This window comes from Streptopelia decaocto, assembly GCF_964273445.1.
Source record: "Streptopelia decaocto genome assembly, chromosome: 1".
Lineage (NCBI taxonomy): Eukaryota > Metazoa > Chordata > Aves > Columbiformes > Columbidae > Streptopelia > Streptopelia decaocto.
In genome coordinates this window covers 21,879,245-22,006,844 of record NC_138663.1, presented here as the reverse complement: position 1 = coordinate 22,006,844, position 127,600 = coordinate 21,879,245, and the positions used below count along the sequence as shown (strand labels likewise).

Here is a 127,600-nt window from a genome sequence, read left to right as displayed (position 1 = left end):
GGGTGATGCTCACAGAGAAGGCAGCTCAGGCTTCCACTGGGAGAGGACACAACTCTCCAAGGGCTTAATTACTGTAATTGATAACAATTTACTTCCAATTTGAGTTTACCTAATTTCAGCTCTCAGTCATAAGAGCTTGTTATCCCTCCACCTACTGAACTGAAATCACTTTTAGTATTTCTTGTCTCATTCTAATCAGTGTTAAGTGCAACCCCAAGTCTAGTACTTTTATCATAATTGGAAGCAAAAGGTCTTGAAAAAGGACATAAAAGTCTTTTACATATATCTCAATCTTTTGATGTGCATAGGTATACACTACATTTCTTCTAAAATCTGCATCTTCATTTTTTAAGCTCTCTACCTCATAAGCACTGAAGCCCAGCACCAGGGAATTGATACCACAGAATCACAGCCAAAGCAGAAATAAGACTAAACAAATCTGTAACTTACAAGTGTGCTAATGGAAAGAAAAACTGAGGATGGTTTAGAGGAAAAGCGCAGTGTTAGAGGGCATCACTCACCGTAACACAGTAATTCCCTCCTCCCACAACATACAAAGTGGCTACAGAAGTACGAAACAGCAGGGTTGCTAATAACTTTGGGAATTTATGTGAAGGGGGATGTGGGGAATAGGAAGTTAGGTAATCAACCCTGATAAGTGAAAAAATATATCATGCACCTGTAGGTCAAGAGCCATTAATTAGCATTGTTGCAGAATTCCCATTAATGCTCTTGGCGCATTTTTGATGTGGTGGAAAAGACAAAAGCAAGAGGGAAGGGGGGTCAGTAGGTTGCAGGACCCGACACAGTGAGCTCACCCTGGGGAAAAGAGGGGGACAACACTTTCAAGGACAAAATGCTGGCAGCAAAAGCACCTTTGACAGAGTGGGGAGCAGTCAATACAAAAGCCACTTCCTTCCTTTCTTCCCATCACGTGTGCTCCTGGATCATAATGAGAAAACAGACCTCCTTGTTCCTGACTCGTGGGACCTGGTCAATGGTGAATCTGTTAAAAAAACACTGTATTTAGCTGCAGGCACAAATTACTGAAGTATCCTTTGCTGCATCTGTAAATTGCTGCCTTAGTCCAAGAATCTCTGACGGATGAGCAGTGGTAAAGGTTTAGCTCTTGCTAAAAGAGACTTGCACTGGAAATTGGGTGAATTCTGCCCTTTGGTAGCAGCAGAAAGAAGTTCAGGCTTGGCAAGATCAGTCTCCTGAGGAGGGAGCTAATAGTAACACCTCTCCTTGCTTTAAAAGCAGCTTCTTGTTTTTCTCACACGTGAATTGTGCTGCTAGCATTTACAGATGTAGCACAACTCTCTAAAGCTGGTCCTTAGAAAATCATCACACTGACACATGTGAGAGTACCAAGTGTCATTAATTTATGAGCCTAGGCAAAAAGCGTAAGGCTTTTTATGGAACTACTACCAAGAGACTCAGAAAGCTGCATTAGTGCAGCTGCCGCTGACCTTCTTTCTGCTGCAAGATAAAATATTGAGCTGATATGCCTAAAAAGGTCTAAGTTTTCACTACAAGCAGGGAATATATAGGGAATTTCCTATATGAACACTGATCTTACAACCAATCTGACACTAAATCCATTAGATGGGAAATTTTTACATAATGAGTGAAACTGTCCAATTAGGGTTCAATCCTGCGTGCATACAAATGCTTCATTTTGCACTCACATAGTTCCCCAGCTTCAATTATTGTTCCAAATTAAGATGTGTACTGTAGTACTGAGGTTTTAGCTAGTCCTTTTAGGTTCCAATTTGATCACAAGTAATACTGAATGCAATAGAAATACTGAATCAAAGTGGCAGCCCTGAGACAAATACACATTCAATCTGCCTTAACTGGCAGCCTCCACTGAGCCATACTTTGCTCTTTATAGAATAATATTCTGCAGATTAGCACTAAGGTAATATATTCCTATTCCATACTAATTTTATAATAAAGCCCAAAGGCTCAAAGCAAGAATAAACACTCGTTAATGTTATATTCTGTTCAAAAATGACACAGCGTTCTCCTGTCCTGTCCAACTGTCTCATTAGATTGAGATGGAAATGCAACAAATGAATGTGACGTTGAGAAGGATGGGAAAGCCAAGGTGTGAGTGCCACTAAATTTTTGGTGACTTAAGCAGTTGATGTGCACAATTATGTAACGACAAATATGTAAAGCTATCCACAATATCTTCTAATGCTCTTTTCGTATGATTTTTGCACTGAAGTTGGGAAACTCTTCAACACGACTATTTGTTTCTTCTGTGTGCAACAGTATCTCAGATTGTGATAATCTGTGATAGTTTAAAAACTAAACTCCTACAGTTTATTGTAGGAATGAGTATGAAGAGGACCTTTAGGCAGGCTTGGAGGAGAAAGAGTTAGGAGAGTGTTAAAAGCAGTTGGTTTATATACCCCCCTCCAGCAAACAAGGATAATAACAGGGTAGTCAGTAGTTATTTAGTAAGTGCTCCCTCGACCTCTTGAACAAATTAAATGTCCAGTTTAAAAAATAGATATTAAAAAAAAAAAGGCATTTAGGTGATGCATATTCATTCCTTTCTACTGCTGGCTGAGTACCCTCACAGCATGGCCAGGCTGCCAGGGGTGCCCCGTGTCACTGGAACTGAAGCACCCTGCTCAGGGGTCAGAGAGACAAAAACGGAAAAGTTGCTAAATAGCTGGCAGCAGCTCCACTAGGGAAGGGTGGGGACACAATAACATGGGAATATTTTCAGATGAAAACAGCGATTTTCTTTTTATTTAAGTTTTTTATTTATTTAATTTATTTGCTGTAATAAATAAAATGGACTTCCTTCATGGCAATGTATCTAAGTAGATAAGAACAGAGTACTTTTTGAAGATGGGGATAGAAAGCCAGTTAAAAAAAAAAAACATCCTAGGAATCAGCATTTGACAGTTCAGCAAGACTTCATGTTTATTGACATTTAAGGTATGTTTTACAGAACTAAATTATTCATATGTGAATTAGCATATCAAGAATAAAATGACCATGTGAAACACATCTTATAGACATCATAGACAGAAAGGTGGGAAGATGTTTTTTAAGGACTTCGCGTGATCTCCCACTTTCTCCAGGTGAATCCATGTTGCCAGTGCCTGGACTGGATCAAGGTCCCAGTGCCCTCCCTGCTCACACAGACACATCACCTGCACCGGGGCCCTGCGGCCAGCCCGCAGGTCAGCTCCCGACAAACCACGCTGTGCCATTTTATCACTGCTATTTAACAGCTTGGTGCGAGCAGCCTTGCCATCAAGCTCTCTCAGCAGACTCCATACATGCCGAGTTTCTCAGGAGAACATGATCAGCTTTCTCACAGAGCTCCTGCTCCAGCACCGAAGCCTCATGTCCAGGCTGGAGTGTAAATTGAGCTCTTGGTCCCTGGAGAGATCAGACAGACTACTGTCCGCATCCCATCTATCTCATATGTTTTGCAGCTGATGGCAACTTTCCAACACATTGAAAGTTGGCTGCAGAAAAAGAAAAAAGAAGAAGGAGAAAAAGAAAAAGCAAGGAAAGGGAAAGGGAAAAGGGAAAAGGAAAAAGGTAGAAAGGTAGAAAGGAAAAAAGAAGAAAAAAGAAGAAAAAAAAAGAAAGAAAGAAGAAAGAAAGAAGGAAAAAAGAAAAAAGAAAAAAGGAAAAAGGAAAAAAGAGGGGAAAAAAAGTATTGAAATTAATACTGGTAACAATCTTGCCAAGCTTCCCTTTATGGGATGGGCATTAGAAAATACAGATTTTTTTGCATAATGAATGCATCTATTATTTTTGACTCATGATGCCTGAAGAAGGTCCTTCTTTGTTCTATAAACTTTACAATTAACATATGCCAAAAGGAGAAACATCTGATAGCATTCCTTTTTTAATTTACACTGTCAAGCACACATTGCCTGGGATAAGATACAGCCGTAGTATCCTATTAGTCTCATTGCAACAGATTGTCTTTGGGAAAACACAACATCCTCTATCCAAGCAAGCTGAGCAGGATGCTGAGCCTTGTGCATTTTGCAATTCTGCTGTTAAGATCTATCAGCTGTGAATGGATCCAAGTTTCTTGTCTCACTTCCTTCATAGACACTTCTAATGGTTTTATTAGACAAAGATGCCCTTGTTCCAACAGTCCTGATGTCCTAAGGTTTTCAGTAAGTTTATCAGTTCATCTGCTGTATGTGTGACCTGATGCAGAAAAGTGGTCTTGTATTTGACGGATGCTGCTACTTCATCCATCCACAGCAAACTATACCTAAATACTTACACAAAGGAAAAAACATGGAAAAAACAGTATTGGCCATCTTTGTCAATGAATTTTAAACATCTTACAAAAGTTGTTCTGTAATATTCTCAGCTTCTGCACAAGAGTGACGTTCATCATCTTGCTGCTGGGTTAGTACTTTCATCTGCTATATCAAAATCATCTACTTTATGCCTTGATAAAAAGCAAGCAGTAAGAAAGCATCATTTTTTCATAACTGGATAAAGGAAAAGTACATGAGGGATCAAAAGTAGAACTAATTCTTATCATATTAGAAACATAAATATTTGTCATTAAAAGCAATTTAACTAATGGACTGGCTCAAAACTGAGCAGAAGCTGCTCTATCCTTCACCTTGCCCAAAGCACATTTCACTCCAGCCATCATCTGAATGGCAAACGTGGCATAAAAGTGATGTCAGAAATTAAAAAACATAATAATAATAAATCTGCTGGGACAGTAGATTTTAAAAACAAATGTGTATCATTAATCTAACACTTGACACAAGCCTCACGTTACCTGCCAAATGTCAGAAGGTTTGTTTCCATTGTCACTCAGCCAGAGAGTCAAACAGGTCACAGGACAGCAGAGAGCAGCGCTGGAACACACCGCTAGCGGGATGTTTTCCACCTGTACCCAACATGTACCTGACTGGAGTAGGGAGAGCGGGTAGGGCTGCTCTTCCACATTTGGGAGTCAGGCACGAAAAAGTCTGGGCCCATAGCAACTACAAAGAAGCACTGGGAACAACAAAACTTGGCCAGATTGTCCCTTTCGAGCAAAGCCACAAGTTGAACTCTAGTGACAGTAAGTCTGAATTATCTAACCTCAGCAACATTGCAACATTGCTCAGGGGTGAAGTCAGACAAAACAAAGGCTTTACCAGACCCCGAAGGGCAAAAACATTAATTATATTCGCCCAGATTACAAGTAAAAAAAAAAAAAAAAAAAAGTAGAGAAGGTCTTTGCCTCACACGGGCCCGTCCAGGCCTATTTACTACACTGAGGTCGCTATTATCCGTACTCCAGCACGGCAATTGTTTCAAGCTGCTGCTTGAAACTGTTTCGTATCTCACCAGACACGCATATGGGACCACTTGCTTTGAGCACATGAATCACGCGTGGGGTTGTTTCTCTTTAGCTATTGTTGAAACGTGGGGTCTGACCCTGCGACGAACCGGGAAGCCCTCAGCCGTACACCTCCGTGCAAAGGTCGCTGGAGAGCTCGCTCTTGTGCTCCCAGCTCTCACCAGTTACAGCCCCTCACACTCCTTAACGCTTTCCTGTAAAGGCCGGATGCATTCCATCAGATCCAAAACAGGACCGCAAAAGGAGCCCCGAGTGAAGTGCCACACTGTGGCGTGTACACGCACAAGAGGGCTGGGATGGATTTACTTTCGGCTCCGTAGCAAGGACTTGTGCAGGCAGCGAGAGCCTCGGCACCTGCTTCCCCGCCCACGCGTGCTCCGGGCGCTGGCAGGCGGGACTCCCCTTTCACCACGCAGCCCCGTGCCGCCCGGAGCGCAGCCCCAGGTGCCGGTGCCGGTCCCGCCCGGTGCCCGTCGCAGCCCCGCCGGGGGCGGCGCGGGGCGGGCGACCGGGCCCCCCGCGGGGGGTGCGCGGGGCGGGGGCGGGAGGCGCCGCTCGCCCAAGCCCGGCCCCTCGCCGCAGCCCGGCTCGGCGGCGCCGGCCGCTCCCGCTCCCCCCGGCCCGGGCTCTTTGTCGGCGGGCGCCGGCGGGGGCCGCAGCGCCATGGCCTCCCCCAAGAACGGCTTTTACCGGCAGGACATCACCAAGACCCTCTGGGAAGTGCGGGACCGCTACCGGGACCTGCAGCCGGTGGGGTCCGGCGCCTACGGAGCTGTCTGGTGAGCGGGGCGAGCAGGGGCAGCCCCGGGAGGGGACGGCCGGGGCCGGCGGGACGCCGCGGTGACCTGTCCCCGGGCCGGGGGCATGCTGCCCAGCCCAGGGCTCTCTCGCGTTGTTCCCTGACAACTTTTCCCAGTTGTTGTGTCTGACCCAGCCTGGCCCCGCCCGGTGCTGCCGGGCCCCGCGGGGGCGAAGTGGGGCGGCCCCGCTGCCCACCTGGGCGACCCCGAGCCGGGCTCCGGGTTGTGCCGTGGGGGAACCCCGGCCCTTGGTGGGGCAGCCGGCGGACGTGCCGCCTTTCGTCCCACGCGTGTTTGCGTCCCGGAGCAACAGAGCCCTGGGCGCAGCCCCAGCCCTGCCCGAGGAGCGCTGTCCGCGACCGCCAGACTCGGAGCCGGCCCGCGGGGTGCGGTTCTCCCGGAGCTGCAGCGTCCCCAAAACCCGTGGTGCTGGCCCTCGGGACGGGACACTTGATTTGGGTTTGTGCTGTTGGGGGATTTGAGGCTTTTTTTTTTTCCCACCCTCCCCAGCTGTTCCTCTTTAAAGCTTTTGAAAATTGGCAGCTTTTCATCGCCGAGCCTGGCAGCCTTTTAAAGGAGTGAAACTAGACGCTGGGTGCTGCCAGTGAGGTGTTCTGGGGTTGTGGTCTCCTCCCTGGGCACAGGGAGGCCGTGCAGGCACTGGCAGGCAGTGGGTTGAGGGCTGGGCAGGGCAGGATGCAGCTGCTCTCCAGCACCGGTGGGCTGGTGGGGTTTGCGGTCTCGCTTCAGTCCTCGCTCACCAAACTCTTCCTAATCCCTTACAGCTCAGCCGTCGATGGAAGAAGTGGTACTAAAGTGGCCATTAAGAAACTGTACCGCCCGTTTCAGTCTGAACTCTTTGCCAAACGAGCATACCGAGAGCTGCGCCTCCTGAAACACATGAAGCACGAAAACGTGAGTTGGGTGGTTAGCAGATATCCTCCAAAAGGCTAAAACCCTAAAAACAAAGAAAATATGCAGATTTGGATGAGGCAGATATGTATCTGAGTGGAATTCAGGAAACTTTTGGCCTGTCTTTTGTCCATCTGTCCTTCAGTTGGCACAAACTAGAATATCCCGTGGGAAACATCATTTCCATGTAGGAAAGGTTGGGTTGGGAAGGTTAGGACCACAGTGGAATTTGCATTCTGAGCTAGTGAGAGAGATCAAGGACCAGAAATTACCATCTCCATCACTGCGTTCCAGTGAGGTGCAGGAGAAGGCAGAACATGGGTCTGTACCTGTGTGTCTCAGGTGCTGGCATCTCTTTTTCTCTGAACTTGCATGAGGATGGCTATGGTACACATGCATATCTTTGGGGAGGGGGGTAGGGTTTTCCTTTTTTTTTTTATCTTCCATGAAGCATTTGAAAGTTTTGCATTTGTAGTAATATGAAACAGGAGAAGTTCATGAATTACTAAATAATTTGCTTTATGGGGAAGCAGAGAATAGGATGCAGAGCTCTGCACAGATTCCGACATAATGTGAAAGAAAAACAGCTGTAGAAAGAAGTGCTGAAAGTGTCATTGAGATAAAGGTACTTAATCCCAATGGTGCTTAGTAGTTTAAGAAGAAAGTCAAGAACAAGAAAATTGTATTAAAACAGTTTTTGTGGAATCAGAACATGGACTCCAGGTGAGAAGGGTCCCAGAGTGGGCTTGGAGGATCACAGTAGTGGCTTTAAATGCTGTTCGTCATGAATGCATGTGAAAAAAAATGAGTTTGGAGGGAGTTGTTAAATTGGTGCATAAGAATCTGCTTTAAGATGTTAATAATGTGGGAGATTAAGAGTATAGTCCCATCAGATGGCCTTCAAAGAAAGCTAAGAGATCAAAAGTGAGGATAAGAGAAACTGGTTATAACAATAGCCTATCCATGCCATTTAATGTTATGGTACCGACACTGTGTGTACCAACAATATATACTTTCATTTTGAAGAATAATCTGTGGGATATCCTGACTGTTCAGAAAAAAACAGACCTTTTTGTAGGCTTAAGAACCTGTGTGCCTGTTAATATTTTAGTCTGAATCTTTTAATACCTTTGATAATTTTACTTGATTCCTTTGAAGTAACTGCTTCATAACCACTGCTGTATATGTTAAAGAGTTAAAGTTTGTAGGGAACTTCTGTGTCATGCATGGACTTTCATACTCTCAGCTTTTTCTTTACTGAACATTTGGGAGCAGAGCAGCTTGTGCAGTTGCCAAGCTCCTAACTGTGTCCAGAATTTTGAGATTATTTTTCTTCCATTTCCCAGAATGATCGGTTGGGTAGCATTTTCCACTCCTGGCGGTTTTTATGCAGTGTATGCCCTTCAGGATAATACTCTGGAACCCCTCCATGGGCTTGTTTGATGATTAAAGAGTCTAGAAGAAAATGCTCCCTGGGGAACATGAGCACAATCTGTAAATGTTACACATCAACATATATGAAGGAAGGGAATAATTTACAGTCTTAGGAAACAGTTTGGGCCACAGAAAGAAGAATCTAGTCTATGTACTAAAGAAAAGATTTGCCATGAATTATGGCATCTACTCATTAGAGAACAAAGACTGAATAAATGATCCTGCAGGGATATTTGGGCACCGGTGAGTCAGAAGGTGACTGCTCCACCCCTCCGTGACCAGGCTCACATGGCAGAACAGCCCATCAAGGAATTTCCATCCACCACCCCGGTCTCACACCCTTCTGTCAGTCGTTTCACCCGTAGTTAATTATGAATAGCAACAACACCTTTTAGGATTTCTAATGCCTGCGCTGATCTCAGGATACTCCTTTAACCATTCCACCCATCCAGAATTAAACCAGAATGGCAATATTGCTCCTTGTCAGGATTTCCAGCCCTTCCCCCTGCCCCGTTGACCATTCTGTCAAAGAGCCTCTTTTTGCATGTTTCTGCCAAATGATGGATTTGCAGGCAGAGAGTAAGATCCTTTCTTATCCACATCAGCAGCCCCCAGTGTGCTGTGCACACCTTTAATGACATGTGACAGGACAGATGTGCATCCTCTGTCATTACCGTTGCGGCTTCTGTGGATCTGGCTGTGGAGTTCTGAATGGGTCCCACTCACGTGGGTGCACATCTCCTTATAACAGGAATTAGTAGAAACAGAACACTGATTGAAGGAGCTTTCCTGATTTTTCTATTAACTAGTATGTTATAGTACACTTCTATAAAATAGCAGTTATCTGTCTTTCTGGCTGTCCTGTAGATACAACTCCTATTAAAAATTAATAAAATTGAATTGTTTCAAAGACCACAATAAAATTGCCGTGCCACTGTTATCTCTCTCTTGGGTGTTGGTTATCTACATATGTAGAGGAGGTGGTGTGTGATAGCTGATCTAATGATACATCCATGATGGATTGAATTAAAATCTCCACCTTGCTTTTTTCCTACTTCAGGATATAAATTCTTTCAAGGTTCTGTTAATTTGGTAGTTAAAATTACATCCAATTCGCCCCTCTGATCTGTTTTGCTTTTAAAATTACTTCTGTAAGGTGATGCATTTGCTGTTGGATTACATTAAAAGTGTGATGGTTTGTTTGTTTCGCCATAATTACCTCTCGATGGACCATCTCTGGCTTTCATAGCTTTTAGGGAAGTGTTGTTATTAAGCATATAGCAATACATTATCATAGTTTATTTAACCTTATGCTGTGTTCAGAATGATGGAAGAAATTGTAGTGGTCTGACACATTGTGTTAAAAATAGCATCTCTGATCTTCCATTAAGGTAGCAGAAGATACCATTAAGCCTATGCCACAGTAATACAATTCATCAGCATGTCATGCTTCAGTGAAGAAAAGAGGAAAACTTCTATGTAATACCCTGCATGACCTCCATTATAGACCCTTTGAGGAATATATTCATCTCCTTAATGTGGAAGGGTTGTAGGATGATCTGGAGTCCTGTAAAGACAAATACAGTAGTCATCCTGCTGAATTTTACTGGAACTGTATTTTAGCTTGCAAGGAAGATCTTACAGCAGCCTTTGAGCACCGAAAGGGGACCTGCAAGATGGCTGGAGGGGGAATTTTTGCAAGGGCGTGTAGTGATAGGACAAGGAGTAATGGCTTTATACTGAAAGAAGATAGATTTAGATTAGATATAAGGAAGAAATTTTTCACCATGAGGGTAGTGAGGCACTGGAACAGGCTGCCCAGGGAAGGTGTGGGTGCCCCATCCCTGGAAGTGCTTAAGGTCAGGTTGGATGGGGCTTTGAGCAACCTGGTCTAGTGGAAGGTGTCCCTGCTTATGGCAGGGTGCTTGAACTAAATTATTTTTAAGGTCCCTTCCAACCCAAACAATTCTGTGATTCTGTGGTTCTGTGAAGCTGACTCATGGCTTAATTTGCTTGTCTATTTAGGCATTTTCAGGAGGAGGCCATTCTGGTTGCTGGTTGCTTTCATTATATGTGCTGGACCTTTGTGCTCCCTGATGGCTCTCAAGCAGGACATTACTTAAGTATAGTGAGGAGTATTTCTATATGAACTGTGCAAACTTGGTAGCAGGCGACTTCTCATCAACCCCTGGCAAACAATACAGAAGAAAAATGATGTTGAGGACCATGAGGCAGAGGCTGCATGTTAAGAGAGTGACACCTGGCTGTTGGAAGATAAATCACTGTCTTCTGTCTTTAATTACACTGATATATATATGTGTGTGTATATATATATATATATATTTTTTTTTTTTTCTGTAGGGCTTTTAATTTGAGAGGACCTGGGATGTTTCACAAACATCATAAGCTACTGAACTACTGCTGCTGCCTAACAAGCAGTCTAACCCAGATCAATTCCTCAGACATTGCCAAAAAGAGAAGTTAGATTCCAGCAGTATAAGCTGCTGGATCACTGTGTAGCTGCATAAACAGATATTCTGGCACAAGAGAGGGAATGGTGTGAAAATGAGGAATAAAAACAGCTAAAGCAGAATGAAGAAAGCACTGGGGTTTTGTTGTGATTTTTTTTCCGCTTCCTTTATTCATCCTAGCTTGAAGTATTCATCCCACTACAGCCTTAGCAGCTCTTGATTTTTTTTTTCTTCAGCATCTGCTACATCTTGTATAGAAGAACAGACTGTTTGCCTTTAGAAAGATTTTTTCACTAGTGCTGCTTTTGTTCCCCATTTCTTTCTGTTTTGAGTTCAAAGTGAGGACCCTTAAAACTATCTGTTAGGGCTCCAACTTAAAACCAAAACAATTAAAAATATGGCCAATGTGCTAACTTTGTCCCTGACTTTGGCTTTCAAACATTTGCATACCTCTGCATCCATGTATTCTTCTGAAGTTAGCAGAGATGTCAGTGCATGCAAAGCTAAACCCAGACAAGTAAGCAGAGATGCAGAGCCTTTAGTTTTATTTGGCAAAGAACTTGGATTTTATGATGCATTTAGACTGGAAGTGATGCCGTGATACCCACACTTGTTAGAACAACTGCATAGTGCCTTTACTGGTCCAGTCCTGGTGCCCATCTCACCTCCCAGTTTGAAGTTGGCAGCAGGAGTGCAGAACAGCTGGTGAGGGGAGATGGCACTGGGGAGAGGGAGAGAGAAGCAGCTGCTCATGGTGATGTCTTGTGTCACTACAGAGTGTGGAATATATGAAAGTGCGGTATACAAGTATGTTGTGTATGTATGGATATACCTATGTATACATATTAGCACATATAGTAATTCTGACACAGTTCTACCAACTTAAATTCTGAATGTGTTTCTGGCATAAACTTTTTGACAAATGCCCATTTAATAGTTTTGGGGTCAGTTAATGTTCTGCAGATGGTTTCTTTTCATGGAAACCCTGTGTATAAGAGGCAACTGCAGTATTTGTTTAAAGGTGCTCTATATTGTACTCTGAGTCATTGCTCTGAGTGGAAATTATTCTCTGGTGTATTCCCACATCTGAAGACCGGTGTATGTTTTGTATTATGAGAACCATGTAGCTTTTTTTCCACCTTCTGGAAGGAACTCGGGTATCCAACAGACACCAAACTGTCTTTCTCTCTGCAGTTATGTTTTTGAGGATGGTTGAGGCCCTCTCTTCTAGGTTGGCTAATATTTAACTCTGTTGACTTCTTCATTTTGAAAAAATGTTGGGCTTTTTATTTACACCTACACAGTATCAATCAAGCGAGGGGTTTGTTTCAGAGAAAATGGTGGGGCACTCTATGTTCTTGCCTGAAAAAGTCTTAAACCTGTCACCTTTTGCAGCTCATCTAGCCTGACATGAGCATTTGAAGAGCAGCAGCCTCTGTAGTGTACAATATCAGACCAAGAAGGGAGCTGTAAATGAGTGATGCCTTTACAGATGGAAGCACACTCACTGCATTAGTTTTCCCGCAGCAAGTCCTGCAGGACCGCACCAGCTAAAAATTGACACCCTTTGGGTACATAAGTGCCAGTAAAGTGCAGTTTGGGAATCCTGGCTGGTGGTGGCAAGTGTCCTTATGAAAGCAAAAATATGGTTATAACTGTTTATTGCTGTCAGAAGGTTGTAGAGGAGAAACACTCCTGGGTGTTTTTCCGCGGGTAAAAGCCTAGCACAGCGAGGGAGCTGACAGGCCACCAGAGTCACTCATTTTGCTACTCAAAAGCCAATAAATCAAAACAGTAGTATCAGTGGTCACTTCTGCTTATTTTTACAAACCTGCCTAATAGATGTTTTACCTAAGCTGGGCTTCAGCTAATAGCCATTTATTCACACCCCAGCCTTGGGTAAATAAAGCAGACTTATTAGCCTAGTCCAGTAAATGAAAATAAGATAACACCGAAACCCAGATCTTTTCTCTTTGAATTGGCATCCAGTCCAGAGATGAAGATGTGTCTGTCCGCAGGATTTGGATCTGTCCAAGTGTTACATATGGGTCCTTTGAAGGAAGAGGGTAGTAACACTCATGGGCATGGTTTGTGCCTGCTGGTGTGCTGACTGGCAGGAGTCCATCAGCAGCCATCCTTTGTGTCATGTAGCAGTAATCAGTGAGGAAGAAAGGTGACTGTGGTGCAAGCCTTGTGTGTGGATAGTTAAAATTTTAAAAACATTGAGACTTCTTAGTGTAGTAAAAGGATGCAGGTGCCCTGTGGTGTGGAACAGCGCAGGAACATGAAGCTAACCCTGCAGAAAATTTAATGCAGCGTAATATGTAGTTCAGCACCACCCCAGCAGGGATCTCTCTTAAAAATGTACTTGTGTTTGTAGCCCGAGTGCCAAAGTCACTCAACTTCACTGTGTTTTCATGCATAACATCTGCAAGAGAAAGCAGCACTTACTGAATAAGAGGCATAACCTACATTACTTATTAATTTATACAAGATCCAAGTCTTTCGTTGATGTGCTGCTGCTTACATTAGAAACTTTCCTTTACAGAAATGCAGTGGAACGGTCCTTGAATAAAAGTAATCGAAGACATCAAAGTGCAGGGCAGGATAGAGATGAGGAACTCGTCACTGTTGTGCTCCACTGCCGGAATAACATTTGGAAAAGGAGGCAGGTGAGGAGGGTAGGGCAGAAACCACCGTACCAACACAAAGCTGTTATTTATTTGTTGACAGTAGTTAAAGTTGGCCAGGGTGGTCATTATAAATGTCTGGAGAGGAGGACAGGACACATACCAAGTGTAGGGGTGAGAAAGGCTGGAGACATTGCCACCTACCCCCACTGGTTCATGGGAAAGAGACACAATCAGCAAAGTAAATATATTGAGCAAAAGCATACCTGTGGAAAACAAGTTAGACCAATAAATGGGTAATTTAGCTGTTACTGTGGTTTTTCTTTGCAGGACGGTGGGAGAGACACAGTATCACACTCTCTCTTGGAGGTAAAAGCAAGGAAGGTATTTCAGTAGAGTCTGCAGAAATCCTGGTTCGCTTTTAGTTAGATGAGCAGTAGGAAGCGAGGTGCATCCTTTGTGGGCCAGTTCATCTGAGAAATTGCCTTTTGGCAGGGTTAATGGGGGAAAAAAAGAGACTCTGAAAGGGCAGTGTTCCTGCTGGTTTCCACAGATGCTTTTTGTTGCCATTGCAGAGTGTACCGGGTTCATTCCTCAGCTGTGCTTCCATCTCTGATAGTATCAGTATGCATGTTGAAATAACATAAAAATAGATCTACAGAAGGTTTCACAGATGTCTCTGTTACATTTCATATGGGCCACAGTATGAAAAATAAAAGATTCTTGTAATTGTTTATGGGGCTTGCTTTTGTGCTAGGACATTATCTTAAAGTATTGTAAAGATTTGTTTTTACAAATACTGTATTTACTTGAGAGCATTTTAGACAGACACAGGATCTTCTGTGGTATTTTGGAGAAGGGACTTTCCTACACTTTGTCTAGTTCTTTTCCTGAAGAAGTAGCTGGAGTTGTGTCTTCCTCAGAGGATTTATTTTATCCTGTACCTCCTTGTCCTTAACATATCATTAGAAAGATGTGACCCACTAATGACTCTGTTCCAGTACAGGAAAATCATCCCAAAGCACAGCTATTAAATAAAGATCAGTGAGGAAAAGGAAATGGGTCCCTCACTTTTATTTTTAAATGGATTAACTATTAGTATGTCTCATCACTTTGGACACTAAAATGCATTTCAGGATTTTTAGAAAGCTGAAGTAAGAACAAGAAAAGAAGTACTGTGAAGTCTTTGACATGTTAAAAACATTTTCTGGTTATCATTTAAAATCCCCTTCAGCAGGAGCTGAGCGTTGGTCTCGGTGCTGTTCTTCACTGCAGAGGATCGCAGCAATGATCAAGTTGTCTCCATCAGTTTGCAACATTACCTCTGCAGTAATCTATGTGGTATCTCAGGCAGTATTAAGTAACTACTGGGAACTCTTCAATGGAGAAGTAGTTTACTTCGATGGAGAAGTAGTAAAACATGAGTCAGCTTCATTAAGTGTGTTTTTTGGACTGGTATGTTATTTATGGAGATGTGTTCTTCATGCTTCCCCCGTGTTTCGCAGCGGGTGCCTGAGAACACCTCGGGGCGGATGAATGTGGTACAGGGCCATGCTGTCCCATCCTCTGCTGTGTCCCTTCTTGTGGTGGTGGTGTCCCTGTGCCTTTCACTGCTACAGTCACACGTGGTGGGGTTTGTTTTCTTACATTTCTTGCTTAGGTAAATGAAGACATGGAAATATCCCATTGAAGAAAACAAGCAGGACTTCTGAAAAAGTGAGGATTAATAGAGGAAGAAGTGCGTATTGGATAAGATTACTGTTAAAACATTAACTTCCTTTTTTTAATACTGAAATCTTTGGAGAGCACACAACTTTTCTGGCTGTGTGTGCTCTGTGTGTGTACAGGCTGCCTTAGGAAATGCCCACAGAGCTGCATTATGCTCTGTTGTTGTTACATACATCTCCCTAATTCCTCTCTCTTCCCTTTCTGTCCCTTCCTCCACCTAGAAATTGAAAACCTTATGTAAAACTGTCATAAAAAAAAAAATCTTGCTGTGATGTTAGCACTGAAGGTATTACTTCAAATAATACCCACATCCTCTGTGAGTTTAATTATTGGTTTATGGCAGTTATATTATTCTTCTTTAATTAGGTTCATATAGCAGTCCTCAGGAAAATATTAGTGATTTTTTTCAAAGATATACATGGCTACAAAGAAAAAGAGTTGTAATTTTCTGTCTTCCTCTTTATTAGTTTTTCTATCTTGTTCATCATTGTGACATTTTGATAATATCGAGATTAACTGTAGTAGTTCTGCCTGAATGTGGAAGAGATAAAAATACATACAGTAAGGATTTCATCACAGTTGGAGAATTTTATTTAAAGTTTTAAGGAAAAGGAAGTTGCCTTTCTTTTCTTGCATTTTTTTCCTGCATTTCTGCTATTGCTTCTCTTTACTTTCACATACCTTTTTAAAATAACTCTTGGGTTTTTTTAGTAATTAAGACATAGTAGTAATGCCCAAAATCCATCTTTATTGTTATCAAGGTGGATTTTTCAGTCCTTTCAGTATTTTGATGGTAACATCAGACAGCATAATATGCTTTTACCCCAGTTTCTTTCTTGTGGTTTCTAATTTTATACAGTTCTAGTTTGATGTACAGTCTGATGTCCTTAAATCGTATGGCTGTGGAGATGGGTCTGAACAAGCTGATAAAGGTTACTAGTCTTTCAGTTTGCTTTCCAGCAAACCCCTGCACTGCCCTATTGCCACGGCAGCCTGCGCCTGGGGAACACCACGAGCCGTCCAGGGTTTTGGAGGCTTCCTCTGAGCAGACAGAAATGGTGGTGAATTAGTAGTAGAAAAGAAGCAACTCTAAAAGTCTGTGCTATCAGCATCCAAGCTGACATCTGGCTGCAGACAATTCCAGCTACACCTTTTGGAGCATCAAGTTCTGTATATTTAGTTTTGTGGTGTTTAATGGGCTGGAGAGAAGCATTGGCAGTTACCGTAATGCATCTAGTCAGTTCATGTAGTTCTGTTGAAAAGCACCGTAGTAGGAAAAACTGTGGTGGGAAATCTGTCTTACTAGATGGTTATTTCTTGGTTGAGTGATATAGAATGATTTTGTTTGACAAAAAATATTCTTAAGGAGAACCTAAGGTATAAGCCATAGTAAATCATATTAAGCTCTTGATAATTTAGTCTTTATAAAGACGGTCTTGTTCTAGTTTCTTCTCCATACTCCCAATTAGATATTGTAGTCTGTGTACCTCAATTACCTGTTACTGAAATTAGAAGACATCTGAAGTGTTCCTCATTGACAAGCAGCAGGCCCAGCTAGGTGCATAGTGCTTATGATTGCTTCAAGTTATAAACCAATTTGTCTGTTTTATTTTTGTCACTTTAGTGGTTCAAATTAGAAGGTGCTCTTTCCTCTTACATGAAACTGTTAGCCTCCAAACTTTTTGTTCAAGTAAATACATCTTTTTTTATTTTTTTATCACGGGGTCAAATAGCCCTCAGAGTTACAAAATTTAGCACATAACAAATCCTGGTGTTGCTAGGCACTGCTTTAGGTATTCTTTCTGCCATCATTGTGTCTGTAGCTAACATCTCACTATGGAAATATTTTTTGTCACATTTTTTCACTTATTATGCATTTCAGGATTTTTTGTGTTAATATTAATCCATGTTTGTTTTTTTTTTTCTCTCCATCCTGTCTTACTTTTAGGTCATTGGAATATTGGATGTGTTCACACCAGATGTAACCCTGGAGAAGTTTAATGACTTGTAAGTTCTTGTGTGTGGGAGCAGGGCATCATCACTTGTGCAACAGGAAGGATTGTTGCTTTTATAAATGGAGAATTCCAAAATTGTCGCTTCGTGGTTGTGGGTTTTTTTTTCTGAATTTCATTGTTATATAACTCTTATGTGCAAATTCAAAATTCGTAGGCTGATGTTTTCAGATTGTCCTTAGAACCAGTTACTTGTCTTATAAGGTGTGTACTTCTTTCAGTAGATGGCAGCTGGTTCAAAGCTATGATAATGATTGTGAGATAAATAGCATTGCGTGTATGCCTTTGCTTTCTGTGTAGGTGCCTTTGAAATATCACATAGCTCTTGGTTAGGTTCTTTCTAACTAGTTCAGAATCTGCACTCTTCTTATAACTAGTAACTTCCCATAATTAGTGACAGGGTTGGGCTGTAGCTCTTTATGACTGTCAAAATGGATAAAACCAGAGAAACACAGAGGGCAGGGGGATGATGATGGGATTGTTTGGTAAATGGAATTATCTATAATTTATTGTTGTCACTGAACTATAACATACAGTTATAGTTGAATTTATTTGCCAAAGTTATTCTGTCCTTTTTTTTTTTTTTTAGCTACCTCGTCATGCCTTTTATGGGAACCGACTTGAGCAAGATAATGAAGCATGAGAAATTAACTGAAGACCGAATCCAGTTCCTGGTATATCAGATGTTGAAAGGCTTAAAGGTTTGACACTATTGATATTATTTTGATCCCACAATCTTTTTTTCCTAATAAACCAGTTTGGAAATCTGTAAATACTTATGATTTGATAGCAAGATAAAAATTTAGCTCACTTTGTGGTGACATTCTGCATAGAAGTTGTTTTGTGATGATAAATGTTATCTGGGGTTTTTTTCTATCATGGTTTTGTCTGTGCCTTTTTTCAGGCAAAAAGAAAAGTCATTCAAGATCTGTATAGTATGTTGATCCAAGATGACCTTGGTTTCCTTATTTGAGTACACCGGAAGTCCCTGTAGTTGATCACATTGCTGCTTTGCCACATGTTGTGCTGTGCCCAGCTGGAGAGCGTAGAGACTAAGAATGAAACCACTGAGTTCAGAGACAGGAGTCCCTTCGAACTGAGCCCCCAGACACGCCATCAGCTTAAAATTTATCTAACTGGAAAATTTTTTCGTGGCTTACTAATACTGGCCTGATACACTCTTGCTAAGGTGCTCTGCACCCAACCTGCTCTAAGTGTAGTATCTTTCTGTGCTCTTTTGAAGAACACACATATATATATTTGTGTGTGTGTTTTATATACACATATATGTGATTGGGGAATGCGGGGGGAGGGTGTATTTTTATATGCATAGTACATATATAGGTATGCTACATACAGATAGGTGTGGTATACATATCATTAACATATAGGTGTGGTATTTTGGGGTGAAACCCTGACCCGGAAAGAGATTCTGAGCCCCGTTGACTCCTGGTGCTCATACTGGGTTTGGGAAGTGTTCGTGGACCACAGTAAGTGCTACTTTGGTCCCTTTGTGTTGAAAGTGCAGTTCTGCAAAGTACTAAAGGTCATTGCTAAACTTAAGCAGGTAAGTCATTTGGATTATTTCCATATTGAACTACCCCTCTGAGCCAGATGTCTGAATGTTTTCTGTCAAATTGAAAAAAGTATATGCCCTTTGCATAATATGCATATGAAGTTAGAGTCTCTGAAGTCTCCAGGTCTGGAGCAGCTTTGGTAAAGAGGAAGGGCTGTGGATTTTTAGTGACAAATCTGAGTGGAGGTGGCTGAGAGGAGCACAGGTAAAGCACTTAAAAGCCCAAACTATATAGGCACCTGGATTAAACAGCTGTGAAAGATGTCAGGAGGGAGTCCACTGGAAGAAAACAAACAAACAAAACCAAACAAAAACACCACAATTTTTTAATGCCTTTTAACAGACTCACTGAGATCGGAAGGAACCTCTGGAGACTCTGTAGTCCAGCCCCACTGCACAAAGCAGGGTCAAACTGAGGAGACTGCTCAGGATCTCGTGCACTTGTGTTCTGAGGATCTCCAAGGATGGAGACTCCACAGCCTCTCTGGGCAAACTGTTTCAGGGTTCAGTCTTCCCTACAGTGAAATAATTTTTTCTTATGTTTAAATGGAAAGTCCTGTGTTTCAGTTTTTGCTGGTAGTGGGCCTCCAGCTGGATCTGGGCAGTTCAGCCCACTGACTCCATCAGCTTTGGTCCAGGCAGTTCAGTCTACCTCACTGTCCATGAATCTAACTCATTCTTCCTCTGTGTATGAGGGTGTTATGGGAAAGAGTTTCAAAAGCCTTGCTGCAATCAAGATAAAAAACATTGATTGCCCTCCCATCATCCACCAAGCCAATCATCTTATCATAGAAGGCTAACAGGTTAATCAGGCATGATTTTCCCTTTTGTAAATCCATGTTGACTACTGTCAGTCACCTCCTTGTCCTTGTTATATTTTGAAGTGCTTTCCATAATTATTTACTCATTACCTTCCCAGGGAGTGAGGTGTGTCTCACTGGCCTTCAGTTCCTTGATCCTGTTCCTTCTTGCCCTTTTGGAAGACACGATCAATGTTTACTTTCTTCCCATCATAAGGAACATCTCCTGATCACTGTGACTTTTCACATATTATTGAGGGGCCTCACAATGACTTTGGCTAACTTCCTTTACCATTCATGAGCGCATCCCATCAGGGTTTGTGGACATGTGTCCATCCAGTTTGTTTCAATGTTACCTATTCTGATCCTTCTCCACTGAGCGTAAGTCTTTCTTGCTCCAAACTTTACCAGTGGTCTCAGGGACCTTTAATTTGGCAAGTATTAGCACTAAAGATGGAGGGAAATAAGGCATTGACCACCTTTGCCTTTTCCATGTCCCTTGTCACCTGAAGCTGTACCTCATTCAGCAGTGGGTCCACATTTTCTCTAGTTATCTTCTTGCTCCTGCTGTGCACATAGAAGCCCTTCTTGTTGCCCTTTATGTCCCTCACCAGGTTCAGCACCAGGTGGACTTCACCTTTTCTAACTCCATCTCTGCATACTTGGACAATGTCCCCACATTCCCGCTGGGTGACCTGACTCTGCTTCCACCTCTTGTATGTTTTCTTTTTATGTTTCAGTTTCTCCTGGAGCTCTCCGTTCGTCGTGCAGGCTTCTTGCCACCTTCACTTGATTTTGTCTTCTAGTGCCTGTTTTTGTAACATGCCAGCATTTAACACCATGAAATCATTAAAGGATTCATAAAAGGCCAGGAGGGACTCTTCAGATTCGTCTAGTTTTGAACTGTGTAGAAAAGCTTCATCTTGTAGCTCTTCCAGTAAGTCAGGACTTAGCTAGAGCATGGCATCTGGGGAAGAATAAAATTATTTCAATGTAAAATTTTCTTATACTTGAACAAAAGGTGTAACCAGACTCCATCCTTAAGTTAGTTCTTGGGGTTGTTGGGATTCTTCGTGATTCTCTGTTTTTTTTTTTTTTTTTTTTTGAGAGAGAGAGAATAACCCAGACTATAAGCCTAGTTAAGCCTGACTATTAACCCCCAACTCTTTCTCAGAAATAATGTTTATATTAATCTTTCTCTTGTCTCTTGGATCTTATACTTCTGTGGACTGCAGAGCCAACAGCTATAGCAAAACAACATGCCTTTGAATTTTACTGACTCTCACAGAGATTATTCTAAATGTATTAGCTGTCATATAATTTGTATGTTTTTCTTCCTCTCTGCTAAATACTGTTTATTATTGCTACTGCTTTTTTTCTATTTGACTTTTTAAAAATGAAACATGATTATTAAAGTTTGTATCTTACAACACAAAAAGATACTCTTTAAACTACCTGTTCATGTATAACCTATATTACTGTGAAATGAAAATACTCCTCAATCTTGATTGGCACTGCAGTTCTTAAATTACAGTGTTTGCTTTTTGGGTGTACAAAACCATTGATTGTAAAAAGGCTATTACTTCCTTATTATTCTTTTTTCTTTTGATGACAATTCCAAGAGGAGAAAAACCTTGACCTATATCTGCAGGCTTCAGCCAGGCTCTCCTGCAGCGATGGCTGTTTAATTCCCTTTGCTGCTCTGGAGGTACATGTTGTAATGAGGCTGTGGAACAGCAGTGTCTGAACTGAATGTTGTTCCTTGGCTGCTGCTTGCACCGTACAACTTTGGTTTTACAGTCCTGTGCCTGCAACATATAGCATATGGGCAGACTTTGTGCTGGTGCAGAGATGAGTGGCATCAATGTGCTGAAGCTGTGTTGCACAGGGATGTACTCGTGCAGTGGAAATATGGAACTAGTTTTGATACACGAAGGCCTGGCACATCCATTGGGATGCTGATTCTTCCAGATCTATATTTGCATTGCCAAACACTATTAAAAATGAATAGCATCACAGGACAGCATTCCATTACTGCACAAGAACCTCAGGAACAGCATACACAAGATTCCTTTGTCTCTCAGTACTTAACAGATACAGAAGGGCAAGTAAATAGTTTTAGTCCCATCACAAAACTTAGTAAGTATACTCTGTTGTTGAATCCCACATTAGTAATTTCTCTTTGACCCTGCCATAGATTTTGTGTTATTCATTCAGCAGATTTTCACTCGCATAGCCTTTTACATAGGCTAAGTAATTATCCTTTTTGTTCTACAGTTGTGCATTTAAACATGGTAATTCCCAATATACAAATGCAGAAACTAAATCCAGGTTTGAGGAAATTGGCTTTATTTTAACTAGAGGGAATTCACCTCTGACCTGTGCTTTAGAAGTGGAGCTATGATTTCTAGTTTTGTAGTTAGTTCCCTAATTGCAAAGCCATGTCCTAAAAATTGTTTTCTCAAGGACCATATAAGTGGAGTGGTCTGTTTAGTTCCAGGTAACTGTCTGGGAGCCGGTTTCCAGCAGAGGCATGCTGCTCCCCAGAGATGGAAAACGTCATTTGTTCTAATTTTGCAGGCAAGCAACATATGAACTGTGAAAAATTAGCCTGAGTTGAGTGCAGTGGAAAGGATGAATAATGAATTTAATTGCAGTGAAATGGCCTAGAAACATATTTTGGTCCTAGTGGCCTAGATTATTTCGCAGAGGCCGATAGAGTGGGGTTTGTAAGCCTCAAAGGCTGACACTGAAGTCTGCTGGTCAGTAAATGTGGAAGGCAGGCAGAGCAACTGTGTATAGTTGATGTATCTGAAGAAAACAGAGCAGGAATTAAAGAGGATGTATTGGGTTTGTCTGGCAAAGTTTGTTAGTAGAGGGCTGCAGCAGTGGCTTCTATGAGAAGACACCAGGACCTGCCCCCATGTCGCATGCAGCCGGTTCCTCTGAACCTGAGCTAAACTTGAGCCCACCAGCAATGTTTGTGGCACCTCTGGGATAACGTATTTAAGGAGGGATAAAAAACGCTATGCAGCAGCTGTGAGAGGAGTGAGAAAATCTGAAAGAAACAACCCTGCAGACACCCAGGTCAGTGAAGAAGGGGCAGGAGGTGCTACAGGCACCAGAGCAGACATTCCCCTGCAGCCCGTGGTGCAGCCTGTGGTGAGTCCGGCTGTCCCTCTGCAGCCCATGGAGGTCCATGTCAGAGCAGATACCGACATTGCGGCCCTTGGAGGATCCCACACTGGATCAGGTGGATGTGCCCTGAAGGAAGCTGCAGCCCATGGAGAGCCCATGCTGGAGCAGGCTCCTGGCAGGTTTTGTGGCAAGGCCTGTGTCCCCTGAGGGACTCAAGCTGGAGCAGTCTGCTCTTGAAGGACTGCACCCTGTGGAAGGGACCCCATGCTGGAGCAGTTCATGAAGAACTGCAGCCCATGGGAGGGAGCCCACGCTGCATGAGGAGAGGAGTGTGAGGACCAGAGAACAGCGGAGACGAGGCGGGATGACCTGGCCATTGCCCATTCCTCTGTGCCACTTGGCAGGAGGAGGTTGAATAGTCAGGAGTGGCATTGAGCCTGAGAGGAAGGGAGGGGGCAGGAAGGTGGTTTTAGTTTGCGGTTTTGTTTCTAACTATGCTATTCTGTTATTAATTGACAATACATTGAAAATCTTCCTCAACTTGAGTCTGTTTTGTCCATGATGGTACCTGATAAGTGATTTACTTGTCCTTGTCTCAACCCACAAGCTTTTCCAGTGTATTTTCTCCCCGCTGTCCTGCTGAGGAGGGGGAATGAGAGATCAGCTTGGTGGGCAGCTGGTGTGCAGCCAAGGTCAACCCACTGCAGAGGAAAAGAGGAAGAAGTTCTCCATGCTGTGTCCAGGGTTCTCATTCCAGCTACAAGGCAACCAGCAGGGCTGCTGGGACAGTCTTAGTGAACAGGTTTCTCTGGTCTCTGTAGCTCTGTCAAATCTTCTATAATAAGTGGTTTGCCTGAATATTTTTCCTCTTGCCCCACATTTTTGAAGAGCACAACTGTACTTATCTCAAAATTACCAGCAGGAAATAAGACATTATTCACTAGACTCTTTTGTCATTTCCTATTGCATAGCAAACATTTGAGAACAGTCTTTACTGTATCTGTTCCATTAAATTTTGGATTCTTCCTGAACCAATTCATCCAACTGTAGAAATGCACCTAGTTGGAAATATCTTTAAGAAATAGGAGTGGTCCAGGGCTTGAGGGACATTCTTGCAGCACTATCCGTGCTAGGAAGTGGGTTGATGCAGTATTGCTAGCATGCAGAGCAAAAAAGAAAATGAGTTGGCAATTTGTTTATTATTTAACAGATATCAGTAAGTTAGCTGTTGTAGAAAGATCTGCCAAGTTTTGCATTAAAATCTCTTGCTTTTTAAGGACTACTGGATCTGAATTAAAGACAGTCCATTGGTGTTTACTTAGATTGCTTTTTTGATGGAGCAGGGGAACAAAACATACACTTAGCTAGTGCTCAGTTGAGGTATTGTAACAAAAAATACTCGCAACACCTGGGAGGGAGGAATATGCCACTTTGTAGATCTTTGTTGTAAAACTCTTTCAACTTCCCAAGCTTAGCCTCCCATTTTTATAATGCGTATTATTCTTTTGCACCTTTTAAATTTGATAGATCTCTTTGTTGTTTGGTTTGGGGTTTTTTGTTTGGGGTTTTTGTGGTTTGGTTTGGTTTGGGGGTTTTTTTTGTGTTAAAGATGTTATCTGCAATATGCATTTGTTCTTTGTGTACAGTACATAAGGACTTTATGGTATCTGTATTTATGTCTGGTAAAAGGCAAGAAGGCTGTCCATCATTTTTGTCACATTGCATACTTGTATTGTAACAACCTCTTTACATGTGACAGTTAAACATGTGTAGAAAAAGCTCTGCATGAATGATGTATTTTGAAAGGCTGAGGAGATTTTTTGCTAAGCCCCAAGTCAGTTCTTTGCAGGCTTCATTTCTACATTCTCTCTGTGGACTACCTCTGGATTGGTTGTATGCCAAAATATGATACAGGTTTGATTTTAAAATATATATATAAATTGGGGTCAATAGAATGTTTGTACTGAGTTCAGGAAGATTTGTATCAAGCCCTCGGGTCTTTGCTCTGTAAGCCCATACAGTCCTTGTTTGTCAGTTAGTTTCTGTTCTCGCCATTTTACTGTCTTCTTTCTATAGAGAAAGAAATACTCATTTCTCTTCTTTGGTGACCCTTGTAAATTATCATAATTTTAACTTCATCTGTGGTACAAAAAAATGTGATTTGACACTACTTAAAAACAATGATGTGCCTCTCCTTTCTCTGTTTCCTAGTCGGACCTTAGTCTGGCATTAAATTTTATTTAAGTATGAGCTTGCAACTTGGAATGGCTTTCATCAATTCTTGTTTGACAGAAAACCTGTGTATTGTCAAAGAGTACAGAAGCCAAGCTGAACATAAATGTCTTTATGTTGGTGGAAAGGAGCTGGGGTTTCCAGCACTTTCAGTCTCGGCTCCCTGTTCTGCAGCAGTGCCCATTGGGTTCCTGTCCCCAGGGGCCTGGGGGGTGGCTGGCAGCCCCGTTTCATTATTTGTACACTGTTTAAGAATGGACAGATAGCTCATGGGCCATGCAAACACCTGTTCATGCTTCTTTTGCCATACTCTGGTAATATTTAACTGCTCTAATTCTCTTGTTTTGTCATCTCTATTTTACTGCCTGTTGTTCACATTTACGTTTTTTCTGCTTCTCTGCTTTCCCTTCCCCCTCTCACCCATTTACTCTTTAGTTTTTCCTTCCCTGCCAAGTCACTCTTCATTTTCATTTTGCGTGCTGCCTAGAATACTTTTTCCTATTTTCTAATTCCCTTTTGATTAGCTTTTTATTTTGTGTAGAGATTGCATATACATACAAGAATGCCTACAATGTAGACAACTGTTGAATAGCTTCCTAGCACAATCTGAAGCTTGCATTCAGGGATTTGTACATGCTACCAAAGATTGTCTTCAGGATAATGCATGGAGTTCCTTTGTTCTAAGGCACTTCACTCATGTTAACTGGGTTCTTAATTCAAGTATTGTTCAGATGAAGTGGTAATAACATTGCGAAGGATATGTCTGCTCTGGTCTGGATGTTGTTCTCATGTTAAGAGTGAAAAATCTGACAACAAATGGATAATTGAATGAGGAGAATCAGTAAGATAGGACCCTGTTTCAGCAGGGTATTGGACTGTAATGGAAAACCTTCTGAGTGAAGACTGGCGTAGTTCTAGTGCTCCTAGCTGCCAGGAGATAATAAAATGCAGTTAAAAAAATACTTCTATTGTTAAAGAAACACTGCAGCACACCATTGGTATCTGAGCTTACAGAAAGACTGATGTGTACATTAGCATCAGGAATAAGTGCTATTTCAAGTAATCTCAGTAGTGTTGTATTAAGAGGAGTGTTTAGAAAATATAGGGGTTCTCCCCAAAGTGTTAACATGATTTTGGTGCTGTGAAACACTCAGAAAACCATCAGTGAGCTGAGAATGCCAGCGAAACCACGCTCTTCCCCCAAAACAGGAGAGATTTACTTTAACTCAGACTCCGAAGGGTGAAGCCCTTATAGTTCTTGTTTCTACATGCCACATTCTTACATGCAGAAATTCCTGGATCTGCCAGATATTTCCTTACTGTGTACAGTCATACCAGCAAAAAATAGCCTATAGAATATTTTAAGCATCTGCTCTGGAAAGTCAAGAGGCTTCAGTAGGAGGACATTGAAATTATTTAGAATGCAAGTAGTCATTGTGATATCCTTGATCAAGATGGCTATTGGCAGAATATATAATCTTTTTCTTAATGTATTGGGAGTCTAACTACTTACAGATACATTTCTTAAAAAAATGGGCAGCACATATATCCTCTCTGGTCTCTGCATACAAATCACAAACTTCGTCTTTCTGTATGTAGTTCCTCCCATCCCGATCCACTTCCCGCACATCCATGGCAGACACAGCATTTCATGCTTCTATGTTTGCTGTAGTGGTTTTACAGCCGGTGTTCTGGGGAACAGCGCTGCACCCTCAGCCCCTTGTGTCTGCCCCAGGAAATCCTGTGAAGCGTTTTGGCATTTCCTATGGGTGATGTTAGACCTTGCCTAATCTGCGAGTAATACTCAGCAGGAACTGGTCTGCTGCAAATGCCAAGACCCACATGGACTTGGGCATGGCAGTCGACAGTGCACCCATGGGGCAGCAGAGCCTGACCACGATCTGGGTTGGACTGCTAAAGTTGTAGGCACAGGATTAAGGGAAGTGATTTTTTAAATTTATTTCCCCCCCCCACTCTTGTTTTCTGAACCTGGGAGGCTGCACCTCGAGCGCTGTGTCAGGTGTAAGAGAGGAAAAAGTAAATGTCAGAGGTTTTATTTTTGTTCAGTCACTGCTTTAAAAACTTGGTGCCTTAAATTCACATCTTGTGCTGCTTAGGTTGTATGGGACTTGTTTAAGTTCAGAAACTGAAGTCTGAAATGCATGTTGGATCTGTCTGAAGAAGCTGGCTTTGATCTGTAGCTTTGCTTTTCCCTGGTCCCCTCATCAGGTGCACAGTGAGGGTCCCTTTGCAGAGGGACTGTTGCATTTAAAAGGTTAATTGCTTATGTTGGTGGCTGCTGGGGAAGAAGGCAATGGTTGCTGGGGCTATGGCTGGTTGACAGTTGTCCTGCAAAGTCCAGTGCTTCTGTGCACCTCTGATGCCATGCCAGCTGTCCCTGCTGAGTCTTTCCTGGCTCTGACCGCGGGTTCCCAGTAACTCCTTTCCCAGTTATTGTCCTGTTCTTCAGCATGGAATAAAACGAAAACTCTCCATGTGAAGCTGGTGGGATTTGCCTCTCATCCATCTTTTCACAGAATCACAGAGTGTTAGGGGTTGGAAAGGGCCTCAAAAGATCATCTAGTCCAATCCCCCCACTGAAGCAGGAACACTTAGATGAGGCTACACAGGAATGTGTCCAAGCTGGTTTTGAATGTCTCCACAGTAAGAGACTCCACAACCTCGCTGGGCAGCCTGTTCCAGTGTTCTGTTACCCTCACTGAGAAGAAGTTTTTCTCAAATTTAAGTGGAACCTCTTGTGTTCCAGTTTGCATCCATTACCCCTTGTCATACCATTGGTTTTCACCGAGAAGAGCCTGGCTCCATCCTCGTGACACTCACCTTTTACATATTTATAAACATTAATGAGGTCACCCCTCAGTCGCCTCTTCTCCAATCTAAAGAGCCCCATCTCCCTCAGCCTTTCCTCATAAGGGAGATGCTCCACTCCCGTAATCATCTTTGTTGCCCTACGCTGGACTCTCTCCAGCAGTTCCCTGTCCTTCTTGAACTGAGGGGCCCAGAACTGGACACAATATTCCAGATGTGGTCTCACCAGGGCAGAGTAGAGGGGAAGGAGAACCTCTCTTGACCTACTAACCACCCCGCTTCTAATACACCCCAGGATGCCATTGGCCTTCCTGGCCACAAGGGCACAGAGCTGGCTCATGGTCATCCTGCTGCCCACCAGGACGCCCAGGTCCCTTTCCCTTACACTGCTCTCCAACAGGTCGTTCCCCAACTTATACTGGAACCTGGGGTTGTTCCTGCGCAAATGCAAGACTCTACACTTGCCCTTGTTATATTTCATTAAATTTTTCCCCGCCCAACTCCCCAGCCTGCCCAGGTCTCTTCTGGGGACTTTTTAAAAAGGCTTTATTGTTTTCATGTTGCTTAGTGTCAGTAGGATGAGCTGCCATCAGTTGTATGGTCTGGGGGTTTTCAGGTCAGATCCCCACACCTGAAGCGAACAGTACTAGCACATCCCAGGCTGCTCTTGGAAAGCATGTCCTCACTTCAGGACAACTTTCTGCATTTCAAAGGGGGTGCCTATGTCTGAACCAGTTACTAGAGGCTCCATTTGTTGTCCCTGATGAAAAATAGTCTCTTGTAGGTCATCACTCAGCTGGTGAGAGGAACTCTCTACCTCAACGGCGAGCATCTGGTCACAGTCACAGGTGCAGATGTCTGCATTCAGTCAGGTGTCTTCCCAAAAGAACTAGTCCTAGGTGTCCAGTTGGTTTGACTTCTGAGAGCCCTTAAATAGGTCACTGGAAGGGTGATGAAAATGTTCAGGTAAAAGATGTTGTAACGTGACCTCTCCATGTTAGGTTGAGGAAATACTGAAGCAGCAATAACTGTAGCGAGAATTCTCAGCTAAGACTTGGACTGGCTTCATCCTGGTCTTAAATGATGTCTTAAAACTCTGTGCTGCTGGAGCATATGAATCTAAACTACGATGGCACACCAGAGACGTCTATTGCAAGAGAGCATTTCTGATACATAAAATAGCAGGATTTATTTTTATGCATATATGCATATATGCATATATATATATATATATATATATAATCTAGCAGTGCCAAAAAATAACTGGAAACAGGTTTTTATGTATGGGAAGAATTAGAAAAAACTGTATGATCTGTTGCAGTACTCAAACTGATTTGCTGGTTTCTCATTATTGGGGGAGGGAAAGGGCAAAATGCTAGTTTATTATCTGAACATTAAAAACATAATGAAAAAATATCTTCTGTGCAATAAATATTTTCTTATTCCAGATTAATTTAGCACTATGAAAAATTACTTCCTCCCCTGCCCTAGGCAACTTCTTAAAGTCGTGACCTCATTAACTAAAAAATACATTCTCTTTTTACAGTATATTCACTCATCAGGCATAATTCACAGGGTAAGTTGAAACAATATAAAAGATGCTTATATTTTGATAATGTGAGTGGTGTTTGTGTATAAGCATTCTCATAAATATGCCTGAAATTCTGTTTATAGTGTCTGTAGCGTTTGATGATGCATTTTGGTTCTTGTTCAATAGGAACAAAAGGTGGTATGGCTACATCAGTGTAAGTTGGGAACTCAAGGTGCACTAAATACAACTTAGATTTGGATTTCTTAAATTACTTTGTGAAGTTGAGTTTTGAATCCCCACAAGAGCAAATAGTGTCTAAATTGAGATGGATAAAAGGTTTTTTTCTGGCTTTTTTTTTTTTTTAAATTAGGATGAAACTTTCAAAAACAATGTTTAAATGTTGTTTAAACATCATGTTAATGTTCAAAGTTGGGGGCAGGGGGAATGAAAACATAGAAACTGAAGTAATAGTCCCAAATTTTAGAGCCTTGAAAGCCTCATTTTTTTTTTTCTGAGATAAATTAAGCATCTGATTCTTTTTGAATCCCTACTGTGTCTAAAGTCCACTTTTTTTTCTCTTTATAACTGTGAATGTCTGAGAGTCACTGACATTGCAAAATCTTCTTAGTCATTTCCAGTACTCTTCCTTTTGCTGCTAAACTTAGAAGTACAACTTTTAAAGAACATTAGAAGTCCCTACAACAGCTAAAGAGGCTTAAGGGAATTTTATTTTTTCATGTTGCATTCTTCATTCAGTTGACTTCATTAGGAAATTGATTTTCCCACAGAAAGGAGCAGAAGCTTTTAAGTAAAATCTTCTTTGATTCCTTCGGTGCTCCTTCTAGGTCTATCAGGATATGGAACCTTTTTGAAAGTACATTTAGACATGCATTGTGTACAGTCCAAAAATAGTGAAGGAAATTTATTTTACTCCATCTCAGTATACATGAATCCTTAACTTTGTGGTGTATTAAATGCTACAAATTTATGTCCAAATCCCAGTAACAGTAAGATGAGTGAGTTCCTTCACCGACAAATATTTTCCTGACTTGTAGCAGAAAAAAAAGTTGATTTATCCGGAGGGAAAGCATACTGGAAAAAAAGCCAAACATACTCAAGTTTGTGTCTGTTTCTGTTATTTGGTATGTTTCATTTTCTAATTTAGATTGATGACATCGTTTTACTTGTTGCTGTTCTAAGTAGTTGTATGAAAACCATTAAACCTAAATGAAAGAAAGAAACTGTGTTTTATAGTACTTGCTGGAAAATAAATAAATAACAGCTATTTCAAATCTGATTACAGGATCTAAAGCCTGGAAACTTGGCAGTAAATGAAGACTGTGAATTGAAGGTAGGATACGTGTATTTGGAAAAACAGTCAGATATATTAGAAACACACCACAGAAGACAACCAGTGCAACATCTGCAGAGGTGCTGGCTGGTTTCCGCGCTGGGCCAGGCTTGCAGCCCGCAGGCTCTGAGGAGTCAGGGAGAAATAGGAGAAGACAGGAATATGAAAGGGAAGAGGATCCAGATGAGCAGTGGTAACAGCCTTGAAAAAAATTACAAGAGGCTGCTCCTTATAAGTATTTTACCATTTGTCTTACTGCAGTCGCCGCAAGATTAATTAAATATTTATTTGAGGAATAAAGCCCTGAATAGTGAGTGTCAGTTCACCTCCTATTTGTATGTCCTCAGCTGACATAAATGTGTATTTCATATGAATGGCAGAGGCGATGTTTAATTCCTGAGATTGTTCTAGAGCCAAGCACAAGAAGTGGCTGCACCTCCAGCTGGAAACATTGCCCAGGATGTCCCAGCTGAAAATGTCCAGGCAGACAGGATGCTCTGGGGAGCTGGTGCCCAGTGCTACCAGGGTGGAGATGGGAGTTGACTCCAAGATATAAGGGAGGATTTCTGGTGAGGAGGTTGTTATGTTCATGGCACCACTACAGCAGTTGCTGATGTGGGTCCCTCCAGCTGGGTGAGGAGCAATGTAAGAACTGAAACTGTTCCTGTGGGTTTTTTGTTGGTGGAGCAGTCTGTGCCACAGGTGTGTGCCCACACCGAGTGCACGTGTGTGACAGTAACACTCACCCTTTTCCTGTGTGGTGTGTATGTTGCAATGAATACTGGTATATTTGTATGCAGGCACTCAGCTAAAAATAGTTTTAAAGAAAAAAATCATGTCATGGTTACAGTCCAATATGAACTGTAATGGAGAACTGGTTTTATGATATGTTTTATTCACTTCAGAGGGGCATGAGAGACATCACATACTGCTCACCACGAACGAGAACTTCTTATTTCTTTGAAAGTGATTCTTCTGCACTGTTACAACTAACAGTAGCATCAATTGCATGTAGACTACAGATTACTTCATAGCAGGAATATATCAGTTCTTCTTCATTTTTGCTCTTAATTGAAGGAGTGAGGTAAAAAAAAATACATTAAAGGGAGACAATTCCTAATTCAGCCTCCTGTAGTTCAGCTATTAGCAGTTCCTGCCACTACTCTGCAAGACAGGAGAACTTGATGACATTTTTTGTATTACCTGGTCGCTGTTTCTCTGCAGTGGGGCAGGTGTTGGTGTGTACCCTGACTCCTTCATCCCACCCATGGGGGCTGCCCGCCAGAGATGGGCAGGAGGGTGGTGCTCACCTACACCCCTTGCCAGGGTGGGAACTGGACTTAGCTGGCATGCACCCCTGGGAAGCAGGGCTGTAGCACCCATCGTGGAAAGTTACCTGTCTTGAAGTGTAGATGTTGCCACTTCCTTGGAAATGTTCTCGGTAGAGTCCATCTGAGGGGTCATTCTTCTCCTGCACATGTGTACACATACGCAGGCACATCGCAAGAAGAGCCAGAGGCACACAAATGTACTGCAAAGAGCAAGTTTTATTTTGGTTACCTCTCTACCAGGGGATCTCCGAGGTCACACCTAAGCTCCCAGGCAGAGGTGACACAAGCGGGGACGCAGGCGCTGGTCAGTTCGGCCCTGCTGGAAGATCACTGGGCCTGCTGAGCTCACCTGTATTTCAAGGCTTCAGGCAGGCGCAGCCTCCTGCTCCTTCTCACAACAAAGCAGGAATCTCAGACATAGTGATAAGGTGCCCAGAGTTTCTCACAGGCCTATGTTATCTAACTTAGAGATTCTACTCATCAAGCACATAAGGTCAGTAAAACAATTAGTGTGATGTATGTGCTTTTTCTACAGACAAGTGCAAGTCACTTCAGGGTATTTACATTTAACCAACCTCCTCACCGAATCTTCTGCTATATTCCCATACGCACGTTTGTCACTTCGAGCCTCCTTCTAAATCATTGGACTGAAATACTGAATCTGGCCAGTTCTGACTGCAGTTCCTTACACGTATTGGAAATCTTCCAAAGCCTGTTAGAGTGGATAATATTAGTACTTCAGAAATAATAATGCAATGTACCCTGACCTAGCAAAAACTCATCTATTTGTTTGTGTAGAATGGCTTTTTTATAAAAAAGCCCATTATTTATTACGAAGTAGAATTATGTAGTACTCAATACTGCTTATTTTAGGAATATAGTTAATTCTCTCGAGTGCAGAGGTAGTAGCCCCAGACTGCTTCGAGTCCCCAGTTAATTCTGTTATTGTATTTTAATTTTTTATCAGTTTTTAGAAGTTTGGGGTTTTTTTTCACCTGCCTTCTCTTAGCTCTAGTGGTTGGAAAGGCTAGTGAGGGTTTTTCAGTTAATTACAAAATCAAGCTACATCTTCTGTGCTGTGCTAGAGTCATGACTGGCCTATACATCCTTACAAAACAATAGTAAATTTGAATAGGGGCTTTTGTGTCCTGATATGTAAGTACATTTGGATTTTATGACCAAGGTTTCTTCCCTAAAAGAGATATAAGACTTTGTGGGAGAAGCTCAGTTATGTTGGAATTCCAGCTTTGAATAAATATAAAAACTCTACAAGCGGGAAGATACAGAACGAGACCATAGGATGTGAAGCACTCCCTTAATTAAATATAAGTTGATGCAACACTGCAAGGATGATTTTTAGCATATAACATACAAACTACATACTTGTGTGTAGTTGTTGTAATACAATTTTTTGCTCTTTGGCGACTGACCTGAATGTTCAGGGTCCTGTCATTTTAGAATTTCCCTATCTGACACAAAAATCATTGTCTCCTCCTGCTTTGTGGGTGGCCAAACAGTGAGTGAGATGGGGAAGAGAAGAGAATATAGCCAATGCAGTTGTACTTGTTTCTTTTCCCCACCCCCCCAGCTGTGCAATTACATTTTGAGATGCAGCCCAGGTCTAAGACATCTTTGCATGATACAATCACTGTATCTCCTTATTTAACACAACTTATTTTTCTGTTACCTTGGAGACTTTTAAGCTTTTAGATAAACTCTGAGGCAAATAATTCTATATCAGAGCACAATTTTTCACAATGGAAAGGAGAAAATGTGGCATTAAGCTTTAGGGTGTTTTTTTTTTTCTTGACTCTCAGAGTGAAATGATGCTGTCGCTGGTTGTACAATAAGCTCTGATAACATATGCAGAAGAAAAGCACACCTTTGCAGTTAGGAAATCCTGGTTGTCAAAAGGCAACTCTGGTCTATAAACAGAAAGCAAACTGTAGTAAGTTGAGAAGGATGCATAAAAACACCAAGGTGAGGATGTAACTGGGACCTCTCTTACACCAGAGGAGGTTGAACTGGCTTCCCCTGCCTGTGTGCCTGCGTTTGGGTGCGATGGGCAAATGTGACCCTGCTTGGAGGTGGCACCTTCAAAGTCAGTTTATTGGGTGCAGGACCAGGCAGCCAGGGATCACCCAAACCCTCTTTCCCCCGTGTCTGTGCACTCAGCATCTTCCCTTGCATCAGCTCCAGCAGCGGTGAGGCTGTAGGCAAGTTGGAACAGTTCTTTGAATTGGTAATTAATTAATAAGCAATCAGTTTTACTTTTCACAATGAGCTTTCTGGCCACCTTGTTTGATGCTCTCAACTGTTACACAGGAATCAGAAATGTGATAGTGAAGGGTGCCTGAGGGGAAACCACTGCCCTTTCTGTGGTCTCTAAGTTATTTTTGTTACAGTTATTGAAGCAAGTTAGGAAGATTAAGTTTGCTGAGTGGAAAGGGAGCTTATCCTTGAGGAGCTTAGGGAAATGTGGTCTCTATTTCATAATTCCTGCATTACAAAAAGGATTTTAAAATGTGCTCTGGGAATTGCTTTGGAAGTTCAAGCTGAAAAGTTGAAGGTGGGAGTATGAGAATAATAGTTTCATGTCAAGTTTGTTGTTGAAGTGGTACCATGTTAATACTAAGTGCTAACAGGATATGCTTGTTCCTGAACTTAATGAATATGTTAATAAATATGTTAATAAAAATCCTGAAGTTAATACATAAGGCACAAAAATTCTCCCTGTTGTTTTCTGCTTTCCATAAATACACACCCAAATTATATTTTAGCTGTATCCAACTCCCAAGTGTCACAAACCTTAGTATGGAAAAGGTCTAAAAAGCTGTATTGGAATAGATGGTACCATATTTGGCTTATGACCTGTTACATTAAACTTCCTTTTTTTCCACCCCACCTCCTGTGTTACTGGGAAGACATAATATGTGTTGTATATGTGGAATGAATTTGAAAGCTGTGTATAAAAGCATATTTTGTTACTGCAAATACTCTAAGTCCAGTAAATGTTAAGTACCCCAATTTCTGAGGGGTAGCTTCAACTATAATTAATTGTATTTTGTTGCTAAGAATAAAAATCTCTTCCTTTGCATGCTATTCCTGTTTTTAAACTGGTAGGCATTATAATTAGCAGTTATGGGGAAGATGTGGAATAAAGATAAGTGATAACACTTTGTACTCTTGACCTATGAATGAAAATATAATTTTCCTTTCTGCTGGTGTCAGGGAATGATAGAGCTCCTAAAATATTTTAAAATGTTTAATTACAGAGAGCATTACAAAAACATCACTCCTGGTGTAATAATGCAGAGGGGCTCCTAGTAAAAACTTCTGCCCTGTCAATATGTGTGAAACCCGACACACACAGAAACTAGTGGCTGTTCATGCAAAGCTACATATTCAAGTATCTGTGGATGATGATGATTTATCTTGAATAGATTTTAGTTACATGAGACACCTACTTCTTGTTAGAAGCATGAGCTCCTCAATAAACTCTGAACTGTCATTCCAGGAGCGGAATTTCCTCGCTGTTGGCCACGTCTTTTGGCACCATCTTTTGATGGTCCATGTGAGTGGGCCGATTCTGTACAAGTTGTCAAAAGGTCATAACATTCATTGTTAATCTTGCTGCTGTACACATTGCTATATCTAAAGATAAATGTATGAGAGTCTTAGAAATAAGCTAAATTGTGCATAATCCTTCAAAAAAAATTGCACTGACCTTGTATTTCTTACAGAGTTCTATAGTTTGACACAGCAGGTCTGGAAAAACTCAGTGGGGCTAAATAATCATAATTCCCTACTCTTGTTGTGTATTTTCAGTGTGACCTAGAGGAAGCTTTCCCTTGTATGAAAACTCTTAAAGATACTTGAATGTTGTTGGAACGCACTCTTGAATAATTGTGCGATCTGGGATGTGAGAGCAATGAATACCACGTAAGAATGGTGCTGTTCTTTTAGCTGTAACAAGCTACAATACTCATTCCATGGCCAGGGAATTTTTTGCATTGAATGGGATGTGTATCTTTTTAATTAAAAATCTGAGAATTTATCATTTTCTTTACTGGTTTTACAGCTTTTTAGTGTTGCTATAGAAATATCTAACATGAGAAAAAAAATTTAAAGCTCCTTCCTACTTCTGTCTTCAATGGGAAAAAATAAGCGAATCTCTGCAAAATGCTCCAATTCTTTTATTTTCCACATTTGTAAAGCCTGTATGAGGTAAATAACTAGCTATGTGATCAGGATGTTCTTTCTGCTTCCACTACAGATTCTGGACTTTGGATTGGCGAGGCACACAGACAGTGAGATGACTGGTTATGTGGTTACAAGGTGGTACAGAGCCCCAGAGGTCATACTGAACTGGATGCATTATACGCAAACAGGTCAGCGTCTCTTCAGAAAAGTCGTAATGGAGCTGAAATGTTCACTGAATCAGGCAATACATAATCAAGTCCTTGTTTCCGAAGTGAGCAAGAAATTTGAGGTGGAAATGGCAATACAGTTATGTAAAACTTCCTTATAGATAAATTGGAGGTAATCATTTGGTGGAGCAAGAAATTTGAGGTGGAAATGACAATACAGTTATGTAAAACTTCCTTATAGATAAATTGGAGGTAATCATTTGGTGGTTGTGAGTATGAGGGCTTTTTTGTGTATTTTCTGAGAGTAACAAAGTGCCAAGGTGGTTGGAACAAAGTGATATAAATGCATACAGATGTGACAGTCTGCTCTATGTTCTTGTGTTCTGCGCTGTCATCTTCCTGCAAAGATGTGCTGCTTGTAACTGGGACAGACAGCGGGGAAAAGGCAGGAGGATGGAAATCAAGTAACATTGGGATAACTATGGGAGGTTTTGAAAGCGCTGAAAATTTACTTCCCACATGCATCTGCCTGTTACTGAGAAACTGATTCTGCATATTATCAGATTATCTCCAGTTTGCTAGTTAGAAAGGCTTGCGGTTATAGCTGTGCTGTTCCTTATACTTGTCAAGGCACTAATTTATTTTGTAACAGGCTATAAAGGTAAATTTTACACTTCCTTAAAATATGTTTTAAATTAAACTTTATGTACATTTAAATGGACAAGTATTCAGCAATTTAATGTGACTATTGGTCTTTTTTTCAGTTGACATCTGGTCTGTGGGCTGTATAATGGCTGAGATGATAACCGGAAGGCCTCTGTTCAAAGGCAATGATCGTATCCTTCAGTGAATTTATGACACTAAGGTTCTTATGTGATACAGTAGGTCTGTTCAAAAACTAGTGATCATAAATTGAAATGAATAGTAAAATGTGTTGCACCTTTCTTGTTAAGCAGTTATTTGATATCTGTGCCACTTTTGCACATCTGCAAATTAAAACTTGTATTACTAAATTTTTTTCGGTGGAGGAAGATAGGTGATCTTTGAATCACATCTCAAATCATCAGGTAAAAGGTTCTGTGATGATAGAAAAGGCATATTTTAATTTTTTTATTAATAGATTCCATAACTCCAGAACACGCACAGATTCTGCTGTAGTATATGGACTTATGTGCACATGCAAGTCCATTTCATGCTTTTTGAGACTTTTACCAAAAAATGTTATGTAAATAACACCTAGTAAAATGTTTTATATTTACAGAAAACACCTAATGCTATCATTTCCTTGCTGAGGAATTAAGAAAACAGTTAAGACTAAGCCATAATTCAACCTCAAGTGATACTTTATTTGCAGTAGTAGTTGTGATAGTTAATAGACGACAGTATTAATAGAAGACAACAAGAATTTTTTACTTGTTTTTGGTTTCCAGCTTTGTATGTTTGACAGCTCAGCCTAATCTTTTTACACTGCTTTTCCCTTGTGGAGTTCCAGTCAACAAATTGCCTATCTGCAAATATTTGTTTACAGAATAACAGCATCACAATTATTTATTTTTAGTTATGCTTGTATTTAAGTACTTACATGTAAGAATAGGACTTCATTGCATGGATCATCTTATTGTTGTTTTGTGAGCAAAAATGTAGAAAAGGAAGATGGCATTCACCAAATAAATTATTTGGGCTGTGGAAAAGTAGAATACATCAAATTATTTCAGCTGTGCAGATTTTAAGTACACATTAGTTCTTAACGAGAAAATAGTAAAATGCCTGCCAAAGAACAGCTGTTGACTAACACGGTGTTTCTAAACTAATGCTTGAGCTTTAAGGTACATAAATGAGGAAATGAATGAGTCATAATTTACGCTGTAAATGTGAGTGGAAATGTTAGTATTTTAGTCGTACTGGGTTTTGGAGATTTCAAAACTATTGGCTGAAGTTCTGCATCCTGTGTACTGAAGGAAATTGCCCTCACATAACAGTCCTGGCTGGCCCTTGAGTGTGTGAATCAGTATTACCTGTTGCCAGGGAAATGCAGCCATGGGTTCAGCTGTAGGTAGGTGAACAAGGAATTTTTGTTTTAGTGTTATGAACAGGTTATCCTGCAAGCTTGTTATGGGATTTTATTTATTTCTTTATTTTGTCAGCATTACCCAACATTGCCCTTTTCTGCTGGGGCTGATGGAATCCTGGTGTGCCAGACACTAATCAGGCTTCTAGCTTCTTATCTGCTGCTCTTACCAGAGCAGCAACGAGTCATCAAACTGTTCCCTGCAGGATTAACCTCCTGTGAATCTCGTGTTTCTTCTTTGAAACAGCTAATACTGTCAGTGGTTAATCTGTGCTGGTTTAGGACACAGAAGGGACATGCAACTCAAAATATTAACTACTAGGAGGCATTCCAATGCCTGACCCCCAGTGTCTTCAACATCTCAGCATCTGGAATTTGAGCTCAGCAAGTGGGAAGTGAGGAGCAGAGAGATTAATATCTATCCTTGAAGTTTCTCATTGTGGAGAAGAACTAACAAAGACTGGTTTCTCTGATTTTTGTCTTGTTTGTTGTACCACTTGATGTTCCCTGTGACTTTTCCTGCCTGTGTCACCTAAGTATTGCATACACCAGGCAATATGTGTTGATTGTTCAGATACTCCAATACTTTTGGACTGATTTTGACCCAAAATATAGAGGCTACCTGATGATACTAGAGCAGTTTGCAGATTATTCAATTATGTGTTCCCAAGTTACAGGACATTTTATTTCAGGTGCTTTCAGTGTCCTTGCATTTTGCAAGAAAAACAGAGAACTTTCATCTCATCTTTTATATCTTCTGTTCAGTCCTTGCATTGTGATTTTTGCTTTATTCTCCAATAGTGAAGAAACTCACAATTTTTGCAAGGTGTTTAGTTTTATGGTGAAAGATTTTGTTCCTTATTTCTGGTGTTCAGATCTGGACCAACTCACAGAAATCATGAAAATAACGGGTACACCAACTCAAGATTTTGTTCAAAAACTGCAGAGTCAAGATGTGAGTATTCTGCTTCGGCAGTTGGTTTCACATGTCTTAATCTGACTTAAGCTATGCTCGGTTCCTATACTGGCTGAGATAATATATATTGACTACTGAAATGCCCCCTGAGGGTACATCTCTGCCTTGAAATGCTTTGCACACCCAGAATAGCTACTGGATATTAAGAGTGCACAGAAAATGATCAGGACACTTGAACAATCTATATATTTAAATACTTCAAAGTTTCCAGTATGTACCATGTAAACAGCTGAGCTGATGCATTACTATCTTTATCAGAAATGTACTGAAAACATCAACCTATTCAGAGAACCCACTTGTTCTGCAGATGTCTCTGATGTCATCTTTCCTATTCTTGTGTGGATGTCCATCTAGAATCCTTAAGGCCCTACTGTAAAAAAAACTAAGATTAATCATTAGAGTAATTATACAATTTATGTATTAACGAATTACTGTATAAGGTTCATTTCTAGAGATTCCTGTAAACTATGGCATTCTTTCAAACTATACTTACATATATATTCTAATTAACATATTAAATATTTAGCACTAATAATTAAAGCTTTACATTATCATTTTTAATCACAGTTTTAAGGCTTTATGTAAAAAAAAAATCCTTTCAACAAGAAGGTGAATATAATCAGGGTTTATGACCCTCAAAAAATCCATTTGTACAATGTGCTATCAAAGCATTGTTGAATTACCTATTAAGCATATAGTTAATGTTGTTACATTGGAACGGCAGAAAAGGTCTAATTTAATATTTATGTTTCTTTTAAGGCAAAAAACTATATCAAAAGCCTCCCAAAAGTCCAGAAAAAAGATTTTGCATCCATCTTGAAGTATGCAAGTCCTTTGGGTAAGACAGTTTGTGTGGTTGTGTGTACACAACAATGTGTCTTGTGTTTGCATTGGAGGCAGCAGCAGTATCAGTCACGTGGTGGGTTCTGTGATGGTTTTTGTGCTTTTCTATCTCTTGCTTTCCCTAATTCATAACTCTGATTTTAGTGGCTGAACTTTGCTAAGTTTAGACTCTGCCAGGAATCAGATATTTCTTAGAAGAGTCAAAAAAATACTTTATGTTTTAGGCTCTGATCCAGCATCTGCTTAATGGTTTTACTGGAGCAGCTTTCTCAAGAGCCCTGGGAAATTAAATATATGTAATAATTTTTTTGTGTGTATTGTATTTGAAATATAATTCTGAAAGCGCAATCTGATCTACAGTAGAAATGCAAGCAAATAGAAAGCTGACATGTCATGGAATGATTACCTCCTGAGAAACATCTGTGCATTCCTGAGAAGCACTGGCCTGGATGTGATAGGTATGAACAGCCAGAAGAGCATACTGAGTGTGCATAACTGTGACATGACCTGAGGCAGTCAGAGCTCTGAGGTGGCTCTGCCCAAACCTTATCCATTCCCCAATGACCTAAACACTCACAAAGCCAGTTTTATTAGAATATCAATTAGGATAATTGAATCTTCTCAACTTAAAAGGTTTAAGTTTTATGTTTAGATAGAGTAGAAATAAGCATGATTAATAAGCAGCTCTTACCCTGACTGCACGGTTAGCTCACTGAACTTCTCAGCTGCGGATGAGACACATTTCCATTTGGTTTTTAGGATGTTTCTTCCTATCGCTTCTGTGCCCATCTGGCTGCTCCTTACATAGAGAACAACTGCTCATGGTCTGAGAGAGAAGGTTGGAGAGAATCCACAATGTGGCAAGCAGGAGGTGCAGCGTCCTGTCCCGCACTGCTGCCTCCTCTTCCTCTCAGCTGTTCCATCCAACCCAGGAATGTTCTTTCAGGATGGAAAAACAGAGAATAAACAAATAATTCATCACATCTGTTTACACTAGCTGATTTTGACAGTTTAACAGTGAACCTCATCCAAAATCCACTGGAGAGGAACATGCAAGATTTTCGTGAATTGTTTTGGCTGAGGTCAGAAACACACAGCAGATAAAGGCAGCACTGAGAATTCTGAGCATGGAAAACTGACTTGCCTTAGCCACCTTCAAAGCATACCTGGGCTTGGATTTGGTCACATACAGAGCATTTCTCTTTAGCTCTACACCCACCTGTTCTTTCTGCTGCTCTCCAGTTGTGATGTACCTTAGAACCAGAGCACAGTGGTGGCAGTGATGACAGACACCTGGGAAAGCCCCAAGCATGCTGGTCTTGGAGCAGAGAAGTCATGACCTGAGGTGGTGTGGCTGTATTGCATACAGAAGCAAGGGAGCATCTCTGTGTCTGGTTTTGTACACATCCCAGCTTGCTCACAACATTATTTTGTCATGCAGACGGGCCCCACTGTTTAGGGCTGTTACACAGTCCTAAAATCACTACTACATTTAAACAGTCCTAAAATTACATTCGGCCCTTTGAAGGCAACCGCCAGGCTGATTCTGGCCCCTGGTGAAAATGAGTTGGACAGCCAGGGCTATAGGATGAACACCCAATGATTCTGCTTTGCAGCTGTGTGTTTATTTAAAAGATTTCCTGGGCAACATTACTGTGTATGAGGTGAAATCAGTGGCATGGTTTGAATGCACTGTTTGTTTTCTGTTCAACAGCTGTAAACCTTTTGGAGAAGATGCTGGTACTGGATGCAGAGAAGCGAGTCACAGCAGCTGAGGCTTTGATGCATCCTTACTTTGAACCAATTCACGATCCTGAGGAAGAAACTGAAGCTGAGAAATACGATGACACCTTTGATAACATGGATCTTCCACTGGATGAGTGGAAGCGTGAGTTTAGTTTTGTGATGTTTTAAAAAATGACCAGATAGGAAGGCCATCCCGAAATAGGAGTGTTCCCCTTTACTTCCTTTGTTGTTGATGGAAGAAAGTAGACAGCGCTAAGACAGAGAAACACTATTGATAAGCCAGTGTTCCTCTTATCAAGTCTTCCTGGAATCACCTCCAAAGGTTTTCTCTGTTACTTTCTTCAGTGTGTCTGTTCTCTCATCTTCTGCAATGTAGGAAATAAACCATTTCTGTAACATGTTCCTTCCAGTGGATAGGACAGGCAAAGATTCCTCAGCTGTTGGCCCTATGGGAGTGCAACTGTTGCTGGCCTTAGATATGTTTCCTCTCCCTGAGAGAACCTGTGTCAGCAGAGGTTTAAGCCTGAATCTAGTTTTCATCCAATGTCAGAGGTTTGTGTTTTGACTTTTAAGTGAGGACTGGACTTTTGAAGTTGATGTGCTCAGTAGCTCATTCTGAGGATGTTGCACACTATACTGTAAAGTCCATGTGCACATCCCTTTGAAAGCATCTGTAACGTTTCAGTATTGGGCTACTTCTTCAAATGTGAAACAGTAAAACAAAAAAAAACAATCCTTGGTTCCCTTACTTGTACTCTTTCTTTTTTTTTGCCTGAAGAGGTCTCTCTCTTCCTGACCCTCGACCAGAGCCTAACCATAGGGGGGGCTGCACTTTCCTGATGTCTGTGCAGCTCCTTTTCTGATTAGACCAACAACACTATGTTTATTCTGTTTTTTTCCAGGCATTACATATAAAGAGATATTGAACTTCAAGCCACCACAAACATTGGAGTCAAAGGAGACAGCGGTGTAATTGTATGACTCCATCTTTTCAGAACTCAGAAGAAAGCAGGAAAGTTGTAAATGTTTGTGAAATCGGGTGTATAAAACTTTTCTAAATAAACTGGATGTAATCTGTTTCATCTGCACTGTAAGAAAGAGCCGTGTCTTTTACTCTGCACTTGGAAGTTGGTGCCTTTGGGAGTAGCATTTCAAAACTATCCAGGAACTTATTCTTGCCTACAGCTTCTTCCTTCTGCACAAAAGGATTCAGACTGTGATAACCTGGTGCCATCCTTGAAAGAGCAGATAGGACTAATTCTTCAGAGACCAGAAACATACAAGTTACTACCCCAAGCAAGTGGAGACACAGAGTACGTCCGAGATGTGCCGTGACTGCTCCCCAAGGCCATTGAACTGTCTTGACTGCAATAACTATTTGTGTGACTTCCTCTGGAATATTTCCGCTCAGTAAGATGCGTGGAGAGGCAAATCAGTCGCTGTCACCTCAGGCAGTGCAGCAGATAGTGGAGACACAGCCTGGGTGAAGGGGAGAAGAACCTGAGCTCCAGCCATGTCTGGTGGATCTGTGCAAGAAGCTGGAAGCAGAGAAGTGTCAACATCTTAGATTTTTTTCAAAGTAACCAGCACAGCAGGACAAGATTTCACAAATGCACAGGGTAAACAGCCAATGGATAAACAGTCACTTTCAAGGGGTGCAACATTTTCCTCTGAATACAGTGAGGTCTTCTTGTATAATAGAGTAGGAATCAAGGATTTCCAGGGAGAAATTCTTAAGACTTTATAAAGTTTTGTAAGCTCTCTAGCATCTTAGTATTGAGATGATCACTGAGAAAGTAGATCTTCTCAGAGGATGTACTAGTTATAGAATCAGTGGTGCTGATTTTAGAAATAAAGCTGCATGTGGGTCACATCATAGAACATAAAATGAGGATAACAATGCTGTGCTGCAACTGTTCATTGGGAATACCTGCAGCAAACTGTTTTGTTCGCAGTGTGCAGAGGTGCTGTGCCAGGTGCAGAATAACAAACATTCCTTTTATTTTTTTTAAGCCTTTTGAACTCTTCTTACTTGAGGGGAAGCCATCAGACCTTCTTTGGGAGGTGCCTTATCAGAAGGAGTCAGCTTCCTGATGGGATATTGGTTAGACACTTCATGAGTTCCTCTTGACTGTCTGCGTTCATTTATTTTATTTTCCTAGGCCCCTAGTTAGTAATATTCTCTCAGATGTAGAAAAAAGAAATTGGCAAACCTTTGGTGAAGACTTTCTTTGTGAGATGCTTCTCCTTGTTAAAGGTAATGACTTGACAATTGACTGTTTGGATGTGGATTATTCCCAATGCACTATGCTGTTGTATGTTGCTACTTGTGGAGGAGGATGTTTGATTGTAGCAGATAATAACTGGAAAAGAAGTAAGAAAATTTTTTTGTGTTTTTTGCTTTAATAACCAATTTAAATCAGAAGTTTAATCAAGGCACAGTTCTGTTTCTTTCAATGAACATTTAAGTTGAACACCTGTAAATACTAGCATTTGTTTAAAAATTGTTTGTGATGAGCATTGATTAGCTGAGACAGGCACCTACAGAGACTAAATGGTAACAGAAATGTTGAATTATTGGTGTATTTGACAAGTCATTAAAAACTACAGTTTCAGGAATGCGTGAAAAAAAAGCATAGGATGTAATTTGAAATAAAACATTTTCCACACTACAGGTCACTGAGGGAGGCACACTTGAGTCATACCCCATTTTGCACTATTGACTTTCTGCTTGGACTACACTTTTATGTTAAATAGGAACCTTATTTTTTACAGGATAGACGTTTTCCTTTTTAGGATCATGCCCTGTGGTCCTCTTAAAAGTCATGGGAGAAAAGTGCCTATTGGAATTAGTGGGCTTCATATAGGTAGTCAATGGGAAATGGAAGAATAGCAAAGCTTCTTTGAAAATACTCCCTCTATATTTTAAATGGAATCTCAACATCCTAAATTCTAGCAAATACCTAAAGTCTTGAGATAATGCAGATGGCTCAAATGTTAGACTTGGTGGAGATTTTTTTTAAATTGAACTGCTTTGCATTTTCTTCATAAATGCCAACATTTCAATGGGCATTTTCATTTCCCCCCCACCTTTAGCTTTAGTGCAGTCAAGCCCTAAAACCGTCCATGGTGAACTTTTCCCCCTCTTAATCTTGACTTAGTATTGGAGAAGTGGCTAGCCTGCATGAGAAAGACACAAGAAGATAATGTTAGTTTTTGTAGATATTGGGAGAATACAGAACTCTTAAAATAACTGAAGAGAAGACCTTGATGCATGTGCCAGCGCAGACCGAAGTACTGCTGTGCTGTCTAGTCAGCAAACAGTCTGTAAGGTAAAATATCAAACGTGGAAGGGTTGTCACATCTTGGCAAGATGTTTCAGTGAAGAGATTGAAATCTGCAGAAATGGCTCCAAACAGCAATAGAGATTATTGGTATAAATAGCTTATTTAAAGAAATGCAAGTTGAAAGCGGCAATATTTTTCATGGGAGGCAGCTGCTGCTTCAAAGGGAGAGACACCTTTTTCTAAGGTTTTTTTTGCTATTTCTGCTGGTGCTAAGCAACTCAGGAATAAGAACCCAATTTCTGTTTGCCTTAAAGAGAAATGTAAATATGTTCTGCATGTACTTGAAATGTATTGTGACAAATAAAGGTTGGAGGTTTGTTTTTTACACAGTAAAGGTCTGATTTTCTCCATATGTATTCCCAAATGTGTAATCACTCCTGAAAATAGTATTTTCAGTATAAGGAAACTGCATGAAATGTAATATTGTAGGTGCATTTCATGTAATATGAGCTGCTGATGCAGTTTATTTTGGAAGTCAGTCGGACCAGAAACCCCAACCTTTCTCTCATTTTCCAAACTGTAAATCATCCACAAAGCTGATTTGATTGAACTACTGCCACCTAATTACTTCTTACAGCATCCTGGATTTACCAGACATCTCTGCTTTGTTCTGAAGGACAGGATTTCAGTCCTTAAACAGTTGCATTCCTCAGTCTGATTTTAAAAGCCAAAATCAGATTGACCATCATCAAGCATGTACATCTTTAAGTTGGACAGGGAAGTCACTAACAGAGTTCTAGCTGGATATATGGGACCTTGGTCCTGAAAACCCATGCGCCCCTGAGTTTTCTAGAGCAAGATTGTCCCCTTGAGTACTAGTCTTCGTTGCATTAAAGACTCATAGTTCATGTTGAATTTTGATAATGTGGTGGTGTGGGCCAGACACGGCTCACTATTTCACTTCTTGATTATTTTCTGAGTTTTCTACAGGATAACACTGAGGTCAGTGCTCATATGTGTCCTGCAAAATGTGTTCAGAAGATCCACTTCATTCTTTATTCTGAACTACCAGATATCTGAGCTGTGTGGGGTTCTTTGAGCTTCCTTCTTTCTGATCTGCTGTTCAAATGCTTCAGCTAAGGTGGTCAGAGAATGAAGCATCTGTTAGATGTTATCATTCACTGGATCTTGGTATGAAATACTCCTGTGGCCTTTGGATGGTCCCTGCAGGTACCGGGGAAGAACAGGCACTCATGCCACCTGCTGTCTCTGCTGATTAATTCTCTCTCCATCACATGAATACACTGTAGGGCAACTGGTTGTGTAAGTCAAATAACATCAGAGGCAGTTTAATGGACTACAGCACTTAGAATCTCCTCCTAAGTATTTTTAAGGATTCAGAAGCATGAGTTGGAGAAAGACTGGGGGAGGAGGACTTCCATTCCACAGACACTCTTTGGAACTTCATAGACTACCAGTTAATGAGCAGCTCTTGCACGCAGATTATTTTCAGCCCTCTGGGATAGTAACATAATGATCTAAAAACCGCATTGCCACCTAGCAGCCACATGCAGCTCTCAGGCATGGGAATGACGCATGTCTTTAGCTGCCAGGAACAGCATCCCTCTACAAGGAGGTAAGTCGGGACAAGTAAAGTAATTTAAGGATTCGTTATATTTGTGTGCTGCTATCGGGCTCTGCAAGCAGAGCTCCCTCACACTTAACTTTGATACATTTGTATGCTGGAGTTTTCTAGTTCACCCCAAGGTCTCTTTCATCAGTACACATGAGGGGCATTTCCCAGTCAAGTTTGAGTGATCTCAGCATGCAGTTCCTCTGCTTTCATGTTTCATAAAATGTGTTTTGAATACAGTGTTACCTTTGGGAGGCAAAATGAGGCAACTGGTAAAGCAACCAAATGAAATGTAGTGAAAGCAATTGCTCAGATCCTGTTTGAGAATGCTGCTAGGGAGCAGAAGAGTCCATCGCTGACAACCTGTGATACCAATACAAAGGCTGCCACCTAATCCAATTCAGCCTGATATTAATGAGAAACTCATTGATTGTTATTGTAACAGTAGTAGTATAACAGATTATAAGAGTAAAATTATACTTGGGAAGCCACGGGCATTTAGTCCACTGGGGGCTTGGACCAAGGCAGGTTTTTTGGGGCATTTTGAAAGCCCTGCTTGTACATGACACAGTTCCTGCTGCCAAGTAGTACCAACTGGCTTATGCCTAACTATTTTGCTGTGCCGAGAAAACTCCTTACATTTCTCTATGAGAGTCAAGACTGAACTTTCTTTTTCATAAGAACAGTAGTGTGCTAATATAGAGAAAGACAATGTGGCTGAGAATTACAATCAGAAGAAACTATGACTGTATTTAGCCAGGTGACTATGAAACAAGTGAGATTCTCTTCCCAAACAGCTCACAGTAACTATAATTACTGCAGCTACTCAGTATTGCCGTTTTAAGACTCTAAACCAGAACATTACTACTTCTCCTTAGGTTTCGCAATGGCTTTTACAGCTTTTTATGCCTTATGGCTGGATTAGTGGTTCTGATCACCTGGATTTTACATGATTAATGTTAATCCTCAAAAAAATAAATAACCAAGTGAATGTTCTCGCACATGTGGACACAGAGCCAAGCTGGTGCCTCCCACCAGAGAGCAGGGAGGGAAGGGCTGTGTAACTCCAGCAAACACAGGGAAATAAACAGTCTGTTCACTTTAAAGCTTGGCATACGCACTTGCAGTGTCCCTTGCTGGAGCCAAGATATTAGGATGAGGATGTTTTACTCAGTCGGCCATATGGCAGGGGAAAGCACCTTCCATACTGAGTTCTCTTTTAATATCATGTACCCAAACCAAACATTTTTATATAATCTCCTGAAAGCTAATTCACCAAAAAGAGAGGAATGGGTGGCCTGTTTGTGTTGGTCACCTTTGTCAGTCTTGCTCACATCAATGTGTGCCACGAGAATTGCACTGACATCAACAGGATGTACTGTAACAGCATGAGAAATACAGGCAGAATCTTGCCTTTCAGGATATAATCATGGGCTATGGAAACTGTCATTGCCTTCCTTCAGTACAAGATCAGCCTGTTAATAATGCCAGCACTTCTGTTCCATTTTCAGAGAGTAGCAATGAGAAAATTACTACACAGCAAGTAAGGATGACAAAATATCACCCAATTGGGTTTGTTTTGTTTTGTTAAAAACAAAACAAAACAGAGCATTATGTACCCCCAAAACTGAGTGCTCAGGTTATACTCTCTAGATGTATTTTCTAAAAATATTTTTCTCTCACACCAAACAAAAAAGCTCTCCTGGCCTAGTACATTTAACAGTAATAATGCTGTAGCAGAGATGTAGATATAACAAGGCAAGGCTTATAGGGAGTGGTGATAGCTTTTATCTGACAGACATTGCCAGGGGAAAACAAAAAACACTAAAGAAGCTGTCAGGCAAACATGTTTCTTTTAAGGTCTGAAACTAGAACTGCAATCACAAATCTCTTGTCTCTGGTGCTCCTGAGTCTAATTTCAGAATACTTTCAACCTCTAAACTATTTGCTCCTCTATGGTTTCCATAATGAAAAGAGCCTCCTGTGGATACAGTTATCAATCTTTTGTCAGCACAACCAGCATGAAACCCTTAATGCTATTTAGAGAATGAAAATGGTTCCTAAGACCAAAAAAAAAAAAATCTGCCTCTCCTGATTAACCTTAAATTTAATTATTTCTCTGGTTCTCTCTCCCTGTGCTTCATAAACTAATTAGAAGTAAACCAGTTTTAAAGATGGTTTAGGTATTGTTTGATTTTGAGCCATTTCTAAATGATTGCTCTATAATTTTTCCTTATTTATTCAGCTCTTGCTGTCACGTAGCTATTTAGAATGGATTCATCTCCATTTCATTTCCCTGTAGCACCACTGGAAGAAAAGGATTTCCCTGGGATGAGGGTAAAGGGCTGTGAAAGCCAAATGACACAACATTTCACAGGCATGGTCTGCATCCCGATTAGCACGTGGGCGCTGGAGTCATAGACCCTCTAATCCTGGCCTGCAGGCTGCGGGGCTCTGCCCAGGTATTTCAATCCAAATAGGGTTTAATCATTAGGGTGGAGACTTCTTTATCAGAGAACTTCTCTTTGAGATAGGGTAATAGAAACCAAATGTCTTTGATCTCAATAGAGGCGATGTGCAACAGGGAAGGAACCTGCCGTCTGAATTCTGAGGGACTGAAGGCCCAAAGAAAGAAAACTGTTATTTTCTTCCCCCTCTCTTTTAAAGTATGTTGCATCTATGCTTTCTGTTTGAAGACTGGTTTGTTGTTTTAGCTGTTGGATTTTGGTTGGCTGGTTGGTTTTTTGTTTGGTTGGTTGTTTTTTTCAATTGGATGCTCCCCTTTTGCAGAAGCTTTAATATCTGTCACTAATACCAATGAGGCTGTCCCACGAAGTGGTGGAGTGGGGATGGAGCAGTGGATTTGACTCTCAGCCCCGCTGTGGGAATTGCTGTGGCAATATGAATGCTCCCTACAGGAGCAATTGCAGAGGTTTTGCAGATTTTGAGGGCCCAACATCACAGTGCTGTGAGAAGGCACTATGTAACTTCATTAGGGTGTATAGATATAAAGCTTTAGTAAGTGTATAAGATGCAAAATCTACTTATATAACTTACATAATTGTTCTACTAGATGCCTTCCCAGATGGACAAGGAGACTTACAGACTACTTAAAGAGAAGCCATCCCTGTATGACAACACAGAGAGAATCATAAAGGTTTGACTCAAACAGAAGTCATGTCTGCCAGGCCAATGTCACATTTGATGTCTAGAGCTGCCTGTTGTGGTCCAGCTAGCGCCTGGCGTGTCGCCTGTCCCGGTGCTGCAGTCCTGCTCTCTCTCGCCGTCTTCACTCCTCACAAAAAGGGGTGTTTGGCTACGCATTTGTAATCAAAAGGGGTTACACAAAAGCTCAGTGACTTGGTTCATTGAAACCTGAAAAACATTTTGAGTTCCTTGAACGTTACATGAGAAATACTGAAGCAAAGTAGATTAGTGACAGCTGTAATAAAAATGTGTCTTTTGGTGGAGTCAGAAGGTGTATCAAAGCCTTCAAAATGTTGTCATTTGTGGCTGTCCTTTTCCAGAAGGTGTGTGTAAGGGAAGATCTAAAATGGGGAGGGTGAAAATAGGTAGAGAATATTTAGACTTCCAGTAAGTATCCCTTCCCCTTCAACCACAGAGCTCAAGTAACAGAAAAGACAAGAACTATTTGCATAGCAGTCAGGTAACAATTATATGCCTTGCATCTATGAACGGGCACACTCATTTGTGAAGCAGTTACTCTCTTAAGTAATTTGTAACTGCCACAATTAAAAATATTTTTTTCTTTTCTGTGAGCCCCCAAACAGTTTTTGAATATTGATTCTATCTATATACACACTTAAGTTCAGGACACAGCTAGTTGTTTTAGTTAAGCCACCCTATGCTTAGGATGCATGTGTACTTGAAGGAAAAAGTTTGCAAATACTTTTAGAAAAAAACCACAACTCTTTCAAAAATAGTGAACATAGAAAATTGAAAATAAAAGCTAGGATTTATCCAGAAAATGTTTTTTTTTTCTTGAAATTGTAAAATGTAAATCTACACCCTTAAAAACAATATGAGCCATTGCTTGGGCATAAATTTATAACCAAAAGAAAGCTACCTGGATTCCAAAGACCTGAAGCTGAAATTCATGTCCAGGGTGTAACTCTGACTGTTTCTCAACAAATCTTTGTTTTAATCTCAGTTCACCAAAACCATTTGCAACAGGAACACTTGTTTTGTCTATTTAGATTTAAATAGACTTTCAATGCCTGGAAAGGGATTATATTTTACCATTATTATTAAAAAAAAAAAAAAAATCCTGCTAATGCCAGAGAGAATTTTGCTTAGAGAAAATTTGGCCATAAAATCTAATTCAGGTATTTGAAGCACATTCATTTATTTGTGAAACCTTACAGACGTTATTTAAATTTGCTTATTCAGCAAACTTCAGCACTTAGGCTGAAGTTTGACTTTTAAAGAGATACTTTGGGTCCACAGGCTCCCATGGCGTTACAGTGAAGTGAGCTTGGCCTGCCATGTGCTGTTACCACGTCAGATGCTGAGAGCCTTTCCTCCGGATGGCTGGGATACACAGAAGTTAGATGCAAAATGTCATCAAGCGACTTAAAAGGGACGAGCTCCAGGTGTGCTGGAGTCAGAGGAGCACTCGCCCACAGTTTTCCTCACTTAACTGATAGAGCTATCTCCAGTGACAGCCAGAAGCCAGACATAATTTTCAAGACTTAATGTGTTTGTGTCTTATCTGGATGATCAGTAGCTGGCTACCGGCTGCAGACAAAGAAAGAATTGGGGGGAATAGGCAAGATGACCCTGTTTACTTTCTCAATGGACTACAAACAGTTGGTATGTATTCATTGTTTAGTTGTAGCCCAAACAGCTGTTCCCCTGCCTTCCTATGAAACAGTCTTTGTGAGAGGACTTGTACTCCCTTTTGCTCACAGAGGCTTGGAAATGATTCGGGGGCTCTCCGTTTAACCTCGCTTTTGCTTCTTTTTCAGTTGCTTGTGACAATGCATAAGAGGGGACTCAGCTACAATAGAAGTTTGATAGAGGGAAAACCAGAATCAGTCCAGCTGCCCAAAGACTGCAAAAACTGCTTTCAGTACAAAAGAAATGGGAGTTTTTCTGCAGAGCAAGAATTGTGCCTGAAATATGCGATACTCCATTTGTTAAACGGCCCTTCTTCCACAAAATTAAATCAGAGCACAACTACATTGATACCCACTAAAACTGACTAAAAACTAAAAAGAAAAAATAGGCAGCGTTAGCCAAATCAGCATACCAATACCAAGGAAAACAAACAAACAAAGAAAACCCCTACAAACAAACAAATAAACAAAACCCAAAACAACCAACCTCTAAGAAGGGGAAACACATAGTCGTGGCTACTACTACTGGCTCTCTGTGGAAGGTGCTCATCTGGTACATGATCAATAGTGTAAAAACCTGCATCCAGACAGACTACATTTTACTCGCACCTGAAAGCCATCATTTGGAATTTGCTTACTCCCGGAGCAAAACCAACACCACTATCAAGCCTGCTGCGCTTTTTATGACTGAGGAGCAAAATTCCATTTTCTGAGCAATAATCATTCCAGTACTTCTCCTTTCAGCCACCTTGCAAGCAAACCACTTCTCCCAGCATGTAACCAATACAGTGTTCACTGCCAGGCCCTGCCATGCAGTTCACGGGATGTGGCCCAAATGCAGTTTCGTGAGTGGGCCACTAGAAAGTCAGCACAGGATTTCAGCTCTACCCCTAAAATCACTTCAACGCGACTTGTCCTGCACTGGCAAAAATATTGCTGGGCAGGAGACCTGAAAGATGAATGGGTCAATGAATACTGGGATGGCAAAGCCAGGAGTTGTACGCCTGCATTAGCTGCTGGCTGATTAGCAAGTCATCTTACCTTCTTATGCCCTTTTTCCATCCCTGATTTATTTGGCCTACTTAGGAAATGCTACTTACCCCGTTTTTGTAAAGTATTCATCACCCTTGTGCCTTTAGGTGATACTGCTGGAATGTCTGTCGGTATTTACATGCCTCCTGCCTAGTTTTGTAGCATCTGAAGGCTTCATATTTGAATGCATTTAACTTCCAGCATCACCCACTGCAGTGTTAACCAGGAAAGACTGTGTGTGGAGCAGTTCATGGCATCAGGGTTAAAGCTTCAACAGGAAGCTTGTGAGAGTCAGAAACTAAGTCTGGGTCACCCACAGCATCAAGTTTCTCTTTTAAACAAACTTTCCTCTCAGTTAATCATTTAACAGTAATGAGGACAGAGCTCAGAATGCCAGGGCAGTGAACATTTAACTATTCACATTATGGATTTATAGGGAAATACAGTATTTCTGTTCATTAAAACTTAAAGCAATGCTAAAGCCATTGCAATGGATAAATTAATGAGGCTTGTTCATAACCATGTCTGACTCTTCCTCCTCTGTTTTTACAGATACCATTTGTGCCTAATTGGTTTTCTAATAAAGCAAAATAAATGTTATGAAATAAATGCTGCCTCACAGGGTCAGGATGTTGGTCCAGCAATGCTGTCATCAGAGTGATGACCACCTCTCCCTAGCGCCTTTTTGTGACTTGGGATGTAGAGTTAACAGCTTTGATCCTTGCCTGAGAGCCTTGTATCTCTGCAACTAGACTTCAGATAAAAATGACTCCAGCCGAATATTGCAACAAATGTTTAGATTAAAACCAAAAATCCCTGTATCTGCTAGGTTGCTCTCAAACCCCTGCTTTCTTTGAAGAAAAATTCAGTCCCATTTCTTACTGGGGTCTGATGGGTGGCTCCTGGTTAATCTCTGTCTGTCTCCCTGGTAACAGTCAAAGGATTTGACACAGAGGTGGGCAGGGAGCAGCCTCCAGTCCCTGCTCCTCTTATCAGGGTCCATCAGCAGGTAACCCTGCTCATATCCAGGAACAATAAATACAGTCCGTGACTGAGGGAACAATCCCGCAGCTTCCTTCAGAAGTTTCAAAGAGCATTAGCTGGACTTGGAGACAGAAGTTTCTCTAAATCCTCAGATCTTGTATTTTACGCTACCCACTCTAAATGTATGCAGACACTACAATTCTCTTGATAGTTTGCTAAAGTGATTTTTGTCTTTTGTTTTAGACAGTCTTTAGTCAAGCAACATATTCAAGCACATATCACTACAATTAGAAATATTGAGGCCCCACCAGCTTTTGTGTAATTTGAAAGCATAGCTGGTGTGGCAACACTAAATCCCAGTTTACTCTGTTCCTCAAAGCTGTAAGTATATGTGCCCGACATTTTCTTGCATGCCATGTCAAGGAGTAGCTGAGTGTCTGCAAAAAAGGCGAATCTATAGCACAGCAATGTGGGTGCTGCAGCTCACGCTTCTGCCAGGGAGCCAACATCTGACGACTTGAAGCACTCTCCAAGCAATGGCAATCTACTTTGCATGCTCATTTTTAATAACTGTTCTGCAAGACTCCCGCTAAAAATTATAAATGCTAATGACTTGCTGTCAAATCAAGTTTCAAGGTACCATCTGCTCATGAAGAACATCGAAATAATTAAGCCTAAACAGAAACACAGCCAAAATAAATTCCCTTCCTTAAAAGCCACTAGTGAGTGTAGCGAAAAGAAGTGTCAAATTGGCAAATTCCTTAGTAAATAATGACACTGAAAATGGCACAGGGTAAGGAATTTGGCCCAGCTAACATCCTGAACCCAGTGAATGTCAGAAGAGAGAGGAATCAGAAGCTCCCATAAATGATGCTCTTCTCTGACAGAAGATGGATAGCATAAATGACTGCATTACAGATAATGCAGTAAGGCTTCAGATCCAGCCTTAAACCCAATGCAGTCACAGGTTGTTAAGCAGAGGCTTTTGTGCACATTTTGTTCTCGGAGCCGGTGACGTCCCTTCAGCCCTCAAGTGAGCTTCATCATTCCTGGCAAACGTGTAAAGTCTTGCTATTCCCTGGGTGAGTGGCTACTTCGGTCAAAACACCAAGCAAACAAGAAGAAGCAGAAGCAAAGCAGATGGTTTACCATTCTTCTGATGGCAAAATCATGGAATTTCCTCCATGCCCTTGAATGCCCACAGCTCCCCACTGAAGCACCGTGCCAGACATGGACAAGCAGTTAATAGTTTAGCTCCTTCCCGACCATCCTTCCTGGCTGGGCCATCAGCCTCTAGGGATGTCACTGTACTCACACAGGGAAAAACTATTTTCTTCAGCATTACAAAGTGATGACCCACTGAAAGTCAGCTCACCAAAAGCAAAGCATCAAAAGACAGCTGGCCTCCCTTAGGAAATATCTGAGACAAAAGAAATTTTATGGCACAGGTCTGCAGTGGCGCATAAATAACCTACCCCCAGTGAAGCCCTTGTAGAAAATAGTGACTCAGAGATACACAGTTATTTATTTCTGAAACAGTTCCTATGGAGATTGAGTTTATCAGGAGATGTATTATCTCTTATTAGATTATCTTTGTCTCACATGCTCTTGTTGTGCCTGTCTCTGTTCTGTCCATCAATGGTGGCCCAGAGGGAGGTCTCAAAACAAGACCTGCTGTACCACAACCCAGCCTGGGCTCAGGTACAGCTGGAGCTCAGCCCAGCGCAGGCCTGACCCAGGGTGGTTTGGAAGGCACTCCCTGGCAGCAAGGGGCAGAGCAAGCCCCTTCAGTGGCTGTTCTTCCAGAGCAACTCAATAACCCCTTGTTATTTGGAGCAACAGAGCTGACTCAGGTTTTAGGATGAATCAAGGTTTTTTGTAGTTTGTGAGACACTCACAGAGAAAAACATCTGAATAATTGAGAGATCAAATACTCTTTAATATATATTTTATGTCACTCAGAAATGTACATGTAGTACCATGCCCCACATGCAAGGGAAGGGTTTCCTTCACCACAGTTCTTCTGCTTTGAAGTAACAGATACAGATAAATCATATTTATTGGGGAAAACACTGAACTGGCAACAAAACATGAAAAGAAAACCAGACAATTATTTTAAATAGGTATTTAAACCTTGGAGCCTTGCATGCTGCCAATTTTTCTGACTTATTTAAACACATACTGTAATTTTCCCAGTAGTTTAGAGTAAAGAAGACAGCTAAGGAGGAATCAGTGGGGGTTTGTCATTTATTTCAAAGATGCTAGGATTAATAATCTAACAGTTAGGTATAAACACGTGAATGATATGTAGCTACTCTCTGTCATCTAAATATGCCACATCTAGGTATAAACACAAAAAGCTGCTTCTTTGGAAAAATGGATTTCGGTCACCAGTAATATTAATACTAGCTGATACACTGTTACAAACATACTCACTTTAGCCTAATAATCAATCCAGATATGTTACAGTAGAAGATCCACCTATGAATTATCAATATCTAAACATATCTAAATCATGCAATAAGAAATGGAAATAAAAATTAACTTATTGGAAAAATGTTTTCATCAAATTAAAATTTCCACAAAATATTTTGTTTAGATATTCAACTCTTTTAAGGAATAATTTGACTTTTCGATTCTTAATAGTAATCTTCACCTTAGTCAGACCCTCTGTCACCTTACCAGATTCCTCAGATTCTCTGTAGTGAAGAGCTGTTTGTCAGTGTTATACTAAGAACAGTAATGAAATACTCAGTAATTCTGTTAACATTTAACAAGCATTTTAATAGTATTTTTGTGCTACAAACAGAAAAACTATACATGTTATAGTTTGTTTTCATACAGCTTCATGTAATTATAATTTATTAATAAATATGTGAAATGTTGCATTATTTGAGCAATTTCAAGTGTAATAGATTCGTTTGAAACAATAAGAATGTTTCTCCATATGCGTAACTGCTTTTTCACTCTGAATAAATACTGAGAGCCATAATAGTTCTACAATATTAAATCCGCCATGGAACTTACATAAATGAAAGATGTCAGTTGTGTAGCCATCTGATAGGCACATACTCCAATCAGTAAAGCAATTCGGTATTTTCAGGTGTCTATTAAATGTAATAGAAGTTGGGACATTTAGCATGTCACGGGACAGGGATCCAGATTTCCAGACAAAATACTTGGTTAATAGCAGGAGGCTGTCTCTTTTACAGTGCTTGACCAAATGAAGAAAGCACCTCTTCTACATTGTAAAACAGTGGAAGAGACACTAGCAATTAGCACAAGCAAAACATTTTCACTTGATAAGTCAATCTGGGCTGTTTTTTCTGCCCTGTCAGCAGTGTCTGCAAACAAAGGAGACACAGCAGCCCCAGGAGACAGCTTGTCTGCTCAACCCTTTTTCTGAGGGATGTCTTAATTTGTTTTAGAAAGCACATAGCAAACTTTCTAGGTGTCAAAATTTAATATGCCACATAGCACGCTGCAGCAGCTGACACTGTGGGGCATGTGAAAGGCTGTACCAAATCTGGGTCTTTAGGCAACATACTTCTGTGCTCTGTCTCCACCTCCCTGGTTATCACAACAATCCCTTGAATAGGCAATAAGATCCAGTCTTGTCTCAAGTGATTTGATAAGCCGTGGATAAGCAATGGTTTATTAAGCTCTTGGGGTATATAAGCCAAAAGGTTTTCAGCGTGCCCCTGTGCTTGAGGAGTTTGACAGCTCCCTGCTCAGCTGCCCAGGAGTCACTGGAAGATGTTCTTGACTGCAGAACTACTTGGGTTTGCCCTGAGCAGCTTCCTAAGAGTGGCAACAGGCTTTGACATTGGATTATCCACGAAATGTGTAGTGATACCCAAGGAGATGGACATGTGCCACAACATTGGGTACTCGGAAATGAGGCTTCCCAACCTGATGGGACACACAAGCATGGCAGAGGTTATCCTAAAATCCACCACCTGGCAGCACCTTGCGCACACGGACTGTCACCCTCACGTGAGGACATTCCTGTGTTCCCTGTTTGCACCCATCTGTTTAGATACGTAAGTACCACAGCACAGTACAAAATTCCAGCCTTTATTTGCCAGAACAGGGATCAAGTGAAGTGCATGTTTATTATAACTTAAAAGGGATCTCCACTTTATCTGAAATAATTCTGTTCACTTTTCTGTACTATTGGAAAGAAAAGTACTAAAAACATGTTCCAATTCGACTTTAGTTTGCTTTGGGGAAATGAATTCTGTTGTCAAAGAATATCATGGTTTATTTTGTTGCATTTGAAATTTTATTCTTGTTAATTTAGGGTTGAAGCCATCATGAATAGAATCAGGCTCTTGCTGAACCTTTTCTCAGGTTGTAAAAAAAAAAGCATTTTTAAAACTGTGACTTAATCCTGTAGGCACAGCCCAGTCGATACACAGACTACTAGCATAGTTCACACAGCTGCCACTTCTGGAAGTATATCGTTGAAGGATGTTGAATACCAGAGAAGAGGATGCAGTTTGTGCAGAAATCACTGTTGCACTAGTTTCTGTTATTGCTGAGTTTAACTGATTCAGCTTCGTATTTCCTCTGGCGACAGGTTTATCCATCCTTGCAGGAGCATGTGCGTTGCCGTCCGTGACAGCTGTGCCCCCGTGCTCGCCTGTCACGGACACCCCTGGCCCGACAGTCTGGACTGCGACCGATTCCCTGCGGGCGATGACATGTGCCTGGCATCTCTTACAAAGGAATCCAAACACTTGCACAAAGGTAGCTGGAAGATGGCAAAGGGGTGGGTGGCCGGACTCCGTGTTCCTGGGAACCAAGGAAATACAAGGGACACCTTTTCCAGACAGTCTGTGATTTTGTAAATGGAGTTGTGACTACCTGTATTGCTTCATGCTGTTTGTCCAGATGGCAGGGGAAAGTTTGTCCAGGGGAAAGTGCTAGTACTTCAGTGTAAGCTGCAGCAGACCTCAGCTGGTGTAGATCAGCATTCCTTCAAAAAAATAAAGTGAAGATAGTCTACACTTAGGGGAGGAAGGTTGTTATCACCCTGTACACAGCTATGGGCAGTATCATACCCACGACAGAACTACATTCAGTTTCTTTTGAGGTCTCTGTATAGACTGATTAATGGATAAATGGCACACCCTAATTCATATATTCACAATCCTAGTGCAGCTGAATGCAGTATCACTCGTAGAACTGGCCACCTAACCCCTTCCCCACCCACCTTAGCCACAGTAAATATAATACTCTATTTGATTACAATAATTAAGCTTGTCAGCCTGAACAAGGACTGAATAGACATGGAAAATGAAACTCCTTTTCATCCCTAGCTATGTTTTCAGAAAAATGGGTAGACTTTTATGTTATTGCTGACCAACTGTGTATTTTCTCTGTCATCCCTGTGGTTATACAGTGGGCTATCAGCTTTGACAGAAGAAAAATAATACAGAAGATTCTAAAATATAATGATGAAACTTTGTCATTTCTTACCAGTCCTACCAAAGCCTGCCTGCCAGGCCTGCCCAGCAGTGGAGGAGTTCTTTACGCACAGAAGAGTTCTTGAAGTTTTCTGTGACAATAACTTTGGTAAGTCCTTGCTAATATGGCTGCTATTCAAGATACCAACAGCTCTCCTTCTAAAATGCCTTAAAATTAGGATTAAAATAACTGTCAGTTTCTGATGAGATTTCAAATCTTAATCCTTGGTTGCTGACTTAACTTTAGGTTGCTTATCAGAAAATGTTCTTTCTGACCATAATATAAGGAGGATTTATTTTGCATGAAAGATTTACTAATGATCTATTTTGCAACCAAATAGCTCTCCTGTTCTTGTCTGGTTGGCTACATTGTAGTATCACATGTTTTATGGTAAAATATTTCTGACAACAGCAGCCAAATAAGCAAATTTGTCTTCTATTAGCGATTAAACCCAAAGTAAAGCTTTGCTTGTTTCACTAGTGAACTGTGTATCCCTGTTACTTGTGTGCATGAGTTGTTCGTGATACATAGTTTACTGAAAAGGAGACTCAGAAAATCATATCAGTAAAAGAGATTCTTGTCTCCTGTTGTCTTATTGGAGTGACATGCAACACTTCCGAGATTGCACCAGAAACTTCCTGCAAAGCCCTTTGAAGTCAGTGCAGACTCTCAGTGACTTTGTCTGGCTCTAGATCAGGCCGTATAGAGAAATTTCATGCTAAAAAGTATTGGTGTAGTCAGGTGGGGTAGGTAGATGCCTATAGTGAAAAAGGAATATCTAAAAGGATGGTATCAGCAAGCATTACTAGCTGGTTTTGCTGAGGGGTTCATAACATGGACAAAGTGAGTTTCAGGAGAACTGCTTGGGCAAGATGGGCAGTCTTGTGATACTAGAACAATGCCAACAGCTTACAATATCTAATTATCCACAAAGTCTAACATACATGGTGATGGTAAAAACACAATATTCACTTTTGTGAAAAAAATTATCTACTATTCCATGAAAAAATCCTCTATTACAGAACCTTTATTAAAAAAAAAATATTTTAAAATGTATACTGCTGCTGGAGAAGGCCTTGCCATTCTCTGTCAGCATAAATTATGACAAGATTTTTAAGGACTCATCCTGCTTTCATTGGTGGTGTTTCTTTCTGCATTTGAGTAAAAATTGTGACTTACATGGTTCATTTTTTTTTTTCTTAGCAGTGAAAGTAAAGCTGTCCAAAAAGAGAACAGTATTTGGTGACCAAGAGTATAACATCGAATGCCAAGTGGAATACATTGCCCAGGGTTCACTCTTGCCTTATGAAACCCAGAGTATGATACAACAGTGGCTGCTTATCAATGAAAACTGTACGCAGAGGCTGACTCCGACCCATCGTCCCATGGTGTATCTCCTTGTAGGCAATATTGAAGAGGGCATCATTTTAGTAAACCAGGTTTATCGTTGGCAGAGGAGGGACTCCCAGCTGACTTCAGCCACTCAGAAGTGGAAATACCATAAATGCTTGTAAATAGTTATCATATTATTTGTAAAAATTACTATTATACTTCTCATGCCAAACTTATCTTGTAAATAGGATTGTACTATAAGTGGAATGTAAAGTCTTAATTTCCCTTTAAATTGTATTATAAGTTGAACTTAAACCCCAGTGTTTTCAGGCCTCCTTTCTGTAGGTTTCCAGCTACTCACATCAAGTCTGAACTTGGACAAGCATGTATAAATGTTTCTTTGAGTTATTGCAAAAAATATTTTGTAATATCTGCAAAAATGGGCATAAAGCAGTTTTAATCCAGCTCACTACCTTTAATGTGTTTTTCTATACTGCCTACTCTGCCATTTTCTCGAGTTACCTAAACTTTCCCTTGCTTAACGTTTCATTAATCCACCTCATTTTCTCCCATTAGAGTATTTTAAAAGAAGGCAGCCCTCTGCTGGTCACTTTTGCTGGAATCAAAGTGGAATAAATAAGAACAAGAAACTGCAAGCATGGTATGGTTGGCCCCAGCTACAAGAAGATTTGGTTACCGGATGTCGTTTTACAATGACAGAGCTGACAGCATCTCTGTGGCAGCACCTGAGAGCATAGGCTAAAGGCAGTTTTTGAAACTTTCTATTCTTGTGTGACCATCTTGAACGTAACACAGTTCAACTGGAATGTAAATCAGGCCCCTCCTTCTGAAAGGTCCCTTTTTATTTCCAGACACATTAGACAAAGTCATTGCAGAATCTTTACCAGGTGGCTAAATGGACTGCAGGGAACTAGCAGAGTGATAATAGCCAAGAAATGCAAAATATTCCAGGGGCCACATGATTAGCATCCTCGTTGTCAGTGCAATACACTGACATCAAACACCACATGAAGATGGACAGAACTTGACTTCAGTTTTATAAATATGTATAGTAGACCCAAGAACAGGTAATTGATAATACATAAATTAGAAACTATTTCAGCAATACAGTGTCTACTATGGTAATATTTTATTGAGACAAACCAGGGAAAAGTTTATGGTCAGTAGCTTTCTAAAGGTCCCATCTGTAATGATCCGGGTTCCTGACAGGTCCCTTGTAAGCGCAGGTTTGTATGCATGCTCCTGATGGCACCTGCTCCATCACTTTTCCACCACAAACTGGAAAGCTAGCAGAAACTGAGGAAAAAAAAAAAAAGTTGAAACAACCTATATTCAGCCTGTATTGCACAATGAAGTCACTGCTTAGAAAAGAAGTAGGTTGTTCAAAAGCTCAGTTCATGTGATCCTGCTGAGTCTGCGCTGGTCCCTGCAGCAAAACTGATAAATATTTAAAGCAGCCTGACATGGCCTGACACACGCCAGCTGCTCCAGGAGGGCCCGGGAGGCTCCCAGGGCGAGGTGCAGCGAGGGACCCGCCTCGGGGTGCAGGAGCATCAGCAGCGCCCGGGCCCAGTGTGACGGACATGGGGCCTGGTGTGACAGACATAGAGCCTGGTGTGACGGACACAGAGCCTGGTGTGACGGACAGGGTGCCTGGTGGGATGGACACAGAGCCTGGTGTGACGGACACAGAGCCTGGTGTGACGGACAGGGTGCCTGGTGGGATGGACACAGAGCCTGGTGTGACGGACACAGAGCCTGGTGTGACGGACAGGGTGCCTGGTGGGACGGACACAGCGCCTGGTGTGATGGACATGGCACCTGGTGTGACGGATACCTGGCCTGGTGTGACGGACACAGGGCCTGGTGTGACGGACACAGGGCTTGGTGTCACCGTCTAGCAAACAGACTCCCATTACTCCGCAAAAACAAAGGAGTGATCATTTCAGTTCAAGTTTTTATTGCACTTCTCTTTACATTAGAGGATAGCAGACAGCCCAGGGTTGTGGGGCTTCTTGCTCTTGGATTTGTTACATACTAAAAACTTCACAATACCTGTGGCTGGATGCCCTTTGGCCTGAAAATACGATTCAAATTGTCAGGCCTGCTTCAGAGAGCACAGTGGAAATTTCTCTTTGTGCGCACCTCAACGCTTCCCACAACACACCGGTGAAGCGCACATCGGCCCTACCGCCGCCCCAAAACCCACTGGGGCACGTCCCTCCCGCCCCCGCCGCTCTCCGGGCTCCTCGCGGGGCGGGGACTCCGCTCGGCACTCCCGGAGCCGCCGCGGTGGCGGGCGGAGCTGCTGTTGAGGGCCGAGGCGTTCCCGGGGGCCGGGCCAAAGCTCGGGCTGTGGAGCTGGGGCTTCACAGCCTCGCTGCGTTCGGGATCTGGGCTGTGCCGGCGGCCCGCGCCGAGGCCCCGGCGGCTCCGTGTCAGGGCGCCTGGGGCCGCCAGGCTCCCCCGGCGGGCGGGAGGTGAGGAGCGGAGCGGACCGGGCCCGCGTTAACGCGCCGTTCGGCGTCTCCGGGGCTTCTGTGAGGCGGCTGTACGGCTTGGTTTCTCTTTCTGCATCGGTTTCTTTGTTTCTCTTAAGCGTCTCGGTTGGGTTTCTGGAAGAGCCATGAAGTTTTGAACGCCACACATCCCTGTAATTATTCTGTCCGTGGTGTATATAGCCCCGTATTTCATACTTCGTGGCTCTATAACGCTTGCCAAGGAGCAGTTTCCCAGCAGCCGTGGCAGGCTTCCGTGGGCAGTAGCGGCAGGACAGGCCCTGCTCAGGCTCTGCAGGGCCAGACCCGCTGGGGCTGTGGGTGATCCCCTCACCGCCACAAGTACCTGCGCCCAGGTTTTGGAAATTCACATAAGCGTGGATCCTGCCCGCCTGCGTTCAGGTTGAAGGCCTGTGCCATGAACTTTGCACTGCTGCCTTGCTCCTCGGCCTTCTGAGGACCCCTCCCAATTACAAAGTGCAAAACCATGGAAGCAGGTACGCTGTGTACATATATTGTCACTAGCTGGTAATTAAGTTCTTTTAACATATGTTTACTTTTTGCCTCAAATATGAGTGTTGGGATATTTGTTTTGTCCTGTGTGTAGCAATGGCCTCAGGAACAGCTCTGGTTTATGATGAGGAGATGACCACTCATAAACTGCTTTGGAGCGAGTAAGTCACTGCTGCCTTTTTTATTTATAGATTCTTATTAGGATTCCTGAGAGAAGTACCAAGTAAATTCAGCTTCTGTAAATGTAATAGGGAGTACCTGGTGCTAGATACCCTGTCATTTTCCTAGTAAATAGAAGGTCTTTCCTTTTGGAGAAAAGTGTTTATTCCTGATTTATATCCAGATAATTTAATGGAAAATGTTACAGTACTGTTACTGTAATGGGTCCAGATACAGTATCCAGATACTGTAATGACAATCTGAAACTGGATTTGAGAAGCTGTGGGCCTCCAGTCTGGTAGGCCTTAATAAGAAATGTTAGCTTTAATCATCTGAGTAGCCCCCTAAATAATGTATTTTAAGCTAATTATTTATAAAGCTAAAGTATTCTTGATCTTGGAAAAAAATATGTACACATACTCAGCTGAAACCTGTCAATTAAATTAAGTTAGAAATTGGTATATGCCAGTTCCTTAAATGTACCTTTGCTATGCTCTGAGTAACTGCCCACTGCTGTCTTCTCTCCCAAGCCCACTTCCCCTGTGTGCACCTTCATTGTAATCTACAGCTTTTCATTTCAGCATTCCTCTGTCTGTAGTTAAGCATTGCTAATTTCAGTGGTAAGAAAGGAAACAAAAATGATGTTTCTTTTTCATTGAAGAATCATATATATTTTTCTGTTTACATATTTTAGAAGCAATTTTGGTTCAATTCCAAGACAAAAAGTATTCAGATTTTTTTTTCCTTTTACTCTCATGTGTCCCTCTATGAGGGTAATGAATTTTCTTGCAATGGGAAGTTAAAAGCTAGGTATGTTGAAGTGTATTTGTTAGCTGTGCTGGTGTGGTATTATAGTAATGTGATTATTGCTTATTTTTAGTCCTGTTTGCGATATCGAAGTGCCAGAAAGACTGTCATCCTCCTATGAGCAGCTTAAATGTTACCATCTTGTGGAAAGATGTGTCCATGTGCCTGCCAGAGAAGGAAGCGAGGAGGAGATCCTGTTGGTTCACAGGTCTGAAACTTACTTTCATCACTGTTCAGATTAATTCGATGAAATAGCAGATCTCATACCTCCAGGTGATATTTTGCTCCATTTGAAAAGGTCTGCTCCAAAACTCGATGGCTTTGACTTCCAGTAATTTCAGTAGTGACATGGCAGGTCTGAGGTCCAGCTTGGGTCAGCCCGCAGGTCATGGTCCAGGTCCACATCCTTGAGGTTCATGGTGAGACACAGATATAGCTGCACAACACAGCTGCAGTCTGGCCAAGGATGAGAGCCATGTCTTAGAAGCAGGTGCCCAGGGAAGGAGGGGGAGCCTCTGCTGAGACTCTTAGCAGAGCTGAATGCAGGGACCCTCTGCTGATGCTCCTTCTAGCTCTTTCTTTCAAGGCGATCAGCGGCACTCTCTCTAAGCTGGTTCTGAACCCAGCATCCAAACCCCAGGAGGGAAGGGATGCACTCAGGGCCCTGACACCTGTGACAATAACCAGAGCTTGATCCCAAGTCATACTTAAATTTTCAGATTCCAGAACAGTATTTTTCCTCGGAACATACTTGTTTCTCAGAATGCAATTAGTGCTGTGTATGAATATAATTTATTTTCACAGTAAATACTTTGCTTATTGGGTATTAAAGAGACTTGATCACTGTTCCCAGTTGAATTGCTCCTGCTAGATGACTTGGGGATAAATGACTCCACTAAATCTTGTATTGGTTTCTGTAGGTACACTAGAGATAATAGAAGTATTTCCTTTCTGAAGCAAATATATGATGCTTAGAAAAATGTTTTGTGTGTGTGTGTGTGTGTGTGTGTGTTCACAGTTAGTTATGGGGCTGCTGATGAACTTAAACTAGGAGTTACACAGTCATTCAGGTTCATGTGGTTTTGTTCCCGTTAACACTTTCTATTTTGAAGCCACTGTTTAGCTTTATTTCAATTAGCCAGCACTAGTGTGTCTCATTTTGTTGTGAAATTCTGGTTGCTTTGGCATTGTGCACCTGGAGGCATGCACATGTGGTCATTTTGCCATGGATTGGGGCACAGACGGGACAGTGTGAGTAGGTGCCATCAGCCTCCATTTCCAGCTCACTACACAAGGGCAGGAGAGCAGTGACAGAATTGGGGAAACTTTGCTTCTAGTGCCTTAGTACTTATTGCACTTTTGTACCAGTGAAAAGAGGGAGTTGGTACACAACTGATGAGGGATTCACTCAAATACTTGTTATCTGTAGAACAACGGAGCACTAGACACACATTCTCGGACTTATATTTCACACTCTGATGACTGTTAGAATCCTAGTTTAGTTCTTGTTGGTATCCATATGTAGTGTGGATTGCAAAATAGATTGTTGCATGATGAACAAAGAGACATGTTTTGAAAGCAAGACTAGTTGCTCTTGCTACTGGAAAAGGGAGAAGAATGTCAGATTAAGACATCTAAGAACTCTTGCTTTCATAGTACTCCTTAGTTTTTCACTATATCCTGCAACTAATATTCCAGACTACCTTTTAGACTTCTGAAGTCTCACAGAAAGCCTCTTTTAACATATGCTACTCCTAATTACATTTTGCATTTAATAAAACCCTTTATAGGTCTGTTTGCTTATTTAAGTGTTGTGTTCACCTCTCTCCTCTCTGCAGTTCTGAACACTTGGAAATGGCAAAAAGCACCCAAACAATGAATGAAAAGGAACTGAAAAGGGTCTCTGGAAATTATGATGCTTTTTTCTTTCATCCGGTGTGTAAGTTAAACTGCTTCCTGTGTTGAGAGCTACAGATGTTTGTGTTTTTGCATCTGAGTGGCACTTTTCTGAGGAGGGGAAAATCAGCAATACATTTTTTGCCATTTAAGTAAACTTACATATATTTATGATGCTGTTATCTGTTTCAAATTTAGTGTAAAGGTGTAATTTAAATTGATTAAGTGTCCTGTCATCTATTCTGCAATTATATCATGCCAGTATATTTTTGTCATTTAATGTTACTGTAGACCATTAGTGACCTACAAATCACATTTGGGTTACAGTTGCTCTTAAATGTTGTGCCGGACGAAGGAGGTGAAGTCTTTCATATTTTGTTTCTGTAAGGTTTCGCTCCTTATTTTCAAAGATGCCATGTTATTCCACTAGTCAGTGCAGTATGTCCATCTCATGTTTCTTAACTGCTCCAGAGAGAACATCCTTATAAATGATGTGGTGATCAAAGGTAAACCTAATAGAAAGAACATTGGAATTTGTGTTGTAAAGTTCTGCTTTCAACTGTCCGCGTACCACCTCAGTAGGGTAGGCTTATGTCAAGACAGTTTGCCATTGGGGTGCAAAAGCACATCTTGTGTGATTAGTTTGAAACAAGCCGACAAGTGATGGATAACAACTATGAGGTTCTCTTTTTCAGAACACTTATCGCTGTGCCAGGCTAGCAGTAGGAGCAACTTTGCAGCTCGTGGATGCTGTGATGACAGGAAAAGTGTGCAATGGAATGGCATTAGTAAGGTAAGAAAACAGAAAGTCTTCACTGCTCCCCCAAATTTCCTTTATTGTGAGTAACCATATAAAACTTTGGTTTAGACCTCCAGGTCACCACAGCCAGAAAAATGCAGCTAATGGGTTCTGTTTGTTCAACAATGTTGCTATTGCAGCAGAATATGCAAAACTGAAATATGGTCTACAGAGGTAAGTGCATGGTTGACCCTAGAGGAGCTTATCGTATGCAAGTATGGCGTTCAGATACCTGTTTGACGTTGTACTGTTTTAGATTAATGTCTTAGAGATTTCTGGGTGTCATGTAGCTTTTGGGACAGAAAAAACATGATTCATCTGTACCTCCTTTAGATCAAGATGCTGTGGTTCTGCTGAATGTTTTCTTTTACTGATCTATGCAGAATCCTAATTGTTGACTGGGATGTGCACCATGGGCAAGGAACTCAATATATATTTGAAGAGGATCCAAGGTTTGAAGGATATTTTATTTATTTGATATGTTAGCTGGTTAAATATTGCTTTCATCTGTAATGAATAAGATTTCTTAACTTCCTGAAACTAGAATCTTACAAATACCTCGCTATTTTAGTCACTGTTGGTTTTACTTGTTATGAAACAGAGGGAAAATTCTAGCAAAAAGAAATATGTAAATCTATTTTACTGTAAAGAATATCAGTCAACATAAGCAATATGACTACCTTGGTTTGCCAGTAGTAAGACCTCTCTGTGACAGAATTAGATTGTAGAAAGAAGTCTGCTTTTCTGAAAATGTCTTGTCTTTGATATGAAGGGATTGCATGAATACAATGAATTTTTAGCACCTGTCCTAGGTTAATTTTGGCATAGGCCCTACTGTACCAAGTTTCACAGTCCAAGTCCATTAAGAGAAGTAAGGGGAAAGGATGATTCTATTTCATGCTTTCAGTCAGTACAGCCATGACATTCAAGATGTAAAGTCAGTTTAAGAATATTTTGTCAAGTTGCTTTTGTTTTTTGTATCTTTCAGTGTTTTGTATTTTTCCTGGCATCGCTATGAACATCAGGAATTCTGGCCATCACTCAAAGAATCTGATTATGATGCTGTGGGTTTGGGCAGAGGAGAAGGTTTTAACATAAATTTGCCTTGGAATAAGGTAAATGTTGTTTACAGCACAACAAAGCAAATGCAGTAGCTTTCTATCTCATGCTTTACGTAAAACCTTCTGAGAAGCGCACTGCTTTGCTTGCTTGGCAGATGTCTTAGGACAGTGTACCTCCTTCTTGTCAGTGGAATATCTGCGGAGAAATATGGCTCAGAATATGATGATGTTAAAAAAAAAAAAAAAAAAGAGAGAAACATGCACATATTATTTTTTTCTTGAATATCTTGCCTAGCCATCAAAACAAGTGTTTCAGGAGATTACATCCATTCTCATTCAGTAGAGAAAAATGGTGGATATTTATGCACTTTACTTAAATGGAACTTGGCCTCATAAGGTTCCCTTATCTTTAACTTTCAGTACTATCTTTCACTACAGTCTTAGAATAAAAAATTTTCTAAGGTTCTTTAACAGGAAAATGTGACCTATATTTCTCACATTTTGCAGGTTGGGATGGGAAATTCAGATTATCTTGCTGCATTTTTCCATGTGTTGCTTCCAATGGCTTTTGAGGTAATTTTTTACTGCTCTGCTCTTTAGAATCATAGAAAATATTAGAATGGTGTGAGTTGAAAGCGACCCACAAGGATGGTTGAGTCCAACTCCTGTCCCTGCATATGACAACCCCACAGTTCCCACCATGTGTGTGAGGGTGTTGTCCAGTCTCTTCTTGAACACTGTCAGGCTTGGGCCTGTGACATCTCCCTGGGGAGCCTGTTCCAGTGCTCCACCACCTTTTGGGTGAAGAACCTTTTCCTAATGTCCAACCTAAACCTCCCCTGGCACATCTTCCTGGTTCTGTCATTGGTCACTGACGAGAAGAGTTCAGCACCTGCCCCTCCTCCTCCCCTAGTGAGGAAGCTGTAGACCACAATGAGGACTCCCCTCAGTCTCCTCCAGGCTGAACAAACCAAGTAACTTCAGCTGCTCCTCATACAGTTTCCGCTCCAAACCAACTTCATAGCCTCTTCTGGACACTCTCCAGTAGCTTTATATCCTTTTCATCCTGTGGTGCCCAGAACTGCACCCAGTGCTCCAGGTGGGGCCGCACCGGTGCAGAGTAGAGCGGTGATAGCAAAACCAAAGACTACTTCTTAAGTACTTCTTAAGCAGATATCATTGAATATTTTGTAGAAAAGCATTAATTGCCAGTAGCACAGTTAACACATTATTTTTGCTGATATGAATAATGCCCTGATCAACTGAATAGTATCTATGGAATGCTAGCTTTTAAATAATCCATATAATATATGCAGCTTCTCTAGCAGGAATGAAAATAGTGTAAAAGGGTAATCTCAATTTTTATTCAAGGAGAGTCTTTATTTGTGTTCATATTCTAGCTGAAAAAAACAGCTGAACATGGTACAGTTCAAATCCAGTACAAAATTCAAAATTTAAAATAGGACATAAGAATGTGCTACAACTTTCTCTTTTTTATAACAGTTTGATCCTGAATTGGTTCTTGTCTCCTCTGGTTACGATTCTGGAATTGGAGACCCTGAAGTAAGTAACTAGTTGTGGCATTTGTGTTGTCAGTGATGAATCTGTTTTCAAAATATTCCCACCTCTTAAATGTCCTGTGATTGCTAAGTGAAATTCACTTTGAGCATGCTAAAAATACATGTTTGAGTCTTTAAGCTCATTAAATACTACAATGAGACATATAAAGACAGATTATCTCATAGGCGTAATTACTGCGTTGTTTTTTGTACCTTCCTTGAAAGCAGTTGGTTCGGCGTTTTGTTAGATGCAATGAGAAGCAAGTGTTCCAGTATTCCAATTCAGACTCATGTGTTTCAGAGTGTGTGGTTTGGTTTTTTGCACCAATGTTTTTAAATCAGAGTTCCATCTCTTAATTTTTTTTCTTTGATTTAGGGTCAGATGAATGCAACTCCTGAGGTTTTTGCCCACCTTACCCATTTCCTGATGCAGTTAGCTAATGGAAAGCTGTGTGTTGTCCTAGAGGTAAAGACTTTTTGAAACATACTCCCAGGAGTAGGGTCTATGTTTTAGAGCTTTATAGGGCAAGCTAGAAACTAAACTTGTTAGCAAAATAATTTATTCTTTTTGTCTTTCTTTTGAGAATCAGGAAGGCAAAATTGGCTAAGATTTGACAATGCTCTTATACACTGTAAAATAAAAAGAAGGCCTTAACTGATGGTTTTGACTTGAAATTTTGAAGCAGAGGAGCAAATACTCGTTGTTCAAAAACACCATCTCCTCCACAGATACATTCAGTTCTTGTCAACAGTGACTAGTCTACTGCTCTGGATAGTTCCAAACTCATTAAAACATATTGAGTGAATTAGCTGCACTAACAACGTTTTTGCAGGTTTGTCTTACTCCAAAGAGTTTAAAAAACCTTTAACCTAAGTATACTCTTATTAAATAAAGAAGCACTTGCTATATTTGCTCTTTTTTGATTAAAAGCCACTGTGCAAGCTCTTTTTTAAGAGCTTTTAAAAAAATTTAAAATGTTTTCTCCTTTTGAAATCTAGATTTCAACTTGCTATTTCTGCTGCATGTTAGAAAAATGGTGGCTTTTCGGGTAAATAATTGTGTGAAAATATTTCGGCTGACAAGGCCTCTGAGAGTGAATGGTTTATTAATTGATTCACTTGAACTCCGTTTTGCATGGCCTTTGTTCCATCATCTGTCTCTCCAGCAGGTTCTATATACGTCTGTCTACTAGCTGAAGTGCAAATAAGCATCCCCTCCTAGTACGGGGACTGTGACTGCTCTGCAGGTGGCACGCAGGGAGCAGGCTGTCAGCTACAGTCTAGCAGTCTGGAATCTGTCTTCAGTTGTTCTGCCAAACCATTAGGACAACCATATCTTAAAAATGTCAGTCTGTGGGAGATTTCCTTTGTATGGACATTTTAGAGTGATAGTGTTTGCCTTATAAGGAATCTTCCACAAGAATTACTGAAGATGGCGTATCACAGATAGGGGTAGAGAAGGAATATGTTTCCAGGGTTTTCATGGCAAAGTCATGACCAATTTCCAAAATGAACTGAACGATGAGAAAGTGAGTTGAATCATGAGATGCCAGTGAAGTTCAACAAATAGCCTCTAACTTAACCGTTTTCTTATTGAAAATCATTAGCGTAGATGTCCTTGCATATCATCTTCTGTTTCTGTAAATTCAGCTATATTTCAAAAGTTTAATTTCTTTTCCTTGGTGGTATTCAAATAGGTGTTACGAGTACTCATTCCTTGAATGACATACAATTGTTTTTTTTCTAGGGTGGATACCACTTAAAGTCATTGTCTGAATCAGTCTGTATGACTGTAAAAACTTTGCTTGGAGATCCTGTACCTCAAATAACTGGAGAAATGGCACCTTGCCTAAGGTAAGCATATAAAGAATTTTAGGACAAACCATGTGTTTATCAAAGAGACTGAAGGTATGCATGCTTTGAACGTTATGTTGAACCAAGGTTTTAATATGGCACTCTATAATATATTTTCCACTTTAGATTATAACTTGTTTTTTGAAAAAGTCATCCAAAACACAGTTTTGTATACTTTTGTTTCTGAAATGATTTCAAGTTGCAAGAAGTTCTGGCTTATAATTTTATGCTATTTGTCCTTGGGCTTCATTATCCTGTAAGGATCCATCTCACTCAAGGGTGAGACAATTGTGCTGTAATCAAGGCAATACCAGTGAATAACAGCCAGTAATTGGGCAAGTGTGTGATCACAAGGATTAGTTCTCCAGACACCAGAACTGCTTCAGTGGCTGCAGTACAGCAAGAGCTGGAGCCAGCCTTTCCTCGCTGAGAGCTGGTGCTGTGCAGAGCCAGTCCTGACTCCTTGTGTTTCTGGAATTTGGAGTATTGAGGCCTGGGGTGTGAAAGCATTATGACTGTGTAGAGCTGAACCTAGATAATGAAACTTAGGCCCTAACTTCTTTTTGGAGACAGTAAGATTGTATTTGCACAATGGTGAATCTGACCTAGAAGCATTCTGAATCTTGTGCCTTAATCAGTCCCACGTCTAAACAGTATTTCCCTCTACATGTCTGTACCATCTCCTCCGCATCTCCGTGATCCATCTTCAGTGTCCCTACCCCAATAGTTGTTCCATGGGTGTTTTTTTTTCAGCAGTGATACTCCTCATGCGTTTTAGTGGCAGCACCTACCAGCTGGCTGTGCTAGTTACAACTTGGAGCTCAGGTCAGTCAGGGAAGCAGTGCAGATACACACAGGCTGTGGGCAGAGTTGGATTTGGTGAACTCTGATGCAGTAAAGCTGGTTATTTTGCTGCTAGCACATCCCATAGTTGCTGCATCACCTCTTTTTCTGCTCTGCCAACTGTAGTATCTCAGGTTGCTGTCATCCTAGGTAACAGAGAGGTGATTACATAGCCATCCATTAAGTCAGTCCAGCTCCTGAACACCTTACAAATAATCTCCAAGTACATAGAATTTGTCCTGGATTTAACATGACCTGGATTATGTTTGTATGATAGCTAGCATAATAGGACCATTTGCCTATAGTGCAGCAAGTAGCAGGGATGATAAAAAAGATATTTCAATGCACAGAATAGCGGCAAATGTGATTTATTTGATTTCTACACTACTCCAAATCTTCCTGAACCGATAGTCTTGCTTTTGAGTGAATCTAATTACATCTTTACATTCTGTAGATAAAATCTCTGACAGAGCAAAGACCAACAGGTGAAATCCTGCCCTTCCTGAAGCCAGGGGCAGGTGTGTTTCCTCCCACAGCAAGGTCAGGATTTCACTCACTGTCTTTAAACTTGTACTTAAAAGGTACATAGTACATATGTTCTTCACTTTCCTTTTTTTGACTCTTGCATTTAATCTTTCTGAGCAATCTGCCCATTGACTCTCATTCTCTTTATTTTTCTGTTTTGCATTCTTGGAACAGATGAGGGCTTGTTCATATTCAGTTGTAGGGTTTTTTTGGTTTTGTTTTTTCATGAAGGTAAATTATGTTTCCTGTATTTTCATTATTGCTGATACTGTTAATCTTGTTTCTTTTGTAGTGCAATTGAATCTATTCAAAATGTGAGAGCAGCACATAAACCCTACTGGAAATGGTTGATGTATGAAGGTAATTACTCTTTCTTCAAGCAAAAGTGATTGGTAAATGGATTCAAAATTATCAAGATTAATAACAGTGGATGAAAAGAATTGAACTACCAGTTATTCATCAAGTGACCGATGAAGCACTAAGAGTTGTCATTCAGGTCCATGTCTTCAGCTGGTCTGAAAAGAACTTCTGAAGCTGGCAAACATCACACCAAACAGTAGTGCTTTGATACCTTTGTTTGAGAATGCTGTTTTGTGTGTCAAAAGTATGGACATAATTTCTAGATTAAAGTAAATGTAGCAGCACTGAAAAATAATACCTGTGGCAGGACACATTGTAGCTAGTGCATGGAAAGAAATAGGTATACTATGAATACAGACCTACTCTTTTTGTAAATAAGTGTAACCAAACATTAAGAGGTCAGGAATTAAAACATGTGAAGCCCCTCTTTTTATTTTCTCTCTAGACACATCGTTTTTACAAAATTTGAGCACCAAGTCACACCCACTAAAGAAGGCTCATCCGAATCCCCTCACAGACCCTGAATCTAAGATGACTAACGACGATGAAAGTGTCAAAGTAGAAAGGTTTTTGGAACTACACATGAAAAATATTCTGTTTCCAGTACCTCCCATCAAAACAGCAACAACAGCTGACTCTAAAGGTTCAGCACATTTGCTCCCTGTACCCGTTCATTTGGTGAAAGAAATGGATAAAACTGAAATAAAAGCGCTTGTCAGGTTGGTCCTGTCTATTTAATTTTCAACATAATTATGAGGATGAGAGGTCTTTGTACAGACTGCCATCTAGCTCTGTCTCTGTCATGGTCATCTTTTTGGCCTTGGTCTACTCAATTATAGTCAGAATTTATTTCTTTGAAAAATGGAGACATCAGTGTTGGTTATCACTCGTCGCCCGATAAATATAAGCCTGGTAAACTTTAAAGTTCCTTTAAAGAACTAATCAGAATATTTTCAGAGAAAACTGCTTCGACGGAGATAGAACAGTCAGCACAAATGTATTCATTTAGGAAGAGGTTTTGCTGGGAAGGTGCCTTAAAGCTCTGTCTTCACTTTTAGCTGAAAAAAATACGAAACTGGTCTGATTTGAGCAGCTCAGCTTTTTGTCTTAGTCTAATTTTGACAGAACTCTTTCCTGAATACTGTCAGACATTTTTTGTTTTCCTTCCAGTGCAGAATGGAAACAGGTTTAGAGAGCTCAAGACTGGCAGGTAACAGCATTGTCATCTTCCTGCTAGATCTGGGGTTTTGAGAATGAATGTGTTGCACAAAATGTACCCCATCAATACTAACTGCAAAGTACTGTGTTAGTGTCCTCTTAGAAAGCATTAATGCTTCTAACCTAGCTTTTCTTCATTTAATTTATTTTACAGTGGCTTTTATGCAGACCTTGTGAAAGAGGACAAAATTTTACACTCTCTTGGCAATATGCTGGCCGTCCTAGATAAAATACTTAAGAAGGAGGTAATAATAAACTGCCTTGATCTTGTGGGGTGGGGAGGGAGTTGGATTACAATGACTTCTGATTTTACTACATTGTCATTCATGTTATGCCATAGTTCACAACCCCACTAATCTCAGCTAGAATGTGCTTAGGTACAAGAGTGAGGATGAAAGATGAGAAAACTCTCATTTAGGGATAGCTGTTAACCCCAGGACATCTTTCAAATGATCTTTGGGCAAGACATTTTCCTGCTTTTCTGCAGTCCCAGCCTGTGAGTCAGTAAGACCCTTCTTGTCCCTCTCAAACATACTGATGAGCCAGGTATTCCTTCTTCCAGTTGAGGGGAGCAGAAGTTGGTTTATCAAGCAAGAAATCTGAGCAAGAAATGTAAAAAAAATTTCTGTTTCAGTGTACAGAGTTTTGCCTTCTGTCTCTAGCAGAGTTTACTTCTGCTTTACCCTTCATCACAAGATGCTGGGCTATGTACAGCTGCGCTTGCCATGATTTGTACAACAATTTCCTCTGAGCAAATTTTGATTTACGCACGCCACCCCCACCCTGCTGTAGTGGAGCTGTTGAAAACACTGCTGTGTGCTATGGTTCTGAACAGAGTAATTCCAATTTGGCATTTTGATTCTTGCATGGTCAGGAATCAAAGGCAGGCTTAGAGGGTGCATGTCTGTATGTATAAAACCTTGGAGAAGCAAAGAGGAAAAAATGCAAACAAGAATGTTACTTCATAATAGATCAGTCTCTCCCTTTGAATGAAAAGCTCTCTTTAAAGTACCAGGACTGCAAGGAAGAGTTCCTCTAGGATAACTTATAAATAGATTTTTAAAAAAGGAACTGGGAAAAAGGAATAGAACTTTTCATGAGTCGGAGATGCTAAGCTGAGCTTTTTGTGTTGCCAAAGAGGAGGACGGGGGAGGGCTAGTATGCGTTATGTTTTAGCTTAGCTTTCATGTAGTGTTCAAAGCACTACACAATACAAACACTTAACGGTTGACTAAGACTGTCATTGTATTTTTCATAAAGGAATAGCTTGCCTAGGTTAAAGGAAGAGTCGGAATTAGACTTCAGGGGCTACCTCGTCTTCATAGAGTGTATTTTCCTGGTGCAGTTTGCCTGCTGGCACACTGAATGCATCCAGTCTGCAGACTATCAAGAGAACCAGTAAAGATGACCTTCCCCAACAAAAGCTGTTTTTACATTTGCCTTTCAACATAGCACCATGCTTTTGAAGTAGTAGAACAGCTCTTGGCATAATGATCAAATGTGGCCTTTCTGTGTAAAATGAATTAACAATATTTTCTTAACCCCACTGCAATAGACCGTTAAGATCCCTCTCATACAGCGATAGCCTTGTTTGAATGATACATATAAACAAGTAAAAATATAGTTGTTACAAAAAAGAAATTATGTCTTCTTGTGCAGTTTTAATAATTTCTGAAGGAAAAATATATTTTGTAGGTATGCAATGGAATTGCAGAATCACCCACAGCTGCTGTTTCTGTTGCCGTTGCACTAAGACATTCTGTTCAGTTTGGATTTCAAAGGTGAATTTGTGTCTCTTGCATTTGGGGCTCTTTGACAAAATGTAAAAAAACGATAAAAGTATGTAAAATATGGCAAATTGCCTTTGAAACATTAATTTTAAAACACATAGCATTTTCAATACATAGTACAGTCAATATTGTATGTGCCAGCAAAAACTTTATTTGCCTTACCAAAGGCAAAACATTTGTAAGGAGGACTGCTGTGCTAGCCTACATTTTCTTTGTCAGATTTCAATTGTCTTCGGCCTCAGGACATTTTCTTGGTTTTGTTTTTACTTCCCAGTGTTTGGGGGGGAGAAAGGGAGTTCCCTTGAGCTGTCATAAATGTGTTTTCTATATGCTTTTAATGGACCAAATTCAGAAACAATATACATTATTTTTTATGCATCTAATCTACATGCAAAGTCTCTAAACAAATTGCACTAAGTGAAAAAAATTACTTGTAGATGGAAATGTTACTTGTTTTCTGCAGGGTGCTTTGTATACTTGTTGGAGACATGCAAATCATACCGAACACAGAAGATGGGTGAGCTTTCTCTTTGCTTCAGGGAGTCAAATCCCAAAGGCTTTATAAATGTTCATTACGTGTCCATATGTATGATGAAATGTGCACTAAGGAATCAGTCATGAACTGATGTTCATTCAAGTTTAGCTTGAGACAAAATATGAACCATCCCCAAATATATCTTTAAAGACAAACTGCTATCTCTAAACGCCACTTTATTAATTTAGTGGTAGGTTTAATGTATGATCCTTCTATATGAATTTAAATTTAGATTGTTATTGAAAATAGAATATTGAACATATAAAGTAATAAAGGCAGCAATTATTAATTTTTAGGGTGTACTCCCCTATAACTGCAGGGGGCACATAGTGCTGATGTCGAGTTCTCTATTGAAAGTCATCTTTACTTACCCATAACTTTTTTTGCCACTTCCCCTTTTTCTTAAATGTAACTTGCCTATAGTCTCGAATACTCTTCTTAGAAATACTTTAAAAAGGATTTCAGTTTTAATTGGTGTTCGCATTACTACATGCGATGACATAAATAGTTATTTGTTCCTGTGTTATGAATTAGTATTTAAAGAATGATGAAAGAAAATATCTTTTTATTTCATTGGAAGTCATTGGTTAAATACTCAGATGTGGGGGTTTTTATTTACAGAAAAATACTCATGATACATATTTGTGGGAATGAACAGTCTGGAAAGACCAGCTCCAAACACTGTATTTCTCTAAACTGGAAAGAGGTAAGATTCACTTTCTGGAAACAACATACAACTTTTTTAGCAGAAATAATATATCGACAAATTCATAAAATCACTCTGAGAATTATCCCTCTCACTGCAATTTGGATCTTTGAAAATATTTCCTTTTCTTGCTCTTACCTGGGTACTGCTCCTTCACAGCTAGTCAGAGCGTGTTAGAAGGCACAGCTTTGAGGAAACCTTCAGTAGCCACTGTAGTTCATCTTCAAGAAGGCAGAGTTAGAGTGCAAAGACACTGAGGAGGAGGTGAATAATCTACATGTTTAATATAAAAATTGCTGTGAAAATAGACCAGTATTGTGTTTCCTAGGTCAATCAAAAGCTTTCTGTGACTGTTTTATATCTGGGAATTTGGGGCTTTACATGTGTACTAAATGGTTTCTCATTGTTGTTAAAGGATGCCGAAGGAAATGATTTCTTTTCTGCTCTACTTGGATTCATTCTTCCTGTAGCATATAGTTATCAGCCTAACCTGACAGTAATAGCTATTGGACCAAACAGGAGCCTTGGAATAAGTGGGATTTCTCTGCTTTTTGCTTTACTACAAGGATTAGCCGAGTCTCGCATTTTTGCAGTGATGGAGGTAAGCACTGGTGCTAAGCGGCGGTACTTCAACGTGCCTTGGACAGAACTGAAATCAATCAGCAGCGTGCTGGGTATGAACTGCTTCAGGCTGCCCACTAGAAAATCTTGGCTGTATTTGTGGTGTCTGGGGTACCACTGAGCTCACCACACAAGCAGCCCAAGGTTCTCTCTGGCCCGAGAACAAGGCCAGACGCAGACACGCACCAAGGCGTAGGCAGCCTGTGTGAGGGAGCAGCTGAGGCATGAATGCAAGTCCCTGGTTATGTCTGCAGGCAGGAGATGTTCTGACAATTTGCCACAGTTTGGGAATTAACTTCCCTTTCTACCCAGGATTTATAGCTCACAGCTGTCTCCTGAAAAGGGACACTTGTCTGTTAATTACATGGCCTCTTTCCATCAAATGTGCCTGAAAGCAGCCCACTGTCCTGTTTATCATAAACCACTAAATTTCCTCTCCCTCTCTTTCCCGTGCTCTGCGTTATCACACACAACTTCCATCATGCAGAAAAGAAATCAAAATGGTACAGGTCCTTTAGGTGAACTTAATTACAATAATGCATAGAGGACCCATCTACCCCAGCTTTGTGTTTCTGATAGAGAGCAGGGGAAAGAAAATAAAGAACATATAGATCTTTCCCTAGTCTAGTTTTTCCACACATTACCACAATAAGAATCTCTAAATTTAGGAAGTGGGAGGCTGTATCCAGACCAGTGTGAGACAAGTGCCAGTGAGCATTATCTTCCCTAAATTTGTCTAATCTCTTTTAAGAACTCAACTTACACTCTTGGCCCCTGCAGCATCCTGTGTGTTCTGTGAAACAGTAACTTTTGATTGCTTTTGTGCCTTCTAGTCCTTATTTAATGAGAAACAATGAATAATTGTTCACGTATGCAATTGTATTCTAATCTGTTTTGCAGCAAGTATCCCATTAAAGACATACTATTCATTAAGCTGCCAATTAAGTGGATTATGACATACTTTATTCTGTAGTCTTCTCATATGTTACTTGTTTTAATTTACAGTGCTGATATGTAAATTGTCTAAGCTAATATAATTTGTACAGTGATATGCAGTATGCAGAAATAGTGTATTTGCATATTACTAATTAGGAGTATGAAACTGAAAGAATTATTGATATTCTGAAGGGTAAACTCACAGATAAAAAGGAAGTTAGATGTACGTCTTTAAGAAATTACTGAGATTTTTATATTGGCACTCCACAGGTAGCTCTATACCAGGATTATCTAATGTGTGGGGATTTTCTAATGCATGGCTTTGGCTCTTTAGAATAATTGAAAAAATAATTCTATCTTTTAAAAATGAAATAGAGGTTACAGTCTGAAAAATAAATTGTAATAATCCTCATATACTATGGACACCTCAGAATATAATTTCTGTGAGTAAATAACATTGATTTAGACTGTTAGGAGTCAAAAACCTGTTTTTGATGAAGCAAAATATATCACTATTTTCTACGGATAGAAAATAAATGATGCATGAAGTAAACAAGCTCTGTGTTCCCTTTCTCTCCAAATATTTTTTACCTTTAACCCATCACTGTTTCTTTTCAATCACAAAAGAAAAACTGAGATTCTTTCTCTATTTAAAAAAAGAGAAGCTTTACAGGAGATAAAAAATAATTTACCTTTTTCATAAAAAACTTCTCAATTTTGACACATTTTATTTGAAAATTGAAAGTTGCTCATTCTTGCTACAAATATTAGCAACTGAATTATAAAAGCTTGTTTTAAAATATTTCATGTATTGCTGAAACAAAGAAAGTTTGGTGCCCAGGAGAATTTTTTTTTATTTATTTCTTAAATAGGACACTGAGATGAATTTAATGCAAAATGTAGCCAAAGCATTAGTGGGTGCCTCTACACCTGACTTTGGAGTTTATGTGCCTCCTACCCAAGAAAAAGTAACTAACATAAAAATACTAAGAGATCAGTTTCAGCAGGAATGGAAAATGCTTCAGTGTTCAGGTAAGCTGTCCATTTTTATCTAACAAAATATTATGTGCTTAAAAAATGGTTAATAAGATGTACACTGACTCTGATTGCTAATGTGTTTTCTGAATATAGTGCCAAATCAGGTGACATTTTTATACCTTTAACTTGTCCAGAAGTAACTTCACATAACTCAGTAGTGATTAGTTGCGCTTGAAGTCCCTGCACAAATAGCTGAGGATCGGGTACTGCATTTGTATAGGAATAGGATTAGGCAGGTGTGTATGTTTTCAAGCATACTTGTCCAGAAATGTTTCTGTACTGAATTAACTTTTGGTTTCAACAGAAAAAGCCATGATAAAGGTGGGCATCTCTCTCTGAAAGAAAATTCCCTGCTGTCTTTCAGAAGAAATGGCAAGAGCAGTGGTCTGGGTCCAATAAAAATGTTCTTACGGGGCTGGGAATTTTGTGATATCAGCTTGATTAATAACAGTTTTTATTATTGCTGTTCTTTTCAGTGAAGGATGGGATTTCAAGAAATTGACTTCAGGATCACTTTACACAGCAGAAGAAAAAACATGTTGCTCTTCACGTTGCCTTTTAAATCATCAGGAAAAGAGATAAGAGCCATTCACAATTGCCTCCTGTTTTTAAAATACTTAATCTATATTTTCAGCTAGAGAATTGTGCTTGCAAATTCTGTATTGGCACTTATTATTCAAGACTGACAACTGAAGACAACTGCTGTACTTTGTTCGTGACATTGTAAGTCAGGCTTGCGTATGCTGTGGCTTGACTGCGTGAATGCCAAAGAAGCCCAGAAGACGTGCACCTGAATGAGCAGTCACAATAGCCAAAACATTTTAATGTTATTCAACGCGATACCGAAGTGCTTGCACTGCTGCCGCCACCACCGTTTCATTGGGAGTTTAAACCTTAGCAATAGGTCCTTTGGATTAATGACACTTCATTTAATAACCTGATTTAAAGGATTCACCTAACATGATCTATTAATTTTTCTAATGTGTAATTGTTAATTGGAAGAAGAAAGAAAAGCAGCTCAAGAGCTGTAGTGTGGGCCTTTCCTACATCACACCTGTGATGTACCAGGCATGACAGAAAAAAATATTTTGTGTGTATAAAATTACAAATACATAACTGAATCAAGCAGTGTATAGAGGGCTTCACTCTGCCCTCTTTTCAAATGTTAAGTTGTCTATATAACAAATAAAAACCCCAAACCCCCAGAGATTAGGTACTGGCCCAAGGCTGACATCATGTGAGAGATCAAAACTGGACATCAGCCATGGTGTGCCTCGTTTTGCAGCCTTCCAGATACGGTTTAGGGCTCAGTTTCAAGAGAACATTTCTGTGATTGTGACCGTTTGATTTCAGAAACTTGAAATTATTTTTATAGTGTCGTTGCTACTTGGATCAACTTTACATAATTTGAATAACTAAGTCTGTTCTTACAGTTGGCAATACTGCTTGCCATACTAGTTTTCTGTGATTGCTGGATGGGAAATGATGTCCCATCCTTGAACACTTTGAGATAAAAGTCTATTTCAAAATAAACTAAAAACCATGTCAAACGTTTTCACAAAAAGTTTTCAGAACAGGAGGGTTGTTGGTTTATTCTTTTCTCTCCCCAGAAAAAGAAAAAAAAATAACTGTTAATTCAGCATTTTAAAGGAAAGAGCATTTTTTTTCAAAAATGTTTCAGCTTCTTCCCTTTTACCTGCCTTTGTTTGACTGAATTTCTACAGCCAGTGTCTGAATGAAACAAATGTTGTATTTTGATATGTATTTTTCTAAGATCGTGATCAAATTTATTAAAGAATGAATTTGAGGAAAAAAAAATTTTAAAAAAAGGTGTACTTTTGGTAGAATTAGTTTGCAAATATTGTCAGAAGCCTGCAGAGTTACCTTGTGCGGCTCGGGATACAGCCCAGCACGGCTTAGTGCTTTCTGGCAACAGTGCGTTATTTCTTGCCAACTGAGTGACAGCGTTAACTCATGAACTGCTTAAACCGTCAGGGATTGGAAGTAACCTCCAAAGATCATCTGGTCCAATCCCCCTGCCGGAGCAGGAACACCGAGGTGAGGTTACACAGGAATGTGTCCAGGTGGGTTTTGAATGTCTCCAGAGGAGACTCCACGACCCCCCTGGGCAGCCTGTTCCAGTGTTCTGATACTCACGGGGAAGAAGTTTCTTCTCAAATTTAAATGGAACCTCATGTGTTCCGATTTGAACCCATTACCCCTTGTCCTACCGTTGGTTGTCACCGAGAAGAGCCTGACTCCATCCTCGTGACACTCACCCTTTATATATTTGTAAACATTAATGAGGTCGCCCCTCAGTCTCCTCTTTTCCAAGCTAAAGAGCCCCAGCTCCCTCAGCCTTTCCTCATACGGGAGATGCTCCACTCCCTTAATCATCTTTGTTGCCCTGCGCTGGACTCTCTCCAGCAGTTCCCTGTCCTTCTGGAACTGAGGGGCCCAGAACTGGACACAATATTCCAGATGCGATCTCACCAGGGCAGAGCAGAGGGGGAGGAGAACCTCCCTCGACCTACTAACCACACATCCTTCCCAGCGAGGGCCGCCCCGGGCAGTGGGACAGCGCCGGCTAACGGAGCGGGGCCACGGCCGCCCCCGCCTCTTCCCGCTTCGCGGCCCGTCGCGCTCCCGTGACGTCGGCGGCGCGGAGCGCAGGCGGCGGCCGCGCTGGGGGAAGCTGTGGGCGCGGGACCCGCTGCCGCCGGGCCCGGGGGAGCCGCCGCAGGTAGGGCGGAGGGCGCTGGAGCGGGGCTGCCGGGCCCCCGGGGCATGAGCGGGCGGGGATTGGCGGGGCCGCCCCGCGGGGTGCGGGGTTTTGCGGGTGGTGCTGCTGCTGCCTGCATGCCCCGGCCAGGCGGAGCTGGACGCGGTTCTCAGGTGGGCCCAGCCTGACTCTCAGGGTGAGCCCCGCCGGCGGCAGCTCCCCCGGGGGTGCTGGAACCCCCGCCCCGGCCGCTGGGTGCTGCGGAGCCGCCAGGGTGGCCGGTGTCGTGCAGGCCGGTCCTGCACTGCCCGGCACCATCAGGACCTGCATCTTCTCACCTGCATCTCCCGCTCTCGGGTGGCCCCGCAGCTCCTGCGGAGGTGGCTGATGTCCCCTGAGAAGAGCCAGAGTGGTAAAGCTTTTGGAGGTGTCCCCAGATGAATCCTGCGTTAGAACAGGACAGTCTTCTCTGTTCTATTTCAGTCTGTCAGGCAAAATCAGGTGTCTGGAATTAAGCTTGCACGACCATCGGTTTGCTTGCGATCAAAGTTGTGGTGTTATTTTTATAGCTCATGTCCTAAATACATGGTAGGTCAGTTTTCTTCTCTCTCATTCTGGGCCCTGTCAGTTTAAGTTAAAATGTACTTGCCAGTTTCTCATATGTATGTTTCTTCCTTTTCCTGATATTTTTCAGGTCTCCACATGAAACCAGAGACCCAGGCTGTAACTGCTGTAGCCCGACAATTTGGTTTGAGATGGAGAGCATTACGCAGTTGTTCAATGATCTGTGCGAGGCACACTTGACAGGTTTGCCGTGGAAGGTCCACCTGGGCAGGCGGAAGATCAGCAAGAGAAGGGCTAAGCAAAGTCTGAAAAGGGTTGCTTATAATGCCCTGTTCATGAACCTTTTTCAAGATGAGGCTCGTAAGCTGCAATCAAATGTTTCCAGGCTTCCAGTAAAAAACAAAATTTTGATGTTGTCTTTCAACTTGAGAGTTGGTGGCCTAGGTGCACAAGCAGATAGACTGGAGAATCTTGTAGAGGAGTTGGAAACAGCTGAGTGCTTACCATTTACTGAAGTTAATTCTGTCTTGGATCTCTTAGTCCAGCTTGCTGGAACAGGGCCTCCTCAGCTTGTACCGCAAAAAAAGGACTATTTTCTGAACAACAAGCATGTTGGGAGAAACGTAAAATATCAGGGTTATGATTATTATGACGTGAGTGTATTTGAAGCTGATATACAATCTCTCATAACAAACGAAGAATGTCAGTTCAATGACACCATTCAAAAGACGCTTCAGATAATGGAGGCTGCACCTGGCACTGGACTCCCTGCCATAGGGCTGTTCTCGCAGAATTGTCCTGCTGGTGACAAGTTTGAGAAAGAAACGCGTGTCTCGCTCTTTGGTGCTCTAGTCCATAGCCGTACGTATGATATGGACATCAAGTTGGATTTACCACCTGTGCCTGACAATGCAGATTTGTCTGGACTTGCAATTAAAGTATGGTATAATTTGTTTTGGCCTCACAATGTATGCATGCTTTCAATATGCTGATTTATGAAACTACAGTTTAAAATATAGGTAGCCCTTTCATTTGTAATAGAAGCATGACAGTGCTGGAATTTAAGATGCAGCAGGGATCCTTTTCTTTGTTGAGAACCAGATAGATAAGCTTTTGGGGTACAGCAAACCTTGGTCTTGCCGTATAACTGTGTAAAAGACCATCACGTGGCCATAGTCTTTATGAAGTTGAGCCATCAGTGATATCTGTGCCTTACCCAGCCTACTGTGTGTATCGAACGCCTTTGTGTTGTTGCTTATTTGTTACTGCTCAGCTTGACTGCGTAAACATTCCTGTCTGAATGTATGTCATGCTGTTCAGATTACATTACCTAACTTGTATTTCCTTCTTGGCTTGTTAATATCTTAAACCATCTATTTTCAGTTATTCTATTTCATTGAACTTCCTAGTTCCCACTGTCCTTTTACCTTTTCAGTGTGTACAGTTTCTACTGTATCTTTTTTTCCTTTTTGCTGTGCATTCTGTTTATTTTTGCTGTGCTGTATTCTTGTAGAGGTACTAGATAAACTTGTTTGTTTTGTTTTTCTTCCCATTTTTACTGTAGGTGGGCAGTTTTTTTATGTTTCTGTACTTCTAATAATTACTTTCTTCCCTCTACTTAACATATGGATAGCTCTTGCAATTCCCTTAAGATCTTAACTGAAACTTGAAGGCAGACACACTAAGAAGGAAAACCCCAGTGCTGTTCAGTGTGCACATATGGCTGTAAATTGTAACCAAGGGGAGACAGAACCTTTTTGAATAAGCACTGTACTCTTTCCATCACACTGGAAGATTTGAAATTTCTTGAAGAACATGCTGCATTTTATGTGGCTGTGATTGTCTTGTACTAAAAGTGGATGGTATTCTGTGTGTGTAACTCCTGTTGAGAGGTAGCTGAGGGTGTGGCAGATAAACTGTTTGGACACCTGCAGATTTTGCGCACATGAATAAACATAAGGGATCAAACTGTATTAGTCATAGTTAACAAAAGGTTTACAAAGTTGAAGAATTACGGCCTGAATCATTTGTTCAAATGAAATAATGAGCAGTATGACTTGATTAGTGTTACATGTTGTTGAAAATCCAGAATTCAGATTCTAAATTTTTAGAACTATATGCTTACCAAAGAATTTTCAGTTTTGACGTCAACAAACTTCGTATATTATTTTGATGGTGATTGTTGTTTTGTGTATAGGCATTGGTACCTGTAGAGACTTGGCAAATGAAAAGAGTGTTCTCAGGAAAAACTTAAAATAGATATAAAAGGGGGAATGGACAACACTGGTAGGGTTATGTAGTTATTTGATCACGAATGATGACAGAACGTCTTCTCTATCAACATATTTTTCTTCAGTAAAATGTTTTCATGTACAACATTTGAACTTTCTATGACAGGTTCCTCAGAGTATAGACCAGTCAGAAGATGAGGGATTCCAGTCAGCATCCAATCTGACTCCTGATTCTCAGTCAGAGCCCAGCATGACTCCGGACATAGACCTGTGGGATGCGGTGCTCACATACGGACCCAGCAAACGAAGATGTTGGGAAAGAATTGGATAGTATGTGTCTGAGGTTACTGGCAAACTTACTGTGCATCACGTGCAGATGTATGGAGGTGCATTTCATCCTAGTTCCATGTGACCTCACTATAAGAACTGTGCATATTTAATTCACATAATTAAATACTGCGTTAATGACTGAGAAAGGAATAAAAGTAATGTAGGTGCAACAAACTGGTTCTTAGATTGCACCTGTTTCATAGGAAGAGATAAAATCATCTTTTTCAAACACTGAGGGGATTATGGAAGCATTTGCTGTTTGTGTGAAATGAACATTTTTCTAACTAATCTGACTTCTTGTGCGCTATGCACTTTATCTCAATCTAAAAAGATTCCATATTTTCAGTTTCTAAAGAGGCCACAAATGAAGCTGGTAGTTCTCTGGCAAGATTTCTGAATCTGAACTGATGTCCAAATTATGTACCTATTTCTTCACTGTACTGAGTGTGGGCTACATTTTCACTGACTGAATGCACATGCCCCTGAAAATGTACTGTCTTACTAGTAGCTTTTTCTGTGGTCAATACTGGCCATGTAAAATTCTGAAATTACTTTTTTTCTTCAAGAGATATATTTCTTTTCACATAATCACCTTGTAACATTGTGTTTACTCTGACACAGCCCACCTGGTAAAAAAGAGGAACCGTACCTTACTGAAGCTGGGAGAGAAGCTTTTGACAAATTTTACAAACTTCGAGAAGGGGAATTGCAGCTGTTCAGTAATACTGTACTTCAGCTTCCACAGCTCGTGCTTATGAAGGAACCTGAACTGGTTAAGGATGTCTTGAATGTCCTCATTGGTGTAGTATCCACTACATTTTCACTCAATCAGGTATGGAAGATTTTTAACTGCCTGTTTTAGTTGCATCCTTTTCCTGTGTTTTTATTCTTTGTAGAGGTTTCCTCTTCAATAGACATATTTCTTTTGAGATATTGCAGCTGTGGGTGCTGTTCAAAAATTGAGTGCGACCCAGCAGAAGTAAGGCAGTATTTACATATTGCAATAATTATGTTATTGCAACAGGCTAAGGGTATTTGTAGCCCTCTAAGTGAGAATAGGTTAAGGAGTGCCTGAAAATAGATGTGTAAATAGTTTTGCAGATTGGATTGTATTTAAAGATTCAGATAATGAGTCTTTTTCTGTGTATTTGAAAACACTGTTCATACTTGTGAAATTTTGCTACAATTTAATACACTGTCCTAGCTATATTGCCTTAGTCACCAGAGTATCTAAACTGAAAATTTCCTGTTACTTTTGTATGTAAATGTTTGCTATTTTAAATCAGAATACAGCTATAAAATATTTGAATCTGCAGGGTTTTTTTCTCTCTTTATTCTTTTAGGCTGCTCAGACATTTGTGATAAAGGAGGGAGTATATGTGTCTGGAACTTCACCAGAGACAATGCACAACCTGCTCTCCGAAGTTGCAGAGTATGGAACCTATTACACACGGCTAAGTCGTTTTTCTCTTCAGCCGGTTTTAGATTCTTCATACAGCAAAGGACTTGTGTTTCAGGTGAAGCAATTGTATTAAATCATCTTGGTTTAATGGGCCAAATATCTTAGGTAGGGAAAGTAACTTTGATTTCATGTAAAGCTGGAATTTCTGCATTCTGCAAAACTGCAAAGCGTTTTAAGTGTAATGCTCATCCCAGGTCAGCAAGGAACACTGTGTTTAAAGCCCAGCTCTGTGTGCTTAGGGCTTGCTGGCACTGAAACAAGTGATAAAAGGTCTTCATTACCTCAAGTGCTATTTTTTCTGTTAAGGATTAAAGGAATATAATTTTTAGATGTTTTGAAAACTTCATGTGTTTATACATTAAGATGTAGAAAATTAAAATACAAGAACTTTCTTGTTATATTATGCATATATAGAATATATATTTTTAAAAAATTAAAACTGAAATAGAGCAATATGATATTTAATATCTCTAATTACTTTTCCTCAGTTCAGAATTAAGTGCAAATTTTCCCTGTCAGTCCTCTGCATATTATGCTGATCTGTATGTACACTGTGTAATATCAGGTGATTTAATCTCTTTCTAATGCATAGAATCAAGTTTAAGATTGATTATAATGTATTCCTTCTGAATTTACAGATTCTGTAAATCCTGTAAATTCTGTAAATCCTACTGATTTACAGTAATGTTAACAGAAATTGAATAAGAAGGTCTTTGTCTTGTTAGAAAAAGTTTTAGAGGAGATTTTTTCAGTATCCAATTTAAGCATGATAATAAGGAAGCAGGTTGCCATAGGTTCATACGACAGCTGTTGGAGAGCGAGGAGCTCCTCAAGGGGCAATTCAAAGAAGCTTAACCAAGGTGCTTTATTATACTGTGCCTGGGTATGGGCTCTGTGCATTGAGTGTATAAAGAGTATAGAGAAGTCACCTGGCTAATTTGAATGTCTGAAGCTGCATTGACTCTCACTTTGGTACACAAGTCTCTCCTACCTGCATATGCCAATTATTTTAGTAAAGGGTTTGTTTTCAATGCTGATGCAATTCAGGTGAGACATAGATAGACTATTAACTGCTTTAACTGTAAGAATTTTAATATTTTCTATTGATACCAGGCATTCACAAGTGGGCTGAGAAAATATCTTCAATATTACCGAGCCTGTGTTTTGTCAACACCTCCTACTTTAAGCCTTCTAACAATCAGCTTTCTCTTCAGAAAATTAGGTCGTCAGTTGAGGTAAGAGACTAATATTAAATATTTAAGCTTTTCATAGCAGGAAAAAATGTTATCTATTTCTTCCTACACTGTAAAAGAGGCAATGTTACACAGGCATTCTTACATAGTCTTTCAGTATTTTTCTCTGTTTTAACCAAACATTTCTTTATACCCAGAAAGTTCTAGGGAAAACATGTAAGGTCTTTATATTCAGTTTCTTTGTTATCCTTGTTATCATTCGGCTGGTACGGTAGGGCAGTTGTATGATATTCAACTTTAGCAAAGTTCACATCACTGTGATCTCAGAGACTTCTGATTAAGATTGTTACGTATGTTTTAATATTGTTTTTTAGGTATTTAGCTGAACTTTGTGGCATAGGAACAACAGCGCTGGGGATTAGTAGTGGAGCTGCTGCTTCATTTCCTACGGTGATAATTAATTTGATGTTTTTCTGTTTGGTTTGGGTTACAATGTTAATATTCTTCAAAATTAGGTAGGGTTTTACATAAAATATTTAGTGTTGGTTTCTACTGAAGATAGGACCTTGGACACCCAGTTAGAATGCCATGACCATTTCTCCAGATATTTTAAACTTTGGACTTTTGTCCTGTGTTTTCAAGTCCTAAAATAAACAAAGGACCCAAAATATTCCTTATAGCGCATTTCATTTCATTTCATTTCATTTCATTTCATTTCATTTCATTTCATTCGAAAGGAGATGTTTGTAACAGGTCGGGTGAACCCAACTCTAAACATACCTGCTTCTCTCCAGTGACTATAAAGTGAGCTGGAGGTAAGGAGCTCAGGTAAAGTGATGGTAACTGCACACAGCCAGAGGAAGTGAGATGGATCCTGTCTTCTGTGTCTCATGAAACATGTAAAGCTGTGTATTTATGAGTCTTTTGTTATTAAAGTTGTAGTGAAGTTTGCCTAATATTATAATGTTTTTCAATCCTTTAGGGTGTTAAATTGCTTTCCTATCTGTACAAAGAGGCTCTCAACAATTGCAGCAACGAACATTATCCAGTTCTGCTGTCTTTGTTGAAGACAAGCTGTGAACCATACACAAGGTGTGTTCATACTGCTCTCTGCATAATTGTGTGTCAGAGCAGCTCTGATTTAGTAACCCAGTGAATAACTCTGCTAATTTAGCAACGGCTTTTAACATTTTCAGATAAAATAGAAGATGTGGCTGTATCTGCAAAATACTTATTAAAATTAATTCATTTTTCTGAATCCTTCTTTCCCTGTCTTTTCCAGCTCAGTAACGTCATAAGGATTGTATGTGTGACTAGTTTAGTAAATAAATACGTGCAAATAAGACTTCTTGCTGCTGGTCCCGGAGATTCATATTGGAATATAAGACTCTGATAACTTCTGTTTTTTTCTCATCATACCTGTAGTGAAATCCTGAAACTGGTAACTAAAAGGTTTCTCTTGGTGTTGCACAAACCAAGAAAGCCCGTGCTTATTTCCACTCTCTTTTTGTTGTGGGCTTTTCAGTAAGCAAAAATTTTTTTAAAATATTTTTTTCATTAAGTAGGTGTAATTAACTAACAGTAGGAGGTAGAGTTCCCTGGATTGCAACAGTTTTGTTAAGCAGTGCACATCAGTTTAGAAATCATTACTTTATACATTTCTGAAGAGATGCTATATTTTTCTAAATAAATATTTATAGGAATTTTAGCTGTAGTCTATTGTCAGTTTACAGTGATTTTTCATGGATCTAATGATACTTGAAAGAGAAAACCAAAATCTGTCAAAATGCTCTAAATTTTAGATTCCTCCCATGGCCACCCTTCGTGGTTTTTGTTCCTTCTACATAGAATGTTCTTCAGATAAATTTAAGTTCAGATTTACCAGAAGACTCATTGAAATATCTTCACAGCTCCTGCCCTGCCATTTATAGGAGGCAGTCAGATTTCTGAAGTAGCAAGGGCAGAATGTCATGGCATCACAAGGAACCTAAAAAATATGAAAGTGTGCTTACTAGTATGAGATACTTACAGCATTGACTCCTGAATTTCTAGCAAATCTCTATCCAAACATCGATCATATACGATCAGGGCTGCTGTGGAACGAGGCCTCCCTTATCTGTAGAAAGTGTTATCCTGCTCATTTATGAACCTGAACGAAATTAAATAATAGAAGTTGTTGCTTAAATCACAGAAACATCAGATTTAACACTTCAATTAAAAGGTCTTTAAATTTTTACTTACAACCTTAAAATCGAACAGTGGTTCCTGTGCTAAATGCTTCCAGTTTGTTACATTGACCCAACATCTAGAAACAGTGTTAGAATTACCACTAGTAAGAAAAGAAAATATTAACTTCAAGGTGCTTTGAGCCTGTTTATCTATAGCTTCAAATGACTGTAGTTTTGTGCTTCTTCAAAAGTTTGGTTTCGCATGAAGGAAATAGGAAAAGCATGAATAAATATTCCAAAATAGTAGTTCTCATTATTGCATGTATATTAAAAATGTCTCTAGGTCCAAGGGAAAGGTGCTCGGTAGTGCATCTTTGGTTTATACCCTTTCAGTTTTTCCCTGCTAAAGTTACCTCTCCTTAAAATAAATCCTTCCTCCTTATCTCTCCCTATGCTTTTGGTGTGCTGCAAAGAATTCCAGAAATTTTTAATACATACTTAGTAAATTAATAGACAGAAATAAAAAGATTGTTTCAATTGTTTGCTGAAATGTTCTATATAAAGATGGTTTCTTTTAAGAAAATGTAGAGACACAATCCTGTGTGTATCTTAAAATACTTAATTGCTGGTTGTTATCCTGCCTATAGCTTCTGTGTTTTGCAGTTTTAAAGAATATACTTACTGTTTGGTTATAATAGTTGAGAATACAAGAGGGTTGATTTTCAATATCATACAATTTTTTTTAGATTTATCTATGATTGGGTATACAGTGGTGTATTCAGAGACGTTTATGGAGAATTTATGATCCAGGTGAATGAGGATTATCTTTGCTTCAGAGGTACAGTATGTATATGGAACACTTCTAAGTTACATAATTTGTGCTGTTAATTAAATAATTAAAACCACATACTTATATCTTTTTGTTTGATACGTAGATAAACATTACTGGACTCATGGCTATGTTTTGATTTCAAAAGAAGTAGAAGATTGTGTCCCTGTGTTTCTTAAACATATTGCCAATGATGTATACATATGCGGGAAAACCATAAACTTACTGAAATTGTGCTGTCCTAGGGTAAGTTTGGGTTTAGTTCCTTCCTGTTACATTGAGAAAATCATGTCTCTTTAGAGCAGGTTTCTAGGTTTTTACCCAGTTCACTGCTTTATTGAAAACTGGTATTGAAAACATCAGTTCATAATCTCATATTTTACAATCTTAAAAATGTGTTTACAAGGAAATTTCTCATAAATTTCTCATTTTTCAGCATTATATATGTTGGTCAGATATACCTGTTCCCCGGATTTCAGTCATTTTTTCACTTGAGGAGCTGAAAGAAATAGAGAGAGATTGTGCAGTGTACGTAGGTCGAATGGAGAGAATTGCCCGGTACAGTTCCATAAGCAAGGAGGAAAAGGTAAATGAATAAAAGAATAAAGACCTTATTGTTGGGATTTATTTTTTTTTTAATACTAATTTTTCTTTTTTGTTGTAACTTCGAAAGAATTTGTATTCATGCTCAGAATTTTTTCATTGGTCAATTGCTGTTTGAATTGTTATCGCAACAAATAAACTTATTTAATACAACTTTTGAAAGTGTAGGTGGTCTGTTGGCATTTGTTGGCATTTTGATATATTTAATGAGTTTTGGTCCTCCATTGTAGTTCTTTGCAGCAGCAGAATTGCCCTCCCAGTTGTTAGATTCTAATTTATCAAATGTGACATGCTAATTAGTAACCAGATAAGACTCTTTTTGTAATTTGCATAGCTAATTATTTTTTCAGAACTCTTTTAACTATGAAGACATTTCCGTCTTTCAGATGCTCTTAATGTAGTGTGTATATGTCAGATGGATTTTGTTTGCCATAAGGTCCGATGTATTAACTTTAAATATTATAGACTTTCAATTTAATTGTTTTATTCATATTCCTGTACTGTAACCATAGATTAATAACCATTATGAAGCATATACCTGTCTTTGAAATGGTGTATTTTCAAGTCTAAAATAACAGAAAAAAGTCCTACCTGTATTTTTGTTTGTTTTTTTAAGGATCTGCGCGTGGAAATAGCCAGACAAGAATTAATTGCTCATGCTCGAGAAACTGCTAGCAAAGTGCTGAAAGCCATTAATGGTGAGTTGCGGTGGTGGTTCCCCTGTTTTCTAGTGGGTTTTTAATGCAAACTAACAGTATCTTTACTGTAATACAGATCGACAAACATCAGAACGGATGGCTTTGGATGCGAAGAAACGGGAACAGTTTCAGAAGCTGAAAGAGCAATTTGCAAAAGACCAAGAGGTATTTCTGTGCGTGTTTCTAAAAGCCAACTGTATTTCTTAGGCAAGTAAAGATATCTTGATTTATTGTACTGAAGCTGAATGAGTAGCTCCTGGGGTACAAATAAGAACTTATTGCAGATGTGTGTTACGGCTGGTATCGAGAGCGGCTTTTAAAAGTTTTAAATATTTATGCAGCGTCGCCTTGCAATAAAACAAGAGGAGATTGATGATGATTTCAGCTATGCCCGAGAGCTCAGAGAGAGAGAAAAAAGACTGAAAGCTTTAGAAGAAGAACTGGAAAAAAAGGCAAGGTAAATGTATCTGGGTAGTCTTCCAAAGCTTAGATACTCCAAATCTATCACAAGACCTCAAGAAAAATTATTGTATATTAAAATTTATAGTACTGGCAGTTCCCAGACATTGGTCTACAAGGGTAATGTTTGCAGTTAAAAGATGGATGTGAGGATTTTTGGTAATCCATGAACAATTTTGTGATTTAGGAATGGTTAGTGGCCCAAAAATCTGGGACACAGTGATTTGCACCAATCTCATCCAGTCTGGATTTTGTTATGATCAGAGTTTGAGGAAAAAATTTAACTACGTCTTACAATTAAAAGCTGAGCCCACAGCAAAAATGGTCAAATGTACATCAAAGGAGAAGTACAAAGCAGACGGAGGAGTTAGGTTGATAATTATTTGAATTGCTCTTGTTGTGCATCTAGTTGTATTTCACATCTGTTATACCTAAAAACACTTAAGAGAAATGAGTGACATACTAAGAATAGTTACAAAAATACATATTGACTAAGAATACAGTCCTTTTGTCTTTGCCTGTGTCTTCTCTGTGATTGAAACCCCTGACTTAAGATGCTTCTGAGTTCTGAAGTGCAAAAAGGTCTTAATCTTTAGAACGCAAGACGAAAATCAATATGCAAAAATCTGTAACGTAGCTTTATTTTTAATTTCATTTAGGCAAGAGTTAATTGACCATTATAGCAAACTTTCTGATGATGCAGCCCGTAGGGAACAAAGAGCATTATGGAAAATCCAGCGACACAAGTTGGAAACAGCCCGTCTTAAGTTTCTATTAGAAGACCAAAAACGCATTGAGGTAACTTCTGAAAAGATTTCAGAAATGTCATTTAGAAAATTTGGTACCTGGTACTTAAAGACTTTTCGTTCTGTCATTTTCACTTGTAGGAAATGCTTGAAAAACTTCCAGATGGAAACTACAGGAGAAAATTAGATATTATTCCCTATAAACAGTGCCAGTTGGCTTTAGATAAAAACTCTGTTGTGAAAGATCCACATTCCCAGGTGAGTTTATTTTCTTACATAAACTCCAGGTGGTTGTTCCGAGTTTCCCTAAAGGGAGTTCATTTCATGGTTCTTTTCAGTCAGTAAACAGAAGGTTCATTGTAACAGCAGGGTGAGTAGTTACCACATTATTTGTAGTGCATCTGAAAAATCAGAAAATTTCACATCTTACGTGTGGTAAAGTGCTGCCCAAATAAGTAGCTTGATTATGTGATGGGCCATACAGTGTAATAATTATTTTTTTAGGTGTCATCTGTGAACCCTCTGCATTCTAATGAGACAGCTGGCAGAAAAGAATCTGAGCCTGGACTGGAACATTCTACTTCTACTGACAAAATATTGCCCATACCAGAGCTGACAAATAATAATGCTGATCAGCATGTTCAGCCTAAAGCAGCAGGATCTGAAAGCAGTCTCCAAAGTTCAGAGAAAGCATCTAGTCCGCTATACAGTGCTGATTCCTTGCCTGAATCCGCTGTGAATATAGAAGATTTCCTACCAAAGCCACAAGATGAACAACCTGCTGCCGTTAGCATACAAGGATCTTTGCTAGATGAAGCATTCCAAAATATTAACTCGGATCTTTCTGAGACTTCTCATGTAAGTGAAAGTCAGCATGTCATGAGTGGAGCACTGGAAGGAGAAGACAATGCACCATTGCATCAGCAAAATGAGTATGATTTTAATACAGTTCTCAGACCATCTGCAGCTTTGCAGGGAAATGTTAGAGTTGGAGAAAATGTGTTTGATGTGGAGTACAGAAGGCCTTGGTGGAATATTCATGGACATGCATCTGATGCCAACATTAGAGTGGGAGAATATGTACCTCATGTGGACACTCACCAGCCACAGGCAAGTCCTTTTGGCCATTCTTCAGACTCCCATATGAACATCAGCAGCTATACTTCTGAAGTGGAATCTAGCCGACCCCGATGGAATGTTCACGGACATGTTTCTGAAGCTCATATTAAAATTGGGGAATATGCTTCAGAGGTAGAGTCCTCAAGGCCTAGGTGGAACATTCATGGGCATGCTTCAGAAGCTAACATTAAGATTGGAGAGTATGTGTCAAACGTAGCTCCTGCGAGGCCTCGGTGGAACATCCATGGTCATGCATCCGATGCCAATATCAAGGTTGGTGAGAACGTTTCAGAGGTGGTCTCAGCTAGACCTCGTTGGAACATCCATGGCCATGCTTCACAGTCGCACATCAGGATTGGAGAACTGGTTTCAGATACAGAGCCCGTGAAATCTCGTTGGAGCCCGTTTGGTCATGCATCCCAGTCAAGCATCCAAATAGGGAACTGGGCCCCATCTACAGAAGATGATCCAATACCTCATCGCAAAACCATTTCAGGTCCTTCATCTGACTCCACGGTTCAGACACTTCTGTACAGTGAAGAATTGTCTCCTGCTGAAGGGAGCAAAAAGGAAGCAAAAACATCACAAGTTAAGGAAAAGATTTTACCACAGTCACAGTCATCTGACAGTGTTCCAGTCTCTCCTGATGCTAACAGTAAAGATGACAAAAAAGAAAATACAATGGAAGAGAAACAAGAAGGTAAAATAAAGTTTATTCAATCAGCATTTGTTTAAGAGCTCATGAAAGTAACTGTAAACGTTAATGTTCAGAACGGGTATTTATTACTTTATTGCTTGCATAACTTTTTGGACACTGTTAGAATTCAGAGGAAAGAATTTGACCTTAGTCTTGTCTCTGATATGCAACAAATAGAGCATTAAAAAATTCTGGTCTGAAACTTCTTGAAACAGGACCTTGTGTGATCTTGAGAACACACAGAGAACTGCTGGGTGGGACTGTGGGGAGGGACTGGTACTGGGGTGTTTTTTTCGGTGACAGTCTATAGAGGAATTTTGAAGAACTTTGGGAGCAGATCTGGAGTATGAACTGAGCATTATAAGCAAGTCTAAGTAAATGCTGTCTTTAATTTTCTTGTAATTACAGTAATTGCAGATGTGGTCAACAGGGACCCTTCTCCAGATTCCTCACAGAGCTTACAGGTAAGAAACAAAGTAGTTGTTGACAAGACTTCCTTTTCCTTCAAAGGATTAAATACACTGGTAGTTAAGGTAATAAGTTTCTGTCCTAATCTGGTAATCACTATAGTGCCATATTGTCTTTACATGCCAGAAGAGTACAGGTGAGTAAGCTCTTTTATTTTCAGTTTGAACAACTTGTCAGCTATCTGTAAGAAAACATTAAGTGTGAGTTGGCATCTCTCATAAAATTTGTCCATTTTTTTATTTTAGGCAGAACCCAAAAAAGCAATTCCACAAGATACTATGCCTCAAGAAACTTTATTTTCTGAAGCTGATGCCCCCAAGACTAAGGAGGAGGAAGAGGGAGAGGAAGATACATGGAAGAAAGAACAAGCTTATTTGAAAGCCTTATCGGATCAGTATTGTATTGAAAAATATCAAGATAGTTATGATTTGATGTGTGAGTAGAACTGTTGGAACAGTAGATCAGTAGAAGATGGGGTAAACTTTAGCAAGAAAGCTGAGTGCCAGAAAAATACCTGAATTACTAATAAATGACCAATATTATGAACCGCAGTAGCCAAACACTTTGCTTCTAGGCACAAAGATGAGAAATACATTTTGGCACATGATTTTCTAACTTAGAGGGGTTTGTAGAGATGAATAGAAACAGATTATCAAATTGCTTAAATATAATAACTTACAGTGTTGATATACTTTTAAATTTAGCAGAACTCCCAGTTTCTCATCTCTTGCATCACGTGATACCAAGATCCTACACTTTTCCTGTGGACCCCGTGGTACAGTCAGCAACAGATGAAACGGCTGTACAGCTGAGTGAGCTCTTATCCCTGCCAGTGCTGATGAAACGTTCTATTACTGCTCCACTGGTATCTCAGTGAGTATTTGTTAGAAATGTTGAGTCCATAATTTAGCAGTTAATGTTGTGTTCTTTATTAGTTCTTTTTTGAGATGAGTTGCATATAGAGCTGTTCCCTTAAATTTTCTCTTTACTCCTGAAGTGTTTCAGTGGATGGTCCATTATTAACTAAAAGGTTCAGATTTACTTGATAATAGTAACACAAACTTATATATGTGTAACTTAAAAATTTGAAGGTTCTGTTTGAAAGGGCTTGGAGGGAAGTATTTGCTCTCAGACTCATGGATTATGCATCAGTGGTTTTGACACCATTGGTTTCCGTAGTCTTTTAAAAAAATGTATGTTATTTATAATGGTTGTGCTAGTTTTTATTGGGCAGGTGTAAGATAAGGAAAAAAAAAGAAAAATCTTTTGATTATGTGAAAGCTCATGCATATTAATCAGGATATATTTTATGTTTCTATGGGAACTCTAGCTTCAAAGGCTGTTTTGAAGTTTAATAGAAGCTGTTCTTGTTACTATTGGAATACATAAGAAATCACATATGTGTTGGACCATTTTATTACTGTATCTAATGGCACTTTAAAGAAAAGTTTGTTACTATGTACAAGATTAGCTACTGTCGTGAGAACAGTTATTTGCAGATGGGTTGAAATGCTTCCTGTTTTTTAATCTTCTTCCTTGTAAGTTTGTATTTTATTTACTAACTCTGAGTATTCTATACTCAAAGTTTGGTACAATGTAGAAAGATCTAATTATCTAACTTAGTTTTAAACATCCAGATCATCTACCGGAGTGATCTGTATACAGATTCACATGTTCAGCAAAGCAAAGTGAGCCTGAGTTGTGTGCTGGCAGAATTAGCCTATTCCTGATATATGAATTAGGTATTGAAGCTAACTTTAAATAAACTACACTATACTGCAAGCTGTAGTATAGACCTGCCCTCAGTACCTACTGTCAGAGCTTTACCAATTAGTATATTCTTCTCAGAGAGTTAATAGTCTTTCTTAATCTGTTTGTGTAGGTGACAGAGATAAGACAGAAGGCTATTGATAAAATGTTGCTCCATGCCCAGCAGCATGTTCTAAAGATCATTATATGTAGCAAGTATTAAAACACTTCCCCAGTACTGTTCAAAACCCAAGTATCTGAAGTGATAGGCTTTAATTCTGGTATATTCTGGATAAAGTTTTTTTTTTTCTTGACTGTGTGAATATCATCCTGTCTTGGATATCAGAGTTAAGTACTGGAGCATTAATCTGATGTAGCCCCAGCTGAATGTTGACAGTAAGGAAGGAGTTGCTTGTAAAAATAATACTTTTTCTGTGTTTTGATTCTTAGTGTTTCTCTTGTGAACAAAGCAATAGTTGACTACTACTTTGTGGAACTGAATGTAGAGAAACATTTTGAAGCACTGAGACACTTTTTGTTAATGGAAGATGGGGAGTTTGCTCAGTCACTCAGTGACCTGTTGTTTGAGAAGGTATTTGCTTTGTTGTCGTAACCCTTGGTTTTGGGCTGTTTGACTTAGCTTGACACCTCTGGATTAATTTGGGTGGGAATGAGGGAATGGTATGAATTAGAATCCTGGCTTGTGGTGATTTCCTCTTTTGTGCCGTGCCATGAAGTCTTTAGCAAGGAGCGCTGTTAATGATGAAGGCCTGAGGCAAAAGAAGGTCTTTGCTCAGAAGGGATGCCCCTGCCCAAGGAAATCCCAAGAAAGAGAGTAATATTTCCTACTGCTAATCCCAGAAAGAGAGTACAGGTATTTAGCACTTTAAGGATAATAATTTCAAATTTTGGCAGATAAGCAGGCGTGGAAGGATATTTCCCTCTTTTCTGTGGAAACTGCTGCGCTGTTGCTCTGTCCCCTCTCATCTGCTGGCAGCAAGGCTGGAACAGCCTGTTGTCATTTGCTAGAACCCAGTGGAAAGGTCTGCATTGCAAAACACCTACTCTGACCTCAGCTGTCCCATCCAGCAGTGGGCAGGTGTCTGAAGAGAGTGCTGGGTCTTCTGCTGAGCACACCTGTGTGCTTGTGGAGGAGGCAGCAAGGTAGGAAAGACAGTGTGGGTCAATGGAGCTGGTTGCCAGCGGAGATATGTGGCTGTAGGGTAGTTAAGGCATTTCTCTGATTCCCAAGAAACCTTTAGACCCAACTAGGGAAACCACTTGTGGATTTAGACTCTATGAAAAGCTTTATTTGTAAACCTCTGAGGGTACCGAGTTGATGAGATAGGCAGACCGGAGCCATACCAGTCATACCATACCAATCCCAGTCCTGCCGCTGGCTTTCTGCCCCACTACAGCCCAGATGCTGCATGCCCTGCAGCGGGGGTGTGTAGCAGCTGCGGAACCACAGCAAACTGCAACCCAACATATCAAAATAAATCAGTACAGGTAGGAGATTACGTTCATGCTGTGAACAGCAAATAGTTCGGAAGTTGCTTCTTCTGCTGTTTATGCATCCCTATGGCAGAAACAGAAACTTCCAGTCAATGGTGGGGACAGGCAGGATAGTCACCACTTTACCATTCTGCTTTAATTCACTGGTGTTCAGGAGCCAAGACTTATTATGAATACTGTGTAATTAGGATTTTTTTTTTCCCCTAGCTTGGATCAGGACAAACACCTGGTGAACTGCTGAATCCACTGGTTCTTAACTCTATCCTAAATAAAGCATTACAGTACAGTCTTCATGGTGACACCCAGCTTGCTTCCAATCTTTCTTTTGCTCTCAAGTACCTTCCAGAAGTGTTCAAACCTAATGCACCTGATGCTCTGAGTTGCTTAGAGCTGAGATACAAGGTAAGAAAGCGTGGAGAAACGCAGTAGTAGTGCAGTTGTACCATGGTCGAGTGAATGTGTTCTTGATAATGGAATACCTTTAATAATGGAGTAATAAAAATGTGTCATGGAAATTACAGGATTTACTTATACTGGCCAATGCATTACATTATTAAAGTATATATATTAATTCATATGTCCCTGAAATACTTGTCTCTGAAATATTCTTATAAATTATAACACAAAAATGTAGTATGAACAGCACTGTTAATTCTTTTAGGTTGACTGGCCTCTGAACATCGTCATTACTGAGAGCTGCATGAATAAATACAACAAGATCTTCTCCTTTTTGCTTCAGCTGAAGCACATGGTGTGGACTCTCAAGGATGTTTGGTTTCACTTAAAACGCACTGGTGAGTATAATGAATGAACTAGAGAGCATCCTGTTTAAAATTCTTTTAGCATCCTGTCCTAGACAACTGATTATCAACAGTCATGTCAAGCTTCAAAAGCCACAACTTATTAAATGAACTTCACTAGCATTTTAAACAGGCTTTACTAATAGAAATCTTCATTCCTTTAAAAATTCTGATTTTAGACAGTCTCCATGGGTGCTGCTGATAATATATTTCTGTTTTTATTTTCAGCTTTAGTGAGTCGTGCTTCAAATTCTGTTCAGTTTCGACAGCTCCAGCTGTATAAACACGAAATGCAGCATTTTGTGAAAGTTATTCAAGGTTACATTGCTAATCAGATTCTTCATGTTACATGGTGTGAATTTGGAAACAAACTGTCTTCTGTAGGCAACCTGGAGGAAATTCACAGAACACACGCTGAATACCTCAACAAAGCCATCTTCAGGCAAGCTACCATGCTTATTTTTGCTTCAAATATTTAAGTTAATGGAGCTGTAAGTCTAGCCTCATGCATTCTGCAGAAGTTACTTCTACCTGACATACTAAGTGGTCTTTACATGTGAAAGTGTTCTTAAGTTGGGGAAACAAACTTCATGGCACGTTGCGAGGTCCATACGTTGATGCTTTTCCTCAACTGCCTGTCCTCTTTGTTTCCCCAGACTCCTTAGAGTCGCTTCCAGCTCCTGTTCACGCTGCCTCACACTCCACATCCCCCCAGACGTCCCCCCTGACAACTCTAACTTAAAGAATAAGGGCACATTTGCCACAGTTCTGTTTTCCCTCTCATCCCATTCTTGTCAAAGCTGTTGCAGGTGGATGCTGTTTCATTACATGTGAGTGACGTGCACAAGTGAGCTGGGCTCAAGCATCTTAAAATGCTTCCTCTGCACCTTGTATATGCCTTTAATGTATGTGCAGTGAACAGGACTGGACTGCAAAGGAACAGACGTGACCTGGTAGCTCTGGCCAGATTAATGAGCAGTGCAAGAGACATCTGTCTTTTAGGAATCACGAGCTTTTAGCTCTTTGGTTACTGTGTATGTGGCAGAAGGGCAGTGGAATAAAGGAGAGGCACTTATGGTTTATTTGGTTTGTTCTTCAAGAGGGTCCAGTGGAATGATAAAGTGGAGGGAGAAGAGGTGATAAAGAACAGGAATTATGAACAAGAACATAAATGTGCCCTTCCATATTTCTCTTTTTCCATTTTAACAAGAAAAAACTTGGCTAAAGGTGCTGTTTGTATATCAGGTGATGGGATGAGAGGAGGTTAAATTTTAAGAAAACTCAGAGCATGATAATGTTTTTAAATGTCATCTTTTTTGTAAATGCGGGTATCATTATAGAAATCAGATACACCAGTGCAAATCTTGGTTCATTGGAAGAGCAAGCAAACTGTATTAGGTTTAGGCACCTTTTTAAAAATCGCCATGACAGTTGGCTGCAGTCTTGTGGATTTCTTTTTTTTTTTTTAAGGCAATTAAAGAGAAAAACCTAAAGGATTGCCACCCCTTTGTATTTTTCTTCCTACAACCAATAAATGATGTCAGCTACATTTCTGAAGTTGTTTTTGTTCTGTTAGGGGTCTGTTGACAGAGAAGGCAGCCCCCGTGATGAACATTATCCACAGCATCTTCAGCCTCATTTTGAAGTTCCGCAGCCAGCTGATCTCCCAGTCCTGGAGCTTTGACGCGGGGAAGCAAATGGCCGTTCATCCCAACTTCGCTCTGATGCAACAGTCATACAATACCTTCAAGTATTACTCCCACTTCTTATTCAAAGGTAAGAAATTGTGTAAATTCTAGATGGTAGAAGAAAAAGTCAACTGACAACTGAAAAAACTACGAAGAGGTTTTGGAAGTACAATGTAAAAATAGGAAGATGTGTGTACTTAGTATGTGTTGGGGGTTGGACTAATAGATGAGCTTTAAAGGTCCCTTCCAACCCAACCCGTGCTGTGTGTGATTCTGTGTTAGAAAACGTAGTTCTCAAATGCAAACCTCATTATTGTGGTTTGCAAAGATCTGCATATCCATCAATTCCAATATCCACACAAGAAATTTAACATATCCCAAGACTGACCATAAGTTTCTGCCAATTTGCAAAATAAGTACTTGGTAGTTATCTCTATGTGCTTACATTTTTCTTGTCTCTGGAATTGAGTTCTGAACGTTCTTATTGTCAGCAATAAAAGATAGTTAGACACCACTTAAAAGTACTTTTAGATGTATCTGCATTAGTTGAGTATTACCATTGTTAGGACATTTGGAACATTCTGATTTCCTTGTTGGGCTAAAGCTCAGAGAGCCTCCTCGTATTAGTTGGAGTTTATATCCAGTGCTCCAGGCAAGTGTTTTTCAACTGCACAGATCATTTGCCAAATGTTTTTTCATTTAACATAAAATTTCTTCTCTCTGGCAGCTTAGCCTATAATGTTAAGAAATGGTTGATCTGTTTTTCCTCTTCGTTTCTCTTTCAGATCTTGCTTGTGTTTTTAGTAGAAGTTACTTATCCTTCCCCTGAGTACAAAGGTGGTTCATGGGGTTTGGATTTTTTTTCTAGAAATCCCTCAATTCCTGAAGGAAGTGCAACTGTTTTCCTTAGATCTATTTTTTGTAGAATATTTTCTAGTCAGATTATATTCTTCAGGAAATGAGCTGCCCTTTTTATTCTTTAAGGGTGTCCAAAAATGGTGTCAAAGGACCAAACACAGATATTTCAGGATGAGTTAGAATGGCTGCTTCCAAATTCTCCAGGAAGTCAGAACACCTCTGGGAGCCACCTAAGCCCATACTACGAGATCTATGGTTGCTTCATGGACAGAGATTGATAGACCATTCCGTAAGGAACTTTGCTGAGTGACCTAGCTCTTTACACCCTCTTTATTAAGCACTACAAAACAACTGTGTGCTTGTTCATCTACACTTGTTCCTTCAGTCACCGTGTATTGTCAAATGTTCTTTCACAGCGGGTTGATCTAGAATCCATTGAAAGCCAATACAAAGTACTCTGGACTTCAATGGCTTTGCCTCAGGCCCTGACTTTAACTGTACACTTTCCCTTCTTCCTTGCATGTTGCTGCTGCTTGCTAATTCCTGTTATACTAGTGCATGGGATGTTGATGAGTTTAGGGAGTTTCTGTTGCCTTTTTTTCTTGTTATTAAGGATGTTGAGAGCAGGCGGTTTGTTCAGTCATAGAGCTTGAGGGGTTTGTCCCAGGAACTTCTCTTTGGTTTCCTCTCTCACAATGGACTTTGCTCAAGAAAACTTCAGCAGAGCCTCTTCTTTCACAGAGGTGACCAGAGGACCTAAACATGCTTCCTGGGCAGTTGACATTCTTATAATAACAAACCATCTTATTGTGAAAGCAGCTTGAGAAAGCATTTCCTGATTAGAATAATAGTTTCACTTAGAACTTCTCTTGCTTGTTATTTGAAATATTTTGTAATTTCAGAAAGAGATACCGAACCTTTCTTATGCAAAGAATAGACATTTGTTTCCATTGTTTTCAGATATTTGCATTAGGCTTTTATTAAAAAAAAAAAAAAAAAAAAAAAGCACAGATACTGTCAAGCCTGACCTTAGAATATTAATCTTAGTTGAAGCTGATTTTATTTTTTTGTTTTTTCTTCTAGTGGTAACAAAGCTTGTAAATAGAGGATACCAACCACATTTGGAGGACTTTCTACTGCGGATCAACTTTAATAATTACTACAAGGATAACTGAACTCTGTGGAGTAAGGATCACTGATTGCATGGAAAAACAGAATGAGATAAACCTATATGCTTATGAATTATAGAAGCTTATGCAAATGCCATGCAAGAAGCATTTTTCTTCGGTGAAATAACCTGCCATCTAATCCCTTGAAGAATATAACCACCACATACAGATAATGATGCTTCTTAAAATCCACCACACCTACCAGCTTTTTGGTCTACTGAGAGCTTATGTTGTCATTATTGCAAAGATAGAAAAGCTGAGTGCCTGGGCTGAGTGCAAAACTGTATATCCTGTGAATGTGTAAATGTTGTATTTTCAGTGTTGTGAATTTTTGCCAATGTAAATACATGTCTGTGAAATAAATTAACAGCTACTTTCTAAAACTGTTGAGAGTATTAGGTACAAATGTTCAGACAGATGTAAGCACCTATTTGGTGTGTTTTATTTTCAAATGGATATTAGTTTCCAATCTAAACTTAACTACCTTCTTCAAGGCTATTAGTCACAGTGGAAGAGGGCATGATAAAAACACCTTGCAGTGAGGAGACCTGTGATAAGAGTATTTGACTATTCAGGCACTTGGTAACTGTTGGATCACTTGCACCAAACTTAGTTTCCTTGTCCTTGATTTAAGCTATACACCTCATTTTGTCATGATTACATAAAGTCAGTATAAAAATGCAATAAGGCACAGTTGTAATGCACATCTTCTATGCCATTTCTTTATCTGTGCTATATTTAATTAACTAGCTTCCTTCTGTTCCTACAGAATAGGAGATGGAGTGAGCACGTGGCTTGCAGATGGAGCTGTTTTGTTTGCCCGGGCAGAACTGTTTGCCTGCCTGCCTTGCTCTTCAGGCACGTACCAGGCCAGGTGTGCAGGTCCCAGCTCACCTGCTGCTGCAGCCTGATGCCTTGTCCTGACTCCCCAGCAGAGAGCAGCCACAGAGCTGCTGGCTGAGCTTTCCCATGCAGCCAGTGTGACTCCCAGAGGCAGGTCACAGCACCTGGCTACAGCACCTGAAGTCCTGGTACCATTACACAAGAGGAGCAGCATTCTCTTCATTGACATGGAAGGAGTGTTCTATGATGAAGGAAAAGGATAGCAAGATTAGCGATAGCTAAAAATCAGATTTCTCAAATGCAAGTCATGACTACTCGTCATCCCACTGACTACTAACGCAGGATTCCCTTCTGTGGTGGTATAAACCTGGCCTGGCATTGCTACACTTGGAGCATACTTCATCCCTCCTGTTGGAGAAAGATGCACTGAACTGCCATAAAACAGTTTCTCTTAATTGAATAATCTGAAATACTTTATTCTTTTCTTAATCTCCTATGCTCCTGCAATCCTTATACTTCCAATTTCCAAACATTTATAAATACAGTGAATCATGGGGAGAGGTTGGATTAGAAGACGATCTCCAGAGATCTGTTCCAATCTCAGCCATTCTGGGATCCTTTTGAATAATCTTCGTCGTTACTGTTTGAATTTGTTTACATCACACTCCTTATCCTCATGCTGAGCTCTGTAATGTGTTTTACCGAATCATAAAATCCATCCACTCCTCCAGCAGTTCACCCTCACTGGCAGGAAGGAGGAGAAAAACCATCAACGATCATATGCTCTTGGACTGTAATAGTCCAAGAGTCAGATGAGCCTTGGTGGTTTCTTGCAACATATGGAAAGAAAGAAAGAAAGACCCCTTCCTCCAGTTTTTCTTGCTGAACATGAGGGTGTTTGGCATGGAACAGCCCTGTGGCCAGTCTGGGTGAGCTGTCTCCCCTCCCACCCCAGCCTGCCCCTCCTTGGGCCAGTACAGTGAGAAACAAGGCAGCCTTGACATGGGTCATAAACAACCACAACACTGCTGGGTTATCAGCCCTGGCTCAGCTGCAAATCTAAAACATAAACCTGTAGAGGCTGCTCTGAAGAAAGTTAATTCCAACCTGTCTGGACCCTGCACAAAAGTCTTCAATTTTTTGATTTTTAAAATACTGCTTGTGTAGAAAGGGCAGTTAGGAAACACCAAGAATGACCTAGAAGTAGAAAAACAAATGTGTATTTCCAACTTTGTGGTGTTATATGAGCACTTTGGTATAGAAATGGTTACAGTAGCTCTCTGCTTTCCTGCACAGTAAAACTTTTGAAAGTCATCTAGAAACATCCATAAATAGGAATTTTTCTCCACACCTTGGTACTGGCAACTCCTAATTAAATTCACAAGGGTGAAGGACGCACAGCTTGGAGTGTATGGGGCCTGCCAGAGGCAGCTGAAGGACATTCCCTCCTCGGCCTCCTTTTGCCCTGTTTTCACAGTCATTGATAAGGGGATCTACCACCTCCCTTTACAGCTTTACAGATCACCTTTTGGTTTTTGGCTGTGGCGGGAGAGAACAGAGGGGAGAGAGAACAGAGTTTACAAAACCAGAGTGTTGTAACACCAGTCTTGGTGCTGAATTCGTTAACTCGCAAAAAGATCATTTCAGACAGGAGGTTTCCATCTGCCAGCCCACAGAACAGCTGAGGGCGGGATGGAAGCCCCACAGGCAGAAGTGCTGCCCGGGACTGACCCCACCGCTGCCCCCAGCACCCACCCCACGTTCTCCTCGCTCCATGGGCAGCTCACACACCCACTGGGGAGCCGAGGGGGTGGAAAACCTGCCCAGGCACCGGCCAGGCCTGGGAGCCAGCGCAGCTTTGCCATCATCAGCAAAATCACTTCTCTCTCTGGGCTTCAGATTCTCCTCCTGATAAGTGGTAATATATTCATCATTCTTTGTGCAACTTTTTTTTTTTTAATAAAATGGAAGCAAATGCTATTTAAATTTCAATGTAATTGTATATTTTTCTACTGGTTTAGAATCATAGAAGTGTTTTGGTTGGAAGAGACCCTCGGGATCATCTAGTCCAACCATAACCTAACTGTGGCACTAAACCATATCCCTAAGAACCTCATCTAAACGCCTTTTTAACACTTTCAGGGCTGGTGACTCCACCGCTGCCCTGGGCAGCCTGTTCCAATGCCCGACAACTCTTCCTGTGAAGAAGTTTTTCCTAATATCCAATCTAAACCTCCCCTAAACTTGAGGCCATTTCCTCTCATCCTGTCACTTACTACTTGGGAGAAGAGACCAACCCCCTCCATACTACACCCTCCTTTCAGGTAGTTGCAGACAGCAATAAGGTCTCCCCTCAGCCTCCTGTTCTCCAGGCTGAACAGCCCCAGTTCCCTCACCCACTCCTCCTGAGACTTGTGCTCCAGGCCCCTCACCAGCTTCATTGCCCTCAGCATCAATTTCTTTTTTTAAAAATCAACTTAAGAATAGAAATCACATGAAATAAGCTTTGTAGCTCAGCCTAGCTTACTAAAAATGTTTCTGCTTCCATTAATACTTGCACAGAGTATCACTACAGAGTATCACTAAATTTCAGCTCTGTGTTTAAGGCTGATGTGGGGGTGTGGGAGAACAAATGCTACATTTTTATACAGTTGAGAGCAACTGAGAACTGCCACAGCACACACGCAAGAATAACCAACACTGTAAATGCCTGAAGCTTAAAGCCAAATAAACGGAAATAAGTTGCAACAAAGGTATTAGTTGTGTTCTTTAGAGTATAGCCTGAGCTGTTGTAACTTACGTAAGATATGATAGTGCTGTGAAACCTGTTGAGTTTACATCCATTACCCTCAAGCAGGGACATCAAACTCATTTTCACCAGGGGCCACACCAGCCTCGCAGTTGCCTTCAAAGGGCCGAATGTAACTGCTCCTACTTTTATACAGTCCTAAAATTACATTTGGCCCTTTGAAGGCAACTGTGAGGCTGATATGGCTGCGGGTGGAAATGAGTTTGACAGCCCTGCCTGGCTCTGGAGGGGCAGGTGCAGGTTGTTGCCCCTGCCTCATACCGACTCTGGTCAGGGGTAGAAGCCGCCTCAGGCCCATTTGCCTGTGTAAGGAGCTGGGGGGGCTACTGAGAACAGGTGGTGATGCTGCTGGGACATGGCCCAGCAAAACTGAGAAGCCCGAGCCTGTGGTGCTGTGTGGTCTAAAGAAGCATGGATCTGGCAAAGTAAATTCAGGGTAACTGAGGCTTGGGGGTTGCCTCAGCTCTTTGCTTGGATATCATCCATGCAAAGTGACAAGCAACAGGTTTGGCCTAAACCCACCTCCATCACAGCCAAGTAACAAATATGGAGAAATAATCCTGTTCAACAGATACTTTGGAGCGTGGAGATCTACCTCAGCTGACGCACCCTGAGAAGCCACATGTGTATCCAGGTGGGAAAGTGAGCTACATCAGAGCTGGGTGACGCTCCAGCACTACCTCAAGATATTTCTCAACATTCCCAATTATCAGCACAACAAATGACTCATTACTTTTAGTATCACCTAAAAATCACTTTTCCACCTCCTCCTCCAATTTAATTGCAAAGACTGCTGTAATATCTCCTCTTTCTGAACTGACCTAGTCTACAAGCAAACAAATCCCACTGCATGAGGATCTGGTAGCCAGATGAATGAAGAGCTCTGCAGAATTCCAGCAAATAACCCCCTCTGACCCTGCTGTAGCATTAAAGGCCCCAGAGAGCAATCAGCTGCTGCCAGTGTCCCCAGGTGAGACCCTCCAAAGGGCAAGAACCCCTGTGCACTGAAGTGCACTAAGCCAGTCAGCCCCAGAACATTCACAGAATAATACAGGCTGGCCAGGATGTCTGGAAGTCATCTAGTCCAATCCCAGCTTGACACAGGTCCAACTGAACAAGGTCCCGAGCAACCTGCTCTAGTGACACTTTGAGGATCACCAAGGATGGAGATACCACCTCTGACAACTTGTTTCAAAGTTTGACCTTCTCCATACTCTTCCAGCAGCGGCTGTCGACACCTTCAGCCTTCCAAGGCTGAAGAGACCCAGTTCCGTCCACCTCTCCCGTGCACACCACAGTCTGTGCTCCTCCACCCAGAACCAGTTTCTGGCTACAGCAGCACAGTGGCTCAGAACAAGCAGACACCACTGCTCATCTGGCTGCCAGCGCAAGTATTTCTCCCTTTCAAACCCACACCTCTCCTCTCTCTGCCCCCTCCCCATCCACCACCAACACCACCAAGGAAAAGGCACAACCTTTGCTCAAGGAGACCATAAATGACGCAAGTCATCTGTTAAACAGCTGATGCAAGGTTAGTGAGGAACCGGGTTTGGTTTAAAGCCAAGCGTAGGACTACATAAACCCGGCTCTGCCAATAACCAGCTGTGCAGTAAGTGGAGAGTGACCCTCCCCAACCATGTGCTTCCCTGAGCCTCTGGGTCCCCACAGCTCCCAGGGGAGTCCCTGCACTGGGACTGCAGGAATAAGACCTGAAATTCTGCAGAACCAAATCACACATCGCTAGATCCTGATACACCATTTCCTTGTGTGCAACAGGGCCACGTGCCAGGGCATCCACTGCACCCAACATGCTCTGTACTAGATGTTCTCCACTCTGAAGAGTCCCATTCTCTATTATATCCCTGAGATCTCTGGGAAAAAAAAATGCACAAACTACTGAATTCAGTTTATGTACACTTAAACAAAATGCATCTTCACTTTCTACCCAAAGGCCTATTTCTGTGAGCAGAGTTTAAAATCACATCCTGTATTTGCTGAGGAAGGTACTTACCTTGCTCCAAGTGGACTAACAAAATCCCTGGCGAGGCAGGAGAGCGTACCTGTGATAATCCACTCCTCAGAAAACACTGCAAAAATAGGAAGCGAGGTTTCCTTCTGAGATATGACCTGGCCATCTGATGTCAGCACAGAACAAATACTTCTAAAGAAATGAAGTCTGCGAACAGTATGGCTGACAGCAAAACTCCTTCACGAAATACACATGAACAAGAATATTAAAATGGCATTTTTTATTTTTTAATATAAGAATCAAAGAAAGCTGTAGCACTTGTTTGGGGGGAAACAAATCAAACCAAACCCCAAACCAAAAAAACAAACAACAACAACCAACCAAACAAAAAACCACGATGAAAAAAAACCCCGCAAAACATTCCAAAGTGAGAGCTGACAGTAACACATCCAGCAATCACAGATTTGCAAGCTCACGAAGCAGAGCTATGGTGAAATCTTATGAAATGAGAAGTCCCACTACCACGTGAGACCATCCAGAGACACGTCTCCCAGAGCTCCTCATTTCAGTTTTGTCATCTGGGTACCACTTGCTTTTATGCAAGGTTAGTTCAGGCTGTGTAGCCACAGGCTAAGTCAAATCAAGTGTTTCCACAGAAAGCTGTTGATATGAAGAGTCATCAATTCATTTTGAGCCTAAGTCCATGGCTTTTAAACAAGCAGAATATTTGATCAATAAGAAATATTATTTTCACATTTACCTATTGCAAATATAAGCTGTAAAAAAATCAAGAAGCAGTTTATGATTCAAGTATTTAGACTCCCAAAATGTTATAAGCTGTATTCCCTTCTCTCTGAAGAACTGAGCTAAGAGATTAAGTTCTTACCTGGTCAAAATTTGGTCTAATTGTCCTGAACAACCATCTGCCTCCACACTGCTCCAGGAACAAGAACAGGAGAATCTGACTATCATCAGAGCCGAAACTACTCCCTGCTGTTTGAAATGCAAGTGCTAGAAGAGAACAAGCATTCTGCTTGGCTTCTGATCCTCACGCTTCTTCAAATACAAAGCATCAATACAACTGCAACACACTGAGGAACCGAGCAGTTGAACATCAGCGCAGTCAGACTATGGCAATACCCTCTTGGTATTTCCACTAGTGGGTGAACAGCTGCATCTGTTACAAATACAGCTTTACTGAGTGGCACACCAGAGCATCCACACCAAGGGTCTGCACTCACCATTTCAAGTTTTCTAGACCTTTTGCACTTGTTCTATATGTAAACAAGGAATGTATTTAGCAGGATATGACACTACATATCCATTCTACACTGTTATATTCATTTTCCCTTTTTAAGGATAAAATTGCTAGCAAATTATTTCAAAGTACCTCTCCATGATTTTGGCATTATAGATGCAAAATAATTTCTATCTTTATATGCAAAATACTTTGGTAGTTAATTCCATTTCTCCTATGTCCAAACACCCAGTTATATCATTCTCCTTCTCCATGCCATTATGAATAGAGATCTACTCAATCCCCCCAAATCACTATCAGAATGCCATTAAAGAGACTTGATTCCTTTAGGTATGGTGTAAAATCATTGCTTTCTAGCTCATTCTGTTCGGCCAAAAGCTTGGGTGGAGCTCCTCTAAAACACTGTTCCCCTCTGCCTCCCAAAAGGAAAGATAGAAATTTAGAAGCAAAACCAGCAGAGAGTTGTGCTGATCAGCTTGGAGCAACTTCCCCCTGGCCCCATCCCTCCCTTCTGGACCAGGCACAGCACAAGAGATCATGGGTTGGCACATTTGCCAAGCGTATGTTCAAAGCAGCTTTCAAATTGCCAGCACATCGCCCCGCCCCTGGCGCAGTCGTTTTCACCCAGCACCGACTTTCTGTTAAAGTTTCCATTAAATGGTTTGGTTCCAGTACCCACAAGTTCAGAGGAAGGATCATCCCCGATGACAGTCTGAAACTCTAACAAAACCAGATTATTTCTAGAAGACAACCAGCTGCAGCAGCTGGCATTGCTTGTTGCCCGCTGCTTCAGGGTACTTCTCTTCCAGCCACACTGTTCTCCATGGACGAGGTAAATACACCCTCAAGTTTGTCCTTTTCTGTAAGGACTCCAAGATGTCACAGAAAGTGCTGTGTGTGTCCAACAAACTAGGCTGTCACAAGGCATTATTCAGCATCAGTTTTTTCAGGTCAAAGGCAAGACAGAATGAATGTTTACATTCAAAGCATCACCTATTTACTGTAGCAGTAAGGAGGACAAATTGATTATTACTACAGATGGATTAGCAGTAGTCCAACTGTTCTCCCTGTTTTTCCATAGCTTGTATGTTGAGGAAGACTTAAAAGAGCACAATTCCACCTGAGCTGATACCAAGCTTGCACAGGGGTGGACAAAGGTTTTACTAGAGTACACCTAAGCTCACAGTGTAACACGGTGGTCTCTTTGGAAAAGAGAAACCTTTGCATTAAATCAAACTTTTCACAAGATTTCAGGTATCTGAACCAGTAATAGAGTCCTTTAGAAAAAAGTCGAGAAAGCAAATTAATAGCTAACTACAGAACAACTTTTTTTTGCTGATGTCGCAGTAATGGCAACCAACTTTCCCCCAAAACCTCAACAAACACTACCAGTAAGTAACTTGCAAGCAAGTCAGCTCCCATCCTCCCCCGATACCCTCTGTAAAGCTCAAAGAACGTGTTCCTGAAGGGCAACTTGCAGCATGAAGATTTTCAAAGACCATGGAAACAAACTAAAAGGTACAAGACCAGAGTGAGAATAGAAAAATCCCCCTGACGAGTGAGCAGGAACAGGCACCCCACCTGCCCGCTTCTCGTACAAGCAGACTCTGTGAAGAGCACACAAACAGACAGTGAACCTGGATGTGAGTACTGGGGTAGTTTAAAGTTCACTCTAATTTGGTTACCTGACCTTGCCCAAGTCAACTGACTTACAAACGGCACCCATGATTTTAGTAAATATGTCCGCATTGTATGCAAATATACTGAACCTGAATGAGCTTTACCACCATGAATTTCAAGTGCAAATATATATATATATATATATTTTCTCTCTTAATTCTGTTCTTATTGTATTAAAAAAAAAAAACAAAAAACAAAAACCAAAACAATTCTCTAAAAATAGATGATCAATCTGAAGGTTCACAAGAAATGAACTACTTACTTAAATGAAACATAGCTTAAAAACAAGCAACATGGAATCTATTCCTCTATTGAAGAGGATGAAAAGTCCCTGCATAGAGAAAGCAGCAAATAAATGTTAGAAGTACTATTAGTTAAGACATCAGACAAAAACAGATCAGATTCCTGACTTGCTATTTTTGTCTTCACATAACAACTCCATTTGGATGTTCAAAATTCAGCCCGCCTCAATGTAAAATATTGCTTTCTACTTGCGGTGCAGTATGAATAAAGGAAAGATTTTCAGTTCCAAAACATTTAAATTACAGATGTATAAGGACTGGTGATTGTCACTAGTTTGTTCCAGTGATCCACAATTGCTTCAAATTAAGCACAGCTGAAGTCTGTTGCAGATGCATCCAAATGTAGGGTTGTTTCAATAACTTAATAGCACTTTGCTGTTTGCCTTGCTGAATTCTTCACTGCTGAAGGAGGATCAGTCTCTTCAGTTTACAGCAAAAAATGAAACAAGGCAGCTACGAAGATCATGTAACGCAGAGCTCTGAAGCCCAGAGTGGAGGTTTACTGCAGTACGGCAGTCTACTGCTGGTTTCCTGAGCACAAGCAGCTGCTGCAGCTGTTGCTCCCTCCTCTTCGGCATCTTCCTTTACCTCCCCGAAGCTTTCTGCTTCTTGGAATGGATTCTCCAAGAGTTTCAGTACATTTCTTACCTAGAAAGAAAACATAGCATGGTTATGAGAATTTAGAAAGTAAAGGCAAAACAATGTAGGGAAGAACCTCACAACCATATAATAGTTGAGTATATTGTATTTAATACACTAACTTCAGACAAGCTAAACAGGTGAACAATATGCATATCAAATAAACTGAAAACTGTAAAATCTTGACTGGCTGAGTTTGTATCTGTATGGAGCTCAACCTCAAATAAACCAAAAGTCTCAAATACAAGGTCTTATGTAATTTCTGAGAATAAATTAATTTTCCCATATTCTGGATGTTACAATCCACATGCTGAACTCGCCAGGTGAAAGCCATGACTTTTAAAAGATAACAGCACAGCAAGGAACAAGAATGAAGACAGATGTGGACCTATTGGAGAGGGTCACCAAAAATGATCAGAAAGCTGGAGCACCTCTCCTATAGGGACAGGCTGAGAGAGCTGGGGTTTTTCAGCCTGGAGAAGAGAAGGCTCCAGGGAGACCTTATAGAAGCTTTCCAGTACTTAGGGGGAGCCTATAAGAAAGATGGGGGCAGACTTTTCAGCAGTGCCTGTTACAATAGGACAAGGAGTAATGGTTTTAACCTAAGAGAGGGGAGATTTATACTTGACATAAGGAAGAAACTTTTTTATGGTGAGGGTGGTGAGACACTAGAACAGGTTGACCAGAGAAGCTGTGGATGCCTCATCCCTGGAAACGTTCAAGGCCCGGCTGGATGGGGCTCTGAGCAACGTGATCTGGTTCAAGATGTCCCTGCTTATTCCCAGGGGTTGGACTAGTTGACATTTAAAGGTCCCTCCAACCCAAAGCATTCTACGATTCTATACATTCACCCCCTACTGCCTCCCACAGCAGACACCATACAGAAGAGAGCAGAAGCAGGGGTGAGGGCCTTGTCCTGATATCAGCATACAAAAGCTGTTCAGACTCAGATTTTCAATTCCTTTCTTTGTTCTGCAGTCATTGAAACCACAGCTCCCTCAAAACCAATCCAGACCTTCTCAACAGCAAACTCCCAGTCCCCTAGCTACCTGTGATGCCAGAATGAATCTCACCTGGCATAATATCAGTCATCAAGAGCACCACTACACATCCACACAAACCCAGAGAGAAGTTAAGCAGTAGTAGCATACCTCTGAGAAATCCCCATTTTCAGCTGCTTCTATGGCATTCTGGGCAATATAATTTCTCAATATATATTTTGGATTGTTTGAATTCATGACCTTCACATGATCAGCACTCCAGGCATCAGCATCACTAACGTTTTCAATTTCTTTTTGCAAACGGACTCTGAAATTAAGCAAGTGAAAGCAACTGGTTTGGTGCAAGATCTGCACGTAAAAGTTGACCCACTTCCTTGCCCTGAGATCCGTAGTTTGCAGTTCTTAATATTTCATCATCTATAGTCCTCTCCATTTATAAAATCCAGCATTAACAACAGATTACAAAACACCACCTCCTTCAAAAGCAGCACTACAGACTATCAGCAGGTCCTGAGAAGGCTTGAAGAAACGGCACACCTTGCACATTCTCTGAAAAGTCAGATTAAGACAACCCCGCCCCACACGCACAGCGGTGCATGGGCTGTTCTGCACTGCTCTGCAAAAGCTTTCACATTCAGAACTTGGTTTAAGTATTTCTGTGCTTGTTTATTGGCTAAAGCTTCTGGTGTTCTGATCAAAGGGATACAACACAGCTGAGGGAGTTTGATCTACCCATTAGCAGGAACACTTGCTAAAAATCTCAGTCCTGCTGGAGAACAAGACCACAGGCAGCCAGGTGAGGCAAAGGAGTCCTGACCATGCAGCACAAACATCTAATGCTCTACTAAGGGGTTTTCCTTAAAGAAAATCTCCTGCTAACACTGGGTTTTTAGGATTTTAAGTTATGCCTGCTTGCATAGTCTGGACATTTTTTTCTGGCTGTGACTTCTTTTACAGTTACTCTTTGAGAATACTTCTGCTTGCTTTCTATGTTAATGCATAGATTGTTTTGCTTCAGAAACAAAAAGTAAAAGGATAAAATACTTAGAGAGCAGTCAACTCTAGTTAGGGAGCACTTAGCTCACAACTGAAATTAGTATCTGCCAGAATCAACATCAACATTCTTAAAGCAGTTTTAATAATAGATTTGATGGGAGGTGATTTCTATACCCCCATCCCTCCCCAAAATCTAGTAAACAAAATACACAGATGCCCTTGAACTCCCACAGCAACCCAGACAGTGGCCCTGGAGTAGTTAATATTTTGAGTTGCATGTCCCTCGCATCCCTCCCAGCCCATACGCTTTGGGACAGGGTGTCTTTTGTGAGACTGGCACACTCTTCTCAAATGAAATGCAGAACAAATATACTGCTCTGCACACTGAGAAACCTTACCTGTATTTCTCCAGCCATTCTTTCCAGTGTCTTTTATTTCTGCTCAGTAAATCATCTGCTGTTAACTGCTGCAGTTTAGAGAACTGTTCAATGCGTTCTAATTCTTTATTTATACTATCTTTTGTTCCAATTAATGCAAACAGCTGAGGATTGGACTGAGCCAACATTAGCATCATTGACAGTTGTCTGGGAACAAGAGAAACAAACACATTAAGGATGAGCTGCCTGTCAAGATCCATCTTTGTGAACTGTAAAGTAGGTAAGAAAACATTCACAGCATGAGAACTGCTTTGTGGTAGAAAGTTCCTAACAATATCCAGGTTGTTTTGGTGCAAGTTTGATTAAGATTCTATCTTTTTACATTTGATTATGTTAGCTGGTGCTGTACAATAGCTTCACCTTGTTTTCGATACCATGCTAGCCAACTTCTATTTTTCTTTGATTAATAACTGCACTAGAGCAAAATGTAAAATAAAACCGCTAAGAGTGTTGAGTTGTAGCATAACAAAACACACCAAGTGTTTTTACTTCCTTCTCTGAATGCATTTATAAACAAAGGAGAAAAGAAACATTCTTCCCTGGCAGCAAAACAAATAACTGATTTAATTATATCAGATTACATTTTCCTACTTTTAATAAGCAGAGATAAGCTAGGTGCTTTGTAGATATGAGCTCAAAAATACTATGCAAATCTGACTTACACATCTAACACACCCAGCCCTATGATATCCAAGTGCTGTGACAAAAATCAGTTATGTACTCACTTTAACACAGTACTATGGCCCTCCAAAGCCTTACATCCATATAATGATGATTTATAGCTACTTTTCATGTTCCTCTAAGTCTGAAAGTAATGTTAAAAAAAAAAAAGTCTCATCTGTCATGAGTCAGCTTCATATTGCCTGATAGCCATTTACAATTTCAAAGTAGCTGAAACCTGCAACTTAATTAAATGAGTAGTATCTAGCAGCTTAATTCAGTTCCCTTTCATTTTAGTGCATTGTCACTAAAACTTAAATAATCAGTAAGATCTTCAAAATTCTAAATTACTACATCCAACCATCTCGGCATAACACCAAACTTGTATGAACAAGTTTCACACCAGCCTGTCTTCTCAGCTCTCTGCTTTCTGTAAGTTAATTGTGATATCAACACACAGAAAAGGCTGAAGAACCTGGTAGGTTCGTTGCCTTCATGAAACACTTTGACACCCTACCCAAAATATCCCCACTTTAATTTCTTCCTCATCTGGGACGATGCTAGGAAAAATAAAAATGATGAATTCATGAGTCACTGTCACTCCCTGTTTTCCACTGCTCCAAAAAATGAAAAACTGCTGCACTCATGGTTATAAGTAGCTGTTGAACAAACCTCAGCATCTTTCCATGCCCAGAGCAGCTGAGCTGCAGAACATAACCCATCAAATGGGACGTGGGTGGCACCACACAGTTTTGAGAGCCCAAAGCATGCACTTAGGTTACACTTATTTCAAAACATGGTGATTATTTGCCAACAGCACACTGGCAGAACATGGTAAATCCAATTCTTCTACAAAATATTTCAGTATCACTTCACTATCCAGTGCTCTCATTGCCTTAGTCAGCAGTGACAGTGGGGAAAAAAAAAAAAACAAGAACCAAACAAAAGCTCAGACAACTTCAGCCCAAGAGCCAACTGCTGCAAGTTGCTGCTGAGCATTCACCAGGCACAAAACATACAAGAATCGCCACTGCTGTAGATCACGATGCATCTACTTAGCAGTGGAATTTCCAAATTTAGTCAAATATTACACAGCATGCAGAGTTCACTATGGTTATCATGAAACTAAAAGCATGGGCCAAAAGCATTTAAGTAGAGCATTACCTTGGATCCATCTGTGGTTTGAAAGCAACTTTCAGTTCTTCCAGAGAAGCACACTGACTTGTAACCTTTTCTAAGAAATCTTCCAATTTTGAAGGATCAGAGTGTACTGAGAATGAACTTAGCAAGTAGAAAATATTTGTGAAGTCTCCACCTGAAAAAGTAAACAATATGAGTAATGTGAATAACAAATCAGTAAGAAAACAGGTCCCACATTTTCTTCCAAACCCTTTCCCACAGCAGCATAGGTCACCTCTGAATAGCAAATAACCTGCCCCCTCAGTGAGGGTGCAGGTGTGAGATGGGGAGCCCTCTATCCAGGCAACAACTGCCCCAGGGTTCACACAAAGGGAATTATTTTTCAGACTTTTGTTCTTCCCTCAGATGACAATGTACTTGCATGAGGTTGCTTTCTTGTAAAGTCAAGATAAAAACTCCATTATGGTTTGACTGTAAGATACTGATGGGCTATTAAATAATAACCCACTGTGCTCCTCACCAACCTGTGAGATGCATGGTTTCAAGTAGCTCAGCCACCAGCTTACTATCTTCTTCTAATTCCAGCTGGATTAGGCCTAGTTTCTTCCTCATCTTCTGCAAATAATGTTTCTCAAATTCTGCATCATATTCCTCTTCCAGGATGAGTTCACTGATTTCCAAGGGCAGCTCTGGAACCAGAGCTTCGGCGAGCTTCCCCAGGTTCCACTTGCAAATCTCTGGCTGCTTGTTGTAAGCGTAGCGCCCTGTGTTATCAGAACCATTGCAAATGTGCTCAGGGTCATATCTACAATGAAGAAATAGTTAGCATTCTTCTAGTTAGCTGGATACCAATACCATGAGAAGTATTATTTTTATTTTTTTAGTGTCCTCTAGGAAAACTAAAAAATTTGAAAGGGAACACTCCTTGAATCTTTTCCCAAAGTTACCTTATTATTTTCCTGCCCTCTCAAACACTGAGAAACGCCACAGGCTACGAGAACAGTCTAACAGTTAGAGATGTTGTGAATATAGTTAAAAAGAAGTTGAAATGAAGAATCACAGGACAACTAGAACTAAGTTAATCTACGCTGTCATATAAAGGGTTCATAAATCTGCTTTAGTAATAAAATATTAAAGCAATTGTGAACATCAGGATTGTTCCACATAGCAAGCACATGCACATTTTAAAAAATTATGCCACACTGACCTGTCCATAAAACCAAAAGGGCCGTAGTCGATGGTTAGTCCAACTATGCTCATATTATCTGTATTCAGCACGCCATGGCAAAACCCAACACATTGCCATTCCGCAACCAATCTCGCCGTCCGTTTTGTTATCTAAAAGACATTTTTTTTCACTTTTCAACACAACGTATTTCCAACACATCCATGTATTCCCAAGCATTTCCTAGTCTGAACTGATCTTTCTAGGGCTCTGATGGAAGCAGATTCTGGCAGTGCTGTACACACAGGTATCTTAAGGACAGCTTGCCTCTCTCCTCCTGTTACTAACTGCTCTGTTTCTCAGCCTCCCATTTCTGTTTGCTGCTGCTTCTTTCCTTCCGTACTTGACTTGCAAGTCAACCAGGCAGCTTCAAAACACACTGGAGACAGAACACTGAAATAAGGTAAACTGACAACAGACCTGCCTACTATTCCAGACATGATGCAAATACATTTGCTTACTACTAAAGACCCTTTAACTACAGGCAGGAGAAAGCCTAAGCAAAGTCTAAGAAATACACTAACTATATGCAACAAAGCCTAATGTAAAATTAGTCTTTTTGTTTACCTGGTATGTAAGAGTGATTTACAGGACGGTTAGTGGTTTACACAAAAAATTATCCCCTGCTAAGAAGTTTCAGCACTGATAAGCACTTCCCTCAATATGTTTAGAGAGGGGAAAAAAAGCTACGAGGTTAAGTAAAACTACTCCAAGAATGAAAATTTTCTTTAAATGCAATTCTTCACCAAATGCAAGTTTCATCAGAGTTTTTCAGCTGCCTGAGAGTTACTGTTGTGGAATCCTTGAGTGTAATCACCGCATGTGCCCTAGTGTTCGAATAAATAGTGTAATATTTTAAAATAGTTCTACTTGTTTAATGAATTAGCCCACCTGTCAACTACAACTATATATGCCTCATTAAATCTAAAATCCAGGAAGCTAACCTGGTGTTTAAATAAACATGGGTATCTATAACTACTTTACTGAATTGTTGTAAATAAAAAATTTATGTAGTCATTAGCTACAACTTTTAAATCAAACTATTTTCATAGCTAAAATCGCCCATCTCCCCAAATAGCCATCAGTGTACAGAAATTTAAAGCAGATGTTCTGTCCAGCTGCAATGTAAGTGCATCTTATTAAGGTTTTAAAAAAGAGCTAGTTAACAGCAAAGGTACCAACTAGCTACACATGTGCAAAACTGATTACTGACACACCATAACCAGCAAGGGAGACAAGACACAGCCTGCACGACAGCTCTGTGCCAGGAAGATGGGAAAGCTTAAAAATAAACAAATCCAGGCCAGCAGAGCCGGGATGAAAGCACACCAGCCTTAGGGCAACTCATGACTGCTGGATGTCTTTGTACGAATGTATAACCCGCTGTCAGTGCTCTGGTAAAAAACAAATCCCACTAATGAGAACACCTGAAAGCAATTAAAGCTTGGGTGCCATTCAAAGATGGGAACATTGACTGTAAAGAGACAACTCTGCACTCACTTTGACCTTTATTTCTTTTGATCACATTTTTCCTCTGCTAGCCATACTAGAAAACAAGTATGTGTATATATGAATAGGAAACTTATCTCAAGGACGTGCTCATTTAAATATAAACAACACCTACAAATTATTTGAGAAGGTACAGACAATAGTGTCTCCTTTCTAGACAGTGCTGTCAAATACAATCACTCGTACATTTTTCCTCCATTTCTTCCACAGTACAAAAAGAAAGATAAACACACAAGAGCTGAGGTGACAGCACTTCCCCATTGTCAAAAAGATGGACATATTTGTCAAATTAGGTAACAGACTGGGGTGCTTTTCAGATGGAGACAGGTACAGAAAGTCTCTGCTAAGGAGAAAACATGAAGAGACAACACTAGCGCAGGCTTGGAGTGTGGACAGGTACAGGCTGGAGGAGCACAAGAAACCAACCAACCAAGGCAGGCTGGGGCAATGGGGAAAGCGTGCCAGTATGGGGTAGGAAACCAGTAGTAACTGGGCCAGGAAAAGCAGCCAAAAGCAGAAAGAGGCAGGACTAGTGTGGCAGCATGTTCCCAGCCCTCCTCCTCAACCTTCTCCTGTAACCCTGCTCAAGCAAAGACCACCAGTGCTGGTTGTGATGGATGCGTCTGGTCATGATGGCCATGTCCAGCTGGAAGTGGATTCAGGGGAGACAGACAACAACACAACAGCAAGGGTGCCCACAGAACCACAGTGCTGGTCAATGTCCGACTCAAGTCAAATTTTGAAGAAACTAACATCTGCAGCTGGTACATAAATACAAGTGGGAATCAATCATCTTACTCCATGAACAGTGGGCAGCCCAGGCCCTGCTGAGCTCTCCTGCACAGCAGTGGGCTGCGTGCCAGGATCTCCCCTGGGGTAGGGACACCTCTCAAGGTTACTGTCAGCTCATCACCTGAGAGCTGGGACCAGAATTCACCCTCACAGCATAAGACACTCCTGGCAAATGGAGACAAGTATTGGGAATATCCCCCAGAGCAGAGAAATAATGATTTACTATTAAAAATGTTAAACTGCTTTCATTGGTTTGATCAATATCAACATTACTTTCATTGATGAGCAGTTCTATTAAGAGTGTTTTCTCCAAAGAAAAAAATATCTCAGGCAATTAGATGATACAAGGTATTAACTGACTTCAGTCATCTGCGCTTGCAGATGAAGTTGCTAAAGAGGACCACTATGGATTAATGAAGAGAATCTGATCTTTCTTACCTCTTTGAAGAAAGCAGCATTCCTCTGAACACTGTTGTCTGAATAAGCCTCCTGGATTTCTGGATAGAAAGTGCTGATCACATAATCAAGCATCTGTATTCGAATATCATTCCGGTTAACACTGGGACCCTTGCGTCCTGTGTATTCATCAGGAGGTTTAAAAATTTCAAAAGAACCAAATCTGTTTTAAAAATGATAAAAACATGTTTTAGTATTATCTGATACTATTAACTTCATTTGATAGTAGTAAAAACATCTACTGTTTCTGCAGTAACACCACATCATCTCGAGTTTAACACCAACCCTTCAGCTGACAGAGAGAAAAGACCTGCAAGATTCCTACACTGAACTTGGCAAGACTCAGTGACTCAACACAAGGAAGCACATAAATCTGCGTGTAACTAAACTGACAGATCAAGATGCCAGCCAGTACTGAAGACCAGCTCATTGAAGTTTCTTACAACTACTACAGAAAAATTCTTATCCTGAGGAAATATACAGGAACAGGACTTTTTAAAAATACTAGACTGTACATCAAGCATGTAAGATAGTTTTTTCCAGGTATATATATGCATGCACACAGATATTTTTTACGCCTCACCTGCCTCTAATATTCTATTACCTTACAAGAAGCAATGCAGCTGCCTGAAACTCCTAATGTTCTGTGGCAGAGAGGGAACCTCATACGATTCTCAGGCAGGGAAAGTACACCCAAACTTTGACAGTAGTACATTAGAGAAGTTTTCCAATTAAGCATAGAGCTATAATCCACCACACTGCTACCAACATCAATAAAAGCATCTATTCTGTGCAGGCATAAACGTGAAAAAACTCTCCTGAGGTCTGCAGAACTTAGTTCTTCTTTCTACTAGGCTAGCATCCTTGGTGTTTATCTGTCTGGGTGTAAAGACACCAGCTCATCCCATCTGCTGGACAAGAAAAGTACCTTCTTCAGCTCAGCAAGAGAGTTCCAAGCCTCCAGAACGAGAAATACACAAATAGTGCTGTTATGAAAATACACTTAAAATAGTATTTTAAAAGACTGCTGTGCTTGGTTTTAAAAGAAAAAAAAAATCCCAACAAAGTAGGATTCTACCTTATGAATGTAGAAGCTATTCTCAGAACAACCGTACACCTTTCGTTTTTTGGATTCCCATCGTAAAATATGTCACGGATGACTTTCGAGTCAGACGTCACACACGTTCCAGCCCTCGTTGTTGGTATTCCCAGGTGAAACATGGCCTCGCTGCACAGGAACTCCCGTATGCTCGACCGCAGGACCTTCCGACCATCAGCTTGTCTGCAGTAAGAAGACACATAGAGTTTTGAGGCTATAAGGGCAGGAACTGCCATCTCCCTCCAGCAGTGGAGAAACAACAGCCTAGAAGTGACAAGCTCGGACCGCAGCCACACAGCAAAGCACTGGCAGATTGGAGAACAAAAGCCAGACTTTCAAACTTCTGTTAAAGCTCTAGACAGATACAACACACTTGCAATGATGACCACATATAACAGAAGAAAACAAACCTTCACTTGTAATCATTAACTCTGTTGTATTTATTGACACAGTAGAGTCTTTCAAAAATTGTGGACAATTATAGGTACTTTATTACATGATGAGTCATTAATTTCCTCTTGATAAAATGGCTACTATTATGCCTCTTGAAAAAGAATACTCTTTTGGATCTTTCTGGGTAAGTAATCTAGAAACGTGGTGTTAAATATGGGCATACAAGGCAGTTGCATTTAAAAAAAATAACTGGACAGCAAATTGCAAACTAGCTTATTTAATAGATATCAAGTAAAAAGAACAGGTGTGGGTGGCTCTCAGCCCCCACTGACAGCACTTCAGAGGCCACAGACAAGGACGGCTGCCCAGGGCAGACCTAGACCACCACCACAGCATCTGGGATTTTCACTGTGGTTTCCTTAACCTTCACAGACCTGAAGAAGGCCTTGAGAGCACCATATGCATGAAACTAAGGTGTTACTGAGCCTGGACAGCTGGAATAGAAAATATAGGAAATGCAAGTGGGAAAATGACCCGAAGACTTAAACCAGTGCAGGCTAAACCGATTAATGAAGATCCCTTGCAGTGATTTGGACAGCATTCCATTTCTGGGGCTTTCCCACCACTCCCTCCCACAGCCAGGAAGGATGGAGGAAAAGCCACATGGCAATGTCGCAGCGAGCAGTCAGGTCAGACCCCAACCCTAAGCCTAACCCTACTGCTTAGTGCTGCTCCGCTTCCACCATGGTCTGCGTCCTCCCAAGGGGGGAAAACCTCACAGGAGGACAACCAGGGACTGAAGCGATGTACCAACTGAAGGAGACTGCAATTACAGTCTTGCTTTCCAGAGGAAAACGTGGCCACCTTCACAGTTGGCATTTATGCATTGCGCTTGCTGCAGCGATAGGAAAAAAAAACAACACGGGGGTTTAAGCCAGAGGTGTCAAAGTCCTGTTCACCGGGGGACACCTCAGCCTCGCCGTTGCCTTCAAAGGGCCGAACGGTGAACAGGACTTTGACACCCCCTGTTCAAGAGATGTTTTAGGGGAGGATCCTCAGCACAAGACGCGCTGTAAAGTGCCTCGCTAATGCAACAGCAGGCAGGGAAGGCCATCCCCGAACCAACCGCCCCCGCACCGGGACACCGGCTGCAGCTCCTCCGAGACCGGGCTGCACCGGGTGGCCCCGGCACCGTCCCTCCCCGCGCTGCCAGGCCAGGCCTTACCGGGAGAAGGGGGTGAGCCCGGCGCCCTTGAGCTGGATCTCCCAGCGCTCGCCCCGCGGGCCCAGCACCTCGCCCAGGTACATGGCGGCGCCGTCGCCCAGCTGCCCCGCGAAGCTGCCGAACTGGTGTCCGCAGTAACAGTGCGCCGCGGGCTCCGAGCCCGCCAGCAGCCGGTTCCCGCTGAAGTACAACGCCGCCTCGGCCTCCGCCGCCTCCCGATCGCCCACGGGCGCCTCTACCCCCAGCAGCGCCAGCGCCGGCAGCGACATGGCCACCAGCCGCGGGTTCTGCAGCGGGCTGGGCCGCACCCGGCAGAAGCAGGCGCCGGGCACGGCCCGCGGCCCGCTGGCCTCGGAGGCGTCCACCGGCAGCGAGCGCAGCGCCAGGTTGTCGAAGCGCAGAGCGCTCAGCCAGCCCCCGCCGCCCGCCTGCGCGCCGCCCTCGGGGCTGCCCGGCCGCGCCGGGAGAGCGCCGGGCTGCTGCATAGCGGAGCCCAGCGAGCACAGCCGGCCCCAGCAGCCCGGCCGCGCCAGCAGCACCAGGGGAAAGCGGCAGCTGCTGCGCAGCACGGCGGCCATGGGCCTGCCCGCGGGGCGGGGCGACGGCCACACAGCCCCGCCCACCGGGACGCCCCGCTCACACCCCGCGAGGGGCGGGGCCGGGTCCCGCTGGGGGCGGGGCGCTGGGGCCGGCAGCGCGTGGGGAAGATAAAACCTGGTGCCGCGGGGGGCCCAACCCGACCGGGTCGAAGAGCAGCGAGGGGCAGCTGAGTGCAGCCAGCGGGGGGCGCTGCGGTTTTGGGGTGCCCTGGTGCTTCGCCGGTGCCCTGGTGCTTCGCCGGTGCCCTGGTGCTTCGCCGGTGCCCTGGTGTCGCGTTCCGTAGTCAGCGGACGGTCCGTCTGCCTGGGCTGCGCCTCGGGCGCCAGGTCGGAAGCGGGGAGAGCCCCGGGGGGCGGCAGGCGTGGGTTTGGTCGAGGCTCTGCCGGCTCACCCCGAGCTGGCCGGCGTGAAGATGTCCTGGCTGACGAGAGGAGGGAAGTCAAAGGAGAAAGAGGAGCCGGAGAGCCCGGTGCGGCAGGAGGAGCGGGGCGCGCTGGTGCAGGCCATGCTGGAGCACGGGGGAGACCCGTGGGACTACAAGGTGGTGGAGCAAGACCCCACGCTGAAAGCTGCGGAGAAGCAGTGGCTGAATTACATATCCGTGTTCCATCCCAAGGGGGAGAAGAAGTGCTCGGCCCTGCAGTGGCTGCTGTTCGACCTGGCGCAGGTCTTGCAGGCGGCGGTGGAGGAGAAGGAGCGGTGCATCCAGAGCCTGCAGAACAGCCTGCAGGTGGCTCGCAAGGAGGTGCTGGCGCTGCGGTGCGACAGCTCGCTGCTCAGGCAGCAGACAGAGCAGCTGCACAAGCTGAGGGAAGAGCTGAGGGCTGAGGCGGCCGAGAACGCCCGGCTGAGAAGGAAAGTGCAGTGCCTGGGCACCCTGCTGTCCCTGGGGAAGGGTTTGGACCAGAGGAAGGTGGCGGCTCTCAGTAAGGCGGACTGGGACCCGGAGGCGTGGGATGGGGACGGCTGGAGTTTGGAGGCGCAGGAGGAGCCGTCGGTGCCAAGGGCGGGTGCTGCGGGCACCAGGAAAGCGAAGCCGGCGCAGGGAGAGACAGGCCAGGGAGCGGGGGATGTGTCCGGGAAAGAGAAGGTTTGGAGGAAAGGCAAGGAGGGGTGGCCCGTGTGGGTGAACCGCATTTGGACCTTGGAGCAGTGCGCTCCCTTCACGATCGAGGCGGCGAAACAGGTGGTGATGGCCATCGGGCTGCCCTGGCCCAAGGTGGGGGCGATCATCAGAGCCCTGCCTGCCGGGGAGACTGTGGGGGGAGAGATCTTAAGGCTGGTTATTAGAAACTTGGGAGAGTATGAACCTCTCAGAGACAACATGGAGGGGGCACCCTGGAGAGATGTCCAGGAGGCAGCAGCCTACCTGTGTGGGAATGTCTTACTCCGGGTGTTAAAGCAAAGGGAGAAACCAGTGACCCCCGACTTTGACATCTTTGGGGTGAATGTGGAGCAGGGGGATGTGGGGGTGCTGGCCTGCCGTGCCCCTGAGCTGCACAAGGGGTTTTTCATCAGCCTGGGGTCTACTTTAATTGGCCGCCCCCTCAGCGAATGCATGGCTACCTTAGAGAACATGGGGACCCTGATGGGGACCAAGGGGAAAGGGGTGGCGAAGAAGGACAGGGCAGGGGCAAAGGGAAGGAAGTACATTCCTAGAGGGACGATTTGGAGATACTTAATAAACCAGGGGGTGAATGAAGGAGAGCTAGATAGTCAGCCCACTAGAGTTTTGCTTGCCAAAATGAAGAAAATCCTTCAGGAAAAGGGGTTGGACCACGAGGAGATTTGGGAAAAACTGAAACAGATGAATATATCATCTCCTATCCCAAAGAGAAAGCTGTACCCACCCTTAGGGGACCTTAAAGATTAGGAGTCCCAACCCCTGCTGTCAATGGGGTTAACCTCCATGGCACTGACCCGGTGTGCAGGGAGAAGGGGCTGCGTGGAGGTACAATGTCTGGTCGAGGGCGGTGGGTGGGAAGTTACGTTCTTAATTGCTATGGGATCAGAGA

General features: G+C 41.3%; 5 protein-coding genes across 11 annotated transcripts; 4 read left to right on the top strand and 1 right to left on the bottom strand.

Moving 5' to 3' along the window:
- Positions 1-5,751: 5,751 nt before the first annotated feature.
- Positions 5,752-45,845, top strand: MAPK12 (mitogen-activated protein kinase 12). 2 transcript variants are annotated; one of them, XR_014185208.1, is made up of 13 exons: positions 5,752-6,147; positions 6,954-7,083; positions 17,292-17,350; positions 17,945-18,056; positions 29,477-29,506; positions 30,765-30,812; positions 36,420-36,534; positions 37,278-37,349; positions 39,457-39,536; positions 40,317-40,395; positions 42,115-42,288; positions 43,049-43,765; positions 44,309-45,845. XR_014185208.1 is itself a non-coding variant. In XM_082063451.1 (12 exons), the coding sequence occupies exons 1-12, from the start codon at positions 6,032-6,034 to the stop codon at positions 43,117-43,119; spliced, it is 1,086 nt and encodes a 361-aa protein (XP_081919577.1). In that variant the 5' UTR covers positions 5,752-6,031; the 3' UTR covers positions 43,120-45,845. The 2 variants fall into 2 exon arrangements, 1 of the variants encoding a protein (XP_081919577.1); XM_082063451.1 differs by having other exon boundaries at positions 43,049-45,845.
- LOC309445041 (secreted frizzled-related protein 2-like) lies at positions 44,340-61,180 on the top strand. Its single transcript, XM_082063467.1, has 8 exons — positions 44,340-44,403; positions 46,664-47,069; positions 49,369-49,528; positions 50,140-50,223; positions 52,055-57,984; positions 58,524-58,693; positions 59,429-59,521; positions 60,617-61,180. Exons 5-8 carry the CDS (start codon positions 57,698-57,700, stop codon positions 60,925-60,927), a joined length of 861 nt encoding a protein of 286 aa, XP_081919593.1. The 5' UTR covers positions 44,340-44,403; positions 46,664-47,069; positions 49,369-49,528; positions 50,140-50,223; positions 52,055-57,697; the 3' UTR covers positions 60,928-61,180.
- A 1,956-nt stretch (positions 61,181-63,136) lies between these two features.
- HDAC10 (histone deacetylase 10) lies at positions 63,137-82,284 on the top strand. Of its 6 annotated transcripts, none has more exons than XM_082048099.1 (21): positions 63,137-63,246; positions 63,872-63,938; positions 64,817-64,951; positions 66,582-66,678; positions 67,335-67,432; positions 67,508-67,612; positions 67,822-67,890; positions 68,427-68,553; positions 69,007-69,072; positions 70,003-70,062; positions 70,435-70,524; positions 71,806-71,912; positions 73,573-73,640; positions 74,086-74,359; positions 75,013-75,103; positions 76,554-76,639; positions 77,112-77,165; positions 77,805-77,889; positions 78,305-78,490; positions 80,319-80,478; positions 80,961-82,284. In XM_082048099.1, exons 2-21 carry the CDS (start codon positions 63,874-63,876, stop codon positions 80,984-80,986), a joined length of 2,049 nt encoding a protein of 682 aa, XP_081904225.1. In that variant the 5' UTR covers positions 63,137-63,246; positions 63,872-63,873; the 3' UTR covers positions 80,987-82,284. The 6 variants fall into 6 exon arrangements, with proteins under 6 accessions (XP_081904225.1, XP_081904223.1, XP_081904224.1 ...); XM_082048097.1 differs by having other exon boundaries at positions 63,160-63,306; XM_082048098.1 differs by having other exon boundaries at positions 63,160-63,317.
- Positions 82,285-83,145: 861 nt separating this feature from the next.
- TUBGCP6 (tubulin gamma complex component 6) lies at positions 83,146-105,053 on the top strand. The gene is made up of 26 exons (XM_082066223.1): positions 83,146-83,227; positions 83,901-84,708; positions 86,168-86,331; positions 86,953-87,163; positions 87,675-87,848; positions 88,907-89,028; positions 89,361-89,436; positions 89,969-90,078; positions 91,901-91,992; positions 92,090-92,229; positions 92,420-92,569; positions 93,203-93,284; positions 93,361-93,449; positions 93,626-93,741; positions 94,403-94,541; positions 94,631-94,747; positions 94,994-96,308; positions 96,714-96,769; positions 97,019-97,208; positions 97,478-97,646; positions 98,973-99,114; positions 100,245-100,439; positions 100,699-100,831; positions 101,066-101,279; positions 102,414-102,613; positions 104,467-105,053. Exons 2-26 carry the CDS (start codon positions 83,962-83,964, stop codon positions 104,556-104,558), a joined length of 5,235 nt encoding a protein of 1,744 aa, XP_081922349.1. The 5' UTR covers positions 83,146-83,227; positions 83,901-83,961; the 3' UTR covers positions 104,559-105,053.
- A 5,385-nt stretch (positions 105,054-110,438) lies between these two features.
- SELENOO (selenoprotein O) lies at positions 110,439-125,575 on the bottom strand. The gene is made up of 9 exons (XM_082068928.1): positions 124,986-125,575; positions 123,347-123,550; positions 122,251-122,431; positions 119,494-119,624; positions 118,811-119,091; positions 118,311-118,461; positions 116,448-116,633; positions 115,204-115,360; positions 110,439-114,061 (listed from the first exon to the last, which is right to left on the bottom strand). Exons 1-9 carry the CDS (start codon positions 125,561-125,563, stop codon positions 113,876-113,878), a joined length of 2,055 nt encoding a protein of 684 aa, XP_081925054.1. The 5' UTR covers positions 125,564-125,575; the 3' UTR covers positions 110,439-113,875.
- Between the last annotated feature and the right edge of the window lie 2,025 nt (positions 125,576-127,600).

Excerpts from the sequence above, each read along its gene's own strand:
- MAPK12 (XM_082063451.1), top strand. The coding sequence starts at position 6,032 with ATGGCCTCCCCCAAGAACGGCTTTTACCGGCAGGACATCACCAAGACC. Across the intron at positions 29,507-30,764 it reads CATCAGGCATAATTCACAGG|GATCTAAAGCCTGGAAACTT; the intron begins GTAAGTTGAAAC and ends ATCTGATTACAG. Across the intron at positions 40,396-42,114 it reads GAAGTATGCAAGTCCTTTGG|CTGTAAACCTTTTGGAGAAG; the intron begins GTAAGACAGTTT and ends TCTGTTCAACAG.
- LOC309445041 (XM_082063467.1), top strand. The coding sequence starts at position 57,698 with ATGTTCTTGACTGCAGAACTACTTGGGTTTGCCCTGAGCAGCTTCCTA. Across the intron at positions 57,985-58,523 it reads GCACCCATCTGTTTAGATAC|GTTTATCCATCCTTGCAGGA; the intron begins GTAAGTACCACA and ends CTCTGGCGACAG. Across the intron at positions 58,694-59,428 it reads ATCCAAACACTTGCACAAAG|TCCTACCAAAGCCTGCCTGC; the intron begins GTAGCTGGAAGA and ends ATTTCTTACCAG.
- HDAC10 (XM_082048096.1), top strand. Across the intron at positions 66,679-67,334 it reads ATGCTTTTTTCTTTCATCCG|AACACTTATCGCTGTGCCAG; the intron begins GTGTGTAAGTTA and ends TCTCTTTTTCAG. Across the intron at positions 71,913-73,572 it reads GAAATGGCACCTTGCCTAAG|TGCAATTGAATCTATTCAAA; the intron begins GTAAGCATATAA and ends TTTCTTTTGTAG.
- TUBGCP6 (XM_082066223.1), top strand. The coding sequence starts at position 83,962 with ATGGAGAGCATTACGCAGTTGTTCAATGATCTGTGCGAGGCACACTTG. Across the intron at positions 84,709-86,167 it reads TGTCTGGACTTGCAATTAAA|GTTCCTCAGAGTATAGACCA; the intron begins GTATGGTATAAT and ends TTTCTATGACAG. Across the intron at positions 100,440-100,698 it reads GCTTAGAGCTGAGATACAAG|GTTGACTGGCCTCTGAACAT; the intron begins GTAAGAAAGCGT and ends TAATTCTTTTAG.
- SELENOO (XM_082068928.1), bottom strand. The coding sequence starts at position 125,563 with ATGGCCGCCGTGCTGCGCAGCAGCTGCCGCTTTCCCCTGGTGCTGCTG. Across the intron at positions 122,432-123,346 it reads ATAGCTTCTACATTCATAAG|ATTTGGTTCTTTTGAAATTT; the intron begins GTAGAATCCTAC and ends TTTTTAAAACAG. Across the intron at positions 118,462-118,810 it reads TGAAACCATGCATCTCACAG|GTGGAGACTTCACAAATATT; the intron begins GTTGGTGAGGAG and ends TTACTTTTTCAG.